The 121,896-nt window shown below is 36.2% G+C and overlaps 3 protein-coding genes, 2 long non-coding RNA genes and 2 pseudogenes across 5 annotated transcripts in view; 4 read left to right on the forward strand and 3 right to left on the reverse strand.

Moving 5' to 3' along the window:
• Window positions 1–14,007, reverse strand: part of PPM1D (protein phosphatase, Mg2+/Mn2+ dependent 1D) — a 45,880-nt gene extending 31,873 nt beyond the window's left edge. The window contains exon 1 of the mRNA XM_039885842.1: window positions 13,312–14,007. Coding sequence (XP_039741776.1) covers window positions 13,312–13,783 — 472 coding nt within the window. The 5' untranslated portion in view covers window positions 13,784–14,007. The remainder of the gene's footprint in view (window positions 1–13,311) is intronic.
• Window positions 14,008–50,201: 36,194 nt separating this feature from the next.
• On the reverse strand, window positions 50,202–60,358 carry LOC120620843 (uncharacterized). The gene is made up of 3 exons (XR_005657998.1): window positions 60,219–60,358; window positions 53,007–53,151; window positions 50,202–50,708 (listed from the first exon to the last, which is right to left on the reverse strand). It is a non-coding gene; the product is annotated as an uncharacterized LOC120620843 (long non-coding RNA).
• On the forward strand, window positions 56,874–56,992 carry LOC120621209 (uncharacterized; annotated as a pseudogene).
• A 20-nt stretch (window positions 60,359–60,378) lies between the features above and the next one.
• APPBP2 (amyloid beta precursor protein binding protein 2) lies at window positions 60,379–107,986 on the forward strand. The gene is made up of 13 exons (XM_039885844.1): window positions 60,379–60,797; window positions 75,815–75,903; window positions 77,258–77,409; window positions 80,570–80,693; window positions 90,064–90,232; window positions 93,074–93,163; window positions 94,766–94,833; window positions 94,912–95,017; window positions 95,675–95,799; window positions 98,535–98,620; window positions 100,241–100,431; window positions 101,290–101,455; window positions 103,495–107,986. The coding sequence occupies exons 1-13, from the start codon at window positions 60,660–60,662 to the stop codon at window positions 103,746–103,748; spliced, it is 1,758 nt and encodes a 585-aa protein (XP_039741778.1). The 5' UTR covers window positions 60,379–60,659; the 3' UTR covers window positions 103,749–107,986.
• LOC120620844 (uncharacterized) lies at window positions 60,808–72,357 on the forward strand. Its single transcript, XR_005657999.1, has 2 exons — window positions 60,808–62,385; window positions 63,427–72,357. It is a non-coding gene; the product is annotated as an uncharacterized LOC120620844 (long non-coding RNA).
• Window positions 107,987–114,012: 6,026 nt separating the features above from the next.
• CHCT1 (CHD1 helical C-terminal domain containing 1) lies at window positions 114,013–121,651 on the reverse strand. Its single transcript, XM_039885846.1, has 6 exons — window positions 121,461–121,651; window positions 120,212–120,313; window positions 119,755–119,930; window positions 119,216–119,315; window positions 116,840–117,035; window positions 114,013–114,277 (listed from the first exon to the last, which is right to left on the reverse strand). Exons 1-6 carry the CDS (start codon window positions 121,509–121,511, stop codon window positions 114,192–114,194), a joined length of 711 nt encoding a protein of 236 aa, XP_039741780.1. The 5' UTR covers window positions 121,512–121,651; the 3' UTR covers window positions 114,013–114,191.
• LOC120621218 (uncharacterized) lies at window positions 114,687–114,805 on the forward strand (annotated as a pseudogene).
• Window positions 121,652–121,896: the final 245 nt, after the last annotated feature.

A 121,896-nucleotide genomic window follows, 5' to 3' on the forward strand; every position in this document is an offset into this window, starting at 1 on the left:
TACATTGAGGAAAAATTCAGAATGCAAAACTTATAATCAGGAAAGAAAGCAGCATATCAGTTTTCCCCATTAACAGAGTCCCAGAAAAGCTCTAACTCAGAGGCAGTGGCAAAGGCTGAAGTGAAGGCATGAATGGATGGTAGAAGCTTGACAGATTAACTTAAAACTGTAGGAGCTAGATCAGTACCTAAAGTCTCTGCACAGTAAAAATGCGAAACATTTTAGTTCCTAAGATGCCACCAACTATGATACCCCTCTTAAGGAAAGTAGTGTATCTGTTGATAGGAGGAACATCAGAGTCCCAAAGGGGATGAGAGAATGAGAAGAAATATAAGTCCAAAAAGCTGAACAAGGTGCCACGCAACTTTCATGGCCACAAGGCTTCACTAATATATTCAAACTACTATATATCTTGCCTTTTTCAATATTATATATATTGAAAAGACATCTCTTGAACCCTACAGTGCATCTCCACATCCAATTCCACAGATGGACTCACCCTACAGAGTGCCCTGTTATTCACAGCAGAGGGCTGCTTGCAGCATATGAAATAAACTTCACGAATGTTTAGGGAACTCAAAACAGCTACCAATACTGATGAAAGGAGAAATTCATATAAACATACATACGCATATATACATTATGTAAAACCACTTGCAATACTAAGTGCTCAAATGTTATTTTTGTTGTTACAACCATTATTTAAGAAAAGCAAACAGCCTGAGAGGCACCAAGGAGTATGCAAAAAGAAAACGGCCCCCCAATAAAACATTTATGGAAAAATCAAAAGAATCTATAGAAAGATTATTGGAATTGATAAAGTTATTGGATATAAATATTGTTATACAACACATCAATTCTATTTCTGTAAACAGGCCAAGAAAAATTACGAAATACAGCTTAAAAAAGTGATACCATTCACAATAGCAGCAAAAGGTATATCTTGGAACAATGCTAATAAATCTCTACTAAGATCTTTATAGAAAAGCTGTAAACCAGTGGACCAATAGAAAAGAATGAGTACAGAAACAAACATATGCATATTTAGACACTTAACATATGAACAGTGGAGAAAGGATAGGCATTCAATAAATAAAATTGGGACAAAAAAAAAAAAAATCTTTGGGTCCTTGATGCCAAACCCAAAACATTAACTCTAAGAACATTAACGACCTAACATGAAAAGCAAAGTTAAAATGCTTAGAAAATATATAGGAAGATATATTCATGATCTCAGGGTAGGGAAGGATTTTCTAAAGACAAAGACTGGACTAGCAATATAAAGAAAATAATTGTGAAGTTGTACTACCATCAAAATTAAGAATTTCTGAAGGTTAGGGTTAAAAAAATAAAGTAAGAAAGAATTTCTGTTCATCAAAAGATACTATTACTAGAGTGAAAAGACAACTCACAGAATGGAAAAGGATATATTTGTTCTCTCTCTCTCCACACACACACACACACACACACACACACACATGTACGCGCACCAAAGAAAATGTATCCAGAACATATAAAATGCTCCTACAAATCAAATCAATCAGACTACCCAACAGAAAAGTGGAAAAAGGCTTGATTGAACAGGTCTTTTACAGAAGAGGAAACCCAAACAGCCAAAAAACACAAAAAACAAAAAAAAACCCATACTAATGTATTCATCTTCAATCAACAGGGAAATACAAGTTTAAAGCCACAATGAGATATTACTATATAATCATCAGATTGCATAAATTAAAGTCTAACAAAAGTACATGTGGTTAAGAATGTAGAGCAACATGTTCTATCATCAACTACTGGTGGGAGTATAAACTGGTACCATCACTTTAGAAAACATCTAGTAGGCATATCTACTACACAGAAAGACATATGCTCTTAGACTACTCTCTACCCACCCCTAGGTATATACCATAAATTAATGTACTTGTACATATAATGTATATGAATGTTCTGTTCATATAAGCTAAAAATGAGCAACAACCCAAATGTCTCTCAACATGACAAGAGATTACACTACATGTAACACATAAGACTCTCACTAGAAGCATGATATAAAATATATACAGCATGATTTTCTATAAAAACAATCATGCTTACACATAAGTGGTAAAACTACTACGAAAACTAAGTAAATCACTGCAGAACTATCACCACAAAAGTCAGGATCGTGGTTATCCCTTGGGCCTTCTGCAGCGCAGGCAATGTTCTCTTTCTTAACCTAATGGTATTGATTTTATCATTATTCATTAAACTGTACATTTATGTTTTATGGCCTTTTCAATGAGTATACCATGTTATATTTCCCAATTTTTTTAAAGTTAAGAGAAAAAAAAGAAAAGGAAGAAGGCATCAATTTTGCAGGCATAGGTCACAGAAGACAGCTCCCTAGTCCATCCAGTTTTGCAGTTTGGTTACAGACATCATTCCTAAAAGCTTAGCCTAGAGTATACTGCATGTTTCTTTAGCCCTTTCAATTATGTTGTGGGTTAACTACAGCTTTTGCTAAAATCTTTTTAAACAAGCTAAAATAAATTGTTTTCTGCAGCTAAGAACCTAAAAAAAATCTATTCTCACAATAAAGGTGAATGAGGTGAACTCCCAGAAAGAAGCTTCTTAAGATCATTTAGAAAAATGTGCTTAAGATAAAAAACAAAATTTACCTATAGCATGCAAGTAATTAGCTGTTTGCAAAATGCACCTAAAGCAAAATAAAAAGGGAGAAAAAGAGCTAAAAATAAAAGGATATTCAAAGATATAAATCACATTTTAGGTCAAAAGCACTAATACGTACAAAGAGATATTCTGCAATGATCTAAAAATACTGACTGCTTTCCCTATTCATTTGAAATGTCACCTTTTATCATATGCTACATTTTGCCTCAGATCTATTTCTGGACTCATCCTACTAATCTATTTATGGTACTTTTTAATAATTGGGAGTTCAAGTATCCCTTAATTATTCTTCTTTTTCAATATCCTCTTACATTTTTTTCCAGATGAATTTTAGAAGCAACTTGCAAATTAAAAAACAAACTCCGGTAAGGTTCTGATTGAAACTGCAGTAAATTTATATATTAAGGAACTGACATCTTTATAATGTCTCTTCCTTAATTAGTCTTCCTTGTTTTCTACTTTACACTTGAATCCTGTAATTTTAAAAAAATGTCTTAAAACTAAGAGCATATTAAAAAGGCAGTATTCAGAGAATATATGAACTGACTTAAGTATTCTAAGCAAGAAACTGCATGAGCCATTAAAACAAAGACTGATAAATTTTATAACATAAAAATATAAAATTTCTGAAGTAAAACTATTTAAGTATAGAATGTGTATGCTCTCTGTGATAAATTTAAAACTTGGGGTATTTGTGTACTTACCATGTACCAATTAATACATACTGAGTCAATTAACTCTCAAGAGGTAAGTACTATCATTCTCTATTTTAGAAATGAGGATGCTCTGGCACAGAGGTTTTACCCAAGGTCACACAGGTAGCAAGTGGAGAAACTGGGATTCAAATTCCAGATAATACAACATACACTTAATCACTATGCTAAGAGTTCTTACAGAATGCTAATGCCAAAGTAGTAGCTGTAAAAACCTTCCAGAAAGCAATCTGAAAATGTATATCAACAACCATTAAAAAGATATATTCTTTAACCAAATAATTCAGCTTTGAGAAATTTTCCTCCCTTAGGAAATAACCCAAATGAAGTTAAAAGGCTATGTTGCTTTCTTTTAGCCTTTATTTATAGTACTATATATAGTGCACACTTGTCCAGCACCCACTTCCCCTTTCCAGTACTAGCATCCTGATTTTGATATGGAGTACACAGCCTCCCTCTACTGCAAGCAGTGCTTATTGGAACTGAAAAACTTGCTATGTCCTGGCCTATGATAGGTAAATGACCTAAATTAAGTCAAACTCTTTCAGATATTTGAGTCTTAGAAAAGCATAAGCCAGAAAAATACTGGAGCTGATTCACTCCAGAGGCTAAAACCTTTCAATGAGTTTCCACTAGTTCCTGTCACCTACAGCCTCAGAGATACCCTGGTTGTCTATTTTGAGACTTATGAACTACCTAACGTCCTTCCAATAAATTTCCAAGTTATTTTCTCTCCTTACTGTAGACTTAATATAGGGAAGAGGCATGAGAACTACATAAATTGACTACTGTTAAACCAGAGCCTATAACTGGGCTGCTGCCAGATCACAGGGAAGCCTACAGAATAAAGAAAGATTCCTGCTGGGATTACTAACAAACTATTTAGCCACACCATGAAAGGAAAACAGTCTTTGAGTCATACAGTTTACAAAATAAACCCAACCCTTCATTCCCTACAGCCAAACCATGGGGAATCTATAGAACAAAGGCTGAGATTGCTAGCATGCCTTTCATGTTGCATTACCCATACTATCAAAGGAAAACAGGTAAACAAAGTCTTTAAACTAATCCATAAAAACTAAGAATGACATATGAACTGAATTCCTTGAACACTTGTGGTCTGTTTCTCTCATTCTGTCTCTGAGAGGAAAACATGCTCTGTCTATGCAGCATATTCCTTCTCTAATAAACTTTACTTTGGCTCTGCCTCTCATTCTGCCTATGAAGAGCCATTCATGGAGCATTATTCCTTCTTTAATAAACTTTCCTTTTATCTCTAACTCTGGCAAGTGCTTGAATTCTTTCCTGCACACAGTCAAGAATCCTCACTCTCCCACTCTCAGTGCAGGGCTTGAGTCTCCACTGGGGGACGGAGGGGATTCACCCCTGTCCTACATCAGAATGAGTCAGTTTCTGTTATTTTCAAAGAACTGTCATTCAGAACTAATACCACAGAGTAGGTTGCAGGCAACTGGTCCTCAGAAAAATGTCAATTAGTTATGGAACCAATAAGGGGCAGAAGGCATCAGGACTCTTGTTCATATTACAGATGGTAACCAAACAGTCCATGGCTGAATTTATCAATAAAGAAAAAAGTAAGCAGGTAGTCTGCAGTCAGCATACTAACTCAGAACTATGGTTAAAACTTTTCTAGGTCAGCTAATGCAAACGTAGACCCAACATTGGCCTAAGATGCCATGTGATTCTGAGAAACAAAGATTAATATGATTGTTATGGAATGAATTGTCCCTTCAAAAATTTATGTTGAAATCCTAACACCCAGCAACTCGGAATGTGACTTTATTTGGAAATGGGGTGTTCTTATGAAAAGAGTAAATTTGTACACAGGGATAAACAAAAGGAAGATGCAATGAAGACACATAGGGAGAAAATGGCCATGTGACTGGAGTGATACATCTACAAGTCAGGGAATGCCAGGTTATTGCTGGTAAATACCAAAAATAAGAAGAGGTGACAAAGGATTCCCCTCAGAGATTTTACAGTAAAGGGTATGGTACTGCCACCATCCTGATTTTAGACTTCTGGTCTTCTAGAACTGTGAGACAATAAATTTCCATTGTTTTACTTTAAGCCAACCAATTTTTGGTACTTCGTTAAGGCAGGCTAGAAAACTAACACAATAATATAGAGGAAACAAGTCAAGGACCTGGGGAGATCTTAGATTAAATCTACTATATGCACATGCATCCCACTAATCCAAACCAAGAAAGGCTCAGAAGACTCTCTCTTCAACTCTAAAGGTTAGGAAGCAATTAGGGAAACACCAAAATCTTTTAAACACATTTTATTGACTCTTCTTTCTAGGTAAGGAATACTAATAAAAGAGGCTGCAACTAAAATGGGTTCCCTGATCTCTGTGGGGATGGAAGAACCCTGAGGTGGCAGAGATCGGGAGTTAATTACCAAAAGCAAAGTTGGCAGGGGTTACCTAACTGACAAATCAAGTAGAAGAAAAATTGAATTTCCAGAATGTTCACTCACAAGAACTTATTTGGTTCAAAGAACCAAAAACAAAACAAGAAACAAAACAAAACAAAACCTTTCAAGTTTAGTTAAAGAACTACTAACCTTCTTCTAAGTGATATGTGGCCATTTTCATACGCAGCTGTACACCAAAGAATGAGAAATACCCATATTTAGTAACTACTGAATGAATGGCTCAAATATAATAATTCTGGGGCTACAGAATACAACCACAGTTCATTAGTCAAGAGCTAAGGAGGTCAAGTACTAAATAGGACTTTGAATCCAGCCCATCTGAAACCCAGTGAAATATCAAACCTCAACTAAACAGCTAGTCTAGTCCCTGAATAATTGTAGCAACTTCCCCTTATAGCTTCCCCTTATAGCTCTTAATTGATAGGTCTAGAAGCCTATCATGGTAAAAAAGGCCAAGTGAAAGACTTTAGAGCACCCCACCAATGATACTCTTCTCCAAAAGAACAAATTAAAAGCATTACCACATTTCTTAAAGAATCACAAAGACCGATGGCACCATTTCAACTTGAAAGCAGGGGTGCTATCCTATATATTCCATTCTATAGTTTGACCATTGCAAAAGTCTAATAGCTCTTGGAAAATGACAGTGTATCATCATCAAATAAATGGTGATTCCAAATGCAGCTGCTGATTTTGATTTATTCTCTTTACTGAAATAAATAAATACAGCCTTGGCTATCTGGCATGTATTCAGCAGCAGGGCCTCAATGAAACTGCTACCTAGGTTCCCAGAGGTATCCAGGTTCCTGATCTTTCTGAGACCCATTTCTTCAGGTTTACTTTTTTTTGCATGAATAATTTAAAGAATTTCTTTTTCTTGAACCAATAGAAAGTAAACTGCTGACAAGAAATCCCATCACTCCCAAATATTATAGTATCTAACTCCTGCAAAGGCGTTCTCCTATATAAGCAGAAACAACCGTCAAAATCAGGAAATTAACATGGATACCACTACCATCTAATCTACAAACCTCATTCAAATTTTAATTATCCTAATAATATGCTTTACAATAAAAAAATAAAATTCAGAATCCTTTGTTATATTTACCTATACCTATTTAGTCTATTTCAATCTGGAACAATTTTTCAGTGTATCCTTGATGGATTTTAGGAATACTAGGCCAATCATTTTCAGAATGTCTCTCAATTTGGGTTTGTTTCAAGTTTCCTCAATGTTTGTAATACAGATTATGCATTTTGGCAGGAATATCACAGAAATGTTAAATATGATCTCAGTGCAGGCAGCATACAATTTCAATTTGTCCCATTAAAAATGATTCTACCTTTGATCACTTGATTAAGGTAATATTCATCAGGTTTCTCCACTATAATATTTTTCCTTATGTAATCAATAAGTATTTCATAGGAAGATAATCTGAAACAATGTAAATATCTTTACAGTGGGTTAAATGGTACCCTCCCAATAAAATATATGTCTACCCAGAACCTGTTAATGTGACCTTATTTGGGCAAAGGGTCTTCATGGATGTAATTAGGTTTAAAATCTTAAGAAGAGATCATCCTGGATTAGAGTGGGACCTAAATGCAAAGACAAGTGTCCTGAAAAGAGAATAGAAGGGAAGAAGACACACAGAGAAATGATATAAAGACAGTGGAGACTGGGTGATGCAACTACAAGCCAAGAAATGCCAAGGATTGCTGGCGACCACCAGAAGAAGCTAGGAGAGAGCATGGAACGGATTCTCCCTCTGAATGTCCAAAAAAGAACCAGCCTTGCTGACACCTTGATTTCAGATTTTTGGCCTCCAAAACCATGAGAAACCAATAAATTTCTGCTATTTTAAGCCACCCAATTTATGCTAGTTGGTTACAGCACCTCCAGGAAGCTAATATAACTCTGTTCCTCAAATTTTCACCCACTATTTTACCATTCGTTGATGTTTCTTACCTGAATCAATTATTGTGATGGTTATCAAATGTGATTTTCTAGTTTTATCATTCCTTCTATATTTATTAGTGGACTTCCACTGTAAATAAACGCTTTACATCAGCTTTATTCATAACAGCCAAAAACTTCAGACAACCCAAACGTCCATCAATAGGTGAATGGATAAACAAATTGTGGTTTACCTATACAATGAAATACTATCTGGTAATAAAAAATAATGAACTATTGATATCTGCAACAACGTGATAGCAAAGATTATCTTATACTGATTATCTCGTAATAAATGATTAACAAAAATGGAAAAACTTAGTACGTGATAAATATGGCAAACTCTTCCAGATCATGTAATGTGTGAGAGGCTTAAGGTCCTTGATAATAAAAACTGAAAAATACCAAACTAAAACAAAGACACAGGTTTAAAATTCCACAATTTAACGGTTTTTTTTAAATTTAGCTCTATCTCACATCCTCCCTCCATCTTTCCCTCTATCTCTCCTCCCATTTTCCTTCTGCATTTGTCTGTCTTTAAATTTAAGGTAATGGAAACTATCCGTCAAACCTAGAACCAACAATTTAGGTTAAAATCTGCTTCATAATTCCTTTGGTCATATTCTTTAAAGTAAAATGCTCTGATCTTAAGTCAAAGTAAGTAAACAAAACTTTTACTTCATCTTCCTTTATAAATACTGTGGTAAATTTTCTTTAATCACATCAGAGATCACATTTCATTTCTTTCAATAGCATGGTGTTATCTTTCTATTGGCTCTCTTAATAACATACATCAATGAACTATGATACACAGGAATAACGGGTGGACTTTGTTCACTATCTTCTTTGAACTATCTAAAAAGGTAATAAGAACATTATTTCAAATGAATAAACCTAAAAAAGTATACGAATTTTAAAACATTATTTCGTACATCCATACATGTGAATATACATAAATGAGGCACATACTATAACTTAAGATCAAGAAGTAATGAAAAATTTTTAAATACGAAGAAAAATGACTTAAAAAAGGATATAGTCATATACTCTCTCATTCCATGAGGAATTAGCAAATCCCTCTGCCTGGAGACAAAAATAAATCATTCAAAAGTTTCTACATAATTTTGCCTTTGTAAATTTGGAAAGAGTACAAATAGCACTGGAAAGATGCTAGAGAAGTTTAAATCAAGAAGGGCTTAGAAAGAGAGGAAGGATTCCTTAAAAATATAAGAAAGTCTTTCATACTCATTAGTATGGCTAATTTTTTTTAAAAGGAAAATAACAAGTGTTGGCAAGGACGTGGAGAAATTAGAACCCTTGTGGCATTGCCAGGGGTAATGTAAAATGACGCAGCTTCTCTGAAAAGTCTGGTGATTCCTCAGAAAGTTAAACATAGAATTATCATATGAGCCAGCAATTCCACCTCTAGGTTTTATATCCAAAAGAACTGAAAACAGAGACTCAAACAGATACTTGTACACATATGGTAACAGCACCATTATTCACAAAAGCTAAAATGTGGAAACCCAAATGTCCATAAACAGATGAATGAAAAAACCAAATGTGGTCTATACATACAATAGACTATTATTAGCCTTAAAAAGGAAGAAAATTCTGATACATGCTACAATTTGGATGAACCTCAGAGATATTACGCCAAGTTAAATAAAACACAAAAAGACAAGCATTTTATGATTCCACTTATACCAAGCACCTAGAATAGGCAAATTCATAGCAACGGAAAGTAAAAAAGAGGTAACCAGAAGCTGCAGAAGAGAGTAACAGGAAATTATTGTTTAATGGGCACAGTTTCTGTTTGGGATGATGAACAATTTCTGAAAATAGACAGTGGAGATGGCTGCACAATATTGTAAATATACTTACTGCCACTGAATTGCAAACCTAAAATTGGCTAACGTGGCAAATCTTAAGTGTTATTTTACAGTTTTAAAAGGAGGAAAAAAATTTTTAATTTAAAAAAAATTTAAGGAAGCAAAATTTAACTGTTACATCCATAGAAATTCAACTAAACTAGCAGCTACTTTGGGCAAGGAATTGCATGGTCAGCCCTAAGAGATAATAAGATGGGTTGTAAAGCAATCTTTGCCCTCAAAGACCTCAAGATTTAGCTGAATGACAGATAAAATATACAGGCTATCTCACAATGGTCTGTGTGATCTTTACGGGGATTTCAAGAGTCCAAAACTATTTTCATAATAATTCTAAGAGTTTATTTACCTTTTTGACTGTGTTGACATTTGCACTGATGAGTCAAAAGCAGTGGTTAGTAAAACTGCTGGTGCAGGAGCAAAGGCAGTGGCATCAAAATGAACTAGTAGTCATTGTCTTCACCACAGCCACCCACTTACAGTTTAAAAAAAAAAAAAAGGCAAACTAGTTCCACTTAAGAATGTTCTTGATGACAATAAAAATTAATGTTATTAAACCTCCACTTATGAATATGAGTATTTTAACATTCTACATGGCAAAAAGGGAAGTATGCACAACAGGCTGTCTAGAGGAAAATACTTGAGATTGTGTCAGTTATGAAATGAACTAGTCACATTTTTCATGCACCATGATTTTCACCTGAAAGACTAATAAGCTGTGTTAATAAGACTTGGGTATTTGGCATACATTTTCTTCAAAATCAATACGTGAGCTTTCCACTTCAAGAGAGACAACTGAGAGTATCTGCTGCCAATGATAAATTTCTAATTGCTGCTTAAAAACTCACATTTTGGAAAATGTGGATCCACTACAGTGAACTTGATAGCTTCCTAATTTTAAGACTTGTCTGATGAGATCAGTGATATTAACAAATGTGTTGTTTTGCTATTGTATAATAAAATGCATGAATATTTAGAAGATCTACATAATTCAGTAACCATTATTTTCCAACGACCAATGCATCATGTCACAAAATCACACATGGATAAAAGATTCATTCAAAGTGCAAGACAGACCAATGGAGCTTAATATAAAATGACAAAAGGTTCATTCATAAGGTTTAAGATTCCATTTTGACTAACTTTAAGAAAATACCACTTTGGTATAGAATACCCACAATTATCTGAAGAGGCAAACTATTCTTCCTTTTCTTGCTACATGTGTGAGACTTCCTTTTCTTTATATAATTCAACAAGACAAGACAGCGCAACAGACTTAACACAGAAGCAGATGTGAGAATACTTATTTCAATATTTATTTTGGAAAAGTGATTTTTCTTTAAAAATATGTTAACATGTTTATTTAATAGATCAATAAATTTTTTAATTTCTCAGTTTTAATTTCTCAAATAGTAAAAAAGAAAGATGTAGCCCACATAAAGGTTCTTTGTGGTCCTCAATAATTTAAAAGTACTAAGGGTTCGGAGGGCAAAACGTTTCCCGAGAACAGCTGCTATAACCCAAGGAGTACTACAAACGTAAAAACAAAGGATGTTTAATTCCAAAAGAAACACCTCTTCTCAGAAGAAAATATACTGACTTAGAGACCAAGGAGTATATCTTTCAGTTTTCTTTTATGAGAGAGGAGGGGGAATTCAAGAAAATGGAATGTCTCAATGTGCCCTAGAAAAAAAGATGAGTAGACTTATGTGATAGAAATGTGTGTAACAGATAAAATTGAATAGGGAGTCTGAAGTTGGGCTGAGAATGGCTTGGCCCTGTAGATTATAAACTATAGTTTGTTTATTCTATAGAAAATGAGAAGCCATCCATGAATTTGGGACTGAAGTATAATTAAAAAAAATAAAACCTGCATCTCCTGTGTCCTGATTTTCATTTACTCAGCACACTCTTTTTCTATTCAAGTTTTGAGGATGGAGTACAGGTTGGCTGTGGAACACAGCAAACTTTTACATTTGTCTAGTATATAAGGCTCTAAACCATGCTCACAGGAAAGAAAGCTTGATTTAAAAAGTACGTGTACATCAAAAAACATGCATATTCACATTTAAAAGCATTGTCCCTGCTTCATTAAAAAATGCTCAAGTAACAGGGTTTATACATTATCCTTTTAGTTCAAATATATGGCAAATCCACATTGCTCCAAGTGTACTGCAAAATAAACAGGACTCTAGTTCTTTGTGTCTAATCTTCCTCTATCTTGTCTTGCTGTCCACTCCTACTTCAACTGCAGGCAATGAAATGGCATATTTCTGGAATATACTGCAGTGCTTCCAGCTCTGCTCCGCCTACACAAAAACAAAACAAATCCATAATAGGGGCCTCTGGGATTGGATGGGAAACGCCTCCAAAAGGCGGACTGGTTGTTCTATGAGTCAATCAAGTAATTCTTGGCAGAAAGCCAGTCAAATAAAAAACAGACTTTGAAAGAAGCCAGCCTACAACTCTACAATACCTTTTTAAAAATGTTCTGTATTTGACCAATCTTTACACTATTCTCTCTACTGAAAATAAACATTATGCTACTATAAACAAGAGGATTTTCTTTAATGACAAAAGTATTACCTTTTCTCTAAAAAAGATTTATGCCATTCATTCACAGAAATGGATAAGCAACTATAACTATATAACATAAGCTGAATACAGAAACATTGCTTTAGAAAACTATTCCTAAAGCTTAGATGAAACTACAACCACACCGAATTTTTAGACATTAAAGCCTCTTTCCTTTTAACATATCAGTAAATTCGCCTTATCTCTTGCTACTTTGACAGGCAGTTACAACTATCAAGTACTTTTAATTCGGAACTGATAAGAACTATCTGACAGCAAATAACTAAGGCCGACTACCCCCCAAAAAACGTGTACTGTATTATTAAAAAGCCCTGGCCGAATTTAACACACATTCTTAACGCGGGACCAGTTTAAGGGCTAACAACGCATTCTGCGCTTTTTGCTTTTCATAAGCAGTACAAGCATAAAGATCCTAAAAACATTTTATGATCACAACAACTGAATTCTTTCCAAGACTTTATGTCGCCGAATGATTACATTTTAGCCTTCTTAAATTAGCCTATAGTTCACGCCAACTACCAGCCACCTGGGATCAATTTGGAGAACTGACACCAGGGGTAGGAGGCAACCGATAGGAACAAGTCCTTCAAGAGCAAAATTACAAGAGTCTAAGGAAACACTCTAATTTTTGTTATCTCCTGGTTCCTTCGCGTGGCCCAAAGAGCAACATGTCTTCGATTCACCCTTTGGCCAAAATCTGGCGCCATGTTTAAAATACTTTTTCCCCCGCTGCCACCCAAACTGAAGCCACGGAGGAAGAGGGAGGCTTCCCATTGATCCTTGAAGGGTGGAAATAAAGCGAGGAGCGGCTGCAGGGGGGCAACAATCCTATCTTTCCCAGGGCCACTTCTTTTTTCCGGACCTCCGGACCTCCACCCTGGAAAGTGCTATTAGACCTAGAAGTGTTAATTTCCATCAATGTACACTTCGACAGAGCTCTCGGTGCAGGGGGCCCACGCGGTGCTGGTACTATAAAACCTCAACTGCCTGAAAAAGAGGCGGGCGCCAAACAAGCCGGGTAACTTACCCAATTTCTTCCACATGGCGAGGTGACAAGCGAGGAAGCCCTTGCGGATGGCAGCGCAAACCTTCGCCGGCTCGGATGAGGTGAATCCCTTCTGCTTCTTGATGAAACCCCATAAGTGATCCCGGGCAAACTGTGCAGCTTCCCGCCCGCCGTGCCCGTCGCACACGGCGAAAAATGCCACAGAGGAACGGCGGCGACAGCAGCGGCCAGGAGCCGGCGAGGCCCCAGCGTCCGGGGGAGGGTCGCGAGCTTCTCCCGCTGCCACCGCTGGGCCTTTCCCCGGGGCTCCGCCGCCAGGAAGAGCCGGCGATGACGGCTGCAGAGGCGATGACTGAGACAGCGATCGCCGCGGCAAGGGCTTTTCTTCAGCCGTCGGCTCGGGCTCCACCACGATTTGAGTAACGTCCTCCATGTACTTCCTCCCGCCCTGGTCGGAGAAGACGCTCACTCCCAGTGAGTACAGCCCCGCCATGGCCGGCTGGCCGGGATCCCGCCAGTCTCACGCAGCCCGCCGAATCCGGCGGCGGGAGACGCACTCGGCGCTCGCCGGCCAACTATTGTTTACCTTCGACGACGCCGAGAAGGGGGAGGGGGCGGTCCCAAAGGGAGGGGGGGGCGCGTTGCCGGGACTTGTCCGCGAGAGCTGGGCCGTAGCGCTAGGGCAAGAGCCGAGCAGCTGCGCCTGCGCAATGCGTTTCCCCCGCCTGCCCGCGCCCACCACACAAATCAGACATCCTCCAGGGCTATCGTCACTCGGTTCTCTGAGCCCGACCAATCCCGAACCGAGTCGGGGCAAACCCGCCCTCCGCCCCCACCCCTCGCTCCTCCCTGCAACGGCCGCGCTCCGTTCTCGCAGCGCGGGCGCGGAGCCCGCGCACTACCCGTTCGCTTTCCTTTTGCCGTGGGGGTTTTCGACCTCCGGGTTATCCGTGCATGCTGAACGCTTATTCAGGCAGCGTGGTCTGTCACCCCTTTACTCAGTCCTGAGTAGTAATGCAGCCTACTGGCCTTGACGTTCAGCTGCTTGCCTTGCGGGGAAAGCCGTGTTGACTCAGGCCTCCCACGAATCTAAGGGGAAAGACCTTCCATTCCTGGAATTGAAATGGCGGGAAACCTCACTTCGAAAAGTCATTTGTGAACAGGCTGGAAAAAGTGTGGCACTCTAGAACTGGATTTGGGTGGGATGTATCCAACTGGGAGTTGAGGGAGGCAATCCAGTTTGCATTGTTAAGAAAACGGGAAGTTTACACTATCAGCTGCACTGTCTCGTTTCACATACTTGGGTATGTCGGAGACCTAAAAGGGTTAGATTTTAACTAATTGTTTTCCAACGAGCCCAGCACACTTGAAAATAACTTAGAAAAACTGCTTAGTGTTCCAGTGCTCTAACAATTTGTGTTCCCCCCTTTCGCCCAGTAGGTTACAATCTAAACGCTAAAACGTTTGCACGGATTTCCACAGAATTAAAATAAGCCTCAAAGTGGACAGGTTAGTATGTTCTCAGCAGCAAAGTTCCTTTACTGGATCAGTTTAAAGTTCATTTTTTCAGTCTTTCGGCCACTTCATCAGCTCTCCTGTGTGCCCTTTCTTGTACAGCCTTCGAGATTTTCACATGGAATGATACTAGTACAGAAATGGGAATGGGGAAAATGTTCATACCAACAAGTGATAAAAGAAATACAAATAGAAAAAATCCATGTGCCAATAAAAATACAAATAAGTAAAATCAGCTCAAAATGTAGAAAATGTAAACAGATTAATTAAATAAAAAATGCACAAGATCAGGTGGTTCCAGAGTGTAAAAATACTTGGGGAAAAAAATCCCAGTTTGTTTTGAAATATGATCATAATCCTGTTATCAAAACCTAACAAAACACTAGAAGGAAATCTGTAGACCATGTATTATAACTATAAATGCAAAAATACTAAAGGAAATACAATTTTAATCCAGTAGCCTCCATACCACAAGACTTGCAAGAGAGAACAGTTTGTATAGTTCTATATTCTTAAACAATTTACCTACCCACCTTCCCTCTTCTATAGGTTACAGGAAGATAATTCCTTCATTATAATACTTTTCACTCAATCACAACCTGTAGCCTCCAGGTCATCCATCATTACTCAGATTAGCATCTCCATGCTACCCTCTACTTCCAGGATCTGATTCATTATCCCAACCATCCTAATAATTTCATTCTGCACTTTGGATTTCAACATCTGTTAACAGCCATTTCCTTTATTTTTCACCTCTTCTTTAAATGTTTCCATCAACTTCCTGTTCCAACTGAAAATTGGCTTATCACGTGGCAAAACTAACTCCCTTGCAACTTTTCACATACAGGAGATAATTTTTCCTCTCACAGGTAGTCTTATCCTTGAACCTGCTCATGTTTCCTCCAAATCATTTCTCTTCCTTCATCGAAAGCCAAGCTCTTCTAAAGTTAATGCCAACTACCACTACGCCAAGAGGCTATTGTCTACTGATTCCTGGTAACTCCCCCTTCATTTATTCATGGCTCACTGTCTTCTTTTCTTCCACTATTCTTGTCACTTTTCGGCCACTTTATTTTCTAAATTTTTATCCACATTTTTCATCCAACACCCTAGCTTCTCAGTTCCTCATCCTCTCATGGTGAAATGTCCTTGCTACTATTAACGGCAGTTCATCCATTTGTGATCTAGATCAGTGGTCTCTAACCTTTTTGGCACCAGACTTGTGCTCCTATGAGAATCTAATACCTGAGGATCTGAAGTAGAGCTGAGCCCGTGATGCTAGCACTAGGGAGCAGCTGCAAATACAGATAAAGTTTCTCTTGCTGACCCACCGCTCACCTCCTGCTGTGCAGCCCAGTTCCTGACAGGCCATGGACCTGTACCAGTCCACGGCCTGAGGGTTGGGGACCCCTGTTCTAGATCCTTTCTCCTCTCTCCTTCTTGGGAGTTTTGCTCTACCAATTATACTTTTGTTGCTCCTATATCATCAATATCTCCTTTTCTACTGGGTCATTTCCATCTGTGTACAATGATAAATATTCTGCTGTCAATTTTAACAACAAGAAAAAAAACTACTTCAACTCCATAGACTACCCCATTCCTCTGCCCTCCTTTACAGAAAAACCTTGAAAGAGTTGTCTTTATCTTGATTCTACTTCTAGTTCCTACCTCATAATTTCTCCTTAACCCATCCAATAGAGCATCCATCCCCATCATGCCACTAAGTCTGTTTTTATGACATAACTAGACATGTTTTCAAAGCTAATAACTTTCCTTTCTTATTGACTTCTGTCCCAGCTGAAGCAGAAAGTAGAACTATTGTTCCTTCTTGAAACTTAGTAGCAAGTTAAACCATTACTTCCTTCCTAAAACTTTTCTCTTTGTTTTAAGACATCATACTATAATGGGTTTCTTCCAACCTCTGTGACTGACAACCCCTTCTCATTTTCCTTTGTTGATTACTCCCCTGCTAGACTTTAAATTGTTAGGAGTACCCAGTGCTTTGTCATGGGCTCTTTCCTTTTCCTACATACTCTCACTAGGTAACACCATCCAAGACCATAGCTCTAAAAACTATCTGGGGATGACTCCCAAATTTATATCTCTAGTCTTAAACTTGACCCTGAATCCCAGACTCTATGTGCAACTGCACACTTGCCAGTTCCACATAGCTGTCTAATGGGCATTTCACCTTAATATGGCCAAAACAAACTCTCGATTTCTTCTCCATATTTTCTCCTTCTGTAGTCTTACCCATATCAGTATCACTATTACCATTTACCATGACGTTCAAGCCAAAATACAGTTTTTTTATTCCTCTTTCCTCTACTCTCCTCTCCACCCCACAACCCCCCCACCAGCAATTTCCATTCCTTGTAATTCATCATCAAATCTTTTTAACTAAATCTTCAAAATCAATACTGAACCCACCACTTCTCACTACCTCTACCACTACATCCCAGTCCAAGCCATCATTACTTCTCACTTGGACCACTACATAAGCCTCCTCACAAGTCTCCTTTCTTTTACTGTTGACCCTCTGCAATCCTTTTCTACTAGCTACTATCGTGCTCTTTCAAATCCATAAATCAGATTAAGTCATTCCCCTATTCAATACACTCCATGACTTCCCATCACATTTAAAATAGTATACAAACTCTTTATGAAGGCCTACATGATCTATTTGGTTCCTAAATGTTTATCTACCATCATTTCATAACAGTTTCCCCATTCCCCACCCCCTCCGGCCTCACTGGCCTTTCAGTTCCTTTAACAGGCCAAGCTATTAGGAGACTTAGGGATTTTACATTAGCTATTGCCTCTCCATAGAGTGCTCCACCCGCCCCCCCATCCTCTAACCACCACCCCACACATCCAGCAGCTTTACAAGGGTAGATTCTTTTTGTTATTCAGATCCCAGTTTACATATTAAGGGACTTCCTAACCATCCAGTCAAAAGTAGCCACCTAATATCTATCATATAACCCTATTTTAATTCTGTAAAGGACTCACTATCTGATCTTTTCTGTTTATTTGTCTATTGACTGTCTCTCTCTCTCTCAATTAGAATATAGTCTCCATGAGAACAGGGAATTTATTCAACACTATATCCCCTGAGCTTAGGACAAAAGTTAAGTGACTTGATGAATTAATTCATTAGCAAGAATATATAAAACTGATATGAAGAAAACTATGAAACTTTGCCATAGGAAAAAATTAATCCCTGAATAAGTGCGAAATGCTGCCATGTTCTTGGAAACATAATTTGTCTCGAATTATAAATTTATTATAATTTTTAATCAAAATCCCAACTGGATTTCTTTTTATTTGACAAGTAGATTTTAAAATTTATCTGGAAGACAAAATGAATAAGAATAGCCAAGATGTTATTGAAAAAGAAGTATATTAAGATGGTTAGTTGCCCTGCAGATATCAGAATATTTTATAAAGTTGACAGTGGCAGAGAAATGGCCAAATGGATCAACAGAATAGAACAGAGTCCAGAAAGAGATCGATGTATATATGAGAAGAAGTATGTGATGGATGTGGCATTTCAAATAATTGAGGAAAGGACTGATTATTCACTAACCTGTTAGGACATCAGCTATCCTTTGTTGGGACAATTTGCTATCCTTGAGGGAGGAAAAAAAGATGAAGTCCTTAATTCATACCAGCTTTAAAATTTAAACAAATAATAAAAATAAATTTAAAAATAAGATAAAATGGCAAGTAGATTAAAGAGCTAAATTAAGTTAAAAATATGTAGGTACCGAGGATTCTGCTAAAAAATAAAAATAGAATTACCATATGATCTAGCAATTCCATTTCTGTGTATTTATCTGGAAAAAACAAAAATACTAACTCAAAAAGATATGTGCACTGCCATGTTCATTGCAGCATTATTTACCAAGATATGGTAACAGTCTAAGTATATCAACAGATGAATGAATAAAGAAAATGTGATACATAAACATACACAGAAATAGTACTTCAGTCATAAAAAAAGAAATCTTGCCATTTGTGACAACATGAGTAAACTTTAAGAGCATTATGCTATGTGAAATAAATCAGAGAAAGAAAAATACTGTATGATGATCCTACTTATATGTGGAATCTAAAAAAGGAGAAAAAAAAAAAAAAAAAACTCCGCCTGCGGATAATATAAAAGAGGATTGGTACTGCCAGATTGGGATTTGGAGGAAGAAACAAAGGTGGAACAGAGGTCAAAGGTACAAATTTAGTTTTAAAACATGTAAGTCGCCAAATTGTACAGCATGGTGACTATAGTTAATAACACTGTATTGCATGTGTATTTGGAAGTTGCTAAGAGAATAGATCTTAAAAGTTCTCATCTCAAGAAAAAATATTCTGTAACTATGGTATGTTAACTATTGTGGTGATCATTGTGCAATATATACAAATATCAAATCATTACCTGTACACTTGAAACTAATATAATGTTGTAAGTCAATTATACTTCCATAAAAAAATAACTAATAAATAAATCCACAAAGGAAAAATATAAAAATACAAGAAGAAGCAATAAGATTTTTTCACCTATTAGATTGGCAAAAACCTTTTAAGTTTGATAATATGTAGGGCTGGGAAAGGTGTGGAGACAAGTAGTCTCATTTTAGTGGGAATATAATTTGATATTTCTATTTCAGCCTATACCAACTGAAATTTGAACTACGTATCTCCTTTGACCTAGAAATTCCACTGCTAGAAATTTACTATATACTATAACCTTTGCAGCAACTTTGATTATAATAGTAAATGAGTTTTTGAAAAATTAGAAGAAAATATAGGACAGAATATACTAAAAAACCTCTTGAACTTTCCTTCCTTATATTTCCAGTGGTTTTATGCTTTAAATGTCCTTTTTATTTCTGAGATCAGTTAAACAGGACTAAATATCATGTTTTCTTCTAACATTTTTATGATTAAAATGCATTTTTACATTCAAGTTTATCTGGAATTAATCTGGCATGAAGTGAATTTGAATTTCTTTCAAATATGTATGTTTCCCAATGTCTTTTGTGAAATGATTCATTTTTTAATCTGTTAGAAACACCCCTATTATTGGATAGTAAGTTTTTATATACCCTTGGATCTATTTCAGGGTTAATTATTCTTATCCACTGATTTGTTGATTTAAGAGTCACATCTTGCTTTTAATTATCAAGTTAGAAATCTTCAAACATACACTAAAAGAATTAGTTTTGGAAGCTAAATAAGAATCTAATTAATTTGCCATTGTTTCTTCCCATAGATAGAAAATATCAGTAACTTCTACTAAATAGTAGTCCATTGTACATCTACTAGAACCACCCTGTGTATTTAGAACTTTGCGATTATGTGTCTCAAGAGGTTAAATTCTGTAACTCAGATTTTACAACTCAGTATTTAAACAAAATAATCACTCTAATCTGGCTACCACTGTCACATTCATTGTGTTCGAAATGTAAATTGCTAGGAGACACAAAATTAGAATCACTGCTGCCAGAGTCCCAAAGGTGTCAAACTTCCATGTGTTCTTAATTAGCCATGGAAATTCAATCTGTCATGTTTTCTGCAGATAACTGGTTTCAAAGTCATTAATGTGGGAAGAATATTTATACCTTTTCTCTTCAGATACTTATACACTTAGCTTAGTCTTTTATTTTTCTAAAGAGATCTGGCCTACTCCTGAATTTATTACTTTTCCTTAAAGAAAAGTTTGATTTTTCTCATTTTCTGAAAAGTTAAACAATAGTTATTTGCTTAAATAATTGGAAAAAATCTCTTTGTTTTTGTTTTCCTTTAAGTAATTGCTGTGTGCTTTAGTTTTCCTCGGCATTACTGTTTTCTTTGCTTGTGTTGTGCAAGATTATAATCCCCAAATAGTGTGCTCTTCAAAATTAGAGATAAAATCAAAATAGACCACTTTTAAGAGAGAAACTAATAAAATTTAAACATTGCATTTATTTTTAGGTGCTAACAAGATACTTTTGGTTTCTCAGCTAAGGTAGGAAAAGATTATTTTAGAACACTTACTGCTTCCTCTGCGCTGAGCTGTACGGCATAACATAATTGTTTTGTTTTGTTTTGTTTTTTTAATTTTCTGCCTCCCTCCAGTCTGTGGGACTTGAGTGAAATTCAAAACTGACTTTTAAAGGTGAACTATTAAATCGCCTATTTAAAGAGGGAAAGCTTGTATTTTTAAATGAATAACGGCCACGTAGCAAGAATGCTTAATAACTATTAAGTTTGCTTTTGACTTAATCCTTTGATATTTTTCCTAGGATATTCTCTTCATCAAAAAAATCCTGAGTTTTTTCCCCCAGCATGTGCTTTAACAGAAAAATCTATTTCACTGTCTAGCTGTTTAACTTAGTGCAAGGTACTTAGTATCTACCTCTTAAGTTGTTGTAAAAAAAAAAAAAAAACAGTGCATGAAAATGTCTAGGATAATGCCTGCTTACAATAAGCACTTATTAAGTTAGCTCTTATCATTATTTTTATTAAGCTTGTCGACTAAATTTTTCAGCAGTTTTATTTTTCATCTTACTCTCTTTACCTTCTGGCCTCTGCCCTCTTTACCATCCTGAACCATCTACTTCTTACCTCCTAATTACCAAATTCAGTTCTAATTCTCCTGCTCATTGATTTCTCTGCTTAATTTATACTTTCATCACACATATACATATATACCTTAAACATTTTATTTTAACTTACATTAACATGTATTCATTTGCCATTCTTTCGCTGTAGGGTCAAGACATTTACTTTGAATATGAGTCCACTGTTTGGAGTTGAGCATTCTTCCTTTTTCCATAAACCACATCAACAATGCGTCATCTATGACTTTCTTTAAAGTGGAACAAGAACTTAAAAACATACACTAAGTGCCCTTAAAGCAGAACAGAATCTTTCTTCATTTTAAGACTTGCCCAACCCACCAGCAATCTTTTACAGTAGTCGCACCCATACCTAATTCACAGCGGGTCTTTTTTATTTTTTAATCATTTGCCTTCATCAGATTTTTCTAAAGCATTCGATCTAATTTTCAAAGAGAGAACTTATTTTTCTTCCCCTCATATTTTATTGTTATGCAACATTTAATTAGATATGTAATTAAACAAGAACTGGAACAAACCAGTTTATGAACCAGCATTGACTCAACATGTGAGAGCAGCAGTGTGTGGATGTATCAGAGAATTGAAGTCTGGCCCCGAAGGTTTAGCGTGCTTTGGGCATCAGTGTCTGATCAATTAGATAAATCATTTAAGTGGTGAATGGTGGAAAGAGTTTCTATTGTGTAATTATTCTTGGAAGGGCTTTAATGAAAAATGAGGTGAAGTGAAAGAATTCATATAAAATGATTACATTTATAATGGGAATATAGCTTAATCTGCCTACTTACATACAACTAAAATGAAATAATCTATGTTCCGATACTCTAGTAGACATTTTGTTTTTTCCTCTCCAGTATCCATTTTCCCTTCTTTTGCTAAACTGATACAATGATTTTCTTCTGAGGAATCACTCCCTCCCCATTGTCAAGCTATATCACTTGTGTAGCATTGGTCCCAAACCCAGCCCTAGAGAGGGCCCAGACTGGGTTATGCCAATGAACATATTCCATCTTTATAGCCTTAGTGATGGGTTTATTAATGAACTCATAGCCTGATCAGAAGCCAATGAGATATGAGGAGACATCTACAAGGGCTTGTGGGAGATAAAAGCTTCTCCCTAATAACAGAGCTACTGGAAGAGAACTCGCCTCAGGGCTTCATGTCTACTAATGTGAAGCTGGGACTGCTGCAGCCATTTTGCTACCAGGAAGTGGACCAGCTTTAAAATCAAGCTAACCCTCAGAGGAAGAAGATCCGGGAGATAGGTCCTAGTGACATTCTTTGACATTTGAATTAAGTCATTATCATCCCTGGAAACTACGAAGTCTTTTCAGTTTCCCTTTCTAATTAAACCAGTTTGCCTTGGATTTTTCTTCCAACTTAAAGAACCTGCACTGCCAAAAATAGGAATCTCTTGTTCCTCCTCAATAGGGAACTGGGAATAGCCTGTCTTGAAGGTCATTTGTCTAGGGTGGTCTGTAGTTTATCCAGGTTCTGAATGGGGCTTCTAGAGAAGATTTAAGTGATCCTGAGGGTGCAGAGAAGTAGCAGAATTGAAAAACCATAATTACTATGAAACAAGATAATCTGCCAAGAGGAGTATGGTAATTTGCTAAACATGAATTCTATAGTGGTGATAAAGGTGGATCTGTCATAATGTCTGCAATAGAAACATGGGCATTATTTGAGTGTCCATTTGAAATTATAGGCATGTTCATCCATCTCAGTTATTGGTGGGCAGTGGACTTAGAGATTCTTGAAGAATCTCCAGGATTCTGTCAGGTATAGGGTTGTAAGAAACATACTAGAGACACATGATGCCGACACAACAGGAAACTTATTGCGGGGCAAGTCCCCTAAGCTCTCATTATCCCATGGAGTCCCCCAAGCTCTCATTATCCTGAAGAGAGGCAAGCTTGGGTCAGGTGCAGCTGGACATTCTACAACTAGTGCTCCAGAAAAACTCCTGGCCCCAAGCTGCTCTATGTATTCACAGGGAAATGGGAAAGAATGGGGAACGATAATCAACTAGAGTTTTCTAGTTTGAAGAATGGCCATGAATACAAGAGGGACATTCTGTGGTATGGTTATTTAAAGCAGTTCAAAAACCAGTTCTGGTATCTGATAGTAATGTCTTATCCTTTCCTGCTCAACCAGCTCAGTCCTGCTGAGCCAGCTGTTTGCTAGGCTACTGAAGGTTAAATAAAGGGTTTGTTTCCTCTCTTTCTAAATCTGGGATTTGAACTGAAGGCAATTGTTAGAAGGGAATGAGCTATTCATGGAGGCAGATACATTGAAAATTGATTGGTATAGTGGGAATTGGGTCAGGAAATAAAATGTGCCACTATGAGGACTTTGTCAGATCAATAAAAGGGCTCATCTCTGAGATAAAATCCCTGGTATTCTAGAAATGTTTGGTTATCAATCTTTTCATTGTTTGGGAACCAGAGCTTCCCAGGTCAGTCCTTGAGCTAGGCACAGGTATCTCAAGTGTGGTCTAAGGCATCTGTGTCTTGTGTAAGTGCCTCAGAACAATTCTGCCTATATTCTATTAGCCAGATCTTACTCACATAGCCACATCTAACTTATAGATGATTGGGAAATGAATACCTTTCTCTGAATGGGCCATGGGACCAGATGAAAACTCTACGGCAATCTATACCAAACCCCTTAAGACAGCATAAGTAAAAAAGAATTTGTTATACAAATACTGTATAGGGGTATCTCACAGAACCAGAGGACAGGCCTGAAGGGGACCTTGAATAGGGATTTATCAAGAACGAAGGCAATTGTTCTCTTTATCTTTCTAAGAGCATGAAGCTCCTGATTATGCCTTTCTTAGTAGACCAGCCCTTTGCTTACTCATCAGCACACATTGACTCGGCAAATATTTACTGAACACTTACCACAGTTGAGAACTGTTCCAGTCACTGGGGATAGAGAATGGAATCAAACAGACAAAAACATATATCCCCAAAACATTCATCTAAGCCCCTCAAGTCTATATGTCTCTTCAATTTCAAGGACCCATAATTTTCAGATTTCCTATTTCTATTTCAAGGACCCATAACTTTCAGATTTCCTGTTTCTATTTCTCAGTTCTAATTCTTCCACAGGATTAAGTGAAGGTCTTAAAACTCCAAAGAAAATTGGTTTCAGTTTAGAGCTGTTCAGCTTCCTGACTTAGTATCAGCAGAGGGCACCACTGAGCCTCAGGTATAGTGAAAGGAGGTTCTGGAGCTCAGCCAGACCTCTATTCTGACTCCTGTGTTCCAGGTGCCCCTCAACTGGTACACAGTTTTTTCTGAAGTTTCCGGCTGAGGCTTGGAAGCTGCGAGTTGGAGGTGGTGAGATAGCTAGCCTCCATGCAACACATGGAGAAAGAGAATAAAAGATAGTATCTGCTGGGAAACTGAAGTAGAAAACCAAACAGTGCAAACAAAATGTCTATCTGAAGGGAACAGGCTGAGAGATTTAAAAAAATCAGGTACAAGGAAATGAGACAACAGGAGGTAACAAGATGAGCAAGCAAGGTTGGAAGGTGTATTATGTAAGACTAAATCCAGAGGAAGGACAGGCTTTAGGACTAGTTGATCCAGTGATTCAGTGATGTCATGAGACCCAACTCTTTCTTCATCCACAGTTATAGGAGAGCTGCCGGTAGCAATCAGCATTGCATGCTTCCCCCATGTGACGGGAGAGAAAAAATGGCTTTCTATAGCTCTTTCTCAAATGAAGAACTTTCCTAGAAACTTCAGCAAACCTCTCAGTGTTTATCAGCACTAGGCCATGTGGGATTATTTTCAGATCAATGGTTCTAAACCATAGGAAATTTTTCCCCTAAGGAGATATTTGGCAATATTTGGAGACATTTTTGGTTGTCACAACTGGGGGAGGGGGATGCCACTGGCATCTAATGGGTAGAGGTCAGAGGTACTACTAAACATCGTACGTGCATGAGACATCTCCCTACAACAAAGGATTACCTAGCCTAACGTGTCAAGAATGGGGAGACTGGGAAACTATTTTAGGACAAGCAGGCCCACTCCTCTGAAGCACCCGGGCTGGGTGTACGAGGGATAAATACTAGAGAAAGACTGATAATGAGTGGTCAGAGAGGTAGGGGAAGATAGAAAAATTGTCCTGTTCAAAAGCCAAAAGAGGAGAATTTTAAGAAGGCAAACATGGACAGTAGTGCCAAATGTTATCAAGAGATCAAATGAGTTTGTGATTGAAAATCATCCATTGGATTGATCCATAAAAAGATTACTTGTTACCTTAACCCAAGAAGTTGCAGCAGAGTGGTAGGGACCAAAGTTAGGCTGATATGGATTGAGGAGTGAGTAAGAGGTGATGATAGAGACCCAGATAATCATATAGGCAAGTCATTCAAGAAGCTTGTCTGTGAATGGGAAGAGAGATAATGGAAGGAAAAAGCTGAAGAGTGAAGGGAATAATTTATTCTTAAATAATGAAGAGAGATCATTTTTTAAAATGCCAACAGGAAAGATCCTTACCCAGAAGTTTGTCTTGGTGGACCTTTTCCCACGGTTCATATTGCTGCTCCATGTAACAGTTTTTGGTATCCAATATTTTGTTTTACCTGGCTCCTGCTTTAGGTACAGATGTATGGCTTCCTTCCTGGTTATTTTATAGGTTGAGTTGAGGGTAGCTGCCTCATAGGGTCATTTGCCTGTAAAAATAAGTAAAGTTCTCCCAGTGTTGAGATGAGCTACCTGCTATAACGAGATGTATGGTCAGGGAAAGACCTCTCCATGGGATTTTCTGTGGTCGTGACTTTCTTTTCTTTCCTAAACTCTGTGCAGTTGCCTTCAAGTGCTATTGATCTATAGCATCAAAAGAGATTTCAAGCAGTAATGGCCTCATCTATAAAAAAACAAAACAAAAACAAAAACAGCATTTTCTAGATTTTATTTTTCTGATTAGGTGGTATTAGCAGGGATCCACCAAGATTTTCTCTTAGTTTTCACGATAAAATATTATTCTCTTAGAAATGATATATATGGGTTTTAGTCTTACAATAAGTCCCAAGTGAACATTATCTAGTAGAAATTCTTCTATGATTTGGTATACATCTGCATCCCTCTTGCATCATTTCATCACTGATGTATAATTTCATCACTGGTGTTAATTCTCCTTTGATTATTTAAATCAGTTGCATGTAAATAGAATAGTAAGTGTATATTTCTTTTACTCACACTCAATTATTGTGGGATAATAAAAACCCATTAAAGACAGAACACTTTTGTCAGACTATCATCTAGGACCCCAAAAAGGCACAGCAGTAAAGTCATGAACAACACATAGACAATGTGAACTGTTAGGGGAGGGACTGAGAAGTCTGGAGAACAGGCTTATGGACTGGCTCCACTAATGCCGGGTGAAAGATCCAGAGCTAAGTAGAAAGGATTAGCACCTCATCTGAAATAGCTCATGATGCTTTTCCCATTTCCACAGGTAGCAATGATGGATAAAAAACAGAACTAGAAGAACTGATTAGGATTTGTTCCAGCCAGGGCACTTGTACAGAGAACCTGACAGTATTCAAGTTATCACCTTCTGCCATTATGAGTAAGCAGTCTTCTACTGCACAGCAGGCTAGCGGAATGAATGCTCTCAATGAAATATGTCCCAATGACCTCTGGAAATTTCATTTAAGAGAACCAAACATCTTAAAGATAACTGGGGTATTCCACATAAGAATAAATTTAAATCATACTGTGATGAAGACTCATAGTCTGACCTTGAGTTTGATGGAAGCAGGACAAACTTTAAAGACTTTGCTTCAGAGATGCAGGATACATGAGAAGAACCATGTTTAGGAATGAGCTTGCCTAGAGATCAACTTACAGAATGGCAGAGTGAGGACCATAGTGAACTAACTTTCCCACAAAAACAGTGAAAATACTAGCAAAACAATGAAAATCAACCATTTTAGAACTCTGGAAATTAACCAAAGCCACAGAACAAACTCAGAATCATCTATACAAGTGAAACTACTGAAGTTTGGTTAGAAAGTGGGATCTATGATATTTTAACTTGTGGATGAGATGCTATTCCCACCCACCCTCTCTCCCAAGCTCATTTTTCATGGAAGCCACAAAAAGCCAGCAATCTCATGGCCCAATGGAGAGGACTGACCTCTGTGGAGCTCAGTTAAAAGCAACATCCCCAGAGCACAGTCAATCTTTGTTTGATCTTGCAGTTCCTTGGAAAAGCTCTATTCTTAAGGAGTTGTGGCTATTTGATTTGACTCAGATTTCAGTTCAGCAGGAAAAAAAAGCCCTATTCCCAGGACATTTTCAAGACAATAGCCATCTGCTGGCATCACTGCAGCTGCTTAAGGTTGTCCTTTCAGTTGGAGTTAGCAAGAGAAGACAAGCTAGGAATTTAAAAGTACCTCCTCCAAAACTAGATAACCATAGGGAACTCTGAAAAGCTCCAGTATTCCAGTATTCTAAAAGACTGCAGGAATGCATGGGGCTGTGCACCAGAAGAGACATGGGAATGGAGAAGGTCCTAGTCACTAATTTCTGGCTGACTTTAAGGCTTTTGGCAGGCAGAATGTGAAAGCTTAGGCTGTCTCGAAGCTTTTTTTTTTTTTTTTTAAAGAAGTCTGAAGCCATGCCTTCTTGCACAGATTCCCTTTGCAAAGGATGGAAGATATAAAGATATCAATAGTAAAAGATGCCACCTGTTCCTAATGGACTTTAATTTTTCTTTGTAAATTTAGGAAATGAGTGACAAGATCAAGAACCCCATTCCCAAGAAGTGTGAGAAGAGGGGAATTACTCTTCTGGATAAATCAGAGAGGGAAATGGGGAAAGTGACATAACAGTGTGATCCTATGAGGGTATTAAAGTGACCCTGGCACTGAAGCCAAGCCATAACTCCTGAACTTGAGAATCAAATATACAGGGTAAAAGTAAAGAGCTCAGTAGTCTTTCCTTTCCCTAATCTATAGTGAAAGTCTACCTTCTGGCCAACTGGAGATATCAAGCAAAGCAGGGAGACAGTGAGCTAAGGAACGATAGAAATGAACTAAGGAGCCTCTGGGATAAGGTCTGAATCATGCACTCTGTTCTCCCTTCCAGTTTTCATATTTGTCATATATTATCCCTGGAATGAAGACAATAGCCATTACTACATGCTCCTTCATGTGTCTGGGGCTCACAGAACCATTAGAGCTATCAGAATAATAATTAGGGAAAGAATTATAAAGGATGGCAATATGTCAACATGGCTTCAGCACAGTCTTAAGCTAGTCTCCTCCCTAGAAGAGATGCTCCCTTCTGGATGGCCCAGGATCTCCATTCACCTCCTCCTCATTCTGTCAAACCTCTTCCTCTTATGCCTTGTCCAAGTCTGCATTCTTTTCTCTCCACTCTTACCTGTCTCTGTTCTCTGCAGTGTTCTCTCATACTCATAACCATCGGTTTGTTCCCACATGTCCCCAGACATATTTCCCTAGATGGACCAGGTTCCAAGACCAAGCCCCTTTACAGAGAACTCAAATACTAATGATAACTATTGGGTTCATCTGAAAACTGAGAAATTGGGTGAAGGTAGTTTATTTGGAAGATGATTATAGGAGGGACAGAGGATAATGAAAAAAAGAAGGAAAAGATCACATAAGGGTTATTATCTAGGATGTTGCTGAGGGCAGCAGAGGCCTCAGTTAGCCAGGGACTCCTGAGAAACTACAAAATGGCTCTCGGAATGGTCCACAGAAGGCTGGATCATCACTTACTCCCATTTCCCTTTGAATGAGTTTGTCTAGATTGCACTTATCTGTGGGTCTAGAAGACTCCTATGGCATTGGAGAATGTCCTGGGGCAGAATATGCAATATGCACTCTATGTACACATGGCACTGTCACATAGAACTGTCACATGAGTTCACATGGAACTTTACCCACCAAAGCTGCATCTGAAAGCAGAGATGGGTCATGAGGATATAATGTGGGAGCCCAGGTCTGCGATAGGCTCCTCTCTTGATTTTTAAAACTATCTCACCAGAAACCACTATTTTTTCCCCGTATTTTATCTGTTTTTAATAGGCAGCCACCTTAAACCCTTTTTAGAAAAAGAAGGGTCAAAATTGAATAGAATAAATTATATTAATTAAAATTTTAAGGGCCTTTTTAATGCCAGGAGTCGCATCAGGTCCAGGAGGATATAAAGAGTAGAGAACACTGGCCTCAAGGTCTTCACAGCATAGAGATGAGCATGGACAGGTCAATGAGCAATAACACAGTAAAATCCCTGCAGGGAAATGGGACTCCTGTGAGATCACGAGTATGGGAAAGGATACAAGGAAAGGTCACCATTATTGATGACGTAACTTGAAGCGGGTGTTTATTTGTGTCACTTCTTCTAGCTGAAATTCAAATATGAAATTCCTGGTTGTCAGAGAAGGAGAACTATACTTTCACTAACCCTAAGATAGAGAAACAGGAAGGAAGATAAGAACTGTAATGCGCTGCCATGTGACTCAGTAAAAGCGGAGTCACAGATAATATGAAGTTTCAAGTTCTTGTATAAGTTTCAGGTAATTTTTCTGTCTAAATCCAGAAATTGGATTTCAGTTTTACTCTGACTTTTCTCAAGAGATTTCAAGGATCTTGTCTATATGTGTTCCATGTCTGAGGTCAAGGGATGCTTCTTACCTTTGTTTAAAAATTTTTTGGAGCTTTTAGTTGCTACTCTCATGGATAGGGAGAAACAGTCATGATTTATTTATACTTTTTGCAAAATAATAAGGCATCTATTGAATTCTCACATGACATATGGGATTTGGGGTTTAGTGATTTTCCTACTGGGCTTGAATATTCTATGCTGTTGGAGAGTGGACATACAAATGTCTAATTTCCCATCATTGCCTAGCACTTGAACCCTTACTCCATATACTTTCCCAAATATCTTGCTGTCCCAATAGCTAGCAACTTGGACAGCACAATAACATGCATTGGAATAACAAATATTTTCCTCTCAATAACTGTATTAAGAGAAGAGAGGAGGCATCTGAAAAATGCAAAGGGAAGGGCTTGCAGAAATGACTGACTCAGCCGGTTATACATTAACCACATCCTATAGATCTCTGAATGGCCTTCTGGAAACTCGTCACACCTACAAAACAAACAATCTGTAAATAGACAGGACTAGTGGTCTGGAAATTTCTTCCCCCTTGCAGCTTCTACCCAAAACTCCCCTTCCCTATCCTGAGTCATGAGGTGCATGTAGAACCTCAGACAAAGGAATCACGTGCCCCTTGCATGGACACTGCAGAGGTATATAAACTGTAAGAAATCTAACCAAGGAGAACTCGTGCTTTTGTGCTGTTAGGCCCCACGTGCTCCACTGGCTAATAAATTCTCCATCCTCTAACAAAGTTGTCTGAGTGTCCAATTTCTTCCATCATGATGCAACAGTATCATGATTAATTTGGAGGGAAATAAAAAAGAGAAAAGGTGGTGTAGTCATCAAAGGGCATTTCGGCTGGTTTGTGTGGTAAGCGGAACCAAGTGGAGGGTTTGTTTCCCTGCTTGTCCTCTATGCTTATCCCAGTGACTTCGTTGTGACAGGTTTTTCCAATGGAAACCATACCAGTTCTGTCCACCAGGGGGCATTTTCAAACTAGACCGTACAAAGTTGTGTTGCAAGATTCACTGTTGCTTAATTGGGGAATGATCCAAAGTTATAAAGTTGGGATCCAGTTTTCAAGGGGTGTGCCCCTTCTGAAGAAACCAGGCCCTTTGAGTACATTTATTAGTAGAAAACAAATACATTACATACTGTCAGAGTACAAGAGAGATTTCTGTTGCAAGTCCACAGTAAACTATAGATCCTCAAGTGACATCTGAGCTCCAGGTCTTAGTACATAATAGACTTGATCCTGATTTTTTAGAGGATAGTAGGCAGGTTTTGTTTGGTTAGGAATACCTGAGCTCCCTACTTCTCCTGTGGACATTAGGTCTAATGCTTTGATTCAAAACAAAAAATTTGCTTATTGCCTCACAGAAACCCTCATCTACCCTGAATGGACAGAAGAGTACCAACAGTGAATTTTTTACTTATCTCTAGCAAGTCAACAAGAAAATAGACGCCGAATCAACCTTATGCAGACTAAATAGGTGTGGTTTGTCTGTGGAATCCTCACGTACCAAAATTACTTACTGCCTTACCTGCTTGGCATTTTGCCATCACTCTCTTCAGGTAGCAGACTCACGCTCTAGACAGAAAGAAGGCATATGACCACACTAGGCTGGCTACTCCTAAGATCTCACCAACAGGGATTAGGCCACCAGTGGTCATGGGCATGTGCAGATTCTATTCCCCAGGAACTGCAATCGTGAATGGAAATACACAGACATAGTTTAGAATGAAGATATCTTATGAAAATGTCCTAAAGGGAAGTTCTGTGAGGTGCCTGGGCTGTTCTAGTATTTATTCTTCCAACCTAGGGACAGCAATTATGTAAGAACAAAAAATAAAAGATACCAAAATAGGAAAGGAAGAAGTAAAACTTTCTCTATTTTCAAATGGTATGATCTTATATGTAGAACGCTCTAAACAATCCACAAAAAAACTGTTAGGATTAATAAATGATCGTAGTAAAATTGAAGGATACAAAATGAACACACAGAAATCAGTTGCTTCCACCCATTAGCTATATACGATGTGAAAAGGAAATTAAAAAAACAATTCCAAATAAGTCATGGAGATGTAATGTACAGCATGGTGACTATAGCTAATAATACTGTACTGCATATTTGAAAGTTGATAAGAGATTAAATCTTATAAGTCCCCATGATAGGAAAAAATATCTTTTATAATTATGTATGGTGACGGATGGTAACTAGATTTGTTGTGGGTATCATTTTGCAACGTATACAAATATCAAGTCATTATGTTGTACACCTGAAACTAATATAATGTTATATTTCAATTATACCTCAATAAAAAAGATTGCTTGTATATATACACTCTTAATAAATAGTAAGCTCCTTGAGGAAAAAAACAATTCCATTTACAATAGCATCAAAAAGAATAAAATACTTGGGTATAAATTTAACCAAGGAGGTGCAAGATTTGTATACCGAAATTATAAAACAAGCCTGGATGAAATTAAAGACCTAAATAAATGGAAAGACATCCGATATAAAATGTCAATACTACTCAAAGTTACCTACAAATTCAGTGCAATCTCTAGCAAAATCCTGATGGGGTTTTTTCAGAGAAATGGAAAAAGGCAAAATTATTTTAACCATTCTAAGTTTTTCAATATGATCACAATTAAGAATATTTTCTAAATCGCATAAGGAATCAGTAAAAAATAACTGTTACTTCAAAATGAACTTAGGGAAAACAGTATTGTAGTTCCTCAAAAAATTAAACATAGAATTGCCATATGATCCAGCAAGTCCACTTCTGGGTATTGAAAACAGGGACTCAAATAGATATTTGTATACCCATGTACATAGCAGTATTATTCATAATTGCCAAAAATTGAAATATCCCAAGTGTTCATCCACAGAAAGAATGAATAAAAAAATGTGTGTGTGTGTGTGTGTGTGTGTGTGTGTACACAGGATATATATATACTCCACTCAACTATAAAAAGGAATAGAGTTCTGATACATACCACAACATGGATGAACCTTGAAAACAGTATGCTAAGTAAAATAAACCAGACACGAAAGGAAAAATATTGTATGATTCCACTTATATGAAATACCCAGAGCTGTCAAATTCATAGAACAGAAAGTAGAATAGAGATTACCAGGGGCTAGGAGGATAGGAGAATGGACAGCTATTGCTTAATGAGTGTAAAGTTTTTGTTTGGGGTGATAAAAAGTTTTAGAAATAAATAGTGGTGATAACTGTACAATATTTTAAATATAATCGGTGCCACTGAATTGTATGCTTAAAAATGGTCAAAATGGAAAAAAAAGGACTACTATTTTTTCCAAGATTTGTCAGCTACTTCAACATCTAATTTATCTTTTTTCCTTTTATCATGTAGCAGTCATTTTCTATGTTTAAATCCAAAAGAATTTAACTGATACACCATCACTACTCCCCATCCTTTGCTGATTAGAAATCCTTACTGGTCATTAAATAAGCCCTTATATTTATGGATTTCAGAGATCCACAATGTCCATTCAACAACAGATGGAAGAATCTATGGGAACTGAAAAAAAAGTGGTAGAAAAATGAGTGACACTTTTGGCCTTTAGGTTTATGAAATGTCATTTAAAGAGAGTCTTTACTGGGAATCCTCTGCTTTATGAGTTAGGTTGGGAGAGATGTAAGAAGGGCTTCTGTAAAAAAGAAAGTGACCACAGGAAATTTTAAACAGAGAAACAAACAGTAGTTTTATAGGGAATTGGCAGAGGACAGACTAGGGGTTTTCAGGAGAGGGGCCATCATATATCTCCTTTACTTGCTCTCACAAGTAAAGGAGATATATGAAAAAAAAAAGCCTTTATTCATATATAACGATCTTGGAAAATAGGCGATCTATCAATCGTTACTATTTCAGGGAAGATGTTTGAGACCCCAAGTTATTTAACAATGGAGGAGTCAAGTAATAGTCTCAGAAGTAGCTGGATCTCTCTCAGAAAAAGCCCAAGTTCAGGAAGTTGCTGAAAGGTACCCTCCAAAAGCAGCAAATAAAGAACAGGGCTGATACCAGGGTGAGGTGAGTGAGGTGCACAGTGTAAACAATGAAGGAGGCGCTCATTCTCTCAGTCTTCTCCAAGTGCAGGGTGTGTAAAAATAAAACTATTTTCTACAATTCAATCACAATTCCCATCCTGCCTGAGGCAGAAAACAATCTTGCCAATTTAAGACAAACAGTCAAATTTAATTATATCTAAATTCATTTTTAAAATACAGTATATGTGGATTTGTTTCTACTTGGTCCTTCCTCTCTTTGGAGTTTAAACTCCCAAGGGTAGGACTGGGCAGGTGGGGGTGGAATTGAGAAGAGGTTGTCAAATCCTCAGTCTCTACCTGTCCGTTTCTCTCTTCTGGCTATTGTTAATCTTTTTCTTAATATTTTTTGCTTTACAATACAAGTCCAGCTTTTGAACTCACAAACCAAATTTTACTGACTTTTGTTCCTGATATTCCACAGTAATGTGTCCTCCCTCTACCCCCATTTGGGAGAATTTGAACTAATTCTAGGTTGTGAAAAAAATCTCTTCTAGAAAAGCCAAAAAAAAAAAAAAGATCTGGAGAATAGAGAAATGCACATTAACATTTGAAATACTATAGTCCATCCCACATACAAAGATATATGCTAAAAGCAGCATGCTTAGGATGTATATGATGCTGAGCTTGGAATGCATATGAAACTGAGGGAAAACCACAGGTATTGAGATCCCTGAAACAGAAGCCAGGCAACAGCACACATGACAGCACCACAAAAGGTGGGTTGGATGCTGGGCTGACAATGGAAGGCTAGCTCCCTAAGGAGGTGCTGAGTTAAGAGGAAGTTTTCAGACCTCAAGCTCATTGACATCATATTTCACTCTAGAACCTCACCACAAAGCAGTAGTTGGAAGAGTATGTTATGAAAATAATTCTGAGTGCCCGTATTAGTTTCCTAGAGTTACTGTAGCAAGTTGCCACAAACTGGGTATCTTTAAACAACAGAAATTTATTCTCTCTAAGTTCTGGAGGCTAGAAATCCAAAATCAAGGTGTCAACAGGGCCATGATCTCTCTGAAGGTTATAAGGGAAAATTCTTCTCTTCCTCTTCCTAGCTTCTGGTGATTGCCAGCAATTCTTGGTGTTCCTTGGTTTGCAGTCTCACAATTCCAATCTCTGCCTCCATTATTACATGGTGTTCTCTCTGTGAGTCTCTGTCCAAATTTCCTCTTCTTATCATGACAACAGTCATGGATCAGGGCCCACTCTAATCTAGTATAATCTCATCTTGATTATATTTGCAAAGACCCTGTTTCCAAATAAGACCACATTCTAAGGTATCGGGGGATAGAACTTCAACATATCTTTTTGGGGGACATAATTCAACCTCAATGGTGCCCGAAAGCAGAGAAAAAGTATAGGTGGTTCAGTGCTAGCATTTTTTAAAATTTAGCTTTATTGATGTATAATGTATATACTATAAAGCACACCCATATTAAGTATATAGTTTTCTATCTTTAAACAAATGTATACATCCATGTAACCACTATTACAACTACCCTACAAAAGTTCCCTTATTTTCCTATGCAGTCAATCCTCCCATCCACAGCCTCAGGGATCCACTGATGTGTTTTCTGTCACTGTATCTTATATTTGCCTTTTCTATAGTTCTATTAAGGTCAAGCATACAGTATGTAGCTTTTTGTGTCTCGTTAATTATTTTTATAATAATTCTGAGATTCACTCATGTTGCTGCATGGACCAGCTGAAAAACGTATCAGTTTGCATTTAATTTCTGAGTAGTATTCCATTGTATGAGTATACCACAATTTGTTTATTCATTCAGATATTTGGGTTATTTCCAGGTTTGGCTATTTTGATTAAAGCTGCCGTGAATATTTCAGTACATGTTTTGATATGGACATGCCTTTTCATTCATCTTGGGTAAATATTTAGGAAAGAAATGGCTAGGTTATATGATAAGTGCAGGTTTAACTTTAGAAGAAAAAGCCAAACTGTTTTTCTAAAGTGGCTGTATCATTTTGCATTCCCACCAGCAATATATGTGAATTCCAGTTGCTCCATATCCTTGTCAACTCTTGGTATTATCAATCTTTTTAACTTTAGTCATTCTAATGGGTATGCAGTGGTATCTTATTGTGGTGGTATCTCATCGTGGTTTGATTTGCATCTCCTGGATGACCAATGATGTAGAACATCTTTTTATGTGCTTATTGGCCACCTGTATAACTTTTTTGAGAAGTGTCTGCCCAAATCTTTTGCCCATTTGAAAAACTGGGATGTCTGTCTTCATATTGTGTAGTAATATATTTGTATTCATATATATAATACAAATCTTTTTCAGAGATATGCATTGTGAATATTTTCTCCCAGTCTATGTCTTGCTTTTTCATTTTTTTGATGGTTCCTTTCAAATAATTGAAGTTTTTAATTTTGGCAAAGCCTTATTTATCACCTATTCTTTTGTGGTTAATCTTTTTGTGCCCTCTCTAAGAACTCTTTGTTTACCGCCAGGTCTTGAAGATTTTATCTGTTTCTCTTTAAAAGTTGTGCTAGCTTTTTGAACAATGAATAAGTGGGGGAGAGATTTTTCAACTGGTCCAGGAATGCACACAATGGCAGGACCTCACCTAGAACCAGGAAATACAATTCTAAGGAACTGTGGAGCTGCAAGCAGTAGCAGCAACAGCCACTGGGGTACACAAAACAACAAAGGGCCGCAGAAGCAGTGGAGATGAAATGGTGGGGAATACAAAACTATAAAGTTTGCTTGGAGACGTGCCTTTTATAAACAAGTAGAATCATATCCCTAAAAGAAAGTGCCACATCTTAAGTGTCTCTTTGGCATTTGGGTGCCAGGAATACAAGAACTAAAGATGAAATAGAAATGCATAGGTTTTAAATACATGGGATAAACACTAAAAGAAAGCAGAAAGAAGATGTAGTGATCCATCTGTCATTGTTTTGGGTTCCTTCTTTGGGAGTATCCCTCCCTGTGTCTAGCTTGTGATTGGCTCACAATCACAGAATCAATGCAATTCTGGAGAATCAAGCTCAGAAAATGAACAGAGGCCAAGACAACTCAGACCTGAGAGGCATCTGTCTTTTATCAAGAAGTATTTATTGTCCCTGCCTTGAAAAGACAGTGCCACTGAAGCCCCTCTTCTGAATGAATTGACCATCATTTCATCTTTTCATCACTCACTCAAGACTCAAATTTCCCAGTAGCAGCATTTATTTGGTCTTGTGTTCTGCCTTTCTGCCTGCTGGGAAGTGGAAAGAAGGTGGGGGTGGGGGCGGAGCGGGGAGGCGGGGGATTTGCCTCTTAGGTTTCTGTAGTGGGAAGTGAGCTGCTACTGCTCACCATGAAAGAGGTTGGATGATGCACAGAAAGAAAAAAAAAAAGCTCACTAGTCTGAGTCTTAGGAATACCCAATAAGTTTCTTTTTCCTTTTGCAAAGAGACGAAGGTAATTCAGACGCTATTGTCTGAAAAGTAGAAGTTTATACGCAAGTTAGATTTTTCTTCACAGGCCATGGGAAGCTTAGTATCACAACTTCTCATTGTGGATTTTTTCCCAATTGAGTTTTAATTCCACGGTAGTACTCTCTGAATATATGGAATGAACTGACGAGACTCACAGCAAATCTATAGCAAGGAAGCCCTTTCTTGTTGTCTCTACTCAATGGCCCCAACAATGCAGATCCTACTAGGCTGGCACCGAGCCTATGGATTTAGATTGCTTTAGATTATGGAAAATCACTATTGCTTAGGAAATGATGTTTTGTGAACAAGGGGATTATGCTGAAAGTTTTTTGTGTGTTCTTCTAGAATTCAGGAAAAGTACCAAATTAGGTTGGAACATTCTAGAAGAAGCTGGAAGAACCACAGTAGGTCAGTCTAGTGGACAGAGCTACAGTGTCAAGGAAAGAACCCTGACAATAAGCTAATATCTAAATGAGACCTCTCCAGTTAGAGCCCTGAATAAGAAGAATGGGGAAAGAGGAAATTTGGGGATTTTAATTTAATTTTAATTAAGAAAGGGGAGATTAATTTTGGAGGTATCAATTTCTCTTAAAATATAAGGGAAAGGAATCATTCAGTTAAATTTCAAATGTTATGATTTAAAAAAATAGTCGGCATAGTATTATTTGGGTGGTGTCATCCAATAAACTAGATTCGAAAATATAATTGAGAAGGAAATAAAGTATGACTTCTCATGTAGTATATAATTTGGCTGTTGGATAAAAAGTAAACGTTCTTCTTTGACCCGTATCAAAGGCTTCAGAGGCCAGTATCAAAGAAGCATTCATAAAGGCCTTGAGGAACTAGACTGCTTGTATTAGTTGCTCCAGACCAGTGTCTGGGAGGCCAGCCCAGGATGTGTGGGCAGGACTTGTCTGATATTACCTTGATCTCCTTCCCTGGAACAACCAAAGGGTACACTATGTTCCAGAAAGAAATGATACGAAATGGTCAGCACAAGACAAATTCTGAAAAATTTGCCTCAGGACTTCAAGTCTGACAAGATACTAGAAAACAAGGAAAACATGAAACAGAACACATAAAAATTTAAACTACTCATTCTAAGGCCAAAAATCACCATTAATAAAGACAAATGCCAAATAACAAACCAGAAAAAATATTTTGCACCACTTGAAAAGGGTTAGTATTCTTAATACATATTATTAGAAGTAAACCACTTCTTCGAGGGAAAAAAAAAGAGAAAAACATAAATAAGTAGCTCATAAAAAATAGTAAACAAATGGCTAATAACATGAAAAGTTTTTCAACTTCACCAATAATTTAAAAGTACAAATAAATACAGCAGTGAAAAAAAGTTTTCACCTATTAGAGAGACCAATGGTGGTAAAAGACCAATATCACCCTGTAATTTTCCAGGTTATGGAAATTAAGCAATAATGTCTTGTTAGTGAAAAATACAAATTGGTACCTTTTTTGTTTTTTTTGTGCAGGTTTATATGACCATGTTCATTCATCTTTACAATGTGTATTCCTTTTCAAGCATCGGTTCTTCTGCTAAAATGTATTTTATGTTACAACCTTATACATCTACCTTTTTTTCCAACATGCAAATGGAGAAAAGATTTATGTACAAGGTTGTTCACTGCAGCATTATAATAGGAGTAAAAACATAAGTTCAACATAAATATCCAAATAGTAGGGAAATAGTTAAATAAAATAGTAAACATTCATCTAAGGGAAGACTGTAGCAGCCATTAAAAATAGTGAGATCAATATCTTTTTACTGCATCAATGTTCAGCTCAATAAATTATCACAAAGCAATTATACCCATTAACAGCCCAGACAACCCCTCATGTACCCTCCTAGTCATGCATCCTTTCCAGAGGTAACCACTTCCTGATTTCTATCGCTATTGATTAGTTTTGTCTGTTTTGAACTTTATATAAATAAAGTATATAGTATATTTTCTTTTGTGTCTGACTTCTTTAGTCATCATTATTGTCTGTGAGATATATTTACATTGAAAGTTGCTATAGTTTGTTAATTTCTGTTGCTATATGGTATTTTCATTGAATATATAAATGTTTATTTATCCATTCTACAACTGAGTTGTCTCTAGTTTGGGGTTATTATGAATAATGTTCTATGAATGTTTCTTCTGTATATTTTTTAGTTCACATATGTCTACATTTCTGCTGGGCATATATCTAGGAGAAAAACTACTGTGTTTCTATGTGTACATTGTTTTAGTTGATGCTGCCAAACAGTTTTCCAAATGATCGTGCCAATTTATGTTCCCACCAACAATTCATGAGCATTTCAGTTGCTTATATAAAATACCTAGAAGTATTTTATTAACCTTAATAATAGCTACTTCTGGGGAGTGGGATGAGGGAAGAATGGAAGGCTGCATTGTTTATACACTTAAGTACTTGTTTTTAAAATGGTTTTATAATACTTTTTATAATACTTTCTTTTTTCTATATTCCATTGATTTTTTAAACTTGGTTCAGATATATCATCCATTGATTTTATAATTATGATTTTATAAGGAAGAAATTTGGTCCAAAGAAATGGAAAAGATAATTAGACTAATAAGATTTAGTAATAAGAGTTCAGTAAGTAGGCATCAAATTTAACCTTGAGCCACCTGATAACCCAGGCAGAATATATTCTGATTAATTTAGGGTAAATAGATGTTCTCAATATTTTAAGATGTGTCAAGAGCATGAGGAACATGATTCATCATATATTGCCAGATGAGTCAATGGACAATTTTTGGCTTAGTTGAAGACCAGATTTCAATAAATAAGGAAGTGAGTAGAGCAGGAGATAGGGTGGGAATGATAAAAGAGGTAGAAATTTAGGTTTAGATTAGATTGTGGAGGGCTTTAAAAGCCAAATTAGGAAATACAGACTTTATGCTTTGGGAAATGATAAATCACCAGGAGTCTTTAATCAGAATAGAACTACATATTTATACTTTAGAAATTTACCCTGGTATCAATAACTATGTAACAGTAAACCAACAGCCCACCTCTCCAGCTACTTGCCCCAAGAAATACAGCTTAATATAATCATTGGCATCAGGGATTAGATCTCTACTTCTCCCTCCATCCAGTGGACCAACAGACCAATGGTAAAGCAGAGATGAGCCCTTCTAGTCTCCACTCAATTATTTTTTTAAAACAAGTCTGAGAAACAGACCCCAGCACACTTCCTCAACGAAAAAGAATCCTTCGGGACCATTTCTCCTCATGCCCTTTCTTGTCATGAATCAAATAGACTATCTCCTTCATTTGTGTCCAGGAGGTTTAATTGCACTTTGGAGGTATTGTACTTCACAGGGCCTTCATCATTTTGGTGGAGGGGGAGGTGAGATTTAGCTACTACTATTGGAAACCAGACTAGAATTTGGGAGATTAATTTATAAGAGGAAGGGAATTTCATTTTTTGACTTTGATTTCTCTGCAAGAATGCCTGAGTGTGGTTATAAGACCTGGATTCAGGCTAGCAATAAGAGTATCTACTTTGGCCTCAGACCTGAGCTAAACTACAGCTTAGCATTGGAATACTAGGATTTTGTCCATATTAATGGACTTGTACTTCAATTCCCATTGGACCAATTTTCTTTTAGGTGCATGCTGTTCATTAATCAGAATCGAAGTGGAATAGGGAAAGGAGCACGCAAAATCTCCAATAATAGTGTTCATGACATGTACATCAGCATGACATTTTTAAAAGGAAATTTATCAAATGTTTAAATGCAAGTACTCTTTCACTCAGCACTTTCATTTCTAGGACTTTATCTTTTTTTTTAATTAAGTTTATTGGGGTAACATTGGTTAATACAATTATATAATTTTCATGTGTACATTATAATTTGACATCTGTATATTCTATTTATCTTAAAGATAGCACACATGTATGCAAAGATGTAAGGAGTGTTTGTTGTAATATTATTATTAACATTAAAAATTTGAAATAATTTAAATATTCAAGGACAAGACAGGTTAAATTATAGTACATTCATTTTATACTATTATAGTTCCTCTAATTGCAAGCCAAAGAAATAGATTCTGGGTGGTTTTGGGGGGTAGTATGAGAATATAATAAAAATATACTGTATTTCATAAAAAGAAAAGAAAGTTGAATAATTAGGAATGGAATTATTCTATTTATTTCATATAATTCTTTACTGAGTGTATGTATGTGACAAGAAGGACACATATGTTTATAATTCTTAAAACTTTAAGAATTGTTTTTACAAAAGCTAGTGTGAATAACATTCTTAGTGTAGCAGTTTAGACTCAATAGGCTCAGTTTTACTCTTTGTATAGACCTCAAGTAACTTTCAAAATTCTAGACTTAGTATATTAGTTATCTATTATTGCATAGAATACTTGCCCCAAATTCGGTGGCTTAAAATAACAAGACATCTTATTTCACACTTTCTGTGGGTCAAAATTCAGAAGGGGCTTAGCTGGGTGGTTCTGACTTAGCATCTGTCATGAGACTGCAATTTAATGTCAGCTGGGGCTACAGTCATTCTAAGACTCACTGGAGCTGGAGAATCCACTGCCAAAATGGTTCACGCATGTGGCCATTAGCAGGAGGATTCAGTTTCCTGTTGGCTGTTGGCTGAGGTCCACAGTTCCTCACCACATGGACCTCTCTGTAGGGTTGCTTGAGTATCTTCTCAACATAGCAAGAGAATTTTTGTTTACACTCTACTTCTGGTCACCAAATATGTGAGATTTTTTTCCCACACTGACCAATACTCCAACATCAGCTGAGTGTCCTACAATTCAATTCAGTTCTAACACTATCTACCTGGAGTTAGCATCAGATCCCGTAAAGTGGTGACTCAGTCCCACAAGACTGCCCCCATTTCAGATGCCAGTCACAAGTCCCAGGCTGTCATCTGTACCTATGATGACTGACCAGCTATAACTTGGGCTTCCCATGACTCCATCCTCAGGTTCAATAATTTGCTAGAATAGCTTACAGAACTCAGGGAAACAATTACTTATGTTTACTTTTATTTTTAATGTAATAAACAATATAATAAAAGGATATAGATGAACAGCCAGATGAAGAGCTATGTAGGGCAAGGTCTGGAAGGGTCTCAAGTGCAGGAGCTTCTGTCCCCTTGGAGTTGGAATGTGCCTCCCTCCCATCATGTGGATGTGTTCCCAAACTGGAGGCTCCCTGAACCCTATAGTTCAGAGATTTTTATGGAGGCTTCATCAAGTAGGCACAATTGATTATTAACTCAATCTCCAGCCCACCTGCCCTTCCCAGGGAAAGCGTGGAGCTAAAAGTTCCAAGCTTCTAGTCATGGCTTGGTCTTTATGGTGATCAGCCCCTATCCTGAAGCTATCCAGGAGCACACCAAAAATCTCTCACTAGAACAAAAGATGTTCCTATTACTCAGGAAATTCCATGGAATTTAGGAGCTCTGTTTCAAGAATCAGTGCCAAAGACCAAACATTTAAACAAAAGATGCTTCAAGCACCTTTATCATTTAGAAAAGTACAAAGGTTTTAAGAGCTCTGACCAGGTGCTAAGGACAAAGACTAAAATATATATCACAATATCAGAGGAATAAATACCAGGAGGCAGGGATTACTGGAGGCCATCTTGAAGGCGAGCTTCCAATATACCATTTCGATTGCTTCTAGAAAGGGGAATAGACGGTTTGAACTCTGTTGAATGTATTACCTATTTAACAGAATAAAGGAGAAAAAAATTCTCCCACCAGTACCCCATGATTTAGAGTGGTAGGACACAGATTGCTGGGCCCCACCATCATAATTTCTGATTCAGTAGGTCTGGGGTGGGTACTGTGAATTTCTATTTCTAACAAGTTGAAGGGTGACGCTGATAATACTGGTCCAGGGACCACATTTTGAGAACCACCGATTTAGACCCTGTCCAAGAATATAGCCACTAGCCATATATAACTATTAAGTACTTCAACCATATCTAGTCCAAATTGAGATGTGCTGTAAGTGTGAAATATACACTGGAATTTCTTTCTTTCTTTCTTCCTTTCTTCCTTCCTCCCTCCCCTCCTCCTCCCTCCTCCTCCTCCTTCCTTCCTTCCTTTTCCTTCCTTCCTTCCTTCCTTCCCTTTCCTTCCTTCCTTCCTTCCTCCCTTCCTCCCTTCCTTCCTTCCTTTCTTCCATTTTTAGGCAAGGCAACCCTTGGTTGACCTCACAAATTGCAAGGACCTTGTCAGCTTACAATCCCTTACTTTTTAATAATTTTTTATGCCTACAGCACTTGGTCTTCCTTGGTGGTCTCCCATCCAAGTACTAACCAAGCCCGACCCTGCTTAGCTTCCTATACTCTGGATATTAAAGACTTAGTACAAATAAAAGAATGTAAAATATCGCCTTAGTAATTTTTTTTGATTCAATGATGAAATAATTTAGACATATTGGATTAAAGAAAATATATTAAAATCATTTCATGTTTCTTTTCACTTTTTGGTTGCTGGAAAAATTTCAAATTAATGTATGTAACTCATATTATATTTCTATTGGACAACACTGACTCAGACCATTCTTTCTTCTGTCCTCTTCAATGCTTCCTATTTGTGTCCTTTATCACCAGGATTTTACTAAGAGATAAACTGGTTGTCTAAATTTTATAAGGTGATGATGACTTAGTAAATTCACTCCCAGTTAACCTGTTTTCATTTTAACAGAAGTCCCTAATGTCCACACATAAAAGAGTCACTAATAGGAGGAATTTTCTGATATCTTGATATCTTCTTTCTTGTGGGGTTATTTGGTTTTTCATTTATTTAACTTTCTAATAATTTATTATTAACAACCCAAACTTCCTCTAGAATATAAATCTGCTCTGGACATATTCAAAACCATTACTATTCCAGCAATAATATTTTATCAATTTAATCTTCTTTTAGACATAACTTCTAAAGCCTTCTGATGGGCTCTAGTCAGCCCTCATTCCTCTCTAGGCCTGTACCACCATCTTGTTGTTATCTGCCTTTACCATCATTCTAGGGGGTTACTTTAGCTCTATTTTGGTTGGGCCCTCAATTCTGTCATATTGTCTCTTCCTTCTTTGTTTATTCCTTCATTCTGGTGCAGTATATTCCCTAGGTGTTTCTGAGAAAGGGTAAATGGAGAGCAAATTTTTTGAGATGTTCTATGTCTTAAAATATTTTTACTTTACTTTCACACTTAATTGATAATTTGGCTGAGTAGGGGATTCTAGGTTGGAAATAGTTTTTTTCCAAAGGAATTTTCTGAGACCACACATTAATATTTTCACAACAGCATTGCTATTGAGAAGTTTGAGGTCATTCTGTTTTTTAAAATCCTGCTGGAATTATTCTTCATCCTTGGTGTTCTGAAATTTCACAATGATGAACCCTGGTGGAAGTCCATTTTCATCCACTTGGCTAAGCATTTGTAGGCTCTTTCTGTCTGGAAACTCATGTGCTATGGTTCAGGGAAATAATCCTAAATTATGTCTGGATTCTTTTTCATCCCTTTCCATTATTTTTCTCTATTCTCTATTTTTTTCTCTCTCTCTCCCTCCACTTTCCTCTCCTTTTTGTTTGACTGCCTAATATTTGTAAATGTCATTCCTCTTGGCCTGATTCTCTATTTTTTTCTCTTCTACTCCCTCTATTTTTTAGTTGTTTTTTTTTTCAGCTTTCTAGGAGATTTCCTCAACTTTGAATTCCAAAATTACTATTGAGATTTTTACTTCCGTGATCAAAAGGTCCAAGAGATCTTTTTGCTCTCTAAAATTTAGAGTTTGAAGTCCTTTTTAAAATTGCATATTATTCTTGATTTATAGATGAAATACCTCTGAAATTATGAGAAACAGTTTGTTCGTTTTCTTCTCCCACATCATATAGGTTTCCTCCAAGTAGATTTTTCTATTTGTTTTGGTTACTGTGTTTTCTACTAGATGCTTTCCTTTAATGTCTGGTGATGCATAGCTAAGTGCTCATATTTAAAACTGAGCTGCTTCTGGGCAATGTATATGGGTGGGACTTGTTCACTTTGGCCCTTACTGTATAGTAATCTAGCTTAGCTTTTTTGTTGAAGTACCTTTGCTGTCACTTTCTTTAGCTTTTTTGGGCTAATCAGACTCCCTAGAGATGCCTCTTCTCCAGCACAGAGGGTACAGACCTGGCTGTCAGCATTCTGAGAGCTGAGGCAGGCAGGAAGAAGGCTAAGGGGTAGGGGGAAGTATCTTACTTAACATACCTGTTTCTAGTATGTAATCTCTACCCTCAACTGAATCTGGTATCCCCCAGACTGGAGACCCTATGTTTTACCCTCTCTAAAGAATAAGCCTCTATTTTTTTTCTGCCAGAATGGAAGAAGTAGAGTTTTATGTCAGCATGTGTGTAGGTGGGCATTTGGGAGCCTAACATTTTCTAATCAGATTTTCAGTCAATCTTCCTCTTTTTAGCTCCTTCCTTCCCCCAATTTCAGAGGTACCTGGTACCACCAATTCCTGAGTCTTTTATGAGTTCTCTAATATAAATTAGATTCTCTATTTTCTCCATTGCTGGCTTAAGACTGATTTCTTAGGTCTCTTAGGTCAATTAATACCCATCCATCTACATTCCAGTTGCTAAAATATTGTTGCTGTTTGTCTCTATCCTTGATTTCTTTATTCTTGCTGGTTTATAACACTTCCCTTCTTTTTTAATACCTTTGCTGTTGCTATATTGGAGTTTTGGCAAGAGGGAACATTTTTGACAAAAAGCACAGTTGTTCAAATTACTTTTTTAACTAGAAGTCAGAAATACTTTAAATATCATTTAGTAAAAAAAAATAATACAAAACAGATGTTAAACAATATAAGGAATATAGTCAATAATACTGTAATAACTATATATGGTACCAGGTAGGGATCACTTCGTAAGCTACATAAATGCCTAACCACTATGCTGTACACTTGAAACTAATATAATATTAAATGTCAACTGTAATTGAAAAATTAAAATAAAAACTCAGATGTTGAATTGGCCAAGGTGGTGAACAAATCACACATCATGCTTCCTATCTCTCCAATTTCCTGATGAAATGATTCAAGAATTGTAAAAAGAAAAATTTTGTCTTCTTTCTGGAAATGAAAGAGGAATCCCTTTCGCACCTTAGTTTTCGAGTAACTTCCTGGAGCTGAGTCAGATGAAAGATTTGGAGGAGAGAAACAACTATACAGACAAGTTTTTAAAGTTTAAGATTATCTCATTTGGGGATGAAAAAGAGGGCTTGTGCATTGAGAATTTCCCACAGATTATTTCTATTTGGAAAAAGCTATAAGCTGATATTGTCTTTATGTTAAGTTACTGAGGATGAGCCACATCTAAATATATCTTATTCATTCAATTCAACAAATACTTATTGAGCACCTGGATACTGTTCTAGTCACTGGAGATAGACCAGTGAACAAAACAGACAAAAATCCCTACTTTTGTGGAACATTCCAGCAAGAGGAGAGGCAATAAATAATAAATATCATAATTACTAGTTTATATGGTATGTTAGAAAATGGTAAATGCTATGGGAAAAAATAAAGGAGAGAAAGGAGAACTATTATAAAATTATTTTGGATGATGAGGGAAGGCCTCATTTGAAAGGTATAATTTGAGCAAAGACTTGAAGAAGGTGAGAAAGTTAATAGTGAAGTAATTTGTGGGAAGAGTGCTGTGCTTCAGATAGAGAGGACAGAAGAGCAAGGTGACCACTGTGGAAGGATTTATTCTTTGCCCTTGGTGTTCTGAAATTTCATGATGAACCTTGGTGAAAGTCCATTTCATCCATTTTGCTAGGCATTTGGTAGGCTCTTTCTGTCTGGAAACTCATGTCTTACGGTTCAGAATAGGACATGAATAGAGCGAGGAAGAAAGTACAAGGAGATCAGGTCAGGAACATGATGCAGGGGTGGGAGAACTTCAAATCATGTGGAGTTTTGTTGGCCACTGTAAGGAATTTTTATTTGAGTGAGATGGGGAGCCTTCGCAGGGTTCTGAGTAGAGAATTGACAAGGATGAACGCAGTAAGACCATTTTAGGAGACTATCTCAATCATCTAGCTGGGAGATGATAGTGGCTTAGACCAGGATGGTAGCAATAGACATGGTACAAAGTGATCAGATTCTATGTATATTTTGAAGTTAGAACCAATAAGATTTCCTGGTGGGTAGGATGTGGGGTTTGAGAAAGAATGGACTCAATGATGATTCCAAGTGAATCCTTGTTACTTTTCTATATTCCAAAGATAAAAAGAAATTTATAACTTTCTATGTTTTCTCATATGCAACAGTAGAAGAAAAATGACAAGAGAAGAGTATTTATTCTTTTAAAAGAAAAGGGTCATGATTCTATACTGCTATATCTGGCTCTCACTGAGGTGGTGATTTACCATGACAATGAGATTAGCCAGCTGAGATGTAACTAATTTTAAGCAATCACAACAAACAGAAAGAAAGTAGAATTAAACATTTTTTTAAAAAAAGGCTTGGCACAACAGTCAAACCACATCAATGAAATCCCTTAAGCCTCTACCATCTCCCTAGTTTTCTTGCTCTGGGGAAGGTCTTAGCTTATAGGCATGTTCCATGTCTACTCATCACACCCAGGGTAAAGACTGCCAGCAGAATGCTGCAGCCTTTAAGTGGGAGGCCTAGCTCAGGGGAAGCTGAACAGCTCACTGACTGACACAAGTTCTGAGAGAATGCAAACCAGCTATCAAAAGATTTTTTTTTTCCTTAAGGAAGTATTGTAGCAAAATGAGAAAAAAAAATGCATCAAAGAAAAAAACTCTCAAAAGGGGAAGCATGATATATAAGAAACAGTGATGACCAAAGAAACCAGCAAAGCTTACAGTTAAAATAATTGTTGATAAAGTGATTTTGAAGTTTAATGCAATTCTCCAGAAAAGATTCTTAAAATAGAAGAGTCAAAAAAATTTTATAACAATCTTGAATTGAATCACAATAAAAGTGGAAGTGGAATATAAGTCAAGGGAGAATACTTTCTAAAAGTATCTTCTGTAGGGAAGCAAAATTATAGATGATGTACCTTGATGGTCGTAAAAAATATTGGTTTATACTATTTATAATTATTAACAATTTATGGGTGATCACAAATAAAAGAGAAAAAGGATTTAAACAGAACTTGCAAACTCAAATGGCCATAGGGGACAGAGAGGTAAGGTAGAAGTAGGCATTCTTACTTGTTTTTCTTGAAACATGGCTATTTTAGTCAACTCAGGCTGCCATAACACAATAACATAGACTAATTGGCTTAAACAACAGAAAGGTATTTTCTCACAGTTCTACAGGTTGGAAGTCTGAGATCAGGGAGCCAGCATAATTGGGTTTTGGTGGGAGCTCTCTTCCTGGTTTAAAGATGGCTGCCTTCTTGCTGTGTCCTCACATGGCAGGGAGAGAGCAAGCCCTTTCGTGTCTCTTACAAGGACACTGATTCCATCTTAAGAGCCTTACCCTCATGAATTCTTCTAAACCTAATTATCTCCCAAAGGCCCCATCTCCTAATACCATCACCCTGGGGGTTGGGACTTCAACATGAATTTGGGGAGCAGGGCACACAATTCAGGTCTTTAATAAAAGTGATAGTGCCATGAGAACAGAGGCATATTCTACCATAACAAAACAATACAAGCACATATAAATATAAACTGAAGTTCACTCTCCACTTTGGAAAAAGAACACAAATAATGAGGACTGTAGTAATTGTTGCCACGTGAGATGGGGGACCTCCATATTGTAGATGTTCTGATTTTTCAAGTGTAGCTAGATAGATATCTGAATTTCTATGTAAAATATCCAGATTTCTAAATGTTGGTTCAAATACCCTATGAGGCAAAAAACAAAACAAAACAAACAAAAACCCTCAACCACATCTGTGGGTTGAATATAAACAACTAATTTGCAACCTCTGATGTGAGACTTCAAAATTACTGAAAAATAAGACAGCAAAATATATAGAATGCATGAGCCAAAATAGCAAGAATAAGAATATATGATTAAGCACAATAAAAGTAAAGATAGTAAATTTTCCTATTCAAAGGCAAAGTCATCTTAAGAAAAAAAAAATCCCAGCTAAAGATACATCTAAAACAATATGGCTAAAACATATGCTAACAAAAAGAAGACTTGTATGGCAAAAATGAAGAGAAAATGCATTGGCTAATAACTGAAAGGTGGGATTTATGGTTATTTCATCAAGGATCCAATTTATTTGGCTTATCTGATTTACCATCTGTACTGTCATATCCATCCTAAAGTTTGCTTCCTTTATGATAACAGAATGGCTGCCAGTTATAATATGAATAGAGGTTTTCGTATTTATGGATAGTGGAAGAGAGTTGCTCATGCAACTGTTTTTGTAAAAAACCCTGTCCCTTTGGTCTAATAGCGACAGTTTAGGAGCATGTCTATTCTTAAACTAATAAGGTTTACCTGGGAATGCCATGTTCTAACTGGCTTAGGTCTGGATTCCTAAACCAATCTTGTTTAAGTTATCTATTGCCACATAACAAATTACCCTAAAACTTCGTAGCTTAAAACAACAAAAAAAAATTTATTATCTCTCAAGGTTTCTGTGGGTCAAGAGCAGCTTAGCTGAACAAGTGCTGACTTGAGATCTCTCATGAGGATTCAGTCAAGATGTCAGATGGAGCTGCAGTCCTCTGAAAGCTCAACTGAGACTGGAGAATACCCTTTCAAGGTGGCTCCCTCACATGGTTGATACCTCAGTTCCTCTCTTCAGGGTCCTTTCCACAAGGCTGCTTAAGTATCCTCACAACATGGTGGCTGGCTTCTCCCAGAATGAATGATTCAAGAAGGAGTGTCAAGTGGAAGCTATGTCCTTGGAAGTCACATAGCATCATTTCCACCATATTCTATTTGTTAGATGTGAGTCACAGCAGAGGAAGAGAACTTCCCTTTCCCAAGAGTTTCAACCAAAGTTCCAGAATTGTTTCCCATTAACCTTGCCTGGATCATCATCACTCTGGTCAAATCTGAGGCTTGTGCTTAGTGTTTGGAGTTGAACGGTAGGGTCAGTCCCATCTGTAACACATAGATCGAAAGTGGTGGAGAAAAAGTTCCCCAAAGGGAAATCAGGGTATTGTTACCAGAAGAAGAAGGAATAGATATCAGACAAGCAAAAATAAAAGATGTCCACTATAGTGCCTTTGTATTATTTGAAATTGGTACAAGAAGTGTGTATTAATGGAAAAATTTCTTTTAAAGACACAAAAAATTGAAAGATATTAACAGTGACTATCTCTTCATAATAAGATTACAGTAAAAATTTTTTCTTAGTTTTCTATTTATTCCAATTTTCCTTTCATGGGTATGTATTACTTTCATAATTTGAAAATAACAATAACTATTATTTCATAAAAGGTAAAATTTGTCACTATAAGAATGAAAATAGAATGCAGTACTTCAAAAGCAACAGATTTTTAAAAAATCTATCTAGCCAAAGTCAGGGATAGAGAAAAGAAAGGAAACAAGAATATACAATGAGTGGAAAATGTAAACCATGATGGCTAGAGCAAAATCAGATATACCAGTTATTAACATATTAATATATTTTTTAAGAGAAAAAATTCCAGCTATATGCTGTATTGACTGTAAAAATGACATGGAATTATTGAGAATAAAGGAGAAATCACATCTATACAATACTGTCTTTCTCTCTGGGAACAAGGCATGTTCTCTCTTTCATTAAATGCCTCTTTTACATCCATTTATTTGTTTGTGGCTTTTCTCACATAGGTCTTTCGTGTTTCTTATTGACTTTATTCTTCAGTAGTTTATGTTTTTATTGCTCTTGTAATCTTTCCTTCCATTATATTTCCTGTGATTTTTTTTGAAAACTGGATTGCATTTATTTTGTTTTTTTTCTTTTATTTTTCAATTAGCATTGACATTCAATATTATTTTATATTAGTTTCAAGTGTACAGCATAATGGTTAGATATTTATGTAATTTACAAAGTGATCTCCCAATTAGTCTAGTACCTACCTGGCACTCTACATGGTTATTACAATATTATTGACTATATTTCTTATGCTGTACTTCACATCTTACTATGACTTTTATATAGGAAAATGGTGGGAATGTAAATTAATACAGTATAAAATACTTAGCAAGAAATTTGGTCTAAAAATAATTATGTCTTTCCAAATAGTCAGATCGACAGGAAGGAAGATAAGACCATCAGGAGTAGTAAATAAACAGGAAAATATAAAAGACTGTTTTCTTTCTCCCTATAATTTATTAATTTATTTAAAAGATAATGACTATTTAAAACACATAAGAAAAAAAAAGGAAGAGCTTATAATAAATGTAGAAGGAAAAGATATGACAACAATTATACAAAGTACCAGAGGGCAGGTAGTTTATTCGTAAATTCTTATTTGCTCTAAAGTTATTTCATTATGAAGTAGGAAGTGTCAGATAAGTAAGGATAAAGGTTAAGTAGATAGTGGGAGGTATGAAGAGATACCAAATTGACTCTAAATAGACTGATAAGTTAAGAATACATATTATTAGCCTTAGAGAAAATGCTGAAAAAAATAACAAAAAGTATAGCTAAGAAGCTAATAGGGAATAAAATGTGATATTAAAAAACATTAGTTATTCCATTCACATGAAATTATAAAGCAGACAAAACCAATCAATAATACTAGAAATGATATCAGTGGCTGCCTGGGGTGGGGCAGCTGGGGAGATTGACTACAAAAGGGCACCAGGGGACTTCTGAGGAGATGGAAATGTACATGTCATTGGGGTGGTGGTTTCATACATGTGCACATTTGTCAAGTCATCAACCTGTACACTTAAAATGTATAACTTTATTGTACACGAATTATGTCTCAATAAAGTTTGTTTTAAAAAACTTCTTTTTTAACACCTACAGCACCTGGTATTCCTAGGTGGTCTCCCATCCAAGTACTAATCAGGCCTGACCCTGCTTAGCTTCCAAGATCAGACGAGATCGGCCTTGTTCAGAGTGGCATGGCCTGGCATGGCCATAGACAATAAAGTTTATTTTTTAGGAAGTATTGTTATCTTTGACTCAGTAAATACTTGGTTAATTTATCTATGGCAGACATCTGTAGTTTTGCTTACCAGACATCCCTGACCTCATTTTTTGGGAAGATCACCTAATTTTCTTTCCCCCTTAGGTAACTACCCCTTTCCTATTTGATATAATCTTGGTGAATAATCAATTATATTGCCTTGTCCTTCCCTGGCCAAAGGTGGACATGTGACCCAACCTAGCTAATGAGACTCTCTATCTCTGGAATTTTGAATCTTGAGGCATGTCATCCAAAGACCAAAAATGGAACATACGCATCATTGCTATGCGGTTCTCCTTTTGGATCTCAAGAGGTTCTTGAAAGACAGATTTCTCTCTCCTCCCTCAAAAGCACTCTCTGGTACAATGGAATTGTCTGTTCCTGTGACAGGTTGCTGGTAGCCAGTTCTAGGAGACTGTCTAAAGACCATAGGCACATAGAAATGATTCTGTTATTTTGAGCAACTCTTGGGCTGCTCAATGCCTTTCATGGATGCTAGCTACCCCCAGGTTAATTAAAGAGTCATTCCACTACCCCATATCAAGCTGGGGAGTCTTATGTTATTGTCTCAGACCCATCTGCCTGTGCCTATCACACAGCTGTTCCCATTGTTCATTCTTACCGCCTTTTTGGACTCTACATGTCAAAGTAAATTCTCTGTAGTCAGATACCCCCAAATCCTATTTCATTCCTACTCTGGGATCCATACAAGGGTGTGAGAGTGAGCGGCAGTGGTAGTGAGGGGACAGGGTATAAATCATTTCCTCTAAAATCACATTCCTATACTTGCTACTTGGGGCTTTTTTCCTTCTTCCTTTCTCTTTTCCAGGGAAACTGGCTTGTGTAAGGGATGAGGAAGCTCTATTCATCAAACCTATTGTATTGTCCATGCATAAGAAGTTCTTTCTGTTTCTTTTCAGGGCCTAGACCTTTGAAATGCAAAAGCAAAGAAAAGGCTCCTTGTTTCCCACTTTTTTTTTGTCTTCTCACTTAAAACAAATGGGCATAGAACCATTCAATCTGCTGCCTACATGGGGGAAGGGTTGCTGCTCATATTTTAAAACTGATTATCTTACCACATAAACAAGAAATATAAACATCCTTATACATATGTCTATTTGAACATGCGAAGAAACATCTATAAATTAAGTTGGAATTTGCATATTTTTAAGGCTCTTGATATGTATTGTCTAAACGTTTTTTCCAACATAACTTTAGTGTCTTCGACTATGTATTTTATTTTCTCTTCTTAGTGGGCTACCTCATCACTCTAATGTGAATTTTTGTGCAACACGAAAATATTTTAATACCATCAAGATATCAAGAAAATGAAGAATAAGTGTTAGTGAGGATGTGGAGAAACTGGAACCTTTGTGCATTGTTAGTAGGAATATAAAATGGTACAGCTGCTGTGGAAAACAGTTTTACAGTTCCTCAGAAACTTAAATATAGAATTATCTTATGATTCAGCAATTCTACTCCTAGGTGTATACCTAAGAATTGAAAACAGGGACTCAAATAGATGTCTATGTTCATAGAAGCATTATTTACAATTGCCAAAAGGTGGAAACAACCCAAATGGTCATGAAGAGATGAATGGATAAACAAATGTGGTACATACACACAATAGAATATTATCTGGGCTTAAAAAGGAATTAAATTCTGATACACAATAGAAGATGGATGAACCTTGAAAACATATGTTAAATGGACATGTTATTGTCCCCATATAGCCCTGCTGCTGGTGGTTCGGACTACATGCTCCAGGACCTCGTCCTTTTTCTAGCTAGTAAATGACTCAATAAACCCTTTCTTTCAGAAAAAAAAAAGAAAAAAGAAAACATGCTACATGAAAAAAGCCAGACACTAAAGGATAAATATCGTATAATTCCACTTACATGAAGTAGCTAGAATAGGCAAACTCATTAGAGGTTACCAGGGGCTAGGAAGAGGGGAGAAATGGAGAATTATTGTTTAATGGGTACAGTTTTTGTTCTGGATGATGAAAAAGTTCAGGAAATGGATAGCAGTGAGTTACACAACATCATTAACGTACTTACTGCCAATGCATTATACATTAAAAATGGTTAAAATAGTAAATTTTATGTTATCTGTATTTTACCACAATTTTTTTTAAAGAAAAAAAATATTTTAAAGTGTTGTGTCTTTGAAAATTTGTTTAAAGGAAGTAAACATTTTGCGATGCAGCAAAACTGTTTTTCCTCTTAAAGAGAGGTAGGAAGGCCTATTCATTTATTAATTTAATTACTGAATGCTCACTCTATATCTGTACTAGGCTTGCTATCTCAAATGCACAATATTTATTGTCCAGTCCACAAGATGCTTACAGGCACTTTGCAAAGATAGGAATCCACACATAATATAATTAAATTATAACATAAGACATCATTAACAGAAATGTTACAGGGCAGATTATAATGTGATTTCTTAACTTTTTCTTTTCTCTTAAATTACACACTCTTCCTCTCTTTCGATATACTCTCATCTTCAACTATCACCAATTATCAAGGTTTTTTTCAATTTTTAAAATCTTTCCTAAGTCTGCCTGTGTATCTGATAGGTACATTATCCTTAAAAAAATCCAAAACTGGACCCAAAATCCTGTGTATTGTTAAGTTCAGTAAATGGCCTTGCCATATACTTTGTCTTCTAAGTTAAAAATCTGTGTCATTTGCATGTTTTAACTAAAATGTTTGGTGGGGAATTGGAGGTTGATTGGATCCACTTAGGATAATTTTATCTTTATCAGATGGCTCAAGAGTTATTACTATATGACTATATCACTTTGCATATAGTTTACCTTGCCCCTACTCTCTCTGTCATTGAAAAAGTCATAACTTTTCACTGTCACAAATAAAGAACCACAACTTTATTTCACAATTTTTCATGTATTTTTTACATTCTGATCATTAGAAAATTTTCCAGAAGTTGGAAGTGTCATGTCAAGGTGAAATTAACCCACTTATAATTGTTCAAGTAAATCTGTTCAAGTGTTATTTTCCTATGAACTTCACTGCAACTAAAAATACTTTGAGAACTGACCTATATTGGAACTGTTATAGCATTATTACATCCAAAACCAACTCATTATCTCCTCTTCAGTACTCCCGTAAAATCTTGTGCAAACTCTATTAAAGTGTATTTCACACTGTATTGTTATTATTGATTATGTCCTATTTTTCGCAGAATGACCCTTACACTTTTATTCTATACATTGAGCAAGCATTAGCAACACGTATACAAAACCACTCAGACCTTTTATGTTGATTCTCTACTTCTGATTGTCAGGGTAAGTAGGCAGACTGCAGGGCAGGTTCCAAATGGGCTTCTTCAAAATAAGCAATGGCAAATGATAGGGTATATTGTCTAGTGCTTCTTAGGGTCAAATGGGGGTATTATATAATGAAACAGCAGAGATCAAGAATAGGGGGAACATTGTTATAGGTAGCAGTCTGGACTAATTTTGAGGACAAAATGCTACATGTAGCAAGCAGGGTGAATTTAAAGGGCGCCAAGACAAGAGGGGCAGTAACTATGCATATGTTCAGGAAACTCCTGAGTGTTCTGCAAATATGGGTAATGGTACTGAGGGATGAGAATTGGACTGGATTTTCTATCTGCATTGCTTCCCCAAGTGATAACTTGTTGGCAAAGCCTTGCTGTGCTCTTTGGTGGTTGCAAGTTACAGGACCTAGTCTTTTTTATTTTTTTGTTTGTTTGTTTTCATGTATTTTGCTTTCTATTTAATGTATGTTTCTATTTCTCTGCTTCTTTATTATTTTTTTTCAATTACAGTCTTGACATGGCTTCATCTTTATATCTTTAGCTATGAGTTCTGTTCAGCTAATCTTTAGCTCCAGGTTGACTGTTCTATAATTTAGTTGTAATTTTAATGTGGTCATGGGAGGAGGGAAGGACAGCATTTACCTACTCCGCCATCTCACTCAGAACTCAGGACCCAGTCATTTTGCCTATATGATGTATGGTGCCTTAGGTGTGCCTTGACGATGCTATTTATGAGGTCCATGTGATTGTTGGTCTGTGGTTGATGGGTGTTGAATGTGTGGATTTAGACTTGGAGGGTTCTGCAAAAGACTTCCAATTTAGGATAAAAATCATTGTCTAGGGCCATGCTACCCTGAGCAAACCCGATCCCGTCTGATCTCAGAAGCTAAGGAGGGTCAGGCCTGGTTAGTACTTGGATGGGAGACCACCTAGGAAAACCGGGTGCTGTAGGCGTAAAAAAAAAAAAAAAAATTGTCTCTATTCTAATACTCTAAGGTTAGGCAGTTCACTCTTATTAGTATAGCAGAACCATCATAACAAAGAAAATTGTCCAGAACAGGCTATAAATTACTTAAGTTTCATGAATGAATTCATATGCTTAGAAATATGGAGCCCAGAGGGGGAACCGGTTTAAAATGGAAACTAAAGTGATGGGTTCATGGGAACTATAGGGGACTGGAATGGGGTGTTCCAGTGATCTATTGTGGCATAACAAATTATCCCAACCTTAATGATATAAACAAATATTTATGTATTATGCTCCTATAGGCCAGGAATTTAGACAAAGCAGAGCAGGGATGCTTGCCTCAGCTCCATGATGCTTGGGCCCTCATCTGGGAACACTGGAGTGGTTGAGGTGACTCAAATGTCTTAGAGATAGAATCATTAGAAGTTTCTTCACTGAAACAACTGGTACCTGAGCTGAGATGATTCAAAGGCTATACTTAGCTGGGACTGTTGACCAGAGTGCTTACGCACAGCCTCTTCATGTGGCTTGGGCTTTGTGAGAGTGTGGTGGCCTCAGGGCAATTCATCTTTTTACATGGTGGCTCAGGAATCCAAGAGTGAGTATTCCAGAGAACACAGTGGACTCTGTGTGGCCTTTTCTGACCTAGTATCACTTCTCCTGTATTCTATTTGTTGAAGCAGACACAATCCAACCAGATTCAAGAGGAAGGTACTTAGACCCCTGCACTTCAATGAAGGGAGAAATTAAAATTTTAAAATGGTCACAATGTAGATCACCTCTTAGAGTCTCAGAATTCTTTTTGGACCAGGTTCTTGTCTCATATAGCTCTGTATCGTGCAAGGCCTCCTGCTAAATTTGAGGTCACCAGCAGTCAAGGTCTAAAGGGGATTTGGTGGACTGCGGGGGTAATTTTGTGGTACAAAGAACCTCTTTTCACCAAAATGCATAGGTGGTCATGACAGTTTAGCAGGCGTCTTCCTATTCTACTCTTCTGTATCTGGCAATGCATGACTCTAGACCTTCTAGCTCTGCTGGTAATAGGTGACTGGTATTTTCCTTCTGACACATAAATCTGACCCTTTTATTTCCCTGCTTACAATCCTTTAAGGCAGTGGTCCCCAACCTTATTAGCACTAGGGACCAGTGTTCCTATGAGAATCTAATACCTGCTGATCGGAGGTGGAGCTGAGGCAGTGATGCTAGTGCTGGGGAGCAATACAGATGAAGCTTCGCTTGCTAGCCCACCACTCACTTTCTGCTGTGTGGCTTAGTTCCTAACAGGCCACAGACTATACCAGTCCGTGGCCCAGGAGTTAGGGAACCCTGCTTTAAAGATTCCCTGTCATCTCTAAGATGAAGACCAAGGCCATCAGCATCATATTTAAGCCTCTTTATGATCTGGCCCTAACCACTAAAATCTCAGATGCTATGCTATCATTCGATATATATAAGTATTTATATAATTATTGAGTTCAAATCCCAGCTCTGCTGGTAATTCCAGCTCTGAGGATAGTCCACAATAAAAATGGCCTACTTTCCCCTGGTTTCTCTGTTCAGCCAGTTCTAGAGGGCCCAAGCCTGCATATGGGTTCTAGTTCTGGAGTCAATGCTCATTTTTGGTTTTCTGTAGAGATGCCAGCCCATTGATCTGGATTCTTCCATGCCTCACGTTGAATTGTTTCTCGGGGGCCCTGTCCTTTTGGGGAGTCTGTCTGCCCTTCATTATGGCCTCTCAGTCAATTACACAAATTTTCATAACTTTCAATCTCAAAACAATGAAGATGGTATCAAGAGGCCCTTTCATCCAGAGAGACCTGAGTATACACATTTTTGGTGTATAACTCTGCCCAGCAGCATCTAAGGTCCATACAGCAATCAACAGCTCTGACACAACCTGTTTACAGGACCTGAGCCCAGGTTTTGATTCAGCCAAAATTTCCTAGCACATCTGCATTCAAATTCAGAGGATTCGTGGATTCTTTGAGGAAAGGTTGCTGGATAAAATACAGATGCCCAGTTAAATTTGAATTTCAGATGAATAATGAATATTTGCATAAATAATTATGCATTTTTGTGGGAAGAGGTTCAAATAGCCTCAAAAGGTCTATGTCTAAGAACTCCTGATTTGCTAAAGGGACTGATGCGCTTGAGTGACTCAGAATGGGTGGGTAAAACTATTGCATGTAACATACTTTTATCAAAAAAACTATCATTTATCTGAAATTAAAATGTAACTGGGCATTTATATTTTTTACTTGCTAAATCTGGTAACAACTTTAAGTCCAATCACAGCTCCCTTAGGTTCACGGATTAGAGTAAGAACTGGTATAGATGAGAAGAGACCTAAATGTGGTTCTTTCTTTTTTACTAATTTATTTAAACATCTAAAATTGAAATACTAGGGTGAACTAGAAAAGCCATTTCCAATTCTTTTGACGCTAACCTAGACAATTATTATCATTATTGTCTAGGTTTTACATTGTTACAGTGACTATGATATTGAGTGTCACCAATTATGGCCAGGAATTTCCCTGTTAAATTCCTAGAGCAGAAAGATGTTGCATAAAGTTCTTGAAATCGCAGACTTGGAAAATTAAGTGACATAAATAGTAGATGAGGAAGAAAGGGAGCTGAAACAAGTAGTCTCAATTATTCAACAATCCCCTGGGGCCTGGACTAGAACTGTGAGAGAAAATTGAAATCTTCATTTCTATCCTACCACTAAGTCCTACCACATCCACCATTTAGTCCTTTTTCTCTCACCACTATTTGTAAATCCATAATCAGGCTAACCCTCCTACCAAATTCTTTCTAAAACAATGCATCTTTTCTTTTCTGTAAATGTTGTTTGAAAAAAGAAATAGGGTAAAAAAGAAATTTCAAACAGTGAGAATGGTTATACAGTGAAACGCAAGTCTCCTTTCCATCTTGACCCCTAGTTCCTGGACCGAAGGTTCTTAGCTTGGCTTAAGGACTGGAGTCTAAGAAGGGGTTTCTAGAGTAACATGAATTCCCTGCATGCATGATTTTGAATATACTCATAATTGTGCATTTTTGTGAGAAGAGGATCCAAACTTTTACTTGAGCCTCGAAAGGGTCTGTGCCTAAGAACTCCCGAGGCAGGATTTGCTGAAGGGACTAATGCGCCCGAGTAACTCGAAACGGGAGGGTAAAAATCTAGGAAAGAGTCGTCCCAGTACAAAAGCCTACCCTCATCCACTCAACTGCTGCCCCTTGGAAAGTACGTTCTCTCAAGAAGGGATCACTTCTCTTCCCAAGTTTTCTGCCTGCCGCATTCCTTCCCTCCAGCGCGTCGGCGTGCGCTGACGTCATGACGCCGCACACGCAGTCCCGCCCCTGCGGAGATCGGCGCTGGGACGGAACCCGGGTTTCTCTCAAACCCGGAATGTGAGGCCTTGGCCCGCTGTCCCTTGCACTCTATCCTGCTGTTTCCCCTGGCCTGCGTCCGCTGCCGCTGTCCCACAGCTCGCCCCGGAGGCGCCAGGGCAGCCGTGCCCTTCTGCCGTGTGCCCCCGTGGCTGCCGCCACCCCTCCGAATCCTCCGGAGCCGCAGAGGAGTTCGCTACGGAGGGAGGCGGGGGCCTTCGGGAGGAGGAGGAGGCGGAGGAGGCGGAGGAGGAGGGAAGGAAGATGGCGGCCGTGGAACTAGAGTGGATCCCAGAGACTCTCTACAACACCGCCATCTCCGCTGTCGTGGACAACTATATCCGCTCCCGCCGAGACATCCGCTCCTTGCCGGAGAACATCCAGTTCGATGTTTACTACAAGGTACGGACCGTGGGCCTGCTCTCCGCTATCCTGCCGCAGCCCGTGGGACCGCACCCCCTTCCACGTCTGCGAAACCCCCGCGGTTAACCCCTCACCCCTCGTAGCAGAGTCGCCTCCCCAGACGTCTGGTGCGGTCTCCGGGTTGCCAGTGTAGAAACACCTTATCTCCATATCCTCTATCTCTCAAGCTCTTGGACCCTGATTGGTGTCTCTACCTCCTAAGTCTTTCCCCGTTTTGGTGTTCCCTTCTACACTGTGGCCCCCTTGGGTAGGCCTTGCGTGGACTTTATTGCGCGCCTGTCCGACTCAGTTCTTCCCTTCTAGCCTGTCTCTTTGGTATATTTGCTGTTCTTTCCCTACTCGTGTCAGCATCGGCTGGACTTTTTGCTTTTCTTACTCCCTCCCCGCCCCCTTCCTACTTCTCTCGCCGCCCTCCTCCTCAAGTATTTTTTTCCTGCTTCGTGTTCCTTGGTTTCTGTTTTCTCATCCTATTTGGGAAGGAGTTGAGGAATTATTGGAAATAGTCGTGTACCTTATTCACATAATCTTTATAGCTTTGGTTTTCATTTGTATTGGGAGTTGACTTGAGGATCTTAATATGGGAGTGGTGCTAAACTAATTGAAAGGGAAAAATTTTGAAGGAAAAGGTACTTTAGAATTTAAATTACGTTCATGTATTTGAAAGTTGCAGTCTTGCAGCATTCCTAAATCGCTCCCCCTCAAAAATCTGAACAAAAAAATCTTCAAGTCACTCTCCAAGGAGTTTCAAGGGTAAGAGTCTTTAGACGTGGACAATTTTTGCAGTGTTTAGAGAGGGAGGAGAACTTTATGGACTTGGACCCTCCCTTTTCCTCTCCCCCCCACATTTGAATGTGAACAGTGGATTTATTATTCAGTTCTTGCCTTGAATTGGCGTGGATAACTCCTATTCTCCAGTAGCCACCCATACAAATTTTGACCAGAAGTAGAATAGGATTTATTTTTTAGATCTTAAATATTTTCTCTTGATTTGTAAATTGGCTGGGACAGTTAAACTGATATTTAACAAATGTATATCTTCTTACATACGTATGGTGTTTTATGGCAGTTTTATTGGGAAAATTGCTCCTGCTTTCTTCACCCCAGAATAGTTTTTCAGAAAGCAGCTGACTTGCATTCTACTGAATCCAGCTGCTTTACACCAATTCTAAAAATTAAAATGTACCTCCCTCCCCAAATATTTAGAGAAGATTCATTTTGGTCATTCATTTTATTATTTGGAGGTGGGGGGAATAGAGAGAAGAAACCTTTCCAAATCCCTTTGAAACATTGACTTCTGTGTGTATCTAAGGAAATTTTTTGTATTTAAGATTCATTCCTCCCAGGAAACGATGGAGTTGTCTTTCTCAGCCTGGGAAGCTGCAACTTTTGTGTGTGTGCTGTGTCCATTTTATTAAATCATATGTAGTCTAATACACTTTTTTTTAGAGAAAATCATTGGAAATTTAATCAAAGTACATTAGTAGTTGAATTCCCTCAAAATGCTTGGATGGATCTCTTCTAGTATCTTGATTCTAATTAAAGCTCTTCATTTGAAGATATATTATTAGTGAGTATGAACAGATGGTGCTTTTGCCACATTTTCTGTTTCACATAGTTCACAAAGTTTTAATTTTGCTTCTTTTTGGTATACTTTTACTCATTAATAGTTTATGTCTGTTGAAAGTAAGGCACTTACTGCCAAGATAAAAAAAGGTATTTAATGTGTGCCTGGAATGGTGTTAATTGTTTTTACACATGTTACCTTGTTTAATCCACATAGTTAAACTGTAAAGTGGAGTATAACTGTGTGAGATGAGAAAGTTAATTTAGTTAAGATCTCATGCGTAGTATTTAGTTCCTGTGGTCCTTGCTTTCTTGCTTGGAAAGATTTTGCATCTTAAGATAGTAGATTATTTTGATGAAAGACATTAAGAACTAATTTTCAGTTAGCTTTTATAGAAGTATAGTGAGAGTCCACTTCAGTCTTTAAATATAAAAAGGAACCTTTCTTGCTTTTATACACCATATCAACACATAAGAAACTTTTTAAGCATTTAATACCATAGTAATATAAGATATTCATCCTGTGCCCAGTTTGTGAAAATTTAAAGGAGCTTACTGTTTACAGTTTTCTCCAATTTAGAGCCAAGGAGAAATTCATCCCTCCAGCAGTCTAAACTTTTATCAATAGGCATAGTCATAGACAAAATTATAGTATTTGTGGAACCAAAAATTCCCCCATCCCTCTTGATTTGTGTAGTCCATTGTCACTGTTAATTTTTGTCAGTAACTTCAGATGTTGGTACAATCATGAAGCTTTAGGAGGTGTGATTGTGGAATGAATGGGAGGTAAAGAAGTAGGCATGTCGACTGCTCCCTAAGAGGGGGTGGGAGAGAGATGTTTATATGTACAAAGGGTAAAATGTGAAGGGATTTTAAAAAAAAAAGACTGGAATACATTAGAATATATTTATTGGCTGAATGGCATAAACCAAAATAGTGAGAAGTTGAATATACAAATGAGGTGGGAAATACCTTGTGAAGCCGTCCCTGAGCAGGAGCATTAATTAATGAGTCATGCCTCTTCCTTCACTGTGCATAAATTAAGGTATCAGTCTTCAGCTGGAGTTGGGAAAGAATACTTCTCTAAGATCAGATAGAGATGAGGACATAAAGTATCAACATAGGTGAATTTGCGAAGAATGGTTGTCATGAATAAGAAGATAATGCGCTGCTAGTAAGTGTGGGAGTGGTGGCTTTTATGTAGGAAGGTTGAACTGAAGTTGAAAATGTCCACAGACTTGTGGGAAAGGAAGTTCATCTAAAAATCTGTTTTAAAAAAATTGGCAAATGGTATAGATGGTTCAGTAAAAATCAATACCCTACAAAATAATGTCTTTGAATTTGAATTATTTTTATCCAAGGACACTCAACCATTTAGATGTAGAAGTTGATAAGGTGACTAGAAGGAATTATATAATATATACCAAGTGAAAGTAAATAAAGGGAAGGGCTGGGTTCTTTAAAGAATGACGTGTATGATCTTTTCTTTCTATTTTAACTGCTGAGTGATATATTTTGTGTTCCGTTCCAATTAAAAATTTGTGATAGAGTTAAGTTTTGGCTGGATGAAGTGTTTCAGTAATGTGTGGTATTGTTTTCAGATGTAAACTTAATGATTTTTTTTATTATTTTAAGTCTCATACTGAAAACTATATAAATTCATGTTTGAATTAGCATTAGAGTTAGTCATATTTGACAGCCAAAGAGTTAATCATCTTTTCACATAAAGAACTCTTAGGATTAATAAATTGACAATGAAAACTTTATGGGGAGGGGCTTAAAAGAACATAAATAGCTTGCCACTGTACCTTGATGAGACAGTAATGTGTTATAAATATGTCAGCTCATCTCATTTTAAGCTGTGAATTTATCACAATTTGAGTCAGACTCTCTGACTAAATATGAAGGAAACTGATAGGAAACTGATTAAATAAGAAGTTCATCTATAAGAATTAATTACATGAGACTTAATAGGCCATGGAAGTCTTGAAGATGCACAGTGTTTAGAAGAGATGTGCGTTATAAGACAGTCACATATTAGAAAACTACATGTTTTGAAATAGTATAGCATTGGCACAAGAGAAATTGATGTATAGAACATAGTAGACAGTCTAGATAGAAACCAAAGCATATTTAACAATTTAATATATGATAAAGTTATGAGACAGTGCTATCCTTTAAATAAATGGGAGAAACATCTAAAAATACCTTGGGCAACTGGCTATGGGGTAAAAGTTAGACCTCTACTTTTGGTATGCGGTCATACCTAAATGAATTCCAGGTGAATTAGAGATTTAAATAAGGCAAATGATATCATAAAAGTATTGGAATAAATTATTGGGTCAATATCTTGCAGTGGGAAATGACAAATTTCTTCTTTAAAGAAATTTTTATGGTAGTTTACAAATTTTTAAAATGCTAAACATTATAAAAATAAGTAATATAGTAAAGGTGAAGTCTTGTTACTCATCTTACCAACACTGGAATGCCATCTTGGCACGGAGATTTTTCTAAGCATGAAACCAAAATCCAGAAGGAAAAAAGAAATCCATACTTTTGAGTACATAAAAAATGGGGGGAAATTGTAAGCACATTTTAAAAACTGTGCAAATGACAACATTTGACAGATAAGGTGTGAATTTCCTAGTACAGAAAGATCTAATTAATGAGTACATAAAGGAAAACCAACTCATATCCGGAAGACCTGAACAGCCAGCGCATAGAAGAGGAAGATATGAATAACCAATAAACATGAAAAGATGTTCACCTGAGCAAATTAAAATGCAATATCAAGCCAAGGCAATCATGAAGAAGAAAATCTGAAGGACTTATACCACCAAATATCAAGCTATGAGAATTAAGATAATATGGTATTGGCACATGGACAGATGAATAGGTCAGTGGAACAAAACGGACAATCCAAAACCAGACTGGTGTATAATACTGTCACTTGTTTTATGATAAAAGTGACACAGTGGTACAGTAGGGAAAAAAATGAAATAAATGGTGTCAGTCAATTAGGTATCCATATAGGAGAAAAAGTATCATGACTATCTTACACTGTATACAGTAATCATTTTGAGATGAGTTGCTGATCTAAATGTGAAAAAGTTTTTTAGGAAAAAAGTTTTCACTCAGCAAAAGACTTATTAAATAGGATACAAAATGGGCTAAATATCATAATTTGATAAATTGACCATACTATGATCGAGAATATCTGTTCATCAAAAGATACCATTAAAAGAGTGAAAAGCCAAGCAGCAGAGTGGTAGGAGATACTTGAAGGGCATATATCTGGCAAAGGACTCATCCTGCATCTAAAGAACTATAAGAAAATAAAAAATACCTCCCCCCTTTTTTTAAATGGGAAAAGAACTTGAATAGGCATCCAAAAAGAGGATATTCAAAAGACCAATCAAACTTTCGGAAAGGGGTTCAACCTTATTTTGTGTTTAGGGAAATTGTTGTCCTACTGTACATTCCTAAGAATGTCTAAATGAAAAAGGAAAAAGTGTTGATAAAAATATATTGCAGTCAAAACTCATACACTGTTAGTGGGAATGTAAATTGATAAACCATTTTGGATTATCTACTTAAACTGAATATATACATACCCTATAACCCAGTAGCATTATCTGCTAAAACTGAATATACACATACCCTATAACCTAGTAATTCCATTTCAAGATATATACATTTAAGAATGTTCATAGCAACACTATTTATAATAACCAAAAAATGGAAACTGTCCAAATGCCTATCAAGAGGAGAATTAAATATTTTCTGGAATAGTCATATAGTGGAATATTATGCAGTGAAAATGAATGAATGTACCTGTTTGAAATAATATGGTTGAATTTCACAAATGTCACAGGATTATAATCCAGAGGCCCCCAAACTTTCTCCCTTCACAGCACTTGATTCATGACACCCCTAGGACAAAAAGAAGCACCTAACAGTTTTGTTTATTAAGTAGTTAGATACAAGCAACTTAATAATACTTATGTCCTAACAGCTTAAGAGCCATTTAAAAATAATGCACAAAAAATGAAAGAAAAAACGTATTTTTCCTTCATTTTTAAATAGCCACAATTAGTTATTTACTACTGGGATATGTATATTTATTGGGTACAGTATAACTTCTCAAATCTGGCAATCATATTGGACACCTTCATTTTCTGTTCTCTGTTGATTTTGTACATTACTTTTTATAGCAACGACTGCAAGTGCAGCTTCACAAAGATAAAACATTAGTGAAAGGAATATAGCAATCTAGTAGTTGGTATGGTATAATACACGTATTAAATATTGTTTCTCAAATTTAAAATATCTTGCAGTGCCCCAGGGCACCTTGATGCAGTTTCCACAAAAACAAGCAAAATTAATAAAAAGTGTTGGAAGTCAGGAGAGGTTACCCTTGGAGGTTAGTGACTATGTAGGGATACGAAGGGAAAAGTCTGAGTTTCTGATAATATTTGGATGTTGCTTACCTCTGTGTTCTCTTTTGAAATTTTTTTTGAGCTTTACATTTTAAATATGAGTTGTGCGCTCTGTATGTATGTTATACTTCAATAAAAAGGTTTAAAAAATAACATTCTTATTAGATTGTCAGTGTTTAAGGATTCAAAACACTTACACCCGTTAATCCACAATATCATTTAAAGTCTTTTTTTCCCTACAGGAATTCTTGTTGAGTGTGCCGAATATTCTATTCAGGAATGTGCAGTACAGTATTGTTTATGATGCCCAAAATTGGAAACAACTATATGCTAATAAATTAGGAGTAGAATAGTATACTCTAGTTATATAGAATGTATATACTATGTACACTGGGATAGAAATGCCAGAGCACATCAGGTGGAGAGAATGAAAAGCTTGTTACAAAGTAGTATGAATAGCATACTCCTGTTTATTGATTATTTTTAAGTGGGAGAGTATGTGCTACATTTGTGTATGCATTAAAAAAAGAATGTAGAGGAACACAAAATTTTAATGGTGTTTACTCAAGGGGTAGGATCGCCATCACTTTTTACTTTGTTTATATTCTCTTTAATTTTTGGATTTTTATGACCATATATTATTTTGATATATAAAAAAAGTATACTTGAATTGTTAATATCTGGGAAACAAAGTTGTAGTAAGAGTGGAATAACCTAAAAACCGATATTCTAAAGTATTTGTCAATATGAATGAGAAATAACTCTGTAAGTGGTTTTTAAAAAGAAAATAAAATAATTCAGCTAATTAGTTAATTCACTAGCTAACCAAATCAAGAAACAGAAAGCTCATTCTCAAGAATAAAAATAAGAAAGAAAAATCCACCATAGATACAATAGTAAGGGAAAAAATAGCCCTTTAAATTGTAGAATAGCTTCTTTAAATGTAGAATAGCTTGTATTATTCCATGCTAATCCATCTGAAAGCATTACTTAAGTTATGTTTTTAGGAAAATACAAATGACCAAAGAGATAAGTTAATAGACAAAAAAAAAAAAAACATGAAAGAAATTGAGAAATTATACTTCTCCCTTTGTCCATCTGCCTCCACCTTCAGTGTACAAACAAAAACTCTCACCAACTTTAGATATTCCTTGGGTATATTCAAAGAACAGTTGATGCTACTGACATTTAACTTGTTTCAAACCAACAAATGCTTTCCAGTTAAACATTTTTTTAAAGGTCAACGCTGATACTTACATAACACTGATACCTAAACCTAAGATAGCAACAAAAAGAAAGTCTTTAGAAAACCTCTTTTGTGTATTGTGAGACAAAATTTCTAAATAAAATAAATAGGAAATGCAAATCTGTTCATATAAATTCACCATATTAATAAGACAAAAGAAAACTATCATCATAATATAAAAATCTAACATTTCTTCCATTAAACTTCTAGTAAGGATACACATTGACATTATAAACATACCTAAACAAAAGGTAATATATATACCTAAACAAAAATACTAAGTGGTAAAACACTTAAAGCATTCTGATTAAAATCAAGACTATAATGTATCTTTTATCAGTATCATTAAATCTTTTTAAGTAAAGACTTTCAGACATTTCTGGAACTGTATACAATATATTCAGCGTTCTTGAAGTGCTAACCAATGCACTTAGAATAAAGAAAAAGTCAGCAAAATCAACTGGAAAACTATAGCAATAAAATAATTCAGTAAAGGGGATGATTACATATTTATAATTAAAAATTCAATTATTTTTCTGTATGCAGTATAGGAAAGTATATATCTTACTCAAAATAACAGAAAACATGCCATGGAGTCAATCCAAAAAGGTGTACAGAAATCCAAAAGCTTTCAATATGTAGAAGAAACATTTTGTTCCTAGAATGGAAGATTCAGGGTTTTAGAGAGATGTTTTCCCTCTAAATATATATTCAATGTAGACTTAAAATCTAAAGTATTTTGGAACGAGTAATAAAGCGTAATGGGGAAAAAAAGTTTGTAACTTACGTAATGGAGGATTAAAGTTTATGAAACACTCAAAACTACTGCAGATCAATAGAGGACTGAAAAAAAGAAATGTTCCATTATACTAACAGTGATTTTCTCTAGATGGTAAAATTGAGTGTTTTTCTTCTTTATAAATTATTTTCTATATTTCCTATTTTTTCTAAAAACGTGTATGTAATTCTTATGAATTCAGAGTAAACAAATGTTTTAAAGTTAACTAGAATACAGAATGAGTTTTCTTACAGAGACGGAATGTGTTTTCTTAAAACTATACTAACTCTATTGCCTCATGGATCTTCACCATAGATTGGTAGTGAAACTAAGAAGAGAAGCTGAGAAACTTACCAAATATAGAGGTCACTTATATATTTTGAGTTATATATGGCTGGTTATTGTTGTTAGATCTTATATTTAACTAGATTTTTTGACTTTCCATGTGTCATGGTAGCATCTTCCACCATTATCACAATTATTCTATCTTGAAAATTATACCATTGACCCATCAAGTGAGGGATAGAGTTAGATTATCTGGGTGCTAGATGTAAATTCATCCTTGTAACGATTGGAGAAAAATCTCTTTAATTTCTTTTTTAATGGATAGTAGACCTACCAATATCTTCATACGTGGACAGAATATTTAAACTTTAGTATAGGGTTATCCTCCCATTGGAATGTTAACTATCAATTTCTTGTGCACTGTAATAAAATGGACATGTTCACTTAACTTTTTTGGCTTACCAATAAGCAAAGCACTTTGCCCTACAAAATATAAGTAATCATGTTGGTCAGTTGTATTTTTTTTAATGTATAACATAGAACAGGTGAGTATAGAGCAGCTGAGAATTTTTAATGTTAATCAAGAAATTTAAATGTTGGCTTTCAGAAGAAAGCATTTGTCTTCTAATTACCTAAGCATTATTTTAATTTACTCTTTTAAGATATGGCACTTGCTTTGATCCAAGAAATATAACCTGAGATCACAGTGCAGTCAAACAAGAGATAGATAAAGGGCATTACATATGATATACAATATAATATAAGAATAAAGTAAAGGAATATCAAGTTATAGTCCAGAGTGAATTATTTCAAAGCTACATTTCAGATGACTTTTGAGATTAGAGAATGAGAATAAATGTATAAGTGAAGATAGCACATGTATGTTAAACAAAATGAAGTATTCTTTTATTTTAAAGGTAGATGATATTTTTGTTTAGAGAGAAAGGATACATTCTTTTTTTAAAACTTTTTATTATGGAAAAAATTAAACACAAAAGTAGACAGAATAATGGATCTCCATGTGTCCATTGCCCAGCTTTAACAGCTACTAATTCTTGGCCAAAACTAAATCTATTCTCCCACCAACATTCCCCTTATCTGTAGTATTTGGAAGCAAATCTAGACATATAGCATCATCTGTAAATATTTTCTTAGCCACCATACTTTTATAGCACTTAAGAAAAGTTAACAGTAATTTCTTAACATTATTAAATATCCATCCATTGTTTAAATTTTCAATTATTTCACTTGTCAGATATGTATATATTTTAACAGTTTGAGTTAAGTTCCAGATAAGTTCTACACCTTGGCTGTTGGTTGATATATCTCTTAAGTCTCTCTTGATCATATCTTCCCTTTCCATTTGTTTTCACATCTTTACATTTTATTTGTTGAAGAAACAAGATCCTTTGTCGATGCTACAGCGTTTCCTGCAGTGTAGATTTCAGTGGTTAAAATATAAAACATTTTCATTATCCCTTCTAGGTGTTTTAGCCTTTGTCTTTGTGGGGACTTCATTAGTTTCACTAATTTCAGGCCAGTTTTTAATGCCAGGTTCTGGGATTGGGGGTCTGTAAATTGTCTACATGGTATAAATTTGGACTGTATACTCGCATGTGTCTTAGGCTGGAGGTTTTAGTTTTTCACAGCAGTCTTTGTGCTAAGGCTGTTGGAGATGTTCTGGACTGTTTTACTCCTGGCTTTAGGCAGGCAAGGATCTGCCTGGACTTCTCCCTATTTGATCTTTGCGCTCTAGCCCCAAACCATTAAGAGATATAAAACTATTGTTTTCCTTTCTTCCTGTCATTTTTGAGTTTGTGTCTTCTTAATTTTTGGCAGCTATGGAGTTTCTGCTCTTGGTTTTAAACTCAACTATTAACCCAAAAGTTATTTTATCCAGCATTTCCCTGCATTTGGAAAGGAGGAGGAAGATTTTCACATATGTAAGTGTAATCTGCCATATTGCCGGAAGCTACTCCCATCCCTCTTCAAAATTCAGCTGAAATTTTTCCTTGGAGTGGGTATTTTGTGTTTCTAAAACACTGCCTGCCTCCATTGTGAAATCCATGAACATTGTTTTCATGCTCTGACAGATTCTAAGTTTATTGAAGTCAGAGAACAATTCCTACTGACTGTATTACTGTGGTCACCACCATATCTCCAATACCTAGCACAGTGCCTTACACTAACTATGCTCCTGATATTTATTAAGTTAGTAAAAACAATAAATAGAATGTTCCTAGTTGTAGGATTCTTGCCTTTGATGTGAAAATCACAAAGATAAAGTAGATTCAGTAAGCTAAGAGTTTCATCTAATGAATATGCCAGGGTTACTAGGTAAAAGATTAGATGTTTAAAATAGGAAACACCTATTTTTGTGTATAAATTTAAGCAGCTGTTATTTAGAATCTTTCTGATTTTTCCATTTAGGTACTGGCACTTTATGTTCTTCATGACTAGCTTATTAAGTCTACATTCATGTTTGTTCTCAGTTTATTACATGAACACTGTTCTGTACCGACTACTGTAGAGACAGGAGGTATGACTGCCTAGTAAATATTTCTCTTTAAGGTACTTACATTCTGCTTGGGAAGACAATGAGTAACAATGTATGGAATCGAGGGTTTTCCCCTTAGTGTCAGATTCATCAGATGAATTTGGGAAGTTTCAGTAAATAATGGTAGAATAACTAAGTACTTGATTTTCATGATAATCTACAGAGTTGAGACTGTCTTGATTTTTTTTTTTTCTTCTAAGGTACTGAGTTACATCCAAAGTAGATGGCTATCAAGTTGGATTATGCATTCAGAATATATTGAATGTGTACCTAGTGCTAGGCATTGTGCTAGATACTGGGGATATGGTGGTAACAATAGGTGTTTCCTATTTTAACATTGGTTACATAATAGAGTGCAGAGTGTAATGGAGTGATGTGTTTAAAAAATTATTTAAGTGAATGTGTGCATGCATATCTTGATGCTACTTAGTACAGGGGCGGGGGCGGGGCACAAATAATGTATCATGAGAAAGTATAACAGGGAACAGAATTTATATTGGGCAGTTAAGTGATGCATTAGTTGAGACCATTAGGATGAGTTACAAATTAACCAGGTGAAGAATCATGATACTAGAGCTTCATGTGGAGACAGCAAGCAGCCTATGTGTGCAAAAGTCAAGTGCCATAGAGCTAAAAGAAAGCTAATGTGGCAGGAATGTTAGGGAATAAGGAAAAAAAAATGTTAAAAGATGAAGTTTGAAAGATAGGCTCAAGTCAAATGACTTTTAGAGATTTGTAGGCCACATTTTGGATTAAGTTCACCTCGAGGGTGCCATTGAAAGGTTTTAAAGAAAGAATGTGTGGACAATTGATCACAGAGGCACAAGAATGGTAATGTAGAGTCCAGGTCTACCATTTTATCGAATATCATTCTACATTTTTAAAAAACTTATGCATACGTAATGGTAGATATACAATTTAAAAACAAAAGTAGAATTATATTACTCAAACTTTCTGAAACTTGTTTTATGTATCGTAATTTTTCCTTGAAAACAACCCTTTTCATTTCTGAAGATTTTTGCTCTTCAGTGACTCTCAACAAGAGATTAACAGTTCCGGAATGTGAGTGAGCTACAGGAGTTTCATAGATTTGTATGTGTGACTCTTCTGTTATTCGTAGACCATAGTTTTGGATGTGATTTTTTAAATAACTTTTTCTAAACATTTCTAAATTTTTGTTTTAGGGAATTACCCTAGATTATGTGTATGCTAATTTGATGTTAAGACTAATGTTCACTCTTAGCCTGTGGTAATTTTGAATTGGTTTGGAAAGCAGACATGCCAGTTTAAAATCCTTTGGGTTAAGGAAGGCTTTCATCCTCATGTTTATCTCCCAGAGTTCTCCGGATTTGAGGCTGTCTTGCATTTCCCTTGCAGTAGTTGCCTTCAGTTTTCTATAAGATCTTTACTTTAGCCTCTGAAAGCCCTTGCTTTTAAAACATCACCAGGAGTGTCACCTCTTTGTGTGTTAAAAATATCAACTCTTACGCAAGTGTTACTAATATTTTAGTTTTGTTCTTTTTTGTTTATAGTATTTTATATTTATGGACATTTAAGATTGTTACATAATCACTTATTTATGATTTTCAGCTGTGATATAATGCTTAGAAAGGCAATGTGACCAGGTAGCTTTTGAAACTCATAAATGTGGAATTTTTATCTGTTATATTTTATCAGGAAGCATTTTCGTTTCCCTATTTTTATGCACTTTATTAACTATTTTTCTTCACCATTTTAAAGTGATTCTTTTATTATATGTTAATCTTTTACATGTACCTAAGTCTGCTTTTGAACTTTGTACTTTTTTCTGCTGATTGTTCTGTCTTCATACTTATACAGTATTGCTTTAATTGTATTTTTATTGTCTGTTTTCATACTGTTGAGAAGTAGTTTACTATTTCTAAACATAAACTTGTTTTTCCTTACTTTCCTTAAGGTACCCATAACTACCCATAACTAAAAGTAATTGATACAGTTCTGTAATAGCTTCATTATTCAATGGATGCAGAATATAGTATTAAACACTGTAATAATGAACTAAGACAAATTTTTAAAAATCTTATATGAGAATCATTACCAAGGAACCTAGAGCCTCTTTCTGTAAGCTCTGTTCTATAAGATGTATGAATATATAGAGATTAATATTTAAATCTATTATTTCCATAAAAATGTTAAAAATTTCCCATTATATATAATTTTCAAGAAGCAGTGTAGTGTAAGATATTAAGAACATGGATGTAAGGACAGACTGCCTGGGGCCAGATTCTTACTTTGTTCGCCACTTCCTAATTGTGTGATTTTTGAGCAGGTTATTTAACTACACACCTCAGTTTTCTCATTGGTAGAAAGAATGAGTTACTTAGAAAAAGTACTTAGAACAGTGCCTGGCACATATAAGATCTCTGTAAGAATTAGATGCTATTTTTATTCTGGATCAGTATCCAAAAATTCCATTCGTAAAATGTGTAAATTTGTATTTTTGGATAAACCTGGTTATTTGAAGATGATTTCAAACTAATCATTATCTTCTCTCCAAAATTTAAATGTGAACCCATTTTTAGCAAGAAAAATTGAACAGCTGAGTAAAAAAAAATGCTTCTGTTTGTTAATAAGGTACATTTACAATATTTTTATAGTTGTACCTAGGGCAGCAACTTTCCTAAATTTTTAGTTTCAAATCCCATTTAGTAGGATATATCACTTTTTAGTCATTATGAGATACTATGAGTTGTAGAACAGATAAAGTTTAATTGTCTTTATTTGACTGGTGAGTACAGGCAAAAAAGTTAAACTAGTTTTCATTTCTTCTACTTCAAAAAGAAATCCTAAGCCTTAAGTTTGCTAATGATGAATTATTTTAATAAGAAGCTAAGATTTTTTTTTGTTTTGTATTGTTTTTGGAATATGTGTATATATTTATTTTGATAACTGCATTTGTTCTTCTGTCCCAAATCAGAAATTTACACATTTTTAAGCCTGAAATAGGAATTTGGTCATAAATTGAGCTTTATTTTCCCTAAGTTATTCTCTGTTGGTTAATAGTCAAAATAAATGTGACTGATTAATAGTAGTAAATTTTACTGTATACATTCCCAGAAGCTCTTTTTTTACAATGGTAAACATAATCATCTCTAAAAATAGCAAACCTTTCCTTATGAAGGTTTATTAATATGAATATCCAACCATTATGTCAAGATAACATTTCTGCCTTCCCTTCCTGATTTTATGGATTTTTCACAGTAGTCATTATTGATTTGCATTAATATATATACCTAATTTGCCTTGTCTCCATTGTGACTAGTGACTTATGCCCAAGAGTTCACTGAGTTTGTAGTATGTTTTCCCTGCGCAAAATTAACTGACCCATTAGGCAAGTGAACTCTAGATCTTGTCTTCTTCTGAAACCCTTGTTCTTATCAACTGAACTAAGTGTTAAGTGCCTGTAATATAAAGTGAATTAATTTAACAATTCCTGCCTTCTAAGGTACCATATGTAGCATACATAAATTCAAAAGCATTTGATGAAGCTCAGGTAGGGGAAAAAGGGGCCAGTAGTATTTGTCTCCTTTTAACTATTATGCATGTATTATTTGTGATAAACATTTTACATTTATTAAAATATTTTAAATAAAAGTTCTAAAAAGTCAAAATAAATAAGTGGTTGGCAATGATTAAAAATACTGTTATCCTGGATTCTTTATCTTAAGAGCTCTTAGTGGGGCATATTGATCAGTTCTGGCTTCTGGACATTATCTCTATCATTTTGATACCTTTACGTTAACTATCTAGTTTTGTTTAAGGAAAAAAGTTAATTTTGAAAGTTTGTTGAATATGACTTTTTTTATATTTAATAAATACATAATTAACACTTTGTAGTACTTACCACGTACCATATACTGTTACAAATATTAATTTCTATCATATACAACTATTAAAATGCTTTTACATGAATTGTAGACATTTGTTAGTGTTACGTTTCTCTTAGCACAAGTATCTTTCCTGATATTACTACGAATACTTTGAGTAGTATTCATTAAATTCATCAAATATTGTTATTCACATTATTCATAAGTATAATTAAAATAAACATGAGAATTTGTAATGATCTTTTTTTTTTTTTCTCCCCAGCTTTACCAACAGGGACGCTTATGTCAACTGGGCAGTGAATTTTGTGAATTGGAAGTTTTTGCTAAAGTGTTGAGAGCTTTGGATAAAAGGTAAATTTGTTTTTTTTTTAATTGTGGTAAACTATACATAACCTAAATTTTATCATTGTAACCATTTTTAAGTGTACAATTCAGTGGCATTAAGTACATTCACAGTGTTGTGAAGTTATCAATACCACCATTGCTTTTTGTGTTGGAGAAAACAAAACCAAATTTATCTTTCCTATTGTGGCTATTATCATGTAGTTGGACCCACATGTAGTTGTAGGCAACCTGGCCTTTGATTGTACTTCCTGGTCTCTTCAGTGTTCTTCTCTAAATTTGCTTTAAATGCCATTTCTTTTTTCTAACCCACATTTCTAGGAAAATAATATAGCTTCACAAAATACTGCCTACCCCTGATATAAGTATTGCCATGTTAATTCATTTGTTCAACAAATTAGGTAAACACTTGTTAAATGCCTAGTGTGTCAGTCTCTGTTCTAGACGCTGGGATTACAGCAGTGAAAAAGATCTGTGACATCTCTTCCTTATTGATTTTGTGTTTTAGAGAGGGATAATATACTGAACCTATAGAGAAACTTCTTGGTTAGTTGATTAATTAAAATTAATCTGTGAAAAAGTAATAGATGAGAACTTGATTTTGGTAAAAGAGGGCTTTGGAAAAACTTTAAAAAGCATTCTTTAAGAAAAGATTACTTGGATTTGAATTTCTCTCTACAGTTCTAAACATAGCCTTTTGGGTATTATGAATGATGCTGCTAAGAACATTCATAGGCAAGATTTTGTGCGGACATAGTTTTCAATTCTCTTGTATATATAAGCAGGGTATATACATATGATAATCCTGTGTTTAACTCTTAAACTGTTTTCTACAGTGTCTGTACTATTTTACAGCCCTACTACCAATGTATGAGGGTTCCAATTTTTCCATGTTTTTGTCATTACTTTTTTAAAAAAATTATAGCCATCCCTAGTGGATGTGGTATGGTATCTCAGTGTGATTTTGATGTGCATTTCCCTAGTAACTAATGATGTTGAGCATCTTTTCTTTTGCTTGTTGGCTACTTATATATTTTCTTTGGAGAAATCTCTGTTCAAATCCATTGCCCATTTTTTAATTGAGTTATTGTTGATTTATAAGGCAATTTGATTTTTAAAACTTATGTTAAAAGTTTTATCTCTGTTGCCATCAGTTTATACATACAGGATCACTCAGCGATCTAGTAAAGATACTAGGATAGATAGTGATTTTTTATGGCCTCATAATTGATAAGGCAAAAAACTTTTTATCTTATTCCATCTTGGAAAATAATGGTACCATTATTTTAAAACAACAAACTAGGCGCTTCTAAAAGGACAAAATACGTTACGCTTATAAAATAACATTTTCCTTTTCTTTCAGACATTTGCTTCATCATTGTTTCCAGGCTTTGATGGATCATGGTGTCAAAGTTGCTTCAGTCTTGGCCTACTCATTCAGTAGACGGTGCTCTTATATAGCAGAATCAGATGCTGCAGTAAAGGAAAAAGCCATTCAGGTTGGCTTTGTTTTAGGTAAGTAAGTAATGGTAAAATAGAGGAGTGTTTTATCCTGTGACATGACTCAGAATTAAACCTGCCAACAATAAAGGATTCTCCCAGGAAATTCCCAAAGTTTACATAAGAAGGCACTGAGAAAAACTAGGTATGATTTATTGACTATTAACTTTGTGCCAAACACTGTCTAGGCATCGCTGTACTAGGCATTTAAATCCTATCTTTCTGAATCTCGATCACATTTCAGTGATGTGTTGGTATTAATAGCATTTTACAAATGAGGAAACAGACTCAAAAATGTTAAGTAACTTGCTCAAGTCACATAGCTAGTAGCAGAGCTAAGTTTAGAATCCTGTATGATTTCTATATGATTTCAAGCCACACATCTTTCTGCCATGTCATGCTACCACGAAGTCCTTTTACCAGTTTACTGTTGAATGTGATGTGGAACTTAATCCTTTGGGGTCCTCATTTTTTTCATTTCTAAAATAAGGGTAATTCTGTATTTTCTCATGGGAGTATTATGAGAACACTGACAACATAAACAGAAAAGGATTCTGAGAGAGTTTTGTATGCTATATATATAAAAATATTGTTTAATGTTTCTAACATTTTATATGGTTTTCATCAAAACTATGTAGATAAATGTGTTTCAGGCAATTATTTATTAAAGTTATAGTTATCTTTCTTTTTACTTAAAAAAATATTTTTTGAAATGAGTGTAGATTCACAGACACTATCAAAACCAGGAAGTTGGCACCGTTAACTAGCTGCAGGCCTTATTTAATTTTCACCAGCTTTTACGTCTATGTGTGTGTCTGTGTTTCTGAGCAATTAATTCCATGAAAAGGTTCATGTAACTATCATTACCATGGGCTACCTTTGGTTTTTAACTTTTCACAGTGTGTACATGTACATGTTTTCTCTGTCTCACGTAAGTGCACATACACTTTCTTTGCCAAGTTTTTATGATCATTTCCTTCCGCTTTAAAATTATTCTTTGTAGTGGTCATAGACAGATTGCTGGAGAAACTTCAGAACATTCTTTTTTGAAAAAAACCCTCAGCCTTTATCCTTTGTTAGTCCTATGGAATTTAAATTGCAAGAGAATTGTGACCAAAGAATGTCTGTAACAATAGTGTGTTTGTGATCTTGATGTATATTAAGGTTGATATCCCTTTAGTCCTAAATGGTCACGTAAATCTCTGTGGGAGAAATTTAGTATCAAGTAAGGTAAAAGACAAAATGGCTAGTGTTCATTGAGATCCTCTATCTCCTTTGTCATCTCCGCAAACACTTATACCAGTCTGGCCATTGAAATGAGCCAGGTTGAAGAAATATCTTGGAGATGAAACCAAGTCCTAGCAAACTCAGTTATATTATCAATCTTAATCCTAAAATTACCAAAGCAGTGAAAATATTTCATACCAGAAAATAATGTTTTAAATAAATAGTTCACCCATATAAAGAATTCAATTCAAAGATTTTTAGTGTATTCACAGAGTTGTGAAAACATCACCACAGTAACTTTTAGAATATTGTCATCACCCCAAAAAGAAACCCATATGCATCAGTGGTCATTCTTCATTTCTTTCTTGATACCTCTAGCCCTAGGCAACCATCAGACTACTCTCTGTCTCTATATGGATAGTCTGTATAAATGGACTCCTAAAATACATGACCTTTGCGACTGGCTTCTTTTATTTAGCATAATGTTTTCAAGGTCCATCCATATTGTAGAGATAGAATTTAATGTAAATATTTTTAAAACAGGTGTTAAAGAACTGAAAAAAAGGGGGAAATACCTGAGTATTATGGACACAGCACCTGCAAGAATCAACTAGCACACCTAGGGCTTAGGGAACCAAAAGATGGGGTTGGAGTTAATAACATTCAGAAGCTCGAGGAAGTGCCTCACAGAGCTGGCTACTTCTAGGCTACAGGTACCTCAGAGCTCTGAGAAGGATCCCATGAGTTTAGAACCTAGATCTCTAGGATCAGCACCTGGCTGATTGGTGCTGGTGTCTCTGACCTGCGTTCTGTGAATCTGGTTCTGCAAGTATTGGAAAATTGCAACTGGAATTTGCTTACTGGAATGAATTTCCACTGCCAGGGTAAAGAGCATTACCCTGGGGCATTACTGTCAGCAGGGGCTTTGCTGACAGAAACTGGAAGCAAAGGGGAAGGAGTTATCTCTTCTGTCATCATCTCTTCTCTCCTTTATCTCTCATAAGCATGCATGCCTCCTTTTGGCAGCGACTACAGGGAGCCAGCTGGCAAAGGTGACATGTGGTTTGCAGAGTCCTAGCCAAAACAGAGTTTGATTTGAAGCTGAGAAACAATGGCCTAATAAACAGCACAACACATAGTAAATTGGGATGATGAGTAGAATGTTGCTTTGTATGAATATGTATAATAACCATATTATTTGGTCACTTGGTGAGGGCTCTAAAATGTTCTAAAGCATACTTTTCTCCAATTAAAATGGTATTTGGTTACATACAGCTTTGATTAAACATAAACCATGAGTCTGAGCAAAATATAATATTTTCTTGACTCAGACACTGTTGACACTATTAAGACTTGGCACTTAAAAATGTATTAAACAATTTTGAGGGTCAGGAACCTCTAAAAAGATGGATAATATCCTAAGGAAAAGATGCATTAGGACTATTAGAAGACAGCAATTTAATTTCTAGCTAAACAGAAATGAAATGAGCAAGCATCACCATCTCTTATCTGTGTATTCTCAGTGGTATACCACTTTACTAAGAAGATTAAGTTTATTCAGATTTCTTTATCTTTTTGGGGATTGGATAGGGAGAGATTATAAAGTTATATTTACCCCGCAAGATGAAAATATTAGGATTATTAGAATATAGTGGCTAATTAACTGGAAAATATTAACTCTTAGGCCATAGAGTATTCTTAGAGGATTAATATTCTTGACTCCTTATTCAAGGTTTCAGCTTTAATCTACTTCCTCTGGTTTGAAAGTTTTTGTTTGTTTTGTTTTTTTAATTTTACAATTAGTATATTTTTTGAAGGCTAAACACAGGACTTTAATATTGTGGGGTTTTTTTTTTCATTTTAGATAATATTCATTATAAGCATGTCCTTTTAGCTTTCAAGTGATTTATTAAATTATCTACAATTATTGGTTTTTCTTGTTCTTTAGGTGGCTTTCTTTCTGATGCAGGCTGGTACAGTGATGCTGAGAAAGTTTTTCTGTCCTGCCTTCAGTTGTGTACTCTACATGATGAGATGCTCCATTGGTTTCGTGCAGTAGAATGTTGTGTGAGGTAAGTTGGAACAGATCCTACAATTATATACTATAATGATACTTAGTGGCTTTTATAGTTTTAGCTCTTCTAAGTGTACTTCAACATTTGAATAAACTTCTAAGGTTATATTTATATCACAGTTTCACTAGTCTGGCCTCTACCATCTCTCACCCTCAAAATATAGTTAACTTGTTGTAGTTAGCTTAGCTTAGATTTCAGTATTATGAACTAGATCATGTATATATTTTTGTGTTTTGTCATAGAACTTGTTTGTTCATTCATTCAACAAATATTTATTGAATGCCCGGTATGTACCAGGAATTGTGCTAGGCAGGATGCTAGGAAAAGAAATACACTCTTTCCTAGGGCATTAATTTTTTTCCACCCCCGCTGTATTTACATTTCAAGAATTGTGCTTAACAAGATTAATATTTTATTTATAAATAACTATGTTTTCTTTAAAAATACTTTTTTAACAGATGTACTTAAGGCAAACAAATCTAAAATTAACTTGCTTTTACTGTCCTTATTTTTTCTGTACATGTAACATTTAGTTTTAGCTACTTTCATACAGGTTTTTTCTTTATGTCCCAATTTGATTTGACTTTTCTTAAAAAGAATTTTTTAATAAAGCTGAAGAGAAATAAAAATAAAGTTTAATAAAATAACAAATTTTTTGTCCTAAGTTAACTGAAGTCTGGTCAATTTACTGAATTTTTTAATATTGAATAAAGCATTCTATATCCTTGGTATCTTAGAGATGAGTTAATTAAATCCGAACCCCTGCAGAGCTAGAATATAGATTTTATATAAAGCCATTGTTGATTTAAGCTAAAATTGAGTAAAGTTCTCTAATTTTTCTTTAAACCAATGGAGTTCAGTCTTTTGAGGTTGTCATTACCCGTGTTTTATACTGTTAGAAAACATTAAAATCCTGAAGTTAATTTACTAATGTGCAAACTAATTATATGTAATATTTTAGAAGCCTGTAATAACTTCACATAGATATTTTAGAAGTGTACGATAAATTATAAGAATATTTGTGTGTAGAAACTATAAAGGAATTGTTATTTGGGCCTATAATTTGTAGTACTGATAAAAAAATAATCTGTTACCTTTCTTCCCCTCTTCTTCATATTTTATTTTTGTTAGGTTAGGAGAGTAGACTATCTCATATGGGGTGTGAGGGGCTAGCTAGTTAAATGTTTCTATGTATATGAACTAGTTAGTTTGGAACAGAAATGCCATTTTGTATGATTTCATTGTATATTCCTCTTTAAAGCAGTCTTTTGACCCAAAGGTAAAACATTTTCTTCTTGTATGTGCTTGTTTTTGTTTTTGTTTTTTTCATAGAATCAGAGGATTTATTTCACCCAAATAACTAACGTTTCTTCTGTCTGTCTAATTTTAAGACTATAAAAATTTTGCTTTTGTGTAACCAAAAGATTTAGTTTTCTCACAGGACCAAGGTTCCTTCTTTCCTTCCTATTTTGTCATCTTTAGCATGTAGCTCACATCATTATGTTTGCAAGTGTTATAAGCAGGGAGAAGGGCAAAAGACTCATGCAAGCCGAGCCTGCTTTTTCCATTTCTTTTTTTTCAGTCAGAAAAACTAGCTTTCCCAGAAGCCTCGCCTTATCTCTTTGTTTAACTCTATGTGAAACTGGTAAATTGGGACTCATTCAGCACATCCTCTAACCCATGTAAGATGGTCAAAGGAGCAAAACATTTTTTTTGTGTGTGCATATTGCTTGTTACCCAGAATGAACTCGTAGGTCTACATTAAGGAAAGAAGAGAGGAGAATCTTGGATAGGTAACTGTCAGTCCAGTGGCATGGCTGTCTTAAGAACAGACATATCTGAAATTAGAAAAATAACCTGGACTAAGAAACAAAACTATTTATAATATCAGCTTATTGCTGGCATACCGACACATTTTGTTCGCATGAATTTGAAATTTCTAAGTAAAGTTTGTTTCTACACAACTATACTTGCCAAATTCTTGGTAATTACAAGCGTATTTAATATAATTTATATGTAGTATATAGTTTTATCATCCCCTTAGTATTATTTAGAAAAAAGATGAACTTTTTTTTTTACTTAGCTTTTTTTTAAGGCAGAAAAATTTCGGGGATTAGTTGAACTTGTGTTTAATTGAAAAAGAAGTATTTTGCCAAACAGATAATAATGAAATCCTTTCACTAATCTCAGGGAGCTTTGAGCTTGTTGCAAGAGTTAAGAGTATGTTCTTTAACATCACAAAGCCAGTTCTTATTTGTGGCTGACATGGAAGCAGTATAAAGCAAATGTCACTGAATCTCCTTGTTAAATCCGGGATCATTTCTTAGTCCTTGTTGTATTTCTTAAAGACTCTGCTCGTTTCCCTTTACTCATTTTCTTTTTGATAGCTTTGTTTTTTCTGCTTATGTATGTGTCTATTGCTAAACAAATTTTAAAAATAAGGAAAACTATGAAGAAGAAAACTAATGTTATCTATAACTTTACTGCCCAGAACTAACCACAATTATATTCGTGTATTTTGGAATTTTAAGTGAAAAAAGTAACTCCCTGAACTGGGTGTGGGGGGTGGGGGGGATGAGAGTGGGAGGTAATTGAATCTAGATTGAAAAAGAACCCTGAGCCCTGGGCAGTTAATTTCCTGAAATACAAAAATAAATAGAAATTAGAAGCCAGAAGACAATAGCAGTATCACAGTTACTGAGAGAAAATACTATACTACTTTACCAACTTTTATGGCAAAATAAAGAATTTTCAAATATACAGAGACCAAATATACCTACATGTACTTTATTGGGGGGAAATACTCAAAGAATTTCTCTAACCAAATAAAAGTTCAATAACATTTCAAGATAAGGGAAGATGATATAGGAACAGTGGTAAACAATAAATATAATATATAGTAAATGAAATACATGTAAATGAAATAGAGAAAGAACGAAGAACAAATTGGAAATTTGTAATAGATCTTAAGGATTTTTTTCAAACTAGAAATGAAAGAGATTTTAGAAATAATATAAAACAAAAATTCTCAGTTACCACATACTATTCAGTGTAAGTAAGAGCCCCGCCCCCCAGCGTTATCCCTTAATAAAGAGCGTTGCCTTAACAGAGTCCTTCATGTTATATGATGTTTTTTTAAGTCTGTTATTTTGAACAGCAAAGTAATATTTAGTAAAGAAATTTTAGCCTGAAAACTCAGCTAGTGCCAATGTTAGGAAACTCATAGAGAACACTGGGAAGAATCTTTTTAAGGAAGTAATGGAATTTAACATTTAGAATTATTATGGAGATCATAGCCTTATGTTAGACATCTTTATTAATTGGATTTTTAAATATTACTTTGAAATGTGATACAGTAAGTGGTTTGATTGTGGAGATTATGGATGTCCAGTTGTCTTAGGAGGAATGAAACAACCCAGCAATCCTAATGTTTGCAAATGGTTGCTGGTACTTTTTAATAAAATTTCTGGTGACATCATACCAGACTCAAAAGTGCTGAATATCAAGTGAAAATGTTTTACTCTGAAAAACTGTTTGATGTCTCAAAAAGTAGTTATGGTGATGATGAAGATAAATGTTTTAAGATGCATGTGAATAGTTGGATAAAATTGTTACATAAATTAAAAGGAGGAAAAGCAATTTTTGAAAATTTAATTTACATTTTAAATATGTATGCATAATATGACAAGCCGATTTAAATATTATGTTTAAAAATGTTATATGTATTCCTAAAACTTGATATATTCAAACTGGCCAAAAAACTTTTGGATGGAAAATGGAGGCTCATATTATTATATTCAGGTTGCTTTATATTGGGCACATTTGATAGCCTGTTTTTAAAATACACATTTGGGAAAGTGTAGTAGTACAAGTGTTATAAAGATCTCATCTTAGTGAGTGGAGGAATAGCAGGAGTGGGTATCATTACTTAATGTTCAAACATTATCAGTGCTAGGGATAGATATATAATGGCTTATATAATGGAAAAAGGCAATAGACGTGCCAAATTAGAGAAATGGGAATAGGGGTAAGGATGATTGAAAACCTGACCAAGCTAGACATAAGCAAAGAGAATGAGAAAATAACTATGATAAATGAAAAATAATATGAAAAGATTAAAACCAAATATAAATAACAATACATGTAAGAGGGCTCAATTCTTCTGTCTAAAGATAGCAACTGCCAAGAGACTTAAAAAGTGAAATTCAGCTATATATTGTTAATAGAAAACAAATATTAACAATAAAGCAGAATTCAGGATAAAAACTATTAGTTGATACAATGGAATATTAATATTAAACAGTAAATTCACAAATAGGTCATAAACACATATACAGCAAATAAGATACAGCCATCTACATAAGCAGTGTGCCCTAAAAATACAAAGAATATAATAAAAAGGTAATCTACAAGGCCAAGTACCTTCAGGGTCAGTTAATTCAGAATTCATAGAGGTTATTAAGGAACTAGTTTTTTCCATCTGTCTGCTCTTGTGTCCTCTATGCTGGGTTTTGTCTTTGGCCAGCTCCCCAGTGGTTATAAGAATACTGCCACGGTTTGAAATATTCCATGCAGATTCCACTCTATCCAGCAGAAAGTAGGCTCCCTTCCCTTTAATGACAGGGAGCCTTTCTTAGAAACCATCCAACTTACCTGCCCTTGAGTTTTATTAGCCAGAGCTAGGTCCTTTGGTGACTTCTGAATCAGTCACTAGAAATGGAATGAGATCACTATACTGCGATTGGCTTAAACTAATCATAAGTTACTTCTGAGTCCTATGAGAAACGGGTCAATGCCTGAACAAAATTAGGGTTCTGCCAACAAGCATTAGGTGGGGAAGTGGCTCTTGGTTAGGGAGCCAACAGTGCCTGCTATGTCACAATGCTTTGCTTCCTCCACTTAAAATTAAATCCACATCAGACTGACAAAGAAAAAAGAGAAGATGCTAACAACTAAAATCAGAAATAGGAGTCAGGACATTACTACCACCATCCTTCCAGAAATAGAATCATAAGAAAATTGATGAATAATTGTATGCCAACAAATCAGGTAATGTAGATGCTATAGATAAATTCCTACACAAATTATCTAAACTGACCCAAGAAGAAATAGAAAATCTCAACAAACCTATAACTAGTAGAGATTGAATCAGTAATCAGAAACCTTCCAACAAAAGTCAAGAGCCATAAGACTTCACTAGTGAATTCTACCAAATATTTAAAGAAGTAACACCAATCCTTCTCAAAGTCTTTCAGAAAATTGCAGAGGAAAAAATATTGCCTAACTCATTCTATGAGGCCAGCATTAACCTTATACCCAAGCCAGAAAAAAATGTCATCACAAGAAAAGAAAATTACAGACTAATATAATAATGTCTGTGAATACAATGCAAAAATTCTCAACAAAATGCTAACAAATAAAATTGAATAAAAGTATTATATGCCGTGACTAAGTGGGATTTATCCCAGGAATGCAAAGGTGATTCAACATAATAAAATCAATGAATATACCACATAAATAGAATAAAGGGAAAAAAACCGGTCATCTCAACTTACCAAAAGACATTATTTGACAAAATTCAACACCTTTTCATGATGGAAACATTCAGAAAACTAGGACTAAAAGGGAACTTTTTCAATATGGTAAAGGGCATTTATGAAAAACCCAGCTAGCATCATATTCAGTGGTGAAAGACAGAAAGCTTTCCCCCTAAGATAAGAAGAAGACAAAGATGCCCTCTTTTGTACTACTATACAGCATTGAAAGTTCTAGGCAAGGCAGTTAGACAAGAAAAAGAAATAAAAGGCCTCCGTATTAGAAAGAAGTAAAACTATCTCCATTCACAGGTGAAATGGACTTCGTCAAAATCAAAAACTTGTACATCAAAGGACATTAACAAGAAAGTGAAAAGACAACCTATGAAAATATTTGTAAATCATATTTCTAATAAGGATCTAGTATCCAGAATATATTAAGAACTACAACTCAGCAACAACAAAACAACCCAATTAAAAATGGATAAAAGACTTGATTAGACATTTTTTTAAAGAAAATATGTAAATGCCCAATAAGTACATGGAAAGATGTTCAGCCTCATTTGTCATTAGGGAAATGCAAGTCAAACATGAAATACCACTTCATATCTACCAGGATGGCTGTAATTTAAATAAATAAGTGTTAACAAGAATGTGGGAAATTAGAATCCTTGTGCATTGCTAATGGGAATGTAAAATGGTGCAGGTGCTATGGATTATAATTTGGTATAGTTTCCATTTCAAACAGTAGTTTAATTGATCAATTAAATAGTAATTGCTTTGGACAATAACTATTGATCAAGTGATTTTATGTTATAAAAATAAAATACTGTGAGACAGAGGGTATATGGGAAATCTCTGTACCCTCTGCTCAGTTTTACTATGAACCTAAAACTTATCTAAAAAATCAGTTTATAAAAAATAAGAAAATACCATGCTTATGTGGTAGAGCCACATTTGGAGAACCTTGAGAACCTGCTGAATGTTGAAGCAAAATTAGATCCGCAGTTGGACCAAAAGTTTCTTGGATCCTGCATCCTGCTCAGTGTCAGCCCAGATGGACACACAGACCCTGAAGAGTTTCCATATGTATGTTTGTTTTGCCCTTTTGTTTCAATAAACAACCAGCAGGAACTGGAGGAAATACCAAGCTGTGCTTTTCTGGCATGAAATACTTAGTTTGCTACCCCCATCATATGCCAGTTGTTAAATAATTCCTAGAAACTTTTTTTAAGGGGCAGTGCCTATAGTGAAAGTTGTTGGAAATGCAGTCTTACTATTGAAGCAGTGAGAGGTGAACACTGTTCTTTTCATTCTCTAAATTTACGGCCTATGCCCGGGTTTAGCCTTATTCTAATTCAACCATTTGGATACTATGGAATCCGTATTTCTAATTCCAGCCCTTTATTTTCCCAAGGATTTTTTTTCCCCTCTGAACTGTTGTGATATCTTCTGTCCTGGGTACTTTCCACTCTTGGCTTTACTATAATCCATTCTCCACACTGCAGCCAGAACAGTCTTTCTAGAGTTGCACTGTCCAATATGGTGGCCATCAAACATGTGTGATAATTTAAATTTAAATTAATTAAAATTAGAAGAAATTAAAATCGGCCCTCAGACACACTGGCACATATCAAATACTCAGAAGCCACTTGTGACTGTTGGCTATTACATTAAGCAGAGCAGGTATAGAACATTTCAGGAAGTTCTGTTAGCACCGTTCTAGAGCATAAATCAAATAATCTCTCACTATTGCAACTAGAACTCATTACTGTGGCCAGCAAGGCCCTATAAAATCTTTCTTATCTATGTTTTCTCACCTCTCTTTACATAATCCTTTATTCGTAAGACTCCAGACACATTAGCCTTATTTCTGTTCTTTGATTATGCCAGAATTCTTCTCCCTTTCTCAAGGCCTTTGCATTTGTCCTTCTGTTGGGAATGTGTTTCCCCTCAGATCTTGACATGATTGCCTCTCCATCATTTAGACGTCAACTCAAATGTTAGCTCCTTAAGAGAATTCTTCCCTAAGCATCTCCTTTATGAAGCTCTTAATTATACTACCCTATTTTATTATCTTCATAGCATTTATCTTTCAGTGAAAGTCTTACTTATTGGTGTGTTTGTCTACTCTAACACACTTCTCCTCACTAGAATGAAGCTTTTGTGGTCATGGATTCTTTCTCTCTAGTTTACCACTACATCCTTTGTCCCTAGAAAAATGACAGGCACATAATAGATGCTCAGTCAATACTTGACTGTGATAGTCTCAAAACTTTATCATCTAAACTATCATATTTTTCAGTTAGAGTTGGTTTTCGATATTAATTTCAGATATACAGCATAGTGGTTAAACATTTTATATAATTTACAAAGTGGTGCCCCAATTAGTCTAGTACCCACCTGGCACTATACAGTTATTGTAATGTTATTGACTATATTTCTTGTGCTGTATTTCACATCCTCATGACTGGTTTGTAACTACCAATTTGTACTTCTTAATCCCTTCACCTTTTTTACCCAGCCCCCCAAACCCCTTCTCATCTAGCAGTTATATTTATTTTTATTGTAATCTTTTACTAGATTTCAGTTCTATTTTTCTATATTATTTCCATTGTGACAATAGTCATTGCAAACTACTTAGTCATTAAATCCACAATTTGACAAAGCGACACTGTCTCTTTATTCTGTATGATGACACTTACTTTAGCATGAAAAGTCGGTATACTAAAACATTTTTTCTCTTTTGATATTCTACTTAAAAATATAAATCCAATTAACTCACCATTCAAGAGTAGCCTGATAAATTATTACATTTATTTCTGCATGAAGTTAGAATTTGGTGTTATGAAAGATCATTCAGAATTTTTTATTAACCTTGGTGTATTATTTTGCTTGAAGATTTTAGTCTTTTCTTAAAACATAACTGTATGGTGAGTGTTGGGAGGATGCAAACTGCCATTGGGTAGTATTTGCCACCTTATTGAATAGTCCTGGTTCATTTGAAGTTTTCTGTTTTCCCTGACAGTACATAGAGATTATAAGATTGTTAGAGTGTTTCTCATCCTGGGTTATTGATAGGTTAATATTTTTGGTGTAGTTAGAAAAAATAAAATTTAAGTGCCTAGTTTTTTAATACTACTAAAGAATGCTTTCTAACCTTTCCATACTTGACTTTTTAAAAAACGATTTTTATACCTTGTTCCCTCTCAGCACTGAGCATTTTCAGAAAATTGTATTGGTATGATATGTGGACATAGTGTTGTAGCCAGCATTATAATAGAAACAAATACATGTCCAGTCCTCACTCTATTATCCTATCTTGTGTATCTCCTATTACTATCTATACCTCAGTCTGACCTGAAGCATTTCTCTACTCTTGCATATCATTAGATAGTCAGCATAGTTTTACAGTTATTTTATGTAAAGAACTCTGTGTATTTCCACCGTAGGGGATAAAGGTTATATCATTTTCTTTGTTTTCCAAATTTTTTATAACGAGACTATTTTGAATTTGGAACACAAAGAGTTAAGTGTTAGGTGTAGCTAGATGTGTAGCACATGCTGAGTGCACAAAGTAAACAAATATCTAGAGAAGATAAGGAATGAAAGTTGGATGAGATTAATCCTGGGTAGCTTTCTGGGACGAGTATATACTTTTTTATGTGCATTAGTTAATCCTAATTTGGGACAGACATATTTTCCAATGTTGGCATCATTTCTTGCATCTAGTTACCTTACTCATTTGGGTGCTACATAATGATCTGTAAGAGTTTATCAGGTCAACCATGCTGGAAATACCAAACAGAGGAATGTTATTTGTGTTTTTGCAGATTGCTTCATGTGCGAAATGGAAACTGCAAATATCATTTGGGTGAAGAAACATTTAAATTAGCTCAGACATATATGGATAAACTCGCAAAACATGGCCAGCAAGCAAACAAAGCTGCACTTTATGGAGAACTGTGTGCACTCCTATTTGCAAAAAGTCACTATGATGAGGTAAGCATTTTGAAGTGCATTTCATTGTGACCAGTAAGTATAAAACAGGATAAATCATACACTCTCGTATTTCTCTTAGCAGATCTCATTTTCACACATTAGGTTTACTTAAAGCAGTACACATTTGTAATGGAATATTTAAAATCAGTCAAAAGAAGTATTCCATGCGATGGATTTTAAACATACGTGTATGATTTAAGACTTGTTTTGTTTTTGTTTTTAATTTGACCAATGCCGAATTATTTCAATGAGCATGTTCTGTTTAATAAACCTTTATTGGATGTGTAGCTCTGGGTGAACTCTCATAACTTGAAGGCATTCATTTCATTGGGAAGCTAGATTTCATTTATACTTTATCACATTGTTTTACTCCTTCCTCTTCCTTATGAGAAAGATAGCTTCACTCTTGGCTTTATACTATTAAATTAATGCTTTTGTGGTAATGAATACGTAGATGAGAAGTGATCTTTGTATGCTTGACTATTTTACTTGGTGGTTTCATTTATGGAAGAATATCAATTATTTCAGCTAGCTGTCATAATAATTTAAAATTATTTCTATCTTGATATTTGCCTCATTAATATAAACTATATATTCCATGTTTAAAAGAAAATTATAATTAGATTGAAACTAGAAAATTCTAGAATAATTAAGTGATGTTATGCAACTTCAGTGCTTATCCTCTTTTTAATATTTATATAAGAAGACATCAAACCCATGTGTAAAAATCTAAAATCGTTATCAGCATGCCTGCAATTTCTCAGGTGCCTTATGTATGTTCTTCCAGTTATTTTTGATGCTGAATTCCTATGTCTACTGAATTGTGTCGATGGATTGTTTTGCTTCCCTTGTATGTAGTGACTGTTCATAGCTTGTCAACCCAGATATAAATCTTGTCCCCTTTCTATGATTTTGATACACCAAAACAAAAAAAATCACTTTACTGGAAATGAGATTGAGATAAACAGCAACAGTTTGAGCATTAGAAATGCCTATCTTGAAAGTTCTTCAGGTGCCCCACTATCTTTTTATAGCTCTACAAAGACATTCAGCCATCTTTGGTTCCTCTTTTATTTTTTCTTCTCATCCCTGTTTTTCATACTGCCCTCTGGAACTCTTACACTCTTTTTTTCTGTTACATAGTGATTCATATTTTACCTTTCTTTACTCTCATACTAAGCTCCAGGCCCATCTTAATATGCCTAGACCCATCAATGTATTCAGTGGAACAAAAGTGCCTTTTATTTACCAGTTTCCACTTTCTTTATTAGGCATTTACTATTTAATTGACAGTTATTTTCTTTCTACATTTGGATTGGTAGTTTATACTGTGCCTTATTCATTGTGTTTGCAACTTTAGCACATTTGTGAGGAATGTTTAAGTCTATAGATGTATTTTAGATAATTTTGATAGTTTATTTTAAATATAAATAAATTTGTCATTTGTATCTATAGAAAAGTACACAAATCTTGAGGATATAGTTTGATGAATTATCTCCATATTCTGATATTAGTTAGGGTAAGCTAGCCTCTTCTGAGATAATAACACCTTCAAAATAGCAGTGGCTTGGAACAATGAATGTTTGTTTATTGCTCATACTGCATCCTGTCCTGGGGATCTCTTTGACTCTGCTTAACATTATGTCTTCACTTTGATCAATACCCCATGTGGTAAAGTATTTTCTATCTAGAATATCACCAGCCTTGGAGCAGAGGCAGAAACATCATGGGGAAGTACTACTGGCTCATAGAGCTTTCTCCTAGAAACAGCACATTTCTCTTCTCATATTTTAATTAATATTTCAGTTGGCTGAAGGAAATCACATGACCGCTCTTATTTTTAATATGAGAGGGAAGTATATCCTTCCCCAATGTAGGGCAGTAAATATTTTAAAGAAGTGTTACAGTCTACCACAGTTCTAAAGATTTTACCTTATTACTCTAAAGCAAAATCAGCCTATTCATTTCTTATAAACAAACCAGGATTTTGGGCTTAAATCCCATGTATTGTATTTTTGCATCAAAATTGTTTCTGAGTAGCTACATCATTTAGGTGCTATGGAAAGGAAGAAAGCTTGCAGAGAAAAACATGTTTCCTTTCTGATATTTTCTAATTTGTTCTCCCTCCATTCTTTGTGATCCCTAAAATTGTTTTGTTTCTTTGAAGCGTTCTTACTATCCAAAGTCATTTGTTTTGTGTTTTTTTTTTTTTCCTTTCTCCTACTACGCACTAAGAGAGGAAGATCAATAATTTATGGTTTTGTTTCTCACTAGATGCCTAGATGCTAGCACCTTGCCTGGCACTTAATCTCTCTGCACCTCAGTTTCCCATAATAATAGTACATATAGGGCTGTTTTGTCAGTTAAATTTGTTAATCCACATTAAATGCTTAGAACAATAGCTAGCACAAAGGAAGCACTCAGCTCAACAGGCAATTAAAATATAATAAGCATTACAGTAGGGGAAAGAAAGCACAGGAAACCTAGTCTAAGGCTGAAACCTGAGAGACAAGGTAGGTGGGTTAAGAGATTGGAGGAAGGAGGAATGTATATTCTAAGGCAGAGGGAACAGTATGTGCAGAGGCTTCTTGGCAAGAGAGAACATGCCTCTGATTTCCTGAATATGTGTCATATCCAAAGAAAAATGTAGCAAACATATTTTCAGGAAAACTTAGCCTTGGAGAGAAAATTGTAATTGTAAATATTTTGCGTGTTCTTGCTCAAGTACTTGAAAGCTTGCAGGAAAAAAGATCACAATTATTTCATTAAATACTGTCAATTTGATTTATCACAGCTATTGCTTACATATGTGTGTGTGTACCTTTTTTTTTTTTTTTTAAGGCATACAAATGGTGCATTGAGGCAATGAAAGAAATCACAGTAGGCTTACCAGTCAAAGTTGTGGTAGATGTTTTAAGACAAGCTTCTAAAGTGAGTATAATGTTAAAATTATTAAATGAGTAATGGGATTTAGCAAGCTTTAAATTTGTTTTAGTTAACCTATTATTTAACAAATTATGTGTTGCATACTCCCTGGACTATCAAGATCTATTTTTTAAGTTCGTATATTCAGTTTTAGAATTCTGGTTTCTAAAGCTAAGCTGTCTTGCATATAGACTTTAACAAATTTTTCTATTTCCAGAAAACCTGTGAAAAACAACGTTTTCATAATTCAACTCACTGAAGTAAAGATCAGAGTAGTATTTTGGTGCTATTTCATCTTGAATTTGTTTTTGTTTTTAAACCTTTACAATAACCTGAATTTCTTATACTACAGTATGGGCTTTGGTTACTCTTCTCCTAAAGGATAGCCTCATATTTAATCCTTTGGTTATAGTATTACAGTCTCACAATATGACGGCTTTTTTGTACTTGACCTTAGTGGGTAATACTTATCTGATTTTTCCTTTAATGTTTTTCTTATTTTGTAAATAAATGCCTTAACTCTTTGAGGCCATTTAGTAATACTTAAAAATTGCTGCTTTGGTGCACTGAGGCTTTAAAAACATTGTGTGCATTTTAAATATACTCTTTCTACCCAGAAGTCTTTCAGTTTTGAATATTTTATTTTGGTTGGTTTTACTTATGGAAATTTCAGTTAGAAGAAAGATTCTAAAATTAGAGAAGAGTCTAAAATTTCTGTGAAATTTATTTAAGTCATTTTAGAGCAAATAAATAGCATAAATATTCAGTTTATCAGAGCTAGAAGAGGAATATTAATATGTCTTTAAAACATTGGATATACAGTAAATATAAAGACAACTGAATATATGCAAGAGTTATATTTTTATGTGCAGATGATATTTAGAGTTTAGGCTGTTGTCATGAATCAAAATATTTTCAGAAGTAAGAGGAAAACTCAAAATTTTGTGCATTTAAAAATTGTTAGGTTTGGGAGTGGGTGAAAAAGGTGAAGGGATTAAGAAGTACAAATTGTCAGTTAAAAAATAGTCACAGGGATGTAAAGTGTAGCATAGGGAATATAGTCAATAACATTGTAATAACTATGTATGGTGTTGGGGGGTCTTAGTCTTATCAGGGGATCACGGCATGAGTTATATAAATGTCTAACCATTATGCTGTACACGTAAAATAAATATAATATTAAATGTCACTTGTACCTGAAAATATTTTCTGTCTTATACACATATAGTTATTTAGTCATATATATATTTAGATGAAAATTACAAACTTACACTCTAGAACTGGGATAAAAATAAGTACTTCAGAAAATAATTTGGTGTACTTTCCTCCCCTGTTTTATTTTAATAATATGGAAGGATGGAAGTATACCAAAGTTATAAGGTAACTTTGTTATAACAGGTTTGTATTGGGCATAGCTGTCAAAATTTTAAGTTTTATAATTTCCCAGGGTATGTACAGATCCGTTTATAATAGAATTTTCAAATACTTGGAAGGAAAGTATTATAAATATTACCCTTTTTTTTTTTTGACCATTATAGTTTGATTATATAAACTATACTGGTTTTAGCACACTGAGAGCTATTTAATAATTTTTTACTTTATCTTTAGGCTTGCGTTGTAAAACGTGAATTTAAGAAGGCAGAACAGTTAATTAAACATGCAGTGTATTTGGCACGGTAGGTGATTGTTATTAAAAATACCATTTTAAATTATATCTCTACTTTATATACTAATAGTTTTGTGTCTTTTTTTAGGGATCATTTTGGATCCAAACACCCAAAATATTCTGATACACTGCTAGATTATGGGTTCTACTTACTCAATGTAGATAATATCTGTCAGTCTGTTGCAATTTATCAGGTATGTTAATAGTTACACTTTTTTTCTTTCAACCTAAATTGACTTGCTGACTTGTATTTGTTTATGGTGTATAAACCATTCTCTAAAAATAGCTTTCTGAGCCCCTCCTTATAAATGGCACACCATTATTTTATTAAATGATACCTAGAAAGCTTAAAAGTTAATGTTTTAAGAATTCAAGAGTATAATCCAAGAAGAGTTTTTGAGTGTGGGCTCACATTCGAGTACTTTTACATTTTTCATTTAGCATGAATCACTATAGCTGCCTTTATGATAGCAAGGAGAGTCAATAGCAATTATTTTAAGCCTTATCGTAGTCATTCTCAGGTAAATGATGTGTTATGCCATTGCTCTAGACAAGATATCCTTGATTTTATAGTTCACCTCTGAAGAAAGGACATAGAGAAAAACACCGATGTGATTTTCCAAGACAAATAAATGAGTTTTTAAACCTTTTAAGGCAGACTCAATCTTCAGAAAATCAAGCCTTATAGGGGACTTGTAGGCTCTCTTGTGATTTAAATACCTCAGAACTTTTCTTCATAATTGATAGGATTGAGTATATATAATATATACTTAAATTAGGATTCTTAATTTAAGTGGGAGGTGGTTTCTAAGGATTTACAGTATTATCAATTGTTTTCATGACTCTTTCAGGCAGCCCTTGACATTCGGCAGTCAGTATTTGGTGGCAAAAATATCCATGTAGCAACAGCTCATGAAGACTTGGCTTATTCTTCTTATGTTCACCAGTATAGTTCTGGGAAATTTGACAATGCACTGTAAGTTCCACATTCCTTGTCAGTGAGAGATTAAATGCTGTTGCTGTTGTGTTGTTTTGTTTTTCCTAATACAGGAGTATTTAATGTATTTTATGGGATTAAATTTGTCTTCCTAGAGTTTTAACACAGTGCCTAAAATGTTCTCTTTTTTTACACTTTTTCATTTATTTTAATTTTATTGGGGTGACATTGGCTAAAAAAATTATATAGGTTTCAAGTGTACGTTTCTGTAATACATCACCTGTATTGCATTGTGTGTTCACCACCCAAAGTCAAATCTTTTTTCGTCACCAAAAAATGTTTTTGAAGTCATTTAAAATCATACCAATTTATAAAGTTCATTCATTTAGATTGTATGTTGTTTAATATTGAGTCTTACATATCTTCATATGGAATATGTCTTCCTTTGACTATTTCCTTCTATAACTTTTATTTGAGTAATTCAGTAGCCTCTGGCTAAATGGCAGACTTAACCTAAAAACTTCTTGCTCAAAACACACAGAAATACTGAAACAATCATCTTTTTAAATGTATAACTGAACTTGGAAGAGAGAGAGGAAATCCCCCAAGGGCCAATAATGGACTAAAATACAAAAGCATAAATAATGAACTAAAATCTAAACTTTTGTATAGCTGCTCTGGGGTGGTGGAAAAACTTAGAAGTTTCTGTAACCATAGTTGAACAACATTCCTGGGTTTAAGAGACAGGGCATTTATTAGCCTACAGGAAGCTGTGAGTTAGAACTGAAATTCTCACATGAAGCCAAGAGCAAGGCTACACCCCTAGGGAAAGGGTAAACAAGGAAAAATAAATTTGCCCACTGGCAAGAGAGATGACAGGGAAACCTGTCATAAATTCCTCACAGGGGAATTTGTAACTGCAGACATGTACCACTCCTGTGTTCAGGTATCATACATGCAGAGACACCCAAGTTGAGAAAAACATTGAAAAGCATTTCGAGACTACTAGTTCTATTGGGATGCCTTTCAGGAGGAAATGTAAAACTCTTGGAAATAATTAACCCTCAACCCAAACCATACAGATTTCCCATAGATCTAGCTAACTCTTATCTAAGGTGAACTTGCCATTTAAACAATTAAAAATAAAAACAGAAACATTTCTTCTATGAGTAAGAGTCAAGAGATATAATGAACAAGATCAGTACCCTAAGAATGTCACTTAACAGAACTTTTTGGTCGATACTATAAAATAGGTATTCTTAAATGATTAAAAATATAAAATGGGTTGCCAAACTATGGCTTGTAGGCTAATACATGAGTGAATGGGAACGTTGCAGTACCCATTCACTCATGTATTATCTGGCTGCTTTCACACTACAGCAGCAGAGTTAGAACAGTGTGTGACCCAGACAACCTAAAATATTTACTGTTTGGCTCTTTACAGAAAAAATTTGCCAAGTTTGATATAAAAGAAGGAATCAGTAATATTTTGTAGGGAAAATTTAAAAATACAGATTTAAAAATAAAACATCCAATACATGCTACCACATGGATAGATTTTGAAAACATACTAAGTAAAAGAAGCCAAAGGACCACATATTGTATGGTTCTGTTTATATGAAATGTTCAGAATAGGCAAATCCATAGAGACAAAAAGTAAAGGTGGTTGCCTAGTGCTGGGGGGTTGGAAGAAAAGATAGAGTGACTGCCAGTGGGCACAGAGTTTCTTTTTGGGGTGATGGAAATATTCTGAAATTGATTGTGGTAATGGATATGCAGCTCTGTGAATATACTAAAAATCATTGAATTATGTACACTGTAAATAGGCGAACTGTGGTATAAGTTATATCTTAATAGGAACTATTATAAAAAAATAAAATAGCTAAATTTGGAAAATAGCAGTTGACATCAAAACTCAGTAGACAAGTTAAATAGATTAGACACAAGTAAAGAGACAATTAGTGAATTAGAAGACCTGAGAAAAAATAATGATTACTTGGAAGATGGGGATAGAAGGCTCAGAGATGTTTGAGAGGAACTAGCAGATAAAATAGACAAATAGCTTACTGTCTTTTTGGCTAGATGGGCCATAAACAAGTAACCAAACGTGTCAGGTAAGGATGCATGCTGTGAAGAATAAAGTAAGCTAAGAGAGGGATGGTAGATTATTTAGGGGTTTTTGTATTGGCTGGTCTGGAAATAGTTTTCAGTGAGGAGTGAGCCATGTCGATATTCTGGGGAAGAGCATTCCAGAGAGACAGTAAAGTAAGTGTGAGAGTCCTAGGTAAGAGCATGATTTACTTGTTCAGAAAACTGCTAAGCCTATCTGTGACTGGAGGGGAAAGACAAGGTGGTTTCTGAAATTGATAGATAAGGTCAGAGAGGTAGCCCAGTAAAGGATCATGTTGAGCTTTGTAGGCTATAATAACAACTTCACAGTTTATTCTGAAGGAGAATGGAATCCACCAGATGTTAAAAGTTCACCCACAACAGATGAGAATTTAAACAAACAAAAAACTTGTCCTCTACTGCAGGTAGTTTTAGAAATTTTATCAGTATTATAAATTGTGATTTTTTTAAATGTTTAAGTTATTTGTAACTAAATAGAGATTCCAGAATATATCTATTTGTATTGCACATTTCTGTCCAGATGGTGAGCTGAAGGTTTAATTGTGATGATTCAATGTTGGAGGGAGGGAGGGAGAGAGGTAAAGAAGCCTGAGAAGGAAGAGTGGGGAAAAAAATGTCAGAATGTATCTCTATCTGTATTACAGGTTTCATGCAGAAAGAGCTATTGGTATTATTACCCACATCCTACCTGAAGATCATCTTCTTTTGGCTTCTTCAAAGAGGGTGAAAGGTACCCTTTGTAATCTAGTCTCCAATATATACTTATATACATGTCTTTTTCTTTTTTAGATGTCTTTAGCTGTCGATTGTAATAGTTGTCTAATCTCTGAAATTTTTAAATTTATGATAGATGGTATAAAATAGGAGTTTTTGTTCATTTCCTCAGGGGTAGTGCGTAGGATTAGACTGTATCCACGTATTACTAAAATAGCCAATTCACTGGTTTAAAATATTTGCCTGCAATTCTACTTAAGAATTTCCAGTTCATAATGAAAGGTTGTTTGCTTCTCTCATATAACATTGTTAATAAGCTAGAATGTCTATCCTCCCTTCCTCCCTTTACATGCATTCATTCATTTCTTTTGAGAGGAGGATAGCAGAATAACACAAATGATTATTGTATAGTAACATGGATAGCAAACTGAATATGGGTTTTTCACATACCTTCAGCTCTATAGTATAGGAATCTGAAATTCACTTTCATATTACATTACCCTTAATGTTGCAAGGCTCTTACTAAATACCACTTCTTTTTTTTTTTTTCCCTCTACACCCAACTGTCCTACTTCTTTTCTTATTTTAATTTCTAATCTCCACCAAGACCCTTTTATTTAAGGCATTTAATTTGCCAACATAATTGGATCATGAACCTCATAGTAATTCCATGCATGTTGGATAAATTTCACCTTAATTCTGGAACGGGGGTTTGCATTTTTAAAGGATACATGCAATACATGATTAATGTCAGAAATTAAAAGTTAGATAGAAAAGAGAAAAATTAAGTCACCGGAAATCCCACCAATCCAAAATCAACATTTTTGGTGAGTTTTTTTAAGGCTTTTTCTTTCTTCCAAAAATGAAATGAATGAATTTTTTTTTTTCAGTTTTATAATTTTTTTTTCACTTAATATAATCATTATTCTGTGTTAGCACATGTAGATATATATCCTTTTCTCTAATGTTTTCAACCTCACTTCTATTGTTGGATTTTAATACTGTTCTTAACCTTTTGTTCTTTAAAAATACTACAATGAAATAAATCTTTAACTTTTATACACATGGACGATTTTCCTAGAAATAAAATTACCTGGTAAAAGACTGTGTGTATCTGTAATACTTTAAATGGAATTTCAAAGTCTTGAATGTGACTTTTAAATTGAACTGTCATCTGGCCTGCTTTGGTTGGTCAAGTGAGTAGGAGGAAACCAGTTCTTTCGCTGTTATTTGGTTAAAGGTTATGTTTCATAAAAGTGTGGTTTCAAAATTTTCAACAGTGCTTAGGCACTCCTTGACCCAGTTTCATAACTTTAAAAAATTTTGCTATTTGCTTTAAAAAACATTCATATTAGCAAAGTTTAACAGTCTAGTAAAATATAAATTAATTCTGCAAAATAATTTGATCTATACCATTGTTTTTCTTAAAATTAGAATTCATTATACTATGTAAAATTGAATAACCCCCAAACTGTATTTTTTCTTTAAAGTAGAATGCTTTCATCTCTACCCATATTAAACCATAACCACACATAAATATATACAAAAAACAGTTATAGAATTTAATTTTATATGCTCTGATTAGCTTCGATAGATGGTTTTGGAAGTACACTAATTTCATTGCTTTTTTATTCAGCACTTATTTTAGAGGAGATTGCGATTGACTGTCATAATAAAGAAACTGAACAAAGACTGCTTCAAGAAGCTCATGATTTGCACCTGTCTTCACTTCAACTAGCTAAAAAAGCTTTTGGGGAATTTAATGTACAGACTGCAAAACATTATGGGAACCTTGGAAGACTTTATCAGTCAATGAGAAAATTTAAGGTGGCATGTTTTCCTATATTTTTCTCTCTAAATAATTTTAAGTAATAAAGTACGATCTTAAATAATGTATCTTTAGTAATTTTAAATAATAAAGTATACACTTATTATACAAATCCAGACCATGGAAAAATAAGAAATATATCAAACCATAAAGGCTAATATGCTTATTTTAGTTAGACTTAAAACATAGCTCTTAGCTAGGTTAAGTACAACATTTAGCAGAAAACCTTGCATGCAAGAAAATCAGATATTGCAAGTGTTATTAATTGTAGAGAGAAACATTTACTGAATTTAGTTTCTTTTAGAATTTTGGGTTATAAATTCTTAATAACGTCCATTTTAGGGTCACAATAAAGATGAGAATGGCTGCCTAAGACTTTCATTTTTACCTGGAAATGAATCTACATATTTCATGACCTGAGTTAAGTTTGTTGGAATAGAAATTGTCAAAACTCCAAAAAATAAAGTGTACTCATATAAATTAGCATACTATAGTATGGAGTTTCTTCACAAGATTCAATTAAATTTTAGAGCATGTTAATTGAAAGAAATAAATTTCATTTTAGAATATCTTGATGTTAATTTCTTTGAATAATTTTTTATTACCCAGACAAGTTTTCTCTTATCATTTTTGTCATAGAACATATTGCTATCATCAGGTTATATGCATAGCTTCCCCAAAGCAGTAATGCTTCTCATAGACAGTTTTTGGAAGAATATAGTATGTTCTCTAATCTGATTACCTTATGCCATCCATAAAATGTTTTTGGCATTTAGAAGAACCTTGCTCATTAGATAAGAATTATTGACATGAAAAAAGTACAATCTAATGATGAATATGGCTTAATTATTTTTCAGGAAGCTGAAGAAATGCACATCAAAGCAATTCAGATTAAAGAGCAACTTCTTGGTCAAGAAGATTATGAAGTAGCCCTTTCAGTGGGACATCTGGCTTCTTTATATAATTATGACATGAATCAGTATGAAAATGCTGAGAAACTTTATTTGCGATCTATAGCAATTGGTATGTTATTTTAAATTTTCTTCGTCAGTTGATTAGAGATCAGCATGTCAGTGTCTTAGATGTTGTATAAGGGAAGTGTTATTATAAAGACTCTAATGAGTTTAGAGCTATTAAGGATTTCTAAGAACCACCCAAAAATCATCTAGGACATTTTGCTAAATGTGATTTATTGATGTTGAAACCAGTATAAACAATATGACAGAGTGTCAAGTATAGGCAAAAGTAGTTATTTTAAACTATTTATATAATTACTATCTCCCTCCCTTCTTCTAACTTTAACAACATAGATTAGGTTTACCTGTTTTTGAATCTGATATAAATAGAAACATACAATGTATTTTTTTTATATATCTGGTTACTTTGGACGGACACGAATTGTGAAATACATCTGTGTTGTTTGTTGTTCCAGATTACTGTCGCTTGTTAATTTCCAATGCTATATAATATATTATTGGATTACTATATCATTATTTATCCATTCTACTGTTACTGGATATTCAGAACATTTGGATTGTTTCCAGTTCAGACTTATATATTACAAAATAAGATACTGTCGGCATCATCTAATGTTGTGCCTGTTAAAATTCTTTCCCATTTTTATATTAAATTGTTTGTCATTTTCCTATTTTATAATTCTTTATATAATATGGATATAACAAGCCCTTAGTTGATTATATGTATTGCAGATAACTCTCATTTTATTGCTTATTTCTTAATGGTGCTTTTCAAAGTACTTAATGTATTCGAATGTATTGATCTTTTATGAGTAGCACTTTTTATATCCTGTTTAAGAAACCTTTCCTACCCCAAAGTCATGAAGATATTCTTTTAGAAGATTATCTTCTGGAAACTATGTTTTACCAGTCAGATTTGGATCTACAGTCCTGAAATTGATTTTTGTTTATGGTGTGAGGGTAGGGTTCAGTTTTTTTTTCTCCATATGGATATGTAGTTGATGCGGGACCATTTTTTCAAAAGACTGTTTTTTCCCCCTCTGCTATGCTACCTGTGTCATAAGTCTTATATCCATGTATACGTGGATTCCCCATTGTCCATAATATATTGATTTGCTTGATCATAAAATACACATAAAGTAGTTTTAGAATTGTTACTCCATAGTACTATGAAAAACAAACCTACTACTCAGAGTTCAGTCTTTGTTTACAGTTTTCTTTTGTCTTTAGCCTGAAAGTATATACTTGGAATACTGTGTTCAAAATTTACCTGGGTTATTACTCTCTTTTCCCTCTCCCCCTGCCACCTCATCAGTGTAGTTATTCTTTGGAAAGATAATTAGTTTCATTTGTTTGTGTTTGTATAACATTTCCCCCATCTTTACTTTTATTAAAGTATGTGAAATATTAATGTTCTAAAGTCAGAACTATAGAAAGGTATGCTCATAGATGTCTGATTTTCCCTAATTTCTTCTACCCTTGTGGGTAACTAATCGCATTAGTTTCTAGTTTGTCCTTTCTGTGTATCTTTTTGCACAAGTGTTCAGGTACATAAAGATTTTATTTTCCCTTTCTTACACGAAAGGTAGCATACTATACTACCTTTTTGTACTTTTTTATAGTATAGTATGCTAAAGTATTATACTTTAGCATACTATACTATAGTATAGTATAATACTTTAGCATACTATACTATACTATAGTATAATACTTTAGCATACTATACTATATTTTTGTACTTTGCTTTGTTTTTTAATTTAACAACATACTCAGTAAATCATTCTGTGCCAGTTCATAGGGAGCTGAGAGCTTCCTCTTATGTGTACAGTGCATAGTATGCCATTGAGTGGGTGTAACATGTTTGATTGAACCATTCTTCTGTTTTATTTGTTTCTAATATTTTGCAATTATAAAAAAAGTTATAATGATTAACCTCATGCATTTGTATTTTTCTGTTATTGAAGATGCTGCTTTTTTTTACTTTAAATCTCTTCAGATCAGTCCTTCAAACTATGAAATTTTATAATTTTAGTGTAGAAACTGCTTGTTATTTCGTTATTTGAGCTTTCTTTCTTTTACTTTCAGGGAAGAAACTTTTTGGTGAAGGCTATAGTGGACTAGAATATGATTACCGAGGTCTCATTAAACTTTACAACTCCATTGGAAATTATGAGAAAGTGTTTGAATATCACAATGTTCTGTCTAACTGGAACCGGTTGCGAGATCGACAGTATTCAGTGACCGATGCTCTTGAAGACGTCAACACCAGCCCCCAGTCGACTGAAGAAGTGGTGCAGTCCTTCCTGATTTCTCAGAATGTTGAGGGACCGAGCTGCTGAGGAATAACCTCAGTTAACCAATTTACCTTTTCCCAGATTCCAGGGAATTCATACTGTGAAATCAAAACCATGTTGTTTTCTGGGGCTGGAATTTGCATTGAAACACTGGTCCAGTCCATTGACCCTATTTGGGTGATCCCTATCTTGCAGAGTGTCTGTAAGAATAAGCATATATTCAGTTATATTCAGCATGTACCGCATGTATAAGTAGTCTGGCCCATATTTTCAACTTAGTAGAACAAACAACAGGAAACTTTTCTTTTTAAAAAATAATTCATTTTGCAGAAAGCCTGAAAGAAAAAAAGAACCCCAAAATAAAACTATTTAAGAGTTTAAAAGAGTTGCATTCTTATTATGTAAGGATGATTTTAACAACTTTTTAACATATAATTCTTCCTTGTGAAGGTATTCAATACTGTACTATAAAGAAATTTTATGGGGGAATCTTTATATGCAGTATAGTAAAGTTAACACAAGTACTAATAGAAGAGGGACATCCTGACTTAGGTTTGGCTACCTGACCCAGAGAAGTGAATACAACCACTCCAGAGCTCTATTACAAAGGAAGGACTGTCAGATTCATCTGTCCTGGACCACTGTTGATTTGTAAGTAATAGGAAACCTGATAGACCAGCAGTTTTAACTCTTCGATTTTTTTTTTCTTTTGGTACAACAATGCAAGATACTCTGATAGCATTTGCTAACAGGACCACGAGGATCTAAAAAGGACCAGCCTAATGTAGAAAGGGTTAAGGGGTTATTTGGACCAGAGGCTTTAGATTATTATTTTAGCCCCTGCCTATACTTTTATCAGTAGAATAATTTCATTTAGATGTATGATAAAAAGTGATAATGCAAAAATTATATTCATGTAATAAACACCAAACTAGGGAAATTTGGCAATTTCTTTTGTCGAGGTACACAGATGGCAGTGCCATAAGCAAGTCTATAAATATCTGCTGCAGCCATCCCTCTCATTTTAAAAGTTACCCTAATAATCAATGCAGTTAACAAGTATGTTGGCTAAGAGTAATGAAATAGTTCTTGTCCGGATGGGAATTTTACTTTAGTTACTTTATGGTTTATGGGGATTAATAGAAAAAAATGCCCCCAAATAAGCAAGTCTTAGAATATTTCATTTTTATGATAAATAGTACAACTAGATAATTTTACTTGAAATTCAAGTCATATGGAAAGATTCCCTAATGATATATCTATTTTACTAACTTGTCTTTCTGTTTATTGGGTTTTGATATTTTTTTTAAGCCAGTCGGGTTATTTAATGGTGAGGTAATATTCAAATTTGAGAAGTGTGACATGTAGCAATCCAAGAAATAAAAAGATCTTTTGCTGTTACCTCAGTTCTTATTATAGTGGCCTATTTGGTGCCTCTATAGTTAAGAATCAGGGTTTTCCCCCTATTTTCAGGGGTTCATGACTTGGCTGTTAGAGATGTTACTCCTGGCTAACGCTTGGAGCAGTCAGTGGATGAGTGGATGTGTGTCGAATTTTGGTTTTTTTTCAACATGCACGTTGGGGTGAGGGGGAAAAAATCTAAACACCATATTGAATACAGAAAAATTAATTGGAGATTCCAGATAAATTTGATTTTGAACTTCCCATATATAACCTTGTTTTAAACTGTTATTTGCAGGCTTGTTGGTTATGAGCCAGTGTTTTTAAGTTCCCAGGAGGGGATTGACCGGGGGAGGTACCTAAACAGATGAAGCAAGTCCAGATCCTAAGATGATAACTATGTGATTTCAGAATCTGAGTTTATTCCTGAAATCAAGTTATTTTCAGTTTTGAAGAGTGCATTGGCACACCTGCACCTCTCCCCTCCCAGTTAATTACAATCTAATGTCAAGAGGCACTTCTTTATTAATTACCAAATAGTCTGTGTGACCAAGGACTAACATTTTTAAGTTACTCAGCTCTATCCTCACAGGCCTATGTATTTAATACCTCCAAAGACATTTTCAGGATAGACTTTGTATACTTTTGTTGGTTATTTAGAGTCCTGTGGTATGTTTGTGGTATAGGACTGTCATGGTAAATTGTTTTTCAATAAATATTTTGAAACTTATGTTTCTATATGAAGTTTTTTTAATCTATATTTTTTGGTTTTGTGCACATGTAGTATTTCCTAGGATAAAATCAAGCAAATTACTTAAGGCCTCATCCTCTCTAATTCAGTTTGAACTTAGCTCACTCTCAGTGATAAAGCAACATGTTATTTAGAAGCCTAGGATCACAGGGTGATAATGTTAACTGGCAGCCAGTTTTTTCTTAAAAAAAAAATCATTATTGGTAGTTTCCCCTTATTACCACTCCTTTAATGTAGTTTTTGGAAATCCATGCCCTTTGATTTCATGCAAATACTCTAGGTTAAGAGAAGAGATTTCCAGTTTCTGTTAGCAGTATAATTTAATATGCTATTATTTCTGGTTCTAGTGAAGAATAATACCCTAATAATTTAAAGTGTAGGATTTATCCTTTTAATAGGGATGTTTAGGATAAGTTAGGGAGGTAAATGTCACCATCATTTCTAGAGTTTAAAAAAGTCTCAAAAATTTATCTCACAATAGGTAATAGCTTCCACAAACTTTTCTCATATAGTGAGGTTGTGTGTAAGGAAGCCTACACTAACTTAAAGATTCTTCTGGAAGTTCAGCAAAGTAATGTTAAATAAAGGGTCTTTGGTCTCGTCCTCCCTGGCTTCATTTCTTCTCTCTTATTCACTCTTTTCCTAAAGTTGGATGCTACTCAGTTTAGTGCATCAGGGAGCTCTATAACATTTGTACCACACAGGTGGTCCGTCACTCCTGCATTCAATTTAATGGAGCCAGTTGGATTTTAGACCATAATGTTTATGGGTCGCCAAAGCTGACTGCTCAAAGCATTAGGACCCTCATTACCATCAAAGCTCTGTCTCTGCTTAAGAACAAATTTAATATTGCTTTGTGATAACTCTTGTGTAGTAATCCCAGTATGCTTTCACTTGTGAAAATAAAAGATTTAACAAAGACTTTTGTTCCTAGGCTATTTGGGAAGAGTTCATAATATGGTGAAAATTAAGTGCAAAGGCTGCAATCTTATAAATAATAAGAGTTGCCACTTGGCTGCTCCGTTTAGTGCAGACAGAACGCTAAACAATAAACACGTATCTAAAACATGATTGAAGCTTTGGCCATACTTTTGAAAGAATGGTTTGCTAAGTAGCAGGTATAGTTAACTGCTAGTTGATTTTTTTACCCCCCAGAATGTGCAACCCTGCTACTTCCAAACTTCTTTTTCTGGATGGCAAAGTCACTACTGGAAAAATACTTATAAGTGCAAACTTTTTTAAAAAGTTTTAGTTTTACTTTAAAAATTAACATATTTTACCTCTTGGCTTTGGAAGACCTCAGATCTTGCTAGGAAATTCATTTTTTAAAAACTGACATTTGGATTAATCTATAGCTTGAACACTAGTAGTTGTATTGTCCACAAATCTCAGGAATGTTTTAGGCAGAAAACTGGTTTTACCCTGTTGGTGATCTGAAGGAGTGTGCTTTAGGATTTATTAAATAATACTCTTCTTTACTCAATCCTAGGTATTGATAGCATGAGTGGCCTTAGTGAGTTTGTTGAAGTGTACATTTTTTTCAAAAGTAAAATTTAAGATTAAAAATATATGCTATATATAGATATCTAGAAAACTTGGTTTGTGGTGCACAAGTTAAGTGTTGGATCACTAAATAACTTGCAGGTACAATTTGTGTAACATTACTCATTTCTGTATATTCCTTTTATGGGAAGATATGTTGCCATGGTAACTAAAACTTTTCAATTTAGTTCTACTTTTATGATGTGAATGAATGCTACATTTTATTAAATATTACCAGGTCAGTACTATTTTTATACTTTATTAAGTAACGGGATATTAGTTTAATAGACTCAAAAAGGTCTTAATGAAACAAAAGCAAGTCACTAACAATTCTTTACATGAAAATCCCTACTAATAGTGCCACAATAATTTCTATAGAAATATCTAAGGTTATTGATAGGTTTTTTAAAGACAATTCTTCATTGTGTCAGAATGACCTTTTCTTATCCTTATCACAAACTTGTAGTGCCCACCATTATTTGTAAACCATTAAACCATACTAAGTATGTTTGTAACCAACATTGTGATATATTCTGTACTTGTATTGCTAAAAATGAATTATTGACTTAATAAATATAGTGTTCCTGCATTCATAGTGTATCTGTTTCCAGTTTAGTTTGATCACTTTTGTTTGGGACTTGGGATTATTTAAACATTGCAGACTTGTGTTCATTAGAGAACAGTGTGAGAGAAACTGTTGGAACTAGAACAGAAGTGCTCGGGTTCAAGAAAAGTAAGATATGTGGCAGAGGAGGCACATGGTAACAGCATTTAGAAATGGTGCCCATGAAAGTACTTTGGAAAAGACAAAACACTACATTAGTGCAGGGGAGATTTTAAACTTTACAAAAATAACTACATCATTCTTTTCCCCCGTCTTCTAACTCAAAGGCTGAAAATAGGTGATGAGACCTGGTGAAATTCTGCTGGCTTTCATAGTAGAGAAAATCGTGGGTTTGGGTGTCAGTTCTAGCTCTGCCGCTGAACAGGAAGAATCTGAGATTTGTCATCATAAGCCTCTTTGAGTTTCATTTCCTCACATGAATGGTGGGGTCATATTTGGCCTTTTAAAAAATTCCACCATGAAACAGCGTGAATCTTAAGCACTCAAAACAGTTACAGGAAGTAAAACCAAATTTGAAAAGATTATAAGGAATATTAATCAACATTTAGACAAAATCGCAATATCACTTGGAATAAATAACACTGGCTTCATCAAACCTGCCACCTTCAATGATAACAATATAAGTTTTTTTTTCCTTTTCTCCATGACTTTGAACATACTGTTCCCTCTTTTATATGGAATGCCATTCCCTCCATTAAAGCATCTGTGAAGCTCAATGGACAAGGGAGGCTTCCCGTAAGGCCTGAGTTCCTTCTTGGTGCTTAACGCAGCATTTTATTTAAAGCTTTGTTAAGGCCATTACTATATAATCACAACTTAAAGGTAAAACCATTTTGAGCTTATAAACTTTGTTGATTTGTGCATTTATTTAACAAATTTACATAGTTGACTAACACTATTCTAGGTGTGTTAGCAAACCACACCAACTTTATACACCTTTATTGTTTGAAAATTCAAGGCAAACATTAGGATGGCTATTATCTGTATTATTGGTGAGAATGGTGCTTTGTAAAAGAGGTGATTTCTCAAAAAATTGAAAATAGAATTACCATGTCATCTAGCAATCCTTCTAGGTACATACCTAAAAGAATTGAAAGCAGGACCTTGAACCAGTATTCATACACCTATGTTCATAGCATTGTTCACAATAGCCAAAAGGTGGAAGCAGCTCAAATGTCCGTAGAGAGATAAATGGATAAATAAAATGTGATATATACATACAATGAAATATTCAGCCTTAAAAAGGAATAAAATTCTGACATGCTATGATATGGATGAACTTTGAGGACATTATGCTAAGTGATATAAGCCAGTCACAAAAGGGAGTGGGGAGAGAGTAAATGCTGTATGATTCCACTTACATGGTGTATATAAAGTAGTTAAACTTACGGAAACAAAGTAGATTGATGGTTTGTCAGAGCTCCGAGGAAGAGAAAATGGGGAGTGGTTGCTTAATGGGTAGAGTTTTAGTTTTGCAAGATGAAAAATTTCTGAAGATCTGGTTATACAAAAATGAGTATAGTTAACACTACTGAACTGAACACTTAAAAATAGGATGGTAAATATTGAATTAGCACAATTTTAAAAATTTCAAGGCAAAGGCTTTCAGCTTGCATAAGCAGTTAGACATGATATACAAAGTTTGCAAAATCTGTGAGTGACTTTCTGAATTGGAATGTTGATGTAACATATCAAAGTTTATTTGCATTTAAAATCCTGCTCAGCACAGAATCAGGCTTTGTTTTTCATTCTTGATGCTACTTAAATAGTTTGAGTATTTTTCTTTCCTGTTGCTGGCTATGATCCACTGCCAGTCCATATTCTGCATCTGTTATGTTGGTGTCAGAGTAATCAAATTTCTCTACACAAGGAAAAAAAAAGACGAGTTATTTAAAAACTACCTTTGATGCTTTTTGACTGGAATGAAGTTAACTTAGTATATATTTGATCACTCAAATCTTTAACTTTTTAGAAATATGATTTAGCTAACAGCAGCTTTTATCAAAAGGTGAGAGTTCTAGGAAGGCAGGGTGCTTAATTAATATGAGAATAAGTCCAGAGCAACTGCCTCTAACCAGACTTGGGACCTTAGGCAAGATGACTATTTCTGAAGAAGAAGACACTACTTGTCTGTTGGATTATTATAAAGATTAAATGAATGCAATGCCTGGGTCAGTCCTAGGATCATTGTAGACACTGAATATGTTAATTCCTTTCTGGCTTCCTCCTCCCTTGCTAGAGGGTTATGGAGAAGAAAGAGGAGACTGAAAACCAGTTTTCTTGAATACATGATAATCAGCATGCCTAGCCTGATGATTCCATCTGCAAGATGGCACCTGTAAGACCCACTTGTCACCCAGCATCATAGCAGTTACTCAGGGTTTCCATAAAAAGCAGGACTGAGCTAAGCATTTTGATTTCAGGTCAGGTTTGTGGAGGAGGAGAGTTAGGTAGATTGTGTCCTTTTGAAGCTTGGTTCTAAGAAGTCAGAGTAAAAAAGGAGAGAGTCTCAGAAGAAAGAAATTGGAAGAAAGCTTGTCAAAGCCATACATTTCTGGGAAGCTCACAGCTGACTAGCGCAACCCAGAGCAGAAAGGTAATGCAGACAGACTCATTCAAGCCTGAGATTGCCCTGGGCCCTCAGATCTCTCTGCCTCTAAAGACACCCATATCCATTTTCTAACTTCTCCCTGATAGATTGTCATATTCCAGAGACATCTCTAATATGGATTAGGGTACTAAAATTAAACTGGGATCCCACATCTGCCACTTCGTAGCAAGAAAGCACCCATGACTTCGGGAGGACAAGCTGTTCAGTACAGCAGTATCCTTGCCTCCGATAATTTCAAAGCCATAGATAGGAGGCTCTCTGGCTGCAGACTCTCAGGGCAACTTGAGATCTTTAGGAAGCTACCCTCCTACACCAGAAGTTATACCACAAAATGGGAAACAAAGAATAAGAAAAAATGTTAAATGAGGTTCACACGAACTTTAGGGAAAGTTCCAAGAGACTATGAGATCTCTTTTCTCAACCTAACCTACTTTTCACTTCTAAAAGTTCTATTTGGTTCTTTCAGAATCTGTCTACTCTTCCTATCGTATTGTTTTATTACCTTTTTCTCCTTTTTTATAAAAACCCAACCCTACATGGATATATAGATCAATGGACCAGAACAGAAAGTTCAGAAAATAGACCCAAATAAATCAGGAATTTAATATGTAATAAATAAAGGTAACATTTAAATCAGTGTAGAAAAGATGGATTTTTCTCTACATGGTATATTTTATAAATACACTCCCACATACACAAGGACCGTTAGCCATCTGAAGAAAAATACATTGGATTCCTATTATACAATTTAAACCAAAGTTAATTTCAGATCGACCAAAGATTTAAATGTAAAAACTGAAATCCTAGTGCTAAAAGAATTTTAAATATTCTTTGAGTGAGCAAGAACTTTCAAAGTCATATAGTAGCCATAAAAGAAAGGACTGATCATTTAACTACATAAAATAGAAAATATCTACACATACAAAAGAAAAATCATAAAGTCAAAACACAGTAGCACTGGATGTGGAATCGGGAAACCTGGGAAGTCAAGATTTCAATTCAGTTGTGCCAGCCTCTAAGCCTTTGTTTTCTTTGTGGTGGAGACGAGTCTCCCTCTCAATTTTTTTTTTTTTTTAATTAAATTTACAAAACTCCCTCACAAGTATGATATTAAGATCTGATGAGATGGAGGCAAAGCACTTTGCCATCTCTCCTGAGTTACATGCATTGTGGCAGTGTTACTATGCAGAGGAGTCTACCGGGTACCCCCGAGGCCAGGATGGGAGTGCATCAGGCAATGGTCAACTATTACATCTGTGGTCATTTAAGGCCTTAGGGAAAGTATTCGTCATTCTCTAGGAGAGAGGCCCTGCTTTAGGGTCTGCCCAGTCTGGCCATCAGCGAAGCATTTTCTCATAAGGCGGCACAGGCCAAGATGTGATTTGGAGGTTTCCACAAAGGCACCCCATCTCAAAATAGCCTCCTTTAACCACCTGCTTCTGGTGTCCCCAAGTCCACCTTAGACAGACATACACTGAGTTTGAACAAATGTATAATGACATGTACCCATCATTCTGTCCTAAAAATCCTCTGTGCTGTTGGAGGGTTTTGAGCAGAGTAACATCTTATGATCTGCCTTTTTGGAAATCTGAGATCTTACTGAATTTGAGGAGTTAATAGGGCTCCAAAGCCAAACCTCACCTGTTGCTTGTTTTGCCTTCAGGTCTCTGGATTGTCCCCCAAGGCAAATATGAAGCTCCCTCACTGCTCCCTGGTTTCCCTTTGCACACACACTGCCCTGGTCGGAAGAATAAATAAAGTCCCATAATTCCTCTAGGTGGCAGTGCTGACTCACACACAGGGATGACCTGCTTTGTTTTCTTCCCAGAAAAGCCTGCACTTTCCCTGGGATCTTGTCAGTGAAATCTCTCAGGTGCAGAGAAAATTGAAAAGCCCTCAATCATTAGGGATACCTCCAGCCTGCTTGCCCTTGTCCCACAAATCCTCCCTGTTTTGTCAGCACTGTCAGGGACCACCCAAGCAAGCCTGCCCCCAGCCCACGCCTTAGCAGTCTCATCTTGCCTCTTATGGAAGGCAATGGGTGTAAGGAACAAAGAAAGAGCTGGGGCTGCCCCTTTCTTTCCCTATTTATGCTTCTTCGTACTAGTTCTTCAAGTCTAGATTGATATTCACTTTACATTTTTAAATCTTTGACGGGATTCACTCCTGAATACAAATTGGGGGAGGGAAGGGTAGAAGAAAGGATCACACACATTTATTCTGTTCCTACCCATTCCAGGACAGCACTGCAGTACTGTATGATGTTGCCTCAGGCAGAGCCTTGATGCTCCTATGTTTTTGGAAAATGATTAGACCTGCTTCCTCTCCTAGAGTTGACCTCCATCTACCTGGACTTTCTGTCTAGAAACAACGTGCCATCATCACTTCTCCTCTCCTTCCTTTCCTCCCTCCCTCCCTCTCGTCTCCCACATTTATTACCAAAAACTCAATTTTACCTTATATTATTCACCCCTTCCCTTTTATGCACATCTTCACTGACTTTGTATTCCCCAAAGGTAGCAAATACTAAAGGCTAAAAGGGTCAAACAGGTGGTAACAGAGTGAAGACCAGTCTGTAATCATCAGGGAGTGGTGGGGACTGTGGTGAACTGGAAAGAATATCAGTGAAACCTAAGCAACTATGCCTCAGCCCCAGCCAGGTGTTGTCATGTGGGAAGGCAGGTCCACATTTGGGCAGTTTTTAAAAGCCAGGATCTAAAAAATGAAAGTCGTTGTTGTTGCTGTTGTTGTTAATGTGAAAGTCCTGAGTTAATATTGGCAATTAATTCTTCTAAACATGTTTTAAACAAGTGGAAAACCACAAGGGGCAAATAAAACACATCAGTGGTCTGAATTTAGCATGCAGGCTGCCAATTTTTGACTGCCGTTTTGAACCACCATGCTATTAAGGCTATTAATGTTGTTTGATGTTTCTTCTTTGTTCTGCCTCTGCCCTCTCTCAGTCTCCAAAGCATCTCCCCAATATCCAAGGCATAGCAGCCCATTCCACTACTTGACTTCTCCCTTGTCTCTGCCTTCCCCCCACCACCTCCAAGTTTACCACAAGATCAAGTCTAGATGATTTAGACAAGTTGCCAGACTTATTCTGATGCCAGGCCCGCCTTATTCCTCCTGTGCTCTTCCCTGATAAATGAACATCAGCTCTTTTGTTATTCCCCAGAGGCCTTCCTCAGGCACCTGTATTTACCCATTGTAATGTCTACTTATTTCTCCCCCACTAGACTGTGATGGTCCTTGACACAAGCAACCACCTCTGTATATCTGTGTGGGGCACCTGCCACTCAGAAGGTGGCTGGCAAATATTTTTTAAATAAATGAAAAAATGAATGAAAGATGATTATTAGACAAGTAGAGCTGTCTTAAGGATGTTTATTTCCACCCCATTTATGTATAATTAAGACCGGAGTCTCTTTTTGATAAAAACAATTTTCTTCTTTCCCCTCACGGATCCCCATCCCCCCAGGTGCAGAGGTGTTGAAGACAGACAAGTGCTCTGGGACCCAGAGCTAGCTGGCCCTCTGTCTCAGCCAAGTCTTCTTATGGGCAGGTCTCTGGGGTTTCTGGGGCTTCTTTAATCCTCTTTCTCTTGAGTTTTGGTTGTTGAGGAAGTTTCCTTAAAGAATCTGAAAAAGGGAAAATCAGAGACAGTCCTGACGACATCACGAATAGTAGGAGACTCTCAGTCTGTAACATTTAAGGGTAGGGGGATGGTAGGGACCGACAGGAAGGACAACAAAATCTTATCTTTCATCCAACCTGTCCACAGATACTCTTGTCTCACAGATACACTGTGCGGAAAGAGACAGTATATCTCTCCAGTTTACAAGACCTCCTCCAGGCACAGAGTAAGGAAATGGCCTGCTCAAAGCGTGAGACAACTTAGGGGCACAGTGGGGACCGGACCCACGTTGCTTGAGATCTGACTTCAGACTTTTATTCCTCTCCTCTCCTCTCCCAGTTCACAGTACTTTGCTCTTGGACTGTTTCCAAACACCACTGCCATCTTTTTATTTAAGAACTGACTTATGAGGTGTCTACACACTTGCCACCCTGAACAAGCCCGATCCCATCTGATCTCGGAAGCTAAGCAGGGTCGGGCCTGGTTAGTACTTGGATGGGAGACCACCTAGGGAGACCAGGTGCTGTAGGTATAAAAATTAAAAAATAAATAAATAAATAAAATAAGGGATTGTAAGCGACAAGGTCCTTGCAATCTGTGAGGTCAACCAAGGGTTGCTTCACCTAAAAAAAAAACTGACTTATGAACATAGCGCCAAAGAAACACCGTGCACATTACTATTAATTGCATAGATAGAACTCCGGGATTATAGCCCCTTCATGGTGAATCCACCAGTGGTACATTGTGTGTTTTCTCATGTAACACACACAATGTGAAGAACACAAAGTCATCTTTAAGGTGTTCCATCCAGAAAAAAAAAATGTTTAACATGAATTCATGAAGACTTTTCATCTAAAGTCCTGTTTAAAGATAGAGAAACAAGCTTAAAAGATGTCAAAAGTAAGCAACAAGAAAAAAGCAGAAAGTGGAACGTTCTACCTAATGATAGCCTGATTTCTTCAATAGGTCAGGGTATTATTAAAAAGGGGATTTTGTTAGGGTGAAAGAGACTTAGGAGACAATCAGATGAAATGCACGGTTTTGGAAACCAGTGCAAAAGATATCTTTGACAACTGGGAAAAATGTGAATATAGAATACTTAATCCAACAATAAAATGAAATGAAAACATTAACATGGAAGTTTGATATAATTAACTGAAAAAAAAGCAAGTTCAAATCAAAATTCTATACATAGCCTGATCTCAGTTTGGTTAAAATACATGTATTTATATGCCTAAAATAACATACTTCTAAAAATACATCTAAAATACATCTAAAAATGCTAGCAGTGGTGATGACAATGTGATGTTTATGTTTTCTTACTTTTGCTTATCCATATTACCTAATTTTCTATGATATGCTTATGTTTGTAGTAATAAAATGTTATTTTAAGAATTGCATAAAAGCCAAACTTCTTAATTCACCATCCAAGGCTTTCTCTTGTTACCCTCCTGCCTATATTTCTCCAACCTGTTCTTCCATTCACGTTCAAGCCCAGACTGTCTGCTCAGTGCCTCTCACCTTTGCACACTTCCTCAATTTAAACTGTAGGCACCAAGCCAGGTGCCCTCATAGAGCCCAGGCAGGGTTCTGGGTCTCAGTAGCTGCCTTACCCGTGTCCACTGTACCTGATCTGTTCTCACCCCTGCTCTCCCACTCAGTCCAGCTGTGACTGGTGGATGAGGCCTGAGGGCTGCTGGCTGCATTAGCCCGGCCAGCAGGGCCTTCAAAGGAACATCTGGGTCCAAGTTAGGGCCATGCTCTGAGATCCTAGGTCACCCTGTTTGCCTTCACTTTCTTCCCCTGTAGCTAGGCAAGAACAGCTCGTTTTGGCCCCAGGAGCCAGTTCCAGAAGCTTGAGGGGTAGGTGGCTGCAACATCTCTCTGTACCTCAGTGCACAGGAGAGCCCTTCATAGGTTCAAACCTTGGCTGGAGCCCCTCGCATTGAAGAATTTCTGTCCCCTATCCCCATAGCCTCTGCCCAGAGAGCCAGGCAGTGCGGTCACTGAAGAGAAAGGCCCTTCCCAGGCCATCTGGCTGCACTTCTCCTCCCTGTGGGAATGAATCCTTCCCTCAGCCCATATGCCACCCAACACAGAGTGGCCATCCTGCTGCTGCTTGTCTCCTTCCTCGGAGTCCTCACTCATGGCCTCTAGACACAATCTCTGCTCTGCTTCTGGTCACACGGGAAAGTGCCTTCTGGTAAATTTTAACTGAAAAATGTGGGATTCAAAACCATGTATCACGAGACCGCTGGAGAAATTACACGGAACGCTGAAGGAAATTCAACATTAATAGTCACAATCTCTGGGTCATGGGTGATTTTCCTCTCTTAAGTTTTATACTTATCTTTGCGTCTCAAACTTTCTATAATGAGCATATCTGCTGGGAGAGGGACAAAAAAAGAAAAAAGAAAAAGAGAAGAGGAAGGAAAATGGATAGAAAGAGAGATGCAGGGATGAGGAGAAGGTGGAAGGAGGGAAGAGGCACAAGGAAGTCTGCTCCAGGTTGGAGCACACACGCTCTCCTCCAGGTACCACTCCCCCAGCTCCTAGCGGGCATCACCTGTCCTGACTTGGATCCTGGATCTCGGCTCCCCCCGCAGGGAGGCCTCGCAGCCTGGGGCCTGCATCTTGGACAGCCTCTCCTTCATGCCGCTGATGTTGCCATGCAGCCCCCAGGCGCTGCAGAGCTTGGGCAGACTATCTTCTTGGTCAGCCAGCAAGGAGCTCTCCGGAGTGCCCAAGGGGCAGAATGCCACCTGCAACGAGATCATAGTGTTGAGGAGAGTGTAGAAAAAGGGGACCATATTCTAGAGCCCCAGCCCCGCCCTTGTCAGGAAACTGCTGCAGTCTGGCTGCACCTCACACCTGCCAAACTAGAAAGATGGAGTCACAGAAGCAGGAGAGAAAGGATCATGACGACATTGAGGGTAGGCTGCCAACTATTTCTTCTTGGATGGTTCTTTACTTTGAGATATGTCCTCTGTTTCTTTTTCGAGTGATAGTGTCGTATGTGTTTGTAACGAAACAATGTTTTAAAGTCCTTTGCAAAATTAAAATTGAGAGCCTGAAAATATCTTTTGAAATTTTCCTGGCGGCTGACATTCAGGAATCACTAAAATGGCAGTTCTTCCTATTCAGAGGAAGCATCACCGAAACATGATCTATCCATTCAGGTTCAGAGGAAGAAACGGAGACCCAGAGAGGGAGATGATTTGGTTAAAGCTGCACAGCTTGGGGTGGGAGGGTAATGGTAAGAGCAGGGCTTTCCTCTGAGCCAGATCATGTTGGAACCTGGCTCTTCTCTCTCACTCGCTATGTGGTCTCAGTCAAGTTACTTTATCGCCCTGCGTTTGGCATCTTCATGAACACACTGTGGGCAATAATTCTAATTACCACTTAGGGTTACTTTTGCAGATTACAGGAGGGAACATAAAGTTCCTGGCACATCAGAAACTGTTACCTATGTTTATTAGTTTGGACTGGTGGTTCTCAAAGTAGGGTGCTCTGTGAACTCCTGAGGATCCCTGATATTTTGACTTCACAGCCCCCCCTAAAAAGTGAGGTCCACTCAAAAATGTAAGAGAAACCACTGGAATTTCATGTAACCTAATGTGAAAATTTCATTAATACAAATCTGAAAAGGCTACATACTATATGATTCCAACTAAAAGTCATTCTATAGGGACCGTAGAAAGGTCAACGGTTGCCAGCAGTTTGGTGGGAAGGATGGAGAATAGGTGGAGCACAGGGTGGAGGTGGGGGTGGTGAGGGCCGCGAAAAACTATTCTGTATGATACTATAATGGTGAATACATACCATCATACATTTGTCAAAACTTGTAAAATGTACAACTCAAAGTGCACACCCTAATGTAACCTAAGGACATTATAAGTTAATGATGTATCAATATTGGCTGACTGATAATAACAAATGTACCACTTTAATGTAAGATGCTAAAAAATAGGGGGGAAAAAGGGGGTGGATGGGAACTCTCTGTACTTTCTCCTCAATTTTTCCATAAACTTAATACTGTTTAAAAATGTTCAATGATATGATTTTGGATTGCTACTTGTCGATTTTTGGTGTGGCATCAAAGAAAAATATCCACAGTTATCTGAAAATGCTAATTAAATACTTCTTTTTCCAACTATATATCTGTATAAGGCTGGGTTTTCTTCATGTACTTCAACCAAATCAATATGTCATAAGAGACTGACCACAGAGGCAGATATGAGAATCCAGCTTTCTTCTATTAAGTCAGACACTAAAGAGATGTGCAAAAATGTAAAACAATGCCACTCTTCTCATTAAATTATTTTGTTTTGGAAAATAAAGTTATGTCTCATAAAAATTACTTATGTTAACATGTAAGGGGCTACTCATTTTTATTTTTAAATGGATTAGTGGATATATATTTTGATTTTTTTCTTTAGCTTTAATTTCTAATAGGGCAAATCTCAATAGACATAACCTACATAAACAAATGCTTTTGGGGGCATTTTTAAGAGGGTAGAAGTGACCCGAGACCAAAATGTTAGAGAATCACTGGTTTTGGACAAAGCCAGGTCAGGCTCTGTCAACAGTCCCCAGAGCCTTTTTCAAGCTGACTGTGACTTTCTGCCTGGCCTCACCCGCCACCACCCATGGCTCCACAGGCATGTTGCTGATTCTGCTAACATCAGGATGTGAGTGTCGCGGTTGAAGACATAGCAGAAACTTGAAGCTGAGTCTCTGCCCTCTTTGGCCCCATTTTTTGCCCACTGCAAGGGTAAAGGTAAGGGCAGTGGGGTCTTCCTCAGGTGCTGAGCTGTGGAAAGGACTGAGGGATACTGGTTGTATCAGAGGGCCCCCTCAGTCCCAGGCCTCCCCACATAACCCAAGAACATACCAACCACCTCCCAGCCAGGCCCAGGAGGGGCTTTCCCGCACGCCTCACCAGGAGCTTGGTGTTCTGATTGCTCTTGGTGTACTTGTAGAGCCTGCGCAGCTCCTTCGCCTCCAACTCTGAGAAGAGGGAGACAAATCTCCAGAGCATCCTGCAGGGTGGAAACCCAAGGATGAGGGATGCAGAGCTCAGCCCTTCTCCCTCCAGCATTTGTCTTGTGGCCAGGACCACTCAGGGAAAAATGGGCCACATGCTGCCTCCTTGGTTTTTGGTCGGGGATATGGAGTAACCAGACCTTGACTACCCCAACCTGGTAAGGAGGACCCATACCACACAATAGTTATTCAATCAGAGATCATTCTCAGGGCCAGGAGGGTTCTTTGTCCACTATGTATACAGCTGCAGAGAATTAATGCTGCTCTGAGTGACCAGAGATCCCTGTTTTCTCCACTCCATCTTCACCACACTCGCTCCAGGATCCTGACTCTTTGACATAAAGGACTAGGGGATCTTGACTGAGGTTTGACCTTGAATCTAGAGGGGATGACACAGGGGTGGGTATAGTGGGAAAGGCGAGGAGGCTGCCTTACTTCTTCCAGTGCTTGATTTCCCAGGTTCGGCAGCAGTGCTGCAGAAAGGTGTTGATGTGATCCCCTAGGACCACCAGGCTCTGCTTCATGTACTTCAGCCTCTTCTTCTGGGGAAGGTCCTTGGGCAGGTGTAACTTCCGCAGAAACTTTTTCAGTGGCCTTAGATATTCTTTACACTGAGGAGGCAACAGGTAAAGTGAGGGGCCATAGGAGAAAAGGAGAGGCAGATGGGAAGCCCCACGTAACCAGCAGTTTGGCCCAGCTGCAGTCCTTGTGGCCCAGGAAGGGTTACACGTGTTAAGTGAAGAGGCTTCAGTCAACCTCTTATCTCACTTTTCCCCCAAGAGTGTGACAAGTGGGGCAATGAGCTATGGGTCTGAGGCCTGCCAACTTCTGACTCAGGTCTCCTGATCTGTGGGGAACAGAGGACAGGGTCCTGGGCTGGCCCCTTACTCACAATTTTGAAGGTATCCTGGTCCAGGCCCTTTGCATGGCGCACAAGTGAGTCTCCAGGGGAGACGGTGCTGGAGATCCTCTCTAAGCAGGGTACATCTGTCACCTGGGAGGAGGCAGGTCAGCTGAGGGGTTTGGGCTACTGCTCCTGAGGGGGCAGTTCTGGACAACCACTCGCCCAAGTGCCAGCCAAAGCCCTTCCTCTTTTCCCCTATGACCTCTTCTTTGAGCCAGCACTGAGGGAAGTGAGTCCTGGGCGAAGAAACCTACCTCTGAGAATCCCTGTTTAGAGTACCTAGAATGCCCAATGCATTTCTTTTACAATAATTATAGCATAGTATACTAGCCAACTTTTCAAGGCACTTAAACTCATTTTATTCTCCCGCAAATTCTGTGAGCTAAGATATCATTCTTCCTGGTTAGAGATGAGGACACTAAGGCACCAAGAGATTTAAGTAACTCCTTGGGGGAAGGAACAAGGATTCATTTACTCATTCCTTCAGCAAACATTTATTGAATGCCTAAGTTTCAGGCCCACCTCTTCGTATCCTTAGCCCTTAGCTTTATGCCATGTTAATGGGCACTACGTGTGATGGTAATGGTAATAGTGAGAAGGACATTTCTGATAGATAAGTGTGGAGAGAGGAGGCATGAAAGCTGAAAATTAATGAAGACAAAGGGTGAAATAATACTTGGAGTCAAAATACAAGATTAGATGGACATGGCCGGATTTGCACCCAACCTTTCAAAAACATCTCAGAAAAGTGGACATTGATCCTTCCTGTTTTCAGGGGAAACAAGGAAGATCCAGACTCAGACCACTGAAGGGAGAAATCAGGGAAAAGGAGAGAAGTAGATGGAAAGGGTATGAGACACAGGCTCCTTCAGCCCCAGAGAGAGGGGATTCTGGCCGATCGGCTTTATAAAATCTACCACACACACCACACCACACATACAGACCATAATGTATGTACACACACACACACACACACACACACACACACACACACACACACACACACACGAAAGCCCTTGTTTCTCCATAACCAACAATCATCTTGCTGAGAATATATGTCCTTGGAAAACATCTGTTTGAATTAACCTTTTTTTGTTCTTTTCGTCTCTTGCTAACTCATGTACCTTGCCAATATTCCTTCTTCACCTCTTCTTTGAATTTCATATTCTCTGCTTTCTAAAACTAGCTCCTCAAGGACTCTCTTTTCCTCCCACCCCCACATCTCCAGTGGCTTCACCTTCTCTAGTGGCTTGTCCCCTTCACCCTCTTGCCCATCTGAGGCTTCCATCTCAACAAATGTGCTTGTGGGCTCCAGAGTGGCACTCCTCACGTCTGCTCAGGCTTCTGACCTACTGCTTCTGTGACCTGAGTGTCTCAGGGAGTGGGCAGGTAGGCTCCAGAACCCGGAGCAAAACCATGGCAACTGCCAACACACAGCCCATCCCCCCCTACCCTAATTCCTAGGGGTAGATACCAGCCATCGCCTTCAACTGGGAATTGGACTACAAAGATAAGTAAGCAAGATGTGCTGGGAAGCCCCAGGACTTTGTCAGAGCTCACAGCTGCCCAGGAGAGGCTGGCACCCCTTCTCCCAAGAGAATTGTCAGATGGCGTTGATTTTGAACCCTCGTAAGGCTTTTGAAGTAACTTTCCTGCGTGTATCCCATTCACGC

The sequence above is a fragment of the Pteropus medius genome, unplaced genomic scaffold, assembly GCF_902729225.1.
Source record: "Pteropus medius unplaced genomic scaffold, Ma_sr-lr_union100, whole genome shotgun sequence".
Taxonomy (NCBI): domain Eukaryota; kingdom Metazoa; phylum Chordata; class Mammalia; order Chiroptera; family Pteropodidae; genus Pteropus; species Pteropus medius.

What these genes read in the sequence shown, in the direction of transcription:
- CHCT1 (XM_039885846.1), bottom strand. Translation starts at nt 121,511, where the DNA reads ATGGAAGCCTCAGATGGGCAAGAGGGTGAAGGGGACAAGCCACTAGAG. An exon ending in GGGACAAGCCACTAGAGAAG is followed by an intron (nt 120,314 to 121,460) that starts GTGAAGCCACTG and finishes GCCTCCTCCCAG; the next exon opens with GTGACAGATGTACCCTGCTT. An exon ending in ACCAGGATACCTTCAAAATT is followed by an intron (nt 119,931 to 120,211) that starts GTGAGTAAGGGG and finishes TTGCCTCCTCAG; the next exon opens with TGTAAAGAATATCTAAGGCC.
- APPBP2 (XM_039885844.1), top strand. Translation starts at nt 60,660, where the DNA reads ATGGCGGCCGTGGAACTAGAGTGGATCCCAGAGACTCTCTACAACACC. An exon ending in TTTTAAGACAAGCTTCTAAA is followed by an intron (nt 93,164 to 94,765) that starts GTGAGTATAATG and finishes CTTTATCTTTAG; the next exon opens with GCTTGCGTTGTAAAACGTGA. An exon ending in CATGCAGTGTATTTGGCACG is followed by an intron (nt 94,834 to 94,911) that starts GTAGGTGATTGT and finishes GTCTTTTTTTAG; the next exon opens with GGATCATTTTGGATCCAAAC.